General features: G+C 49.9%; 2 protein-coding genes across 9 annotated transcripts; one reads left to right on the top strand and one right to left on the bottom strand.

Moving 5' to 3' along the window:
* Positions 1–16,956: 16,956 nt before the first annotated feature.
* Positions 16,957–36,533, top strand: CTPS1 (CTP synthase 1). The gene is made up of 19 exons (XM_082777665.1): positions 16,957–17,122; positions 17,470–17,647; positions 18,005–18,175; positions 18,938–19,038; positions 20,251–20,367; positions 21,722–21,805; positions 22,044–22,124; positions 23,851–24,002; positions 25,274–25,406; positions 26,226–26,314; positions 27,717–27,811; positions 28,401–28,463; positions 29,318–29,361; positions 30,269–30,365; positions 30,639–30,694; positions 30,779–30,875; positions 31,193–31,337; positions 33,330–33,420; positions 34,839–36,533. Exons 2-18 carry the CDS (start codon positions 17,482–17,484, stop codon positions 33,412–33,414), a joined length of 1,776 nt encoding a protein of 591 aa, XP_082633791.1. The 5' UTR covers positions 16,957–17,122; positions 17,470–17,481; the 3' UTR covers positions 33,415–33,420; positions 34,839–36,533.
* A 2,839-nt stretch (positions 36,534–39,372) lies between these two features.
* SCMH1 (Scm polycomb group protein homolog 1) lies at positions 39,373–109,560 on the bottom strand. 8 transcript variants are annotated; one of them, XM_082777523.1, is made up of 15 exons: positions 109,446–109,510; positions 91,238–91,322; positions 88,273–88,341; positions 82,880–82,950; positions 81,957–82,191; positions 78,605–78,693; positions 77,392–77,635; positions 59,072–59,304; positions 58,373–58,499; positions 57,122–57,322; positions 56,271–56,456; positions 50,393–50,524; positions 44,795–44,998; positions 43,486–43,628; positions 39,373–41,374 (listed from the first exon to the last, which is right to left on the bottom strand). In XM_082777523.1, the coding sequence occupies exons 2-15, from the start codon at positions 91,260–91,262 to the stop codon at positions 41,249–41,251; spliced, it is 2,085 nt and encodes a 694-aa protein (XP_082633649.1). In that variant the 5' UTR covers positions 91,263–91,322; positions 109,446–109,510; the 3' UTR covers positions 39,373–41,248. The 8 variants fall into 8 exon arrangements, 7 of the variants coding, with proteins under 7 accessions (XP_082633649.1, XP_082633650.1, XP_082633653.1 ...); XM_082777524.1 differs by lacking the exon at positions 109,446–109,510 and adding an exon at positions 93,933–93,994; XM_082777527.1 differs by lacking the exon at positions 44,795–44,998 and having other exon boundaries at positions 109,446–109,511.
* Positions 109,561–142,192: the final 32,632 nt, after the last annotated feature.

Here is a 142,192-nt window from a genome sequence, read left to right as displayed (position 1 = left end):
GGGGGGCACCAGCACCCCCCTGCCACCAGGGAGGACAGCAGTGTGTGTGGTACTGCACACCAGGACCAAACATTACTGCAAGAGGTCCATGCTGTAAGGAGGACATGCTCCCTACTCAGGGAACACAGAGAGGTGTTCCCCTTTGTAGAAAGAGGAAAAAAAAAAAAAAAAAAAAAAAAAAGAGAGAATAGAGAAAAAAATTTACAGTACCAAGATGCATGTGTAGTCATGGGAGTAGCTCACTAACGTCTATCCAAGGGGATGTCTGTCAGTCCAGTTTACTCTACCAAGAAATTTCTATAAATGTTGTCAGAGACGTAAAGGTCTCAAAAATCCTAACTTCATGTAAATACAAAAACCAACAGCTGTCTAGAACACAAGCACACCAGTAGTGGAACACTGCATTCTGCTGTGCAACAGTCAGCAGGCCAACCAGGATACTTACCCTCGTTGTCTGTGCAGTCCTATGTCAGGGTATGTGCACTTACCCTCGTTGGTCAGGTATGGCACGTGTTGCCTCAGGACAGCCACAGCATGAGCTCACTGACCTACTCAATGGATGAATTATTGTAGGTGAGGGGTGGCCATAGCACAGTCAATGGGCTCAAGGGGCCTGGACAGGGAATGGTGGTCCTCCAGAGGTACAGGAGACAGGACAGAGAGCTAAGGGAACTGTGCTTGGGCACCTAGAGGAACAGGGGTGCTGTGGCATTGTCTGGGGTCATGGGTAGAGCCACGTGGTCATGGAAGAAAGAGGGTCTTATTTCAATTAAATTTAGTCAGGGCCATAGCACAGGAACCTGGAGAAAGTAGGCTTTTCTGTTCCTATAATCGTGAAACAACCTGATTTGTCTTGAAATATGGAGACAGAAAAATCAGTATTGCCATTAAGCTCCAGTGATACTTAAGGGCCTCATGCAATCTCAGGTTCTCATTACTTAGAGGTTGTGCCAACATGGAACAGTGGAGATGAAGATGCACAGCTTCACCTTTGACACTTGGTGAGAAGTTCAGTCTCACTCTCAATAGCTAAAAGCAAAAGTCCTCTGTCACTCTATTAGAAATTATCGAGGCCAAAACCTGAGCTGAGACTCACAGAAACTCTTTTCAGGTATTCATTTATCACTTTCCTGGAGAAAAAATATTTTTGGATCATTCACTTTCAGATAGTTGGGAATGGTATCTGAACCTGTAGCAAGAGCAGCAAGACCTTTGTTCTGCTAGTAGGACAACACAACTGTGGGTACAAAAAGCCTATTAGCAACTTGAGTAATGTAAAGTCTACATGGACAGGAACATACTTCATCCATACTAATAAAACACCCATGGTGTCAGCAGACAAGTTACCAAGACAGAGACCTTGTAAGTTCCAAGTGTTTGCTCCTCTTTGGAGTACATTATTTATAATTTAGGGATGACGAAAGACAAGGAAAGAAAGATTTTAAAATTGCTTGGAACAACATTCTGCAGTTGTATACTAGAGTATAAGTGTATATATGTAAGTATATATAAATATATATGTTGTATATAGTCTACTAGACTAAAAAAGTCTAGTAAAGGAAAGAAAGTGCAGACCTGCTTCTGCCCCCTCAACCCATGATTATCCCATTATCTTTTTCCCATTCACACCAATTTAAATGAAACCAGAATAAGCCCCTAAGGTTTTGAGATATTCCCTTCAATTTTTTGGTTTTACATGTTATAGCTCAGGAAGTCAAATTTAATCAAAGTGCAGTTATTACCTTGCAGCTGCATTATATATTACAGCTACAATTTGCACAAATACACTAAACGAAGCTAGAAATCTCTTTGGGTATTGTATCCTTTTGAGAACAAAAGCTAAACATCTTCCTGGGATACTAAGACAAATGCCAGAATCAGATCTAATAAAAAGCACAATCAGCTGCAGCTGCAAAACTAGCACACGAAGAAAAAAAAAGACTCTTCAGCAGTTCTGCTTCCTAAGTGAACTTTCTCCCTTGAGCTGCAGGCAACACAACACAGTTAAGCCATTAAGCAAGCACTGTGAGGATAAAAGGGACGCTGAAAGTCTTGCAAAAAGGACTATCTCTGAGGTTTCCAGCACCTACCACTTCAGGATTTCAGTGGAGGTTGATGGTATTTAGTTGTTTAAAGGACCGCGTCCAAATGCACTGGAGGGCTCTGGCTCTGGGAAGCTGACTGATTATGTTGTGGTAACCAGCAGAATGCCTTAATTAATTCCTCAATTAAATCCTCAATTAACGTATCAGATGTAGGACAGGCTGAGCTGGACAAGGCAGTTGATGCCTCAGCAGAATCCTTTGCCATGCTGGAAGGAATGTGGAAATCATTCAGGATTAAAATTCCTCTGGCCCATCCAGATTGCCCCTCTGCAAACACAGCGGGACTGCAGCCCTGGGGTGATGGCAGGGACAAAAGCTTGCTCTCTGATCTGCTATTGTGGCACATCTCCTTCTCACTACTGGACTCTTAAGACCATGCTCAGCCTTATGCTAGAGAGATCAAGAGAGAGAGATCAAATAAAAATGCCAACTGTTCCACCATGGGGTGAATATTGCTGAGTTTACGCTCCCGATACTCTGGCCACCTGGCTCGGCCATTTGCAAGACCGCTTGCTGTTCCATTTCTCCTAAAACAAAGGCGACAAATAGCACTCATTTATATCTGAAAACAACCCAGGTGTGCTTGTGCAGAGCTTTCCTCTGTTCCTGACCCAGTTTCTTCTGCTCTTCCTGGCTGAAACAAATAAATCTTGTTACCCCTACACGCTCAGTCAGTATATCACAGGTTGTATAGCTTGCAGCTGTTCTCACTGTATCTGTGCCGAGGTGTGGGTAGCTCAGCATGCAGGTGTTGTCTGTCTTTTCACACCTTCATTTCCTTTGAGCTCTTTATTCTTTCATGTCTTTCATAATGTTGGACTCTTCTCAGCAAGGATTCAAGTTTATAACCTGCTCATACATAACAGCCTGCCTTATCTGCAGGCATGGAGTGGAGTTTGCAGGAATGTTTAACAAAATGAGCTGGAAGTATTAGTGTGACTGCAGCTCAGCAGGAAAGCACACTAAAATCCTTTGACTGAACTTGAGGGTTTCTTCTCTAATGACTCATTTTGTGCAGGGAAATGTTATAAATTTAGGCAGAAGTTAGAAGCTTAAGTATATGAATATTTCTTCATTGACAGTTAAGCAAAAACAGTATAAAAATTAGCTGTGAAGTGGCCTCTAAATGAAAAACCCACTTACAGCTACATCAGCTAGTAGGAATAGAGTGTAAATGATTTTATTTCAAGGAAGCAGAGAGTTGTATTTCTGGAATTTTGACTGAATTAAATAGAAGTTCAAATTATCTGAGAACTGAATTAACTGGAAGTCACTCTATTTCTCACACTTTTCATACAAATGAATAACCCAATCATGTAAAACCTCATAGAGCACTTACAGCAGGATTTTGCTCCCTTTAAGACTATATGAACAAGGAATGATGCATCCTTTTCCATGCAGTCCACTTTGAGAGATTTCACACTCCTTACATGATACACTAATTACCAACCAACGAAGGTAGCATACATGTATATGCATTCAGAAAGGAATTGAAATTCCTCAGCTTCTTGCCTCTTCTAAACTAGAAACTAAAGGGTAGAGGAAGAAGAGGAGACCACTTGCAGAGTTAGGCTCAAAATGTTTGTGTCCATAAAAATCAGGGTAAGAGAATGGAAGACATTTCAGACTGGCGTGTCTTTGAAATGACTACATTGTGGAGCAGCTATCATCCTTCACATGAGATAAAGAAATGCCACCCTGATAGTGCCAAGCTCTTCATGGGGTCTTCTGCTCTGTTCTAATTTCTGTTCTAATATACCTGCTACCCAACATAGCCAGATGGTTTGCAGATACTCAGGATATTGATGAGAAGGTGTTAGATCTGGTAGCTCAAACCCCATCCAGATCCTAAACAACCACAGTAGTTCATATCACATCCTACATGTATTCCTGTTACCAGCACGCAGCCAGAAATTCTGGTAGAGGCAAAGCCTCTTGTTCTTTGACTTTGGGCACTGACCACAAAAGCCCAAGCTGACACTGACCCCATGGATCTCCCACCTCAGCTGTTTGCAGGATGTATCTCCAACCTGCAGTTGATCTGGGCAGAGCCCAGGCTCAGCTGCTTCTGTGAGCTTTCCTTGCAAGCTTAGTTTTATTCCTGTAACAGTCCGTTCAATAATCTCCCAAGAGCAGTCTTTCTGTCTCGGAGTTCAGTGCCAACATGATTTCCTTCATTCTTTCTGGAGTCTTACTTTCCTCTTTCCTTTCTCCTTCCTCTTTCCTTTCTCCTTACCTCTATTCTCTCCCTGCCTGGCTTGCTTGGAAAAGATTTACAAAAGCATTACAGTGTGATCTGGTCTTTCTCAGCCAGCCATGCTGGCATGAAAACTCTTCTGTCATTTGAATTCTCACACCCTCTGATCATGCTGGTGTCCTCTCATGCCAGTTCCCCCATTTCTTTTGCACTTTATCAGCAGAGCTCCTTGTGCATGCGCTGAGCTGTGCTCAGCTGTCCTCCAGCCAAGGTCAGGTCCCCAGTTCGCACACATTGCTGTGTTAGTAGTATATTCTCTCCTGCTGACAGTCACATATGCTCTGCTCCTAAAATGGAAGAAGGATGCTACTTTTTTTTTCCAAGTCAAAGGAACCTGAGGGAAAGTGACGCTTCAGTGAGAATCTGTGTCATCTGTTCTCTGCACGAGAGAGTGATCCTGTCAGATTTATGTTGTGGACTGAAACATGGACATCTGATCTCACCCCTTAACTCTGCCAGAAATCTTATATGACTTTCAGCAAAGTCTCTGACAGAAATCTTACTTGGCTTTCAGCTGAAGTTTGAGTGTCTTCATCCCTAGATCACCATCTTCAAAGAGGCAGGCCACAAAATTTTGGGAGAACCCAACTTTCTCTCAGTACTGCTTAACTGATACCCTGAAAAGTATTTCTTATACATTGACACCTGGTTGCAGCTCTAAACCTTTTCCTACACTGTTGGGAAAAAGCAGCTCCTTGGATAGAGCTGAATCCTGCACTGAGGTGAGACTGCTCCCAGAGGAATGGGAACTCTCAGTGTTCTCCAGTTATCCAAAAATCGCCTTTGCTACCAGGCAGATAGTGAGACAGGGAATTTAATCATTACAATGCAAACACTGTCAGTACCAGTTTAAAGATGGGTACAGAAATAATGAAATATGCCACCAGAGCTTTAAATTAACCCTACGTGTGTTGTTTCCTGTGGTCAGCTGGGACCCTTACACAGCCATGTGTCTATTCTAGACATAGAATCATAGAATAACAGAACATCCAAGTTGGATGGATCCCACAAGGATCATCGAGTCCAACTCCTAGGTCCCCAAAAGACCACACAAGAAAAAAAAAAAATAAAAAAATTCAGACCACATGTCTGAGAGTGTTGTCCAAACACTTATTGAACTTCGGCAGGCTTGGTGCCATGACCACTTCCCTGGGGATCCTGTTCCAGTGCCCAACCACCCTCTTGGTGAAGAGCCCTTTCCTGATATCCAGCCTGACCCTCCTCTGTCCCAGCTCCATGCCGTTCCCTCCTGTCCTGTCGCTGTCCCCAAAGAGCAGAGCTCAGCGCCTGCCCCTCCGCTCCCCTCATGAGGGAGCTGCAGGCCGCCATGAGGCCTCCCCTCAGCCTGCTCTGCTCTGGGCTGAACACAACAAGGGACCTCAACCGCTCCTCATATATCTTCCCCTCTAGACCCTTCACTGTCTTCGTAGCCCTCCTTTGGATACTTTCTAAGTCTTATATCTTTCTTATACTCTAACTCTTATATCTTTCTTTCTTGGCACCCAAAACTGCACACAGTACTTGAGGAGAGGCTGCACCAGTGCAGAGCAGAGCAGGACGATCCCTTCCCGTGGCCAGCTAGCAGTGCTGTGCTTGATGCACCCCAGGGTATGGCTGGCCCTCAGCTGCCAAGGCACACGGCTGGCTCATGTTCAGCTTGCTCTTGACCAAAACCCCCAGATCCCTTTCTGCAGGGCTGCTCTACAGTATCTCAGGCTCAGGTCTGTACATATAACCAGGGTTGCCCCTTCCCAGGTGCAGAATCCAGCACTTGGTCTTGTTAAACTCCACACTGTTGGTGATTGCCCTGCTCTCTAATTTGTCTAGACCTCTCTGCAAGGCATCACCACCCTCAACGGAGTCAACAGCTTCACCCAATTTGGTATTATCTGCAAACTTGCTCAGAAAACCGTTGAGTTCTTCATCCAAATAGTTTATGAAAATATTGAAGAGGACTGGTCATAAAATAGAGCCCTGGGGAACCCCACTAGTGACAGGTCACCAGCCTGATATAACCCCATTTACAAGAACCCTCTGGGCCCAATCCGTCAGCCAATTTTTCATCCATCTTATTGTGCTTTTATCTACTTGTATTCTGGTCATTTTGTCCAGAAGAATGCTGTGAAAGACAGTATCAAAAGCTCTACTGAAATCCAGAAAAATTACATCAACTGGCTTCCTTTGGTCAACTAGCTGGGTGATCTTGTCGTAGAAGGAAATTAAGTTTGTTAAACATGACCTTCCCCTAGTGAACCCATGTTGCCTCTGACCAATGACTGCATTGTCCTTTAGGTGTTTTTCAATAACTCCCAGAATAATCTTATCCATAATTCTACCAGGCACTGAAGTGAGACTGACAGGCCTGTAATTGCCAGGATCTTCTTTCTTGCCCTTCTTGAAAATTGGGATCACATTTGCTAGCATCCAGTCAACTGGGGCCCCTCTGGGTTCCCAAGACCATTGACAAATAATTGAGAGGGGTCCTGCAATGACATCAACCAGCTCTCCAAGTATTCTGGGATGAATCCCATCAGTCCCAATGGACTTGTATGCATCCAGGTGGAGCAGCAAATGCACACAAATTCAGGGTTAACTGGGAGTTTATCATTCCCGCATTCACGGTCCTCCAACTCAGGGCAGTGGGGGTCCCAGAGCCCATCACTGGTGTTAAAGACAGAGGCAAAAAATACATTAAACGTCTCTGATTCGTCTGTGTCCCTGTTTGTGAGGTGTCCATCCTCATCAAGTATCAGACCAATGTTTGTTCTCGTCCTCCTTTTCTCATTAACATACTTTAAAAAGCGTTCTTTATCATATCCCACACTGCTGGCAAGCTTCAACTCCTATTGAGCTTTGGCCACATGGATTCTCCCTAAAAAGGCTAGCAGCATCCCTGTAGTCCTCCCATGTCATCTGACCTCCCTTCCAGTGACCATACATTTTCTTTTTCCTCCTAAGCTCTTGAAGAAGATCCCTGCTCAGCCAAGCCAGCCTTCTGCCCCTCCTTCTTGACTTCCAACACTTTGGAATTGCCTGTTCCCATGCTCTTAGGAGGTGGTGCTTAAAAACCGACCAGCACTGTTGGACCCCAATGTCTTTAAAAGCAGTTTCCCAAGGGACCTTACTAACCACTTCCATGAGCAGTCTTAAGTCTGCTCTCCCAAATCCAGGGTTGAAGTTTCGGTGGCAGTTTTCCTCCTATCACTGAAGATTTTGAGTTCTACTACCTCATGGTCACTGTGGTCAAGGTAGCCACCTATCATCACTTCACCTACCAGACCCTCCCCACTTACAAGTAACAGGTCCAGGAGGGCACCTTTCCTAGCTGGTTCTCTTAGTACCTGTACCAAGAAGTTATTATCAAGGTGCTTCAAGAATCTCCTGGACTGCTTGTCTCAGCTGTGTGATATCCCCAGTTGAAATCTTGCACGTTGTAGTCCCCCATAAGAACAAGGGCATGATGGTAGCTAAAACATTCTTAGGGGGAAAATGAACTGGGGTATATCTCAATTCAAGGAAATATGTTACAGAGAACTACATTTACTCTTTTCTCTGACTTTTCTATTGGGGTTATGAACTGTTTGGGAAAGAGGTCACCTTTCAGCGTGTGCCTGCACAGTACCTCAAATCTTCCTTTGGGCTTGGCACATTTGGCTAGTACAAACAGTAGACACTAAAATAAACGCCAGTCACAGTGTTTATGTATTGTCCATTGCAAACAATGAGACCAAAGCCTGTTTTGCCTCTTGGCATGTCACTGCTTTGCTGAATGTTCCTGCCCTGCCATGCAGATATCATGCTTCAGGATTTCTAAAGCTGACTCTTCACTAAGCAATGACATTATCTCCTGCAGCACTGAGCCCCTGTGTTCTGTGGCCAGCAATGAGCTTTTTGTCCCCATGCAGAAGGTACCATCAAAGCAAATTCTGGTCATTATCAAATACCTGGACAGATGAGCTTTCCTGTACTCTACCACAACGGCAAGACATTCATGACTGGCAAATGCACAAGTTGCAGGGATGGCTTGTGTTCACATGTGGAACACCCTGCATCCCAGGGTGAAGACATCTCCATGAATCTCCTGGCAAATCTTTCACCTAGCTCTGTCACCTCTCATTACCAAGCCTCTTCTTCAAAATATTCATTACCACAACAATGCCTGATGAGCAGCTCTGTGAGATAATTTTACAGCAGCTACCTGTTGTTATTAGGAAGAAAGGGACCGATTAGTCTCCTTAGACAATGAGAACAGAAGTAGTTACCTGATCTTCCCTGACAGCAGAGAAAATTTAAGTAAAGTCTAGAAAAGACAAAACCAACAGTCAGTGCACCAGGATTTGGACATCAGCCTGAGAGGCATCAGAGAAATCTCAGAGATGGAAAGGTGACAGCATTAAATTGGCAGATATAAATGACTGTATGGAAATGGAACAGGCTAAAACCATTAAAGGCAGATGATTTGGGACATAATGCAACCTGCATGTTGACTGGAGGTGGGAAGTCTCTTTTCTCTATACCTTTCTTTTTCTTGCGTGACTCACTACAAAGCTCTTGTACCAGCTTTCCCGGGTCACTAATAGGCAATTTACTGAACTAGAGGACTGGCACATCTGTCACAGCATTTTGGATTATTAGGGAACTTAAATTGCATGGTTCATGTACAAGGACCAGGCAACTCTCCTGGGAGCAGACGTCATTAAGTTTTGCTCAGTCATACAGGTAGAGAAGAAACTCTTGATAATCCTGGCTCTTGTCCTTGCATGCCTCTGGAATAGATTGCCTGGCAGCTGGCTTTACCTCTCTACCTCTCTAGAGTGCATGAGCTGGAAACCCAGAACACTGAGGAGCCAAGTACACCCCTTAGGCTTCACACGTTCTACCTGGTTCCTCTCAGATCACAAGTATCCAGCAAAGCACTCGCCAGCACCACTCAAAGAAGGGAACCTCATTTTTTCAAAGGAAAGTGTAGCATTCAGGGTCTGTGAGTGGAACTTCTCTGTGCATTAAATCTGCTGCAAACACAACAGCCTGCAGACTGTGCCCTTGCCAGGCTGGCCAAAGAGTGACCAACAGCTCAATGAGCATCCATTGCCCCTTGAACAGCAATCTGGCTTTGGCAGATCTCAGTTTGCATATATAGGATACGCAAACTGAATATAAGATATGCAAACCTAATTGGAACAAGACAGTGCAGGATCAGGCACCCAGCTGGCCAGTCTCATGGGTGGAGCCTCATCTCTTTGTTTCTCCATGTAGGAAGGATGCAGGCTCACAGAGAGAGAGCAAGTCACCAGCTGTCAGTAATGAAAACATGCAGCTTTAATGCCCTTTTAATTGTAGATCTCAAAAAATCATCTCTAAAGGGTCAGAGTTCTCAACCCTGTCTTACATGGGAGAAACTGAGGCACAGAATGGTGACATGACCCCTCCCACCCCAGGAGGCTGCTACTGGGGTGAGGACAAGGAGCTGGTCTCAGTTCTGCACTCTGTCCAACGGCAGAAGAGGTTTCATCGTGCAGAGCTGAGAGCTTTAATCCCTAATACATGCTGCCTTCTGCAGTCACAGAACTGTTTAATCCCACCCACACCCCTCTCTGCTGGTGTGCTGCCCTCTTCTCAGACAGTCCTGCTCACTGCCATCTTCTTGTAAGGTCATGGTCCTCTAACCAAAGCACTTCTTCCCTAGCATGGACTAGCGAGGACTCAGCACCCCAGCGGGCTCACTCCTTGCTTTCCTGGAAAGATATTTCTCTTCTTCATGGAGAAAAAGAATTGGATAGGCAGAGGCTTGAAAGTGAAGAAACCCCACCTGAAATAACCGAGGAGGGATCTTACCAGGAACTGACCAGAAGGGATAACAGTTCCCCAGTCCCTGCAGGATGGAGGAAACATACAGACCCCTTGAGCCCCAGGGTGCTGGCAGGTGCCGCCTGCCATTCTCAGGGCACACGTGGTGCCCCTGCTGGCGCCGAGGTAGCTCGGCCCTGGTTCTTTGTTACTTCAGAAACTCTTTTACTGTTCAATTCTACCATCTAGTGGACATTTCTTGCAGTACACCACGGATCTTCTACAAACAGCTCTTAATCATACATTATTTTACATCCTTTGTAAGCTCTGCCCAAACTCCTTTGTTACCCAGGGTACCAGATGTGGTTACTTTGCATTTTGGAGAGCACCTGATCAAGTTTAGAGCAGAAGTTTAGAAAGTTTCACCTCAGTAAAGAAGATGAACACTTTACACAAGGCCCGTATCAATTCTGCACATGAAAAACTAAGGGAGTGGTACACAAGGCCCAAGGGGAACCTCCTGACACGGAGAACTGGGGACAGACCCTTGCTGGCCAAACTGATGATTTGTAAATGGAGATTTTTTACCCAAGTCAAATTCTGTACAGTCTGCTTGCCACTTTCCAATGAGAGCATAACCCCTGCTAAGTTTACAAACAATGAAACATCAGATAAAACCCAGGGGTGAGCACCACTGAAGCCTTTTGGTAGATGTTTGGATCACAGTAGGAACTATTTCACCACAGTTTCAGCAGCCACAGAGTAAGAACTGAGGGCGCATCTGGAGAAGGGCACATGGCAGTCACTCCTGTGTCTTGATATTATGCTGCTTACAACATTATTCATTAAAAAACAGACAAGAATGGTTTCCACAGGTACTACAGATGTGCAGAGCACTTCATCAGCATGTCAGCTGCTCCATCTTGCCAACAGACTGTGCACGCCTCCAATGGAAGCATTTAGAAACATTCTTGCATGGCATTTCAGATTGCTTCTTGTGGTTTGCAGTGTATAGGAGTGCTCATGCCACATAAACCAGCTGGATCTGTACCAATTACTGCTTTCTGCAGACGTTGCTTTGGTGTGCTCTGCACAGCACAGAGGAGAGCAAAGGGGTGGAGTAGGTGCACCTCCTGTATGTGTGCTAATGCTGTGTAAATCTTCATTCTGGTGCATGGCTGGGTGCTGCCGATGCTTTCCTGTCTGGGAGGGTGCACCAGGGTAAATGCTTTACTTTTTTTTTTTTTTTGTAAAGTTTTCAAACTGCATGGCATGGTCAAAAATATATATACAAGAAATTTATAAATGTGCAATAAGGACAAACAGCAAGGTTTTAAAATAAAAGTAAAGGGCATTTGATTTCAAATGACTCAGAGGGTTTGGCTCACGCCAGGTAGTATCTCAGGCTCTTAGAGACAGATCAGGGCTGCCTCTGAGCTCAGGCAGAGCAGCTGGCAGAGTACTGGGGTGACAGAAAGGACAGGAAGCAAGTGTCCAGCCTGTCTCTGTCCAGACCTCTGTTGCAAAGTCCTCTGCTGCCACCAAGGAAGAGGTCAGGGTGGATGGGGTTCCAGCTCTGGCTGCAGGAGGCAGCTGCACTGTCAACAATGCAGCATCAGCAGCAAGTATTTCCAGGCTTCTCCATCTTAGCCCTGAGCCTTTCCCACCCAGGACAGAGGCAGGCTTAATCCTGTCCCTTCCATCAGCAGCAGGCATACAGGCAGGTTGGCAGCAGCCACCAAGGATGAAGAGGAGGCACCTCCGGGGTCACTGGTGGGGAAGTGGTGGATGGGGTGGTTCAGCTCAGGCAGGCAGCTGAGCAGGGCATGAAGTCACTCCGTGGGGCCAAAGGAGAGTGGTGGAAACAGGGTAAGAGAGGATTATGGTTGGATAGGGTTGTACTGGACCCTTCTCCCATAGGTGGCTAGATAAGGTGTTCTCACCCACAACATTGCCTCCTTAGTCACATGGAAGGCAGCACTCAGAGGAGCATAACCTCAAACCCACCCAACAAGATACATCTGAGGTGATAAATGTGAATTCCAGACATGTGGGCAATACCCAGTACTGATTACAGTGAAGACAAAATGTTTTCTCTGCATGGCCAGCCAGTGTTGGGCTGGCAGTGAGCTCAATTGGCTGCCAGACTCTCCTCAACAAGGTCTCAGCCAGGCTCTTGGATAACCCATCAGTGCCAGGAACACTTTGGTGCAGGGCAGCCTTTAGCCCAGTCATGGCAAAGAAGAGTTACTGGCCTGAGATGATAACTCACTGGCAAAATCTTGCCGCAACAGATCATGTTTTGATCTTCAGGAGTGACCACGCTAAGAGCAGGTTGCAGAGGTCCCAACAGCACTAACCACGCTACCAGAGAACTAGGCACCTGGATGTCAGCCCTCCCTTCTTGGGGCTGCACATGAGGCACACACCTCTCCACTGCCTGTAACAGGAGCACAAATAAACAACTAGCTCAGTGGAAAACATCCATGCTGTAGGCACTGCATGCCATGTCAGGCACGTGTAATTCCATCTGTGCTTGCTTGTTGTTATGAAAGTCAAGTTTGTTTCAGTAGTCACATTCAAACACAGCCCTGCTGATCACACACCACCCAGGAATGGTACCACATACATGTTGGTGAAGGGCGCATCCCTCTTCCTGAATGGAACTGGAACCAAGAAATATGGCAAAGCCACAGCTGAAACACATTGTTTTGGCAGCAAGATCTCAGAATACAGGGCAACAGTGGGATTCAGATTAGTAGAAAACTGGCTCACACCTGAAGATGTAAGATAACTAGCTCTGCATGGGTCGTAAACAGTGATCCTTCTTAGTGAATGCAGAAATTAGAGACTACAAAGGCAGAGCCACAGTGAGAAGGCACAGCACTCCCATCAGCTCGAGGGAGACAAACCTTTGAGATGGCAGGGACAACACCATGAGGTGCACGCACAGTGGTTACCTTACGAACATCACCTGCTCACATCTGTCCCTCAGCACCTCTGCCAAGGTGGCTGCCTGAAAGACTCACCTTCTTTCACCACACTAAGCTGACTTCACACACCAAAGGAATGCACATGTCAACAGCATGTGACATTTTGCACTAACACGGCAAATAAAACTCCAACACCTGCTTAAAAATGTTCGTACACATTTCTCTTCTTCAACTCATTATTCTGTTTTATAGTCTTTGAGCAGATTTACTAGGGCCTGCAGAATCACAGCAACCTCACAGGCCTCCTTTTGCTTGTAGATCAGGGCTTGCATCTCACAAATTGGGCAAAATCAACATTTCTGTGGAATTCTAAGGCAGCCAAAGAAAAAAATGTAAAAACAAAGATGAACACAGTGAACTTGCTAAGAAAGCCCTCACCTGAAAAAATGTTAAATGTGCCTTTGAAAGGAAATACAAACCCTGATTCCTATAATCAGGATGATAGCATACTATTATTATAACAATAGTAAGTAATAAAATTACATATTATATAATATATTACTATAGTATAATATTATACCAACTGTAATAACAAACCTTTTCCTGCATGAACACACACCTAAATAATAAAGACATTCAAATGAATATTTGAGGATTCTAATATATTCTTTCCTTACATAATTACTGCAATACATTAGCATTCATCAGGACTATGCCAATCATCTGAACAAAATGCTTTCAAATTCATTTGATCTGCTGTGAATCAAATCCTGTTAAACAGAGTAGATCCATTTTATCGCATTCACAATCTGTATTTTACTGGGAGAGACTCAAGACCAAGACATTGTAAAGCCAAAACAGTGAAATACCACCACCACTGTTGCCTCACTTTGCCTGCAAAAGGTCCAGGTAATCTTACATAATTTGAGATGTAACTTTTCTGGGTCGCTGCAATTCCACACCATTTAATATTCACAAATAGCTCCCAGTGAGTTCACTTATCTCTTAAGCACCACTGGATATCCAACCCCTGAGGCCTTAATTAGGCACTGATAAAAAGATTCATGCATCTAAAAGTAGAAGCTTGCATTTAGGTAACAGACACCTCTGAAAGTAAGGGCCTACCTTCACTCCTAAAGCAGTTGCTCCAGTCAGATGTCTGATGCTCACTCAAGAAATAGAAAAACCTGAGATGCTCAGACCCAGCCCCAGAACAACCTGGCCTCCCTGTGTCTTACCAGATGCTCTCAGCCAATGTATGTGTGGTACACACACACAGATATACGTACACACGCATCCTTTCCTGCATTTCTGCATACTGTCACCCCTTCATCACACTAGCCTCACCTTAAAAAAAGATGTTGGAAACTAATGTTCTTTTTGTTTTAAGCTAGCTGAGTAACAGATGAAAGCAACAAGAGCCCTTCATGAAGAAGCAAAACAGCACAGTCAGGCAATTCTAACGGCAAATGCTTCTCAGAGGAATCGCCATCAAGGGCACCAGAGGCTGCATTACTGTGCGCTGTCACTGCCCACCTGCAGCAAGTGGAAACAGCCTGCCCCTGGGGGAGGCAAGAGGTGGCTTTGCCCACAGAACTGACAATGTGCAGGAGAACATGTCCACGGGGAAACATTCTGGCAGACCAGATGCAGACTTTGAGTGCAAGACCAATGACGGCAGAGTACGCTGGCACACGTTTCCATGGCAGACATATAACCGATAGCAAGAAAAGACTGGAACCACTCCCCACACCATCCCCAAACTCCCAGCAGGGTCTGTGCAGTCACCTCCCCCGGCCAGGAACACTCCTCAGCAGCTTCCAATGGCATGGCCAAAAGGCAAACATCACCAGCATGTTCCTACCCTTTCTGATTCCTACCCACGTCCAGCTGATCACCCCATCAGTGGCCCTACCCTGTTTCTACATCCCCTCAGGCACTACCCCCAGGCAAAGTCACCAGTCTGCAAGGGACTGGGTGACACTGCCAGATGCTGTGATGTGCCTCGTCTCTCAGGATCTTCACCAGAAGGCCAGAGATCAGCCACACCATCTCTTTCACACAGCAGCCTGAGGATGGTCCTGAATTAAACCACGGAGACAATGACAATTACAGTACAAGAATCTGCCTGGCTTTCCTTCATGGCTCCTTCCCCTCTTTTCTGTCATTGGCATCTGGTATAATTAGGCACAATTATTTTTGGGAAAAGTCTACAACTTGGGCATGTTAACTGCAAACAATAGCAATACATTTATCTGTGTGATTGTATACACAAAGTTCTCTATATGCACTACACCCACCAAAATGTCAGTGAGCTCTTCAGAGGCCAAACCCTAATTGCAAGGATGGGGCATGACAGAGAAAAGAAAGCCAGAGAAAAACTGAAGGAGATAAAAAGTTTGAGGCAGCATTAGGTAATATGACATAACCAAGAGATCTGGACGAGGGCATCGAGTGCACCCTCAGTAAGTTCGCAGATGACACCAAGTTAGGTGCGTGTGTCGATCTGCTTGAGGGTAGGAAAGCTCTGCAGGAGGATCTGGATAGGCTGCACCGATGGGCTGAGGTCAACTGCATGAAGTTTAACAAGGCCAAGTGCCGGGTCCTGCACCTGGGGCGCAATAACCCCAAGCAGAGCTACAGACTGGGAGAGGAATGGTTGGAAAGCTGCCAGGCAGAGAAGGACCTGGGAGTGATGGTGGATAGTCGGCTGAATATGAGCCAGCAGTGTGCTCAGGTGGCCAAGAAGGCCAACGGCATCCTGGCTTGTATTAGGAACAGTGTGACCAGCAGGGCTAGGGAGGTGATCGTCCCCCTGTACTCAGCTCTGGTGAGGCCGCACCTCGAGTACTGTGTTCAGTTTTGGGCCCCTCGCTACAAGAAGGACATCGAGGTGCTTGAGCGGGTGCAGAGAAGGGCGACGAAGCTGGTGAGGGGCCTGGAGAACAAGTCCTACGAGGAGCGGCTGAGGGAGCTGGGCTTGTTCAGCCTGGAGAAGAGGAGGCTCAGGGGTGACCTTATCGCTCTTTTTAGGTACCTCAAGGGAGGCTGTAGCGAGGTGGGGGTTGGCCTGTTCTCCCACGTGCCTGGTGACAGGACGAGGGGGAATAGGCTTAAGTTGAGCCAGGGGAGTTTTAGGTTAGATGTTAGGAAGAACTTCTTCACTGAAAGGGTTGTGAGGCACTGGAACAGGCTGCCCAGGGAAGTGGTGGAGTCACCATCCCTGGAAGTCTTCAAAAGACGTTTAGATGTAGAGCTTAGTGATATGGTTTAGTGGAGGGCTGTTAGCGTTAGGTCAGAGGTTGGACTCGATGACCTTGAGGTCTCTTCCAACCTAGGAAATTCTGTGATTCTAGTCATTTGTTTCTTACAATGGTACTTCCATGTAAGCAGTGACAGTTGCCACAGACAAGACAACTGATTAAGGCATACACAGAACAACTCTGTAACTATGACTAAGAATGTCTAGGATAAGTTATGAGCAGATAAAATTGAGCAAGCAGGAAGCAGAAAAAACGCGTGGAACATCAAGCAGCATCCTGACACCACAGCAGGCTGCTCTGCTCGACCATCAGGAGAAATCCATCACGAGACCCCACCCGCCAGCCAACAACGCGCCGGGGACAACACGCGGGGCTGCTCGGGCACCGCCAGGCTTGGTGCCGGTGGCGGTGGCAGGGGGCGCCTGGACCCGGCGCTCCCCGCTTCAACGGCCCCGTGCCCGCGGGCCGGGCCCCGCGCTGGGGCTGCCGTTAGCGGGCCCCGCCCCGTCAGGGCTGAAGCGCGGCTCCCCTCACCTCCCTCCCCCTCCCCCCCGCCTCACTGCGCAGGCGCCCGAGGGAGGCCCGCGCTTGCGCCCCGCCGCGCGCCGGCCTCATGCGCCTCAGCAGCTCGCCGGCTGGCAGCGGCTCGGCGCGCGCGCACCCCCGCCCGCTCCGCTCTGCGCTCCCCGCCCCGCCACGCGCCCTCCGCGCGCCGCCGCTCCTGCACCTCCTGCACCTCCTGCTGCTGCCGCCGCCGCGAGGGCCGGGCGGGAACAGGTGAGGGGCGGCGGGGTGGGGAGGGGGCGCGCGGCAGGCGCGAGCGGGCGGGACCACGCGGGACCACGCGGGCAGGCGCGGGGGAGGCGGGGGGGTGGGAGACCGGATGGCGGGGGGGGGGTGAGGGGGGGGGGGCCGCGCCCTGCGGCGTGAACGGGGATGGGGGGGGAGCCTGAGGGACAGTGGGGGGGGGGAGCGGGTAACGGGATGGGGGTGACGGGGCCGGGGTGGGGGTGACGGGGCCGGGGGGCTGCAGGCGCTGAGGGCACAAGGCCGGGGTCTCGCAGCGGGGCTGGCGCTGCCTCGCCGGGCACCGCGGCCCCCGCTGAGGCTGTGAGGCGTCGCAGGCCGGCGGGCAGATGAAGTACATCCTGGTGACGGGCGGCGTGATCTCGGGCATCGGCAAGGGGATCATCGCCAGCAGCATCGGCACCATCCTCAAGTCCAGCGGGCTGCACGTCACCTCCATCAAGATCGACCCCTACATCAACATCGACGCGGGCACCTTCTCCCCCTATGAGCATGGTGAGCGGCCCCCGAGCAGCGCCCGGGGCTTCGGGAGGCTCCTGGGGCTGGTACCTGCTGGCAGAGCCCTGCCATGAGGCAGCCTGCAGCAAAGATGTTCTCCTAGTGGCTTTGGGCTCTGGTCTGTTACTGCTGCGAATGAAGCTGGTGGCTGGTAAATGGGTCCAGTTGTCAGTGCGTTAGTCTTCTTCGTTGGACAAGGCTTCTAGTTTTATGAGCTGCTCCTGAATTTGCTGTAGCAACCAAAGAAGGTGTTACCCTGTGTTGAATTCTTTAGCTGTCACATGCAAAATCAGCAAGTTGCTGATGCGGACTGTGTATGCGATGGTGGTGTTTGTGCCTTTCTGTGTCCTGCAGGTGAGGTGTTTGTGCTAGATGACGGAGGGGAGGTGGACCTGGACCTCGGTAACTACGAGCGCTTCCTTGATATCCGACTCACCAAAGACAACAATCTGACTACTGGGAAGATTTACCAGTATGTCATCAACAAGGAGAGGAAGGGAGACTATCTCGGCAAAACTGTCCAAGGTGATGTGAAGCTTTGTTTCTGGTGTTTAGATATATATTCCATATTTCTGTACTGGTGAGATGCTTTTGAATTCCATCTTGATTTGAGGTCTTTTTTTCTGATCTATGCTGTCTTTGTGACTTTTTGATTTGAGAAGGCACGCTGGTGCAAATTTTGGGGTGCGTGCCAAAGTTTACCTGTAACCCCCCCTCGAAACCTTACAGTGCTTGGGAGCATACTGCATGTTGTATGACCTATATCCTGGGCTTGGATCCAACTTTCTAACAGCCAGTCCTAAACATGAACAGACTACAGACCAATATATCTGTGGATTATTTGTTAGCTTATTAAGACTGTTACTGTTGTTGATAACTCATTTAAATAATACTGTTATGTTTTTAGAAGACCCGAAGGATCTTTGAGGATTAGATCATTCTTCTCTTTTTAAGCATCCTCCACAGCTGCTTTGGATAAAGATTTTTATAGCTGGTTTCAAACAGGCTAACTTTCTGCTTAGTACATAGAACAGTATTTACTGGAAGCTTCCATCTTAAAAAGGAACATTGTTTACATATGTTTAAATCGAAGCAGGATTACATTTCCTGCCAAAGCACCTCTCTTGAAAATCACAGCCAAGAATAGCCATTTCAAAAACGCATACTTCTTTAAAGACATGTATCGGTGCTGATGTGATAGGGGAAGCACTGGCTAGTTATTGTCAGTAATTTGGTCTGTAATGTGATAGGTTGTGATTTTAACCCTTTCCATGGTTTCTTCTTCAGTTGTTCCCCATATCACAGATGCTATACAAGAATGGGTAATGAGGCAGGCACGGATTCCTGTAGATGAAGATGGTATTGAACCCCAAGTTTGCGTGATTGAGGTTTGTAGCTCTTAAAACATAGCTTTTTTTCCTGTATGGAATAAACTGAACTATACATATGTTTTGTTTAATAAAACTTTAATTTTCAGTAATATTTGACTTTGCATGTTGAGATGGTTAAAAAATCTCCCTTGTTAGCCTCACTTTAATCTTCTGGTTGCTCTGGGTCTGAATCCATATACAGAAGGCTTAGGTCATGGACAGTTATATTTTTGAAGTCCTTTGCTCTCTAGACTAATCCAAATTAGTTTATGGAATGAATTTTAGCTCTCGTAATTTTATACATCGAAGTTTGAGTTAACTGTGCTGTGCCCTCATCGTACTTGGTGGATAGAGGAAGGGTAGTTAAGTGACCCTCTGGTGACAAGTACTTGTCTCTCCTTAGCAGTAACAGGACCCTTGGAGTGACTACCTCCAGCATAGACCTAGAAAAATGAATTGCACGAGTGATGAACCCTGTTCTGTTGCCTGCACACTGTATGTGTCATCCTGCTGCTAGAGGAGACAGAATAGGGCTAAGCCTCTGAGGTGGTGCCGCTGAGTTGGCTGGCAGGATATGCTGATACAGGAGAGAAAGTGTTTGTCAGAGTGCCCAGGTCGCGGTGACTTAGGACTCTTCCTGCAGCTTGAGTGCCAATTTCTGTCACAGGATTTGCAGCTATGGATCCTGAAGTACCTAGGAAGCACTGTCTGACAGCGCTCAGGAATTTGTTGCTGCTCCAGAGGATGCCTTGTGTTTCTTTATCTGCACGTGTGCAAAAACACTGTATAGTCACTTAAACTAACAGAAATTTTGCTTCTTTGTGCCACCTAATGTTCATAAATGATAATTCAGAAGATCTGTGATAGTAGCCCAACAGCGTTTTAACACTTAAATCTTTTTCCTAAAGAGAGAGTAAAGGCAAAGCTAATGTCCCTGGAGATGTGCTGTCTATGTGAGAAGCTGTTTTTCCTGTGGATTTTTGACTTTGGGGTAAATCACGAAGGTAGAATAATAGTTGGGGTACAGTGGAGACTGAGGAAGTAGTACGTACAACTGGCAAATATTGTTGTTTTTCATGTTGATGTTTTGGTGTTGATGCTCCTTAGGGAATTAGAGGGAGGTGCTGGGGAGGTATTTAGATGTCCTTTATGTGTTGGTACCCTTTAGCATACCTATATAGTAGAGTTTTGATGTTAACTTTAATTCTAAATGTCTTTGTCTTTTTTTAGCTTGGTGGAACAGTAGGTGATATTGAAAGCATGCCTTTCATTGAAGCTTTCCGTCAGTTCCAGTTCAAAGCCAGAAGAGAGAATTTTTGTAACATTCATGTCAGTCTAGTTCCACAGGTAAGGAACTAAAATGCGAGGTGGTCAGCTGCTTCTTTGGATCCAAAACTTGATTTATAAATAGTTGTTTCTGATATGCTGTATCTAAAGACACTGTATTTCTATTTCTGTATATAGAAACTTCTGGAAGAAATGCAGAAAATATAAGGTTACATATTTTTATGAGGTTCACAAAAACAGAACAGAATTTTTTCAAAGTGTGTAAATGTGTAATAAATAGTTGGGAGTTGCAGCAAACTCAGTTGTCATCTTTTAACTGCTGTTTTTCTCTATGGAATCATCTAGCTTTGGCAGATAAATTTGCTGTCTAGTGCTGAAAACTTCCCAATTTTCTTGATTTATGTTGTCTTTCACTTCTGCAAAGCTCTCATAAAATTCAGTGTTAGAGCCAGATCTCATAGCCATTTCATTTTAAAATGATCATATTCCAAGTTATTCCTACACTTTGTTATTTGTTACTGTATGTCTTTTTCCCAATATGTCCAATATCTGTAGTTCATGAAATAAGTTGGGTTACTTTTGTAGTTTGAATACATAATACTGTGATTTGAAATACAATCTATGCGTTTTCATCTTTAACAGCAGCCAGATGTGACAGTTTTTAAATGCTGTATGATAGTCTTAGTGGCAGTTGCCCTTGGTTCAAAAATTCACTGAATAAGGTCTTAAGAAACAGTGCTACTAAAAGAATCAGTTAATTAGAAATCACAAATTAAAACAAAATGTCCTTATATTTCAAGTAGATGCTGCAAACTCCAGTTAATACTAAAAGCAAATGAAGGTACTTTATGCCATGCAACCTGATCTGTATTATCTGCCCTGAATTTGAATGCAATTTACAATTGTTACCACTCAAAAACCTCTATTTCAAGAATCAGTACTTAAAAAATGTCTTCTATGGTAATGGAAGTATGCATAAGTATTTATTGTTTAGGATCTGGATTTGACAGAGTAACTCAGTTGCGTTACAAGGGTGCAGATCAGTCTTCGTTCTCTCTTCTCAATCTTACCTTCCCTTTCTGGCTGGGCTAGGTGATTTAGGGAGAGAAAATCAGAAATTTGAATTGCTAGGTATTTGGAGGGAACAGTGAATAAAAAACCTGAGACTCTGTGCTCTCCTTTTCCACAGTAATATGCATGTCTTCCTACTGTACAGACTTGAACTCTGGTTTCTGCTGGTTGATTTCAGTTTTTGAGATTAAGGTGCTAGTACAAAAAGGTATTTAAAGCTCGTGAATTATCTAAAAACTGTGTCAAAGTTTTATGAGACAAAAAGGGTGGAGAGTCCCCAGTAATGTGAGTAATTTCTACAAATCGTCAGAAATTAATGTAACAAATTCTGTTCTTTGACCAGCCAAGCTCTACAGGAGAGCAGAAGACCAAACCCACCCAAAACAGTGTTCGTGAACTCAGAGGCCTTGGTCTCTCGCCAGACCTGGTAAGGTTTGCTGCATGGCTTTGAATTTGAAAATGCAGTACTGGCACGTTGCAACAGCAACCTAGTCTAAATAAGTTGAGTTCTTACATATTGGTAACTAAGCTGTTTTGTTTTTTTTTTTCCAAGTCACAGAGACATTGCAGAAAGACTTTTTTTTTTTTTTTTTTTGTTAGAGGTTTGTTATGTGAATGTCTGAGTAGTCTGCTGCTTCAGAACCTTAATGGTGCTGTTCTGTTAGATTGTTTGCAGGTGCTCTACTCCATTGGATACCTCAGTAAAAGAAAAGATTTCCATGTTCTGTCATGTTGAACCAGAACAGGTAAAGAAAGGTTGCTGTCTACTTTGTTTATTGCAAGTAGCAATAAATATTGTAGCTGTTTGTCAAATGCTGAGCGAAGTTTTACCTGAGCATAGAGCTGTTGTTCTAGCTCTCTCTGTAATAGCTGCATAATTCATTTGCTTCTTTGTCTTACCTACGTTCCCTTGCATAAGCAACTGTTACAATTGTCCTTTTTGTGTCCGCATCTATTTTTTATAAGGTAAATATGCTTAGGCGTAGACAATTCTGTGGAATCCAAGGTATTTTCTGAATAGCTTTTTTATACCTTGTTTATCCTTCAACATTCCTGCTGTAAATGCAGAAGAATGAGATTTTTATCAGTGTTTAGAAGCAAAAGGGTAGTTGCCCAAAATTGCGTTAAAAGGATAGGTGCATTTTTGTACACTACTTCTGTGATAGTATTCTTCTGCCCGTGGTTGCATATGGAGAAATTACAAAGAAAAGTTTAAATGGTAGTTGAGAGGAGCATTGTTTACTTGAATGTTATGTGGTATGCAAAAATTCCATGTTAGCCTGATTTTTGTTGTGCTGAGCGTAATCTGCATAGCATAGTCTGAGTTCGACTTTAGAAAATAATCAGATAGTCTGGAGGGTGCTTATTAGCACTTTCAGTTCCAGCTAGAGCTTGAAAAAGTGTGTCTTTTTATGAAACAAGGGATATCACTGCACATTTTCAGGCTCTGTCAAGTCTTCTTTTTAAGTTCCTATACAAGATCAAAGGGAGTCTTGAGGTTTCAGGTGTTACATTCAGAATTAGCTGGTGATCAGCAGTATGATACCCACCTCTTGTTTTCTAACCTGCTGTTGGTCAGGAATTTTAAGTAAATTCCCCATGTCAGCCGCTTTCTTGGAAGTTTAATGCAATTTTATGTAGTTGTTTCTCTAACTGCAGTTGCACTTGAATTGAGAAGTAGATGTTACTGCCTACAAAGGAAGAAAATTGCAGTTTAGTTTTGCTGGTGAAGTGTTGAACTTTGCTTTCATGGGAGTTGGGAGAAATGAGGATTTAAAAATAGTTGTCATATTTTTGATCCTTAATAAAGTACAGTCTCCATGATGGTCAGGTGGCCATTGTTTAGAGATGTCTTTCCTTTTCTGCTGAAGCCTTCTTCAGTGAACTTAACTGTTGAAGTCTGTATTCCTCACCAGTCTTAGAATTCTTTGTTCTGTAGCTGTTTAATTCCAAGTCTGATGAAGGACTGAAAATGATTACTTTATTGAGCCCACAGTGTTCCCTGGACTTTAGTCAAACTTGGAGCCCTGGTTAAGAATGACAATGGTGGGCAGATCCAGTCATGCTGGGGGTTGTAGTTCTAGAAATATGAAGTCCTTCCTTCCCCAGAGCTGGAGACCTCTGCTTAGGAGGAGAAACTCACCTCTTGACTTATTTTTTTGAATTCTGTTACACACTTGCATAACTTCCATAGCAGCTGACTGTCATATTGCTGGGTCATCATGCCACAGCCCTTCCTCAGGCTGTAGTGAGTCGCAATACCTGGGAAGTGGTGAAGGATAGCCTTTTTAAGTATAGGGAAACTACTATTAAGCTGTTATGTGGTATGTTATTCAATGCATGTTATTTCTTGCATGTTTAAGTAGTCAAAGGGTTTTTTTCTAGAGATGGAAGTTCTTTCAATAGTCATCTAAAAATAATTTGACAGGCATGCTTAAATCTGTTCTAATGACATTCATATTTTATGAACAGGTTATCTGTGTTCATGATGTCTCTTCTATATACCGGGTTCCTCTGTTGTTAGAGGAGCAGGGAGTTGTTGACTACTTCAGACACAGGCTTGATCTTCCCATTGGGAGACAGCCCAGGAGGATGCTTATGAAGTGGAAGGAAATGGCTGACAGGTGAGCTGCACCGCTGCGTGAAGTGAGACTTAAGAATCTCAATAAGTTTCCCTACTTCATTGTTGGTTGTTAGGTTATGAATGTTACTACATATTCAGCCAGTGTTCTGAAGTGCTCAAGCTTTTTCCTCTTTTTTTTCTTTACTACAAAAGCACATTTTCTTCCTAGATGTTTAACCATTTGGAAAAAAAAATAAATCTTCAGTTAGAGAGTCCTTTAAGATACATTGAGTTCCTTACATTGTGATGTTAGTGTACTGCCTATGTCAGAACCATTTTGAAGTACTTAATGTGAATGGCTCAGACCTCCCCCACAAAAACAGCAGTGTTGTTACATAGCATTGAAATCCTTTTGTAGGCATACACAGGAGTCATCAGGAATGTCAGTTAAAAAAAAAAAAAAAAAAGTGTGTGCTTTCAAGCGAGTCAAACAGCTGTTTTGTAACTGTTCCATCTGAGACTCCTAGAACACTTTTTTTTTTTTCGTGTGGGGACTACAGTGCATCTTCTTTTAGAAATAGTGAATTGAGTCTTTTCAGTCAGCATTCAGGCCCTTTCTGAAGCTGTATATATGGCTGTCTTTATAAGAAATTAATTTGCAAGATCTAGATTCTTCTCCTTAAAACACGGGTGACCAATGTAAAGAACGTTTCACTTTGACAGGGAAAGGCCTCAGTAAATGACTTGGTTAAAGGTACTTAATTCTGAAATACACTGTTTAAACAGAATCTCTTAGTTGTAATCAAGAATGCTGTGTAAATCACGTGCTGCCAGAGGCTGGGGACAGAAAGTGTAGGCAGCACAACTCAGGATTCTAGAAGTCATTTCTTTATTTCTGGCTGCTGAAGTGAACTCAGTCAGAAGCAGCGTGGGAAGATGCAGTACAGTATAAACATATGCAGAATTGTGCTTTGATCCTCTCTTCTGATAGTTTACTGCTGACTTCTTGGATATAATAGAACTTCCCGAAAAGACAGTTTGTATCTGTTCAAAATGGCTTTTTACCACAAGGAGAGACAAGTTAATTTATACATAACTTTATGCAAGCTTTTGCTCTCATGTTGGTGTTTTTTCTTCCATTCTTGCTTTGATGTTTTTTAGGTTGTCTTTGTTACGGAAGGTCATCTCTTTCACAGTTGGTTTATCTCTAGTCTGACAGACCCCAAGAGCCTAGCTCTTTAAATTACTTGAAAAGCTGAATAGAATATAAATAATTCTTGCCCCATTTCCTCTTAGTGGTGAAATAACACCAGCGTTTTGATTTTTCTTTAGGTATGACCGTCTCCTTGAAACATGTTCCATTGCACTAGTTGGCAAATACACCAAGTTTTCAGATTCCTACGCATCTGTCATTAAGGCACTGGAACATTCTGCACTGGCTATCAACCATAAACTTGACATCAAGGTGTGTGTGTGCATGCAAGTAAATTTCCCCTTTCATACTTACAGTGTACGCATCTTAGTTGTTAGGCTTAAAGGGAGAGTTGGTCCAGCCAGTGAACTTTAAAACTGTTCTTGGATTATAGCATCTGTTGTCAGGCATAAAACAGCTTTAAAGCAAACCAGCCTTTTATCCTGAGAGTTATGCAAGGCGTCAGTGTTGATGGGAACTCTTGAGTGCTCAGTGTTGCATATTGAACTATGACAGAGCTCTAGATGTATTTAAAGAGGGCAATATTTGCTTTAATTTCTAGCAGTTTTCGAAAGTGATCCTTTTTTAGGGTTGTTGCTGTTAACCTTGTACTGACAGCCTTTATGATGCTTCTCCCTCATTCTTTTATTGAGGTTTTAATGCTGGACTGGCTCCACAGATGCTTCTAATAGTCTTGATCACAGCCAAATGTTCTGAAAAGGTTAAAATGTGTATCTGTTGTCAGAAATTGAACTTATTTAATTAAAGTTTTTTAAAGGTGCAGTGGATTCATGATGCCATTGAGTCATGGAAATAGCTGCTTTTTTTTTTTTTTTTTTTTTTAACAACAGCACCATTCTACATTTGTCTTACTTTCACCTCCGCTGATTTTTTAGGAGTGGTGAAAGGCAAATACTGTGTGTGTTCATCCATGGGCAGTTCCTAGTAACTGTATTTGTATGGTTCAGAAGGGTAATGGATTCTGTGTGTGTTGTGCATCTAGACCTTATATTAATGAGAACTAGAAGATTTCATGTTTGTATTTTTTTGTGGCAGTACCTCATAATCCTTTTTGGGATTTATTTTCCTCAGTATATTGACTCTGCTGACTTGGAGCCAGCAACCCTCCAGGAAGAACCTGTCCGATACCATGAAGCATGGCAGAAACTATGTGGTGCTCAGTAAGATTCTTGTACTCTGTCCATTTCTTTGGATCGTGTCTGGTAAACTTGCTACTTCTGACACTTATGGAATGTCTCACCATAGGCCTTTTTCTTAGGCAGTGTACCAGCACACTCTTGAAGCGGCCCCAAAGATCTCTCAAGGAAACTAAGGATAAGATAGAGTAGAATTACTTTGAAAAAAAATAAAAATGAAAAATGAGGGAGTTTGTGAAAGGCAGCATTAGGGAAAATAATTATGGACATAAGGATTTGCACAGACTTAGCAGGGAAACGGGATGAAAGGAAATGAGGGAACGGGATAGATACTGGCAAAGGTTTGGAAAACCAAAGAGAGGAAATACATAAATGTGGTATTCAGTTTTATAAGAAGAAGATAAAGGTACTGTGTTCAGCTCTGGAGCCACCTAGAATGATCATCTTGGTGGCTTCCTCTGGACTCAGAAGGCTGGAGCACCTCTCTTGTGAAGACAGACTGAGGGAGCTGGGGTTGTTCAGCCTGGAGAAGAGAAGGCTCCAGGGAGACCTCACAGTGGCCTGACAGTGCCTAACGGGGGCTGCAGGAAAGCTGAGGAGGAGCTCTTTGTCAGGGAGTGTGGTGATAGGACAAGGGATAATGGGTCTAAACTAAATCAGGAAAGGTTTAGATTAGATATCAGGAAGAAATTCTTTACTATGTGCGTGGTGATGCACTGGAACAGGTTGCTCAGAGAAGCTGTAGATGCCCCATCCCTGGAGGTTTTCAAGGCCAGGTTAGATGGGGCTTTGGGCAACCTGGTCTGGTGGGAGATGACTCTGCCCATGGCAGAGGGGTTGGAATTAGATTATCTTTAAGGTCCCTTCCAAGTCGAACCATTCTGATTCTACGAAAAAGTGTTACAATGCAGAGAAATACCAAGAGTTAGCCAGGAAGCTCTTGTTAGAAAACAAGAACCAGTGGGGCTTGTGAGTCCTGAAGGAAGCACGCTTTGGGTTATACTGATAGAACAAAGAAGCTCCTGCAGAATTGAGTTTCTTTGCACCTGGGGTTAGGACAACGTGACTGCAGCCAGTGGCTTCCTTGGCATGGGCCAGGGTGGATGATGCATTCGCAAATGGGTGTTTGTTGCGGAGTGCGTGAATCATCCAGTGTGAACAACTTGAGTATTGCAACCTGTGTTATATTTGGGATTCCTTGGAAGGTAAAATGTGCATTTATAAAATGTTACCCCCCAAATATTTTATGACACCTCATATGAAGTCAGACAGAAGCTGTGCTGCAGACAGGCTTTGCCACTTAGGGCACTTTAAAGCCCTTTTCAGTAGTGAATTCTTGCAAGATGTATAGGAGAGAGTGGCACGTGGTTGCTGGGAACCATGCTGGTGAGTCACATGTGAAAAGAATCTTCTCACTCTCATGCAGCGGAGTCCTGGTTCCTGGTGGATTTGGTGTTCGTGGGACAGAAGGCAAAATTCAAGCTATTTCTTGGGCAAGAAAACAGAAAAAACCCTTCTTAGGTGAGAAACATTTTTCATCCATTAGAAGAAATAAGGAAATTGAATAAAAGCTTAACTGGACTGCAGCAAGAACTTTGTGGATTTTCACGAGTGTTCAGAATATACAGTTTTGAAGATAATTGGCTGAAGGAAAGCGGTGGTCTGTGCTCAGGTTAATGGGGTAATAGAATCATCATCTTCAGTTAGCTCTGAAGTAGTCAGAGTTGGTTGGGATGTGATGACAAAATCTCCACGATGAGGGGGGGGATGAGTTTCAGAGCATGGCTGTGGTATCTTGGCATCTGGAAACAAAGAAATGTGTGAATGCTTTTAAACTAACTGGGCATAGTGCAAGACTGGAGATGTCATGTGAGCAGTGGATGGGGTGTGAGGTGTGGAGGTAAAATGTGTCAAAACAGTCTGGTACAGGGTGAACAGCCCCTTAAATCCAAATCCCAGTCAGGGGTGTGTCTCTTCCAAGTTTTCCTCAGACTCCGGACTGCTTTGTGAAGGCGTGTGCGCTTTGCCCAGCAAAGCTTTTGCCTCTGTGAATATAGGCTCAGTGGTCCCTTGTCCTGACTTGATCTGTATTCTTTCTTTCCTTCTGCAGGCGTTTGTTTGGGAATGCAGTTAGCAGTCGTGGAGTTTGCACGCAGTGTTCTTGGTTGGCAAGGTAATTGCACAAAGCTTTTCCTGGGCTTTGGATATTTTATTTTCGTTGGTTTGTTGGGTAATACCCGTAACTATATTTTTCATTGGTAGGTAGATTAAAATTTATTTTTTTCTAGACTTATAAAAAAATTCCCCTCCTCCTTTGCTAACTCAAAAAATAAATAATCTCCTTATCTTACTCAAGTAAAGCTCAGTGCTGGAATGCTTTTAACAACAGAAAAATTTCTATTGCTTGGAGTGAGGTTCAGCTCCTGATTAAGACACGTAAGTGGAGTTGTGCTCACGTGTGCTGGACAGCCTAATTCCCATTATAGCCATTCACTGGCAATGAAGACCAGAACACAATTCAGCTGACCAGGCAGTTACACCTACTTCAGTGATTTGAATTGTTTTCTGGGCTCCACTGCTTGAGTGGACTTGGTTCCTGTTTTAAAAGAAGTTTTGACAGGAAGTAGTGTCTCAGACTGATTCTGAATCTTGGTAGTAGTGAAGGGGTGGAGGGGGCAGTCATGGGGATGTGTTCTTCAGAGTACTTCTTCCTTCCCACTCCGTAGCTTTATTTAAAATATTCAGAACTGTTGTATTTTTCCTGAATGACCCTTGCTTTCAGCACCGAGTGCACTAGCATTAGTTGCCCTACCTCTGGGCAGAAATTCATATCTAACATAGCTGACGGAGTACTGTGTTTTTGCTGTCTGGGGCTGAAATGACAGCTCTGTGCAGGGAGAGGGTCTCAGCAAAGCTAAGGCTGCTGCTTGCCAGAAGGGTGGGGATGGGATGCAGTTGTACCTGGGGGAGGTGCATGCCATGGTGAGAGGAACTTTGTGTTTCTAATCAATTAATGTAACATTGCAGATGCTAACTCAACAGAATTTGACCCCAAAACCACTCATCCAGTGGTGAGTATGTAGTGACTTGCTTCTAGTATCCTTACTGTGTTAGACTTGTCTGTACACACCTGTTCATATAGATAAGGACTTGGATTATTATGTCTTATGGCTTTTTTAAGTCTGCTTTTCATCACTTCCTAATCTGAACAACAAATGTTTCCTAGTTAACTGTATGACAGTTGCCACTTTTTAAAATATTATAGTGCTTGTTAATGGTGCAACAGTGGGATATATAAATATGTGTATAATATAATTGTTCTTCTTCGTAAAATGAAATGTTTCTTAAGAGACGAAAGGAAAAAATGCCCTTCTTAAAGGGCAGTTTAAAAGCTCTCTGAAATCAAAGAGTAAACAGGTCCGGTCGAATTTGGATATCACCAAATTTGATTATGATCTCAGAAATCAGCATAGGCGAAGATAAATTCCTTAGAACATTTGTAGACAGATTTCCGAATGTGTGTTTCTCAGACTGCAGACCACATATGTGTCATCCAGGGTCCCATCATAAAGGCTGGCTTCTGCTATTTTAAAACGCTACTCAGAAGGAAAGGTTTTTCTAAAAACAAGCTTATGGAGTTATATGAAGTATAAGTGATGCTGATTTCAGGTTTTTGTTTCTGTGAAATTGGTTTGCTTAACATATAGTTCAGTAAATAGCACAGTATTATTATCGTGGGATCTGTGTGGGCTTTGACTTGGACCATTTCCTATGCTAGAGCTTCCCAAATATCTCCAAGCCTTCTATATGTTCTCTGTACAGCCTTTACTAGAATAACTGCTAATTAATCAAGTTCTGTGGGTTGATTTAGTTGTTTTCTGTATTGATGTTGATTTCTTTTTTCCTGTTAGTGTTTCAGAGTGTGCCTGGGACTGAGCATCCCTCAGTCTCACTTCCTGCTCTGAATGCTTTTCCCAGGTCATAGACATGCCAGAACATAATCCTGGGCAAATGGGTGGAACTATGAGGCTTGGCAAGAGAAGAACACTCTTCCAAACGAAGAATTCAATCATGAGTAAGGGTTGTTTTATCTTCCAGGTTTGGAAGTGTTTCCTGGGAATAAGATGCCTATATAGTTGGGATATAGTGGGTATAGGGAAGTAAGATCTGGGAATGTTAAAGCATTCCTTGAACGTATTTCCATTAGTGAAATGGAGATCAATCAATTTGGTCCCCTCTAGAAGTGGCTCATGACAGTAAATGCTAATCATGTGAGCCTGTCAAAACTTGGCATCAGGTGAACTGTTTGGCATTTATTTAAGACATTGACTTTTTTTTTTTGGTGTAGGGAAGCTGTATGGGGATCATGATTTCTTGGAAGAGAGACACAGACACAGGTTTGAGGTAAAAATGCTATTGTGGGTGTTGAGCTTTTCTGTATAATCCAGACACAAGAGATCATGGGTTTTCTTGCTTCTGGTCTTCTAGGTCAATCCAGAACTGAAAAACTGTTTTGAAGAGCAGGGTTTGAAATTTGTAGGCCAAGATGAGGAAGGAGAGCGAATGGAAGTGGTTGAGTTGGAAGGTGAGTATTTAAGCAATGAGACTATGAGCCTCAGTATCTCTGAGGGAAACTGAAGGTAATCAAGCAGACCAGTCCAGGCTCCCTCAGAACCATTCTGTGCATAGAATGACATGCTGAGTTACATGAGGAAAAAAAAAAAAAAAACAACAAAAAAAAAACAAACAGTGCCATGGGCCTGTCCATTTAGGAACAATTGACAGAGGTAGAAAGATACTGATCACATTTAAGCCATGGTGTTGGGGAGGAAGTGTTTTCAGTGACAGTTCAGACATAGACTTAGAGACTTCTCATTAATGTTTCCTGTTTCTTTCTTGTAGAGCATCCATTCTTTGTGGGTGTTCAGTATCACCCTGAATTCCTCTCCAGACCAATTAAGCCATCTCCTCCATACTTTGGCCTCCTGTTGGCATCTTCAGGAAGACTCGCACATTATCTGCAAAAGGGCTGCAGGCTCTCACCCAGGTAGGTTAAAGGAAGATTCTCATAAGGAAGATTCTCATGCAGCAGTGCTTCCTCCTACAGGGTAAACTGGAGGCTCTTGTTCACACAGAGTGGGGCTTTGCTGGTCTGTGAGGTGCTGGGGGTGCTTAGAATCGCAGAATAATTTAGGTTGGAAAAGATTTCCAAGATCAAGTCCAACTGTTAACCTAGCACTGCCAAGTCTACCACTAAACCATGTCACTAAGCACTGCATCTACACATCTTTTGAATAACTTCAGGGATAGTTACTCAACTACTTTGCTGGGCAGCCTGTTCCAACCCTTTCATTGAAGAAATTTTTGCTAATATCCAACTGAAACCTTCCCTGGCACAGCTTTAGGCCATTTCCTCTTGTCCTATCCCTTGTTGTTTGGGAAAAGGTGCTTGAAGTACCTCTTCTTCACACTCTTAGTCGAAACCTGTTGTCTTGTATTTTAATATTGACTGTAGTGCCATAGAGCTGCACTTGTCCCACAGTGGGGTCCCATCTTCAGGAAGAGTAATTCTGGAGTGTCCTGTTGGGAATCAGATCTTTCAGGAAACTCAGCTGGGCCTGCTCTTCTAGATGATTGGAGACCTCACAGGGTTTTCTGCATGTTTCTTGTACAAGTCCTAGGTACAGGTTGATCCTTGAGAAACTTGTTTCCATTGATGGTTTAAAGAACGGTCCCAGGTTGTTGTAGCTTTGTGTTTTTTTTCTGCTGCATTAAGCTTTCTTTTAATTAAGCTTTCTTTTAGTTTGCAAAACAACTAATGTTTTGGATAGGTTACAACTGTGCATTTACTTTATTCTGTTGCTTCTGACTGCCCTGCAGTTCTGCTCGGTAGACACGGCAGTAAGCCCACTTTTCAGGTGGGCTTAGGCAGGAGGAGTGGCCCAAAAGAACTGTATGAAACTTAGCAAGGACAAAAGTATCTAGGAAGGATAAACCCCTTGCAATAATGCAGGCTGGGGACTGAGGATCTGGGGAGCAGTTCTGCTTGCATGTTGCTGCAAAGTCTTGGTGAACTGCAAGCTGAACATAAGCCACCAGGGTTCAGTGTGCCCCGGCAGTGTAGAAAACATGAACAGTGTTCTGGGCTGTATAAATAAGAGAGAAAGCCAGTACATGGACAAAAGTGTTTGTCTCTTTACTTAACATTTCTTAGACCATGCCTAGAATGCTTTATAAAGTTTTGGGCCCCCAGTACAAGTAAGATGTTGTTAGACTGGAGGGAGTTCAGTGGAGGGCTACCAAAGAAGATCAGGAGGCTGGAGTGCTTGCTGGTTGAGGAGAAGCTGAGGGAGCTGGGCTTGTTCAGTCTGGAAGAATTATTTTGTTTATGGGGACTTCATGGGGGACCTAATAGGAGCCCACCAGTACCTATGAGAAAGTATTTAAGAAGATGAAAATGGGATTTTTACACAAGTGCATGATGGGAAGATGAGAAACAATTGACGCAAATTGAATCTGTTTTTCACCTTCAGATTGTTCAAGCTTTTGTTCAGGTTGCCCAGTAAGGATTGTGCAGTCTCCACTCTTGGAGAACATCAAAATGTGACTGGATAGATCCTGAGCAATTGTCTCTGGTGTGATAGCTGATCCTGCTGTCTGTCCTGAGAGCCATTCCAGTCTGAATTATTTTGTGATTCTGAAAAAGTTCTTTAATGGATTAGAGACAATCAACTGTTACTGGGAAGATGAACATAATGGATCATGGATGGTTACCCAGTCTTCTCTTGATTGAATTTAATTTAGATTAGCTTGGTCTTAAAATGTTTCTCTCTATAGATAGATGTGGTTTGATTTATTTTTATATATATACATTTATATTATAATATTCTATAATAAGTATATCTGTTATTCTAGGAAATTTTGCATGCTTTGCTTTTTTTCCTAAGCCAACAGTACAAGACCACACTAATTCCTGATGCACATCTAGGTTTATAAAGCACTTTTGCTCTGTAAAATAAAATCTTCCTGTATTCTATAGGGACACTTACAGTGACAGAAGTGGCAGCAGCTCGCCTGACTCAGAGATAACAGAGCTGAAGTTTCCATCGTTTAATCACGACTGATTCCCGGTAACTTTTAATGATATTAACCTCTTCCCTTATGGAAGAAAAAATCGTTGCCCAATCTGTCCTTCTAGTGTTTCACATCAGTTAGTTGAAAACTGGCATGCTGCAAAAAGTGCTGGTGCTTACACGTGTTCTAGCTTTGTGGAGGGATGCATAAGACCTCGTGTCTGTGTAACAGATGTGGGTGTATATTTCCCTGGCAAACTGACAAATAATAAAGTATAAAAATAAATGTGGGAACTTAGGAATGACTTCAAATAAAGAAACAAAGCACAAATACAGCACACCTTGCTGAAAATGGAAGCATGGCCAAACAAGGGGTTACTGGATTTAGAAGGCTTGATATTTTGAGAGCACTATCTCACCTTTGCCCAAAAAACATACTTGAAATATCCATTCTCCCCTACTTCATGAGACAGCAAATTTCTCTGTTAAAATCAGATTTGTATGTGTGTATAAAAATAAAATCTAAGTTTTGGAGGAGGGGCAGTAAACCCTAGCTTTCAAACTTCAGCAGCAAATAAATAAATAAATAAATTAGAACACTTCAAACCTTAATTTCCAATGTTAACTACGGAGTGGAAATGAGGGTTAGCCCATGAAATCTAGCACAGAAGTACTTCCCCCATCCCCAGTCGTGGTACTGGGCCTTTGTAGTACTAAAGTTAGAGTCGCTTGGGCGTTGGGTTGTTCCAGATCTGGTGCCATGGCAAACTACGAGCTGAAGAACCCCTCTCTAAAGTTCAGAAGCTTTGGCTCACTGAGAGTATCAAGCAAGCTCCATGACATGCCTAGTACTGGGTGCAGAACTGATACCTGGTAGCTTGGAGGCCTTCCCCAAAATAAAGTTGTAGGGAAAGTCAAATTGGCCAATGTGATGCATGTCCTGTCCAGCTGACTGACCTGCTGGTTCAAGTCTCAGCTCAACTCTGTTAATAACTGCAACAAAATTAAGGTTTTCCTTTTGGTACAGGCAGTGAGTGGGCAATGCTGCTCATCCAGGGCTGGGAAGGGGGAGAGGTTAATGCTTAGCCTCATAGTGCTCATTCCCAAAGTTTTATTTAAATGCTGACTTCTAGAATAAAGTTCATAGAATGGCTAGAATCATAGAATGGCTAGAATCATAGAATGGCTCAGGTTGGAAAGGACTTTAAAGATCATTTAGTTCCAGCCCCCCTGCCATGGGCATGGAATAACTCCAAGGTTGCTTTCTTGGAGATATAATCTAGTGGTTTTAAAACTGCCACAATGCCCCTGTGAACTAAAAGATGTCTCTTTTCAGACAAGGAATGTTGTCAGGTTGCAACTGTTACATTTGTTGAAGCAATGCAGTTTTAAGACTCAGATTTCAGTGTGCTATGCAATTTCTGTCTATCAACTGTTACTAATTAATTCTTCTATTTCTTTCTTTCCTTCTCCAGATGTGTCTTCACTGAAGAGAAGAGCCCTCATTAGATTTTTTCCAGGCATTCTTACAGCAATAGCTTGAACACTGTCAGCTTTGGGCTTTCTTAAGTTATATTGGTTTTGTTTTTGTTTTTCATTTTTTTTTTTTCAATTCCGTTATGAAATCCTGTCTATTTCCTCAACTTTTCTGTCTTGTTTTTCTGTATATATTCTGATTATTTCTGGAAGAGAGCTCATCACAGCACATGCACCTCTAGGCTTTCTTCAGTTAGCACCATCTTGGAGATAAAAAGCAAATCTGAGTATGAGATTTGATGTATTGGGGAGAATCTAGTTGCATACGTCCTTCCTAATGCATGGTAATGCTGGCATGAGTTTATATCTTGGACACTGGTGGTTGTGTTGCTTTCTCCAGCCTTTCTGCTCCCAAAGCAGTCTTTATTACTTGTGAAATAATGTGTATGATTCTGGATTTGGAGACTTGGTTCTTGTGCTGTGCTGCAGAGGATGGGTCTGTTAAGCTTTATGCAGTCTTTTTCTGGGAGGGAGGCGGGGGGATGCTTTGTTTATTTTTCCAATAGTATTTAAAAATGTTTGGCACTGGTGGTCTTGGTGCATTCATTGCCGGCAATGAACTTTTAACCAGGAAAATCTTCCTGGAATAGAAGAGTTAATCTGGAACATGATCTGCTCTAACTGTGACAAGTCACTCTGCAGGGATGCAATTAACTGGGATCATGTGAAAAAAAGCAAAACTGTCAGGAAAGCCCATCATTGCTTGAAACGAGGCGTAACTGTTGGCCCTTTCTATGCCAGTGTTTACTGGTGCTGCTTCTTGGGCTGGGAAACTTCAACTCCTTGCATCAAGGGGGAGGTACAGAACAGAAAGTGAACTACTTTCAGATGCTGCCTTTAAAAGCTCCCGTTGTCGTTTACCTTGGACTGAACAGTTCATGGTGCTTTTTCTTTGATTTGTAGTGGAGCCTTTCTTTGCCTTTTTTATACGGCGGAGCCACGTGTCCCGCACTCAATGCAATACAGAAGTGCTATTTCCTGAGGGAGGGGTTTAGCAACTTGCCTACAGTGTTACTTGATGTAGTTTGTAGAAGTGTGCTGTCCTATGATGATGAGCTCAGCTTTGCAGTCTTGGGGTGGGAAATGCACTCTTTTTTTTTTTTTTCTTTCTTTTCCTGCCTCTTGCTGCAGTGTAAGCAACACAGTTTTTGGTCTTTGGTAATTTAGAAGAAAGGAAGAAAGTTACTCAGTTGTCTGAAGTGTCATGTATTCAGAAAACTTCAGTTCATTAAAGTTTGGGGAAAGCTGTATGTCTCAAGCCTGGCTGAGTACTAACTCTTGTGTTATCTGGTGCCAAACTTTATTAAGCACTGTTCTGTCATCTTAAGTGACCTTTTCCAAAGTCCCTCTTGCTTTATTCCTTAATTATTTCAAATGTACATTGTAAATCTTCTTTTAGCCAGAAAAGCTTTAAGCGTTCTCTGTGTGTGTCACTTACAACATCTCTTACCAACTGAGATGCTCTCTGTTCTGAGCAAAATGCCAGTCATAAAATGGCTGACTCTAGCAGTGTAAGGTCACTTGTTATCTGTAGCACAACTTCCTTTTCTTTTTCCTGAAATATCTTTATTTTGGCCAAAATTGTGCAGCTGACTTCGTCATTAAATGAGTATTTGTAATAAAATAACTAGGCAAATGCTTGCTATATTACTTCTCTAACTCGGAGAAAAAGGACGTAAATGTAATATTGTCTACCTTACAATTTTTTTCTAGCTTGCATTGGCTAATTAGCCTCACAGTGGTTTTTAGACATACATTTTTGAACTTCATTCCTCATTTGTCTTTGCTCCAGGCCTGCTCAGGCCCTGGTGCAAGCCTCAGACCTCGGCTGCGGGCTTGGGGCCCGGGTGAGTTGTAGCAGCAATTTCATTTTTTTGAGTTGTTGGAGCCTTGTGATCAGCTCTGGGGTCCCCAGCACAAGGACACGGACCTATTAGAGCAAGTCCAGAGGAGGCCACAAAGATGATCAAGGGGCTGGAGCACTTCTGTGAAGGCAAGCTGAGGGAGCTGGGAGAAGAGAAGGCGGCTCAGGGGCAGACCTTACAGCAGCCTTCCAGTACCTAAAGGGGCTGCAGGACAGCTGGGGAGGGACTCTTTTTCAGCAGGTGTGGTGATAGGACAAGGGCAAATGGCCTTAAACTAAAAGAGTTGGTTTCCATTAGATAATGAGAAAATTCTTCACCGTGAGCGTAGTGAGGCACTGGCCCAGGCTGTCCAGAGAAGCTGTGGATGTCCCACCCCTGGAAGTGCTCAAGGCCAGGGTGGATGCAGCTTTGAGCAACCTCGATGTTGTTGCCCATGGCAGAGCCCCCAGCCCATGCTGCACACCCCGTGTCCCTCCCAGATGCTGCTCCTGGACCCTCAGCACCAGGTGGGCCTGCAGCAGCCTCTCCTGCTGTCCCTGCAGCCTTCCCAGGCTGCTGCCTGCCTGCAGGGGCCCTCCTTGCTCTGGGATGGTTTTGTGCCCATTTTATGGAGTGCAGCAGGATCCCCTGGAGGTCTGGCAGAGAGGAGATGAGTGTGGTGCTGCCGTGGGGCTTAGCAGGCAGCGGGACAGTTTGTTCTTTCTTGCAGAGTAAACCCTGGCCAGTGCCTCACCCTGGGGAGCAAGGGACCCCGAGTCCACTCCAGTGCTCCATGGCCCCTGCCCAGTGCTCCCACCCATGAGCTCCCAGCACAGAGCAGGATTGTGACTCTCCGGGAGCCCACGGGGTCTGCCCAGCTCATGGGGGAACAGCGCAGCGCCCTGATAAAGGTAACGTGCTCCAGGCAGGGCTGGGCCCACACATCCCTGAGAGCAACCTGCTCCCGGAGCAGGAACTGGAAACGCAGGGGCTGGGTGAACGGTGAACAGCCCACTGCAGGAGAGGGTCACGTGCGAGACAGCTGAGGGACTGGAAGGTGCACAAATCCATGGGCCCTGGTGAGGTACATCCCTGGGTCACGAGGGATTTGGCAGATGTAGTTGCTGAGCCACTGTCCCTCATATTTGGAAAATCATGGCACTGACAGTTCCCACTGACTCAGATCATGCCTGACAAATCTGGTGGCCTTCTATGATGGGGCTACAGCCTTGGTGGATAGGGGAAGATCTGACATCATCTACCTGGATTTGTGCAAAGCATTTGACACTGTTCTGTACAGCATACTTGTCTACAACTTGGGGAGCCATGGATTTGATGGATGGACCACTCGGTGGGTAAGGAACTGGCTGGATGGTCGCACTAAAAGGGTTGTGGGCAACTGCTCCATGTCCCGGTGTAGATCAGTAACAAGTGGTGCTCCTCAGGGGTCAGTTCTGGGACCAGCACTATTTAACATCTTTGTTGGTGACACAGACAGTGAAACTGAGTGCACCCTCAGCAGGTTTGCACATGACACCAAGCTGTGTCATGCGGTCAGCATGCCAGAGGGAAGGGATGGGTGACACCCAGGGGACATGGGCAGGCCTGAGAGGTGGGCCTGTGTGAACCTCATGGGGTTCAGCAAGGCCAAGTGCAAGGGGCAATCCCAGACATGGATCCCAGGCTGTGCAATGAGGGGATAGAGAGCAGCCCTGCAGAGGACATGGTGGATGCAAAACTTGACATGAGTCAGCAACGTGTGCCTGCAGCCCAGGCGGCCAGCCATGTCCTGGGCTGCACAAAAAGTGTGGCCAGCAGTGCAGGGAGATTCTTTCCCTTTGCTCTGCTCTTGTGAGACCTTACCTGGAGCCCTGTGTTCAGCTGGGGGGCCCCCAGCACAGGAAGGACATCATAGACCTAGTTGATTAAGTCCAGCAGAGGCCACAAAGATGCTCAGAGGGCTGCTCAAAGGCTGGAACACCTCTCATGTGAAGACAGGCTGAGGGAGTTGGGGTTGTTCAGCTTGGAGAAAACTCCAGGGAGACCTCACAGAGGCCTTCTAGTACCTAAAGGGGGCTACAGGAAAACTCTTTGTCAGGGAATGCAGTGAGAGGACAAAGGGGAATGAAGATAGGTGGAAATTCTTTGTTGTGAGGGTGGTGAGGCCCTGGCCCAGGCTGCCCAGAGGAGCTGTGGGTGCCCCATCCCTGGCAGTGCCCAAGGCCAGGTTGGATGGGGCTGTGGGCAGCCTGGGCTGCTGGGAGGGGTCCCTGCCCATGGCAGGGGATTGGAATTGGTCTCTAAGGTCCTTTCCAGTCCAAGCCACTCTGTGATTCTATGCCAGAGGGCCCTGGGTTGGCTCCAGAAAGGCAGTGCCACCCATGGGGTCATAAAGCGCCTCCAACCTCTCAGAAGTGGTGCAGGACCTGCTGCACCCCCCGCCCCCCCCCCCCCAGCAGTGCCTGTGGGGCAGCCAGGGATCTGTCCGTCTGTCCTGCCCCACTGCCTGACCCCATTCCTACAGCGCCCAGGCATGCCCCCACAGCAGGTACCTGTGGAAATGCTGACAGGGGCCCAGCTATGCACCCCCACCTCCACCCCCAGTGCACACACAACCAGCAGCAAGGAAACGTATTTAGTTATTCTTTTATTTATAAAGAAATCAACATAAAATAAGTGCAGAGGAAAGCACTGGCTGACCCCGCATGGGGACCTGTCAGCAGCGGGCCAGCGGGATCAGAATCGGATACAAACGAGGGGCATCCCAGGGCCAGTGCTGGGAGTGACGGGGCTCCGTGAGGTGACCAGAGTCCCACCTCCCTCTGAAGACACTGGTGCAGGAGCAGGGAGTGCAGCAGAGACCTTGCTGTACAACAAAAAGCCTTTTTATTACTTTAGGGCTTGCGGCTTATTTTTTTTTTTTTTTTTGCAACTTTCCCCTTAGGGGTAAACCTGACCCAGTGCAAGAGACTGGAGAAGAGACTGGCTTGCCACGGGGACCCTTCCTGCTGCTGCCCAGGGCCCTCGAGGGTTGCAGGGAAGGGTTTGTGAGACGTTCTCTGGATGAAAAGAGGGTGACCTAACGGCAGGAGAAGTGCTTGCAATGGAGATCCCCATCCCCCCTTTGGTCATTGCAGGAAGGAAGCGCGTGTGTGCCGGCTGCACGGCAGCGCTCCCCGGTCAGCCCTGCCCCAGGGCAGGAGATGCAGCAGGGACCCAGCAGCCCTGGGCCTGGCTCCCAGGGGATGCAGCTTTGGAACAAGCGGGCGGCCGCCGCTTGGGTACTTCTCCTGCAGCTGCAGTAACGCATCTGGGACAGAGGATTACCACTCAAGTGCCATCAAAAATAAATACATTAGACTGTCTGAAACAAACAGGTGCCCCTGGGCAGGGCAAAACCCTCACAGGAAAAGCAACGCAAGGGCTGGTCACCAGACCGGGATCCTCTGCCTTGCCAGACCCGACAGCCTCTCGCCAATGCCGAGCTGGGACGGAGCGAGACACAAGAGGACCAGGAGGGTCCCTGGGAAGACGAACCTTTGCACCTCTGACTAAACCAAGAGCTGCAAGTTCAACAACAGGTACAAAAAACATTTTAAACAGAAAACTCCTTATTAAAAAAAAAAAAAAGAGAAGAGAAAGAAAAGCGGGAGAGAAGGATCAGTCGAGTCCTACAGCATCCAGCCAGCCTTCAATGCTGACCCAGATGTGTCCTTGCCACGGGTATGCCAGACCCAGACACACTCCTTGGCTCTCCCGTGGCTCACTCCATCTCCTTGGCCACACGGCGTCCCCAGCTTCCCCAGTCAGAAATAAATACGAAGGCCTTCCTCACCAGCCTGGCGGCCCCAGCACATGGAAGGCCAGGAGGGGAGGGGCAGGCAGTGCTTGGGCCGTGAGGGTGCCCCGGAGGGGGCAGATGGGCTCTTGTGGAAGACGGGGAGCGGGGTGGTTGCTGCTCTAAGCCAGCCGCCATGCTATGAGGGCCGAGTGCGGTCGCAGGTGCTGTCCCTCTCACAGGCTGCCCACGGGGGCACAGCAAAGCGCAAAGCGTCCGAGGGGGCTGGGCACCGCGGGCCGCCCAGGGCAGGCGAGGCCGGGAGAACAGGGCCGGATGGGTGCTCCTGCAGCACAGCGAGAGGGAGAGGAGCCAGCACAAGCCCTGTCCTGAGGTCTCTGCCACTGCTCCTGCCCAGAGCAGCTCCTCAGTCCCAGGGCGGTGGGACTGGGAGCCTGCAGAGTGGCACCAGCTCGGTGCTCGGACGTCCACGACGTGCTGGGTGCGGAGCCCAGGGCCAGCCGCATGCCGGCCTCCTTGCCACGGCCTGCAGGGCGTGGCTGCCGGGGGCAGGGGCGGACGGCTGGTCCCTGCAGCAGGTTGGGGTCGGAGAGGCGTCCGTCGGCAGCGTGGATGGGTGTGTGTGCATGCGTACCTGTCTGCAGGTGAGTGCGGGTGTGGGTGGCCAGGAGCAGAGCTTCCAGGATCTGTCCTGCCAAGCGTCCTCTCAGAACTTGCCTTGCTTTAGCTTGTCAATGTGGTAGGTTAGCTTTAGGGCTGGCCCCAGCTTCAGACCCATGTACTTCATCATCATGTCGCTCCGCAGCAAGAGCAGCGCTTTCCCGTCGATCTCCTGCAAGGAGGAGAAACAGCACCTGTCAGAGCCCTGTTCAGCCCTCCAGCCTCCCAGTATCCCAGCTGCCCAGGGAAACTCACAAAGCAATGGACAAGCGAGGAGTGCCTTCTGGCTCTGGCTGCTGCTGGCACCTCAGGACAGGCAGGATTTTGTTCTCATGGCTCATTCACGTTTGCGTTCGCCAAGCGTGAACTGTTGCTCAAGCAGGCCAGCAAGCTGTACTGCCAGCAGGTCCCTGCCCAAACCCTGCCTGTTAGCCAGGCTGTGCCCACAACACTGACGGCTGAAACAGCACAGCACATCGTTCAACAGCAAAGGAGGCGGCTTGTATGTAGCCTCTGCATCCTGGTGTGGGCATCCTGCCCCCAGCCCTGCCTGCGGCACAGGGGACACGGCCAGGATGCCACATGGTGGTGGCACACCCGCTGGACCCATGCTGTGGGGCAGCGAACACACAGGAGCTGTGCTGAGCTGGTGGTCAGAACCCCCTGAGCGGAGCGGCGATGCTTGGGAGCAGCCTCTCACTCAAGGGCATTGCTGCCTTGGTGCAGGGAAAACGTCCTGGGAAAGGATGTGCCCTGAGAGCCATCCTACTGCCACGCACGCAACACACTGCAAACTAGACTTCATCATGTGAAAAATGGCCATGGTGAAGTCAAGGCTGGAGAAACGAGGCAAGAGACAGAAATCTGTAAACCCAAAGAGAAGGCCACAATGTGCAAAGTTGTCTGGAGTCTCTAAACAAATGCCCTGCAGCTGGCAGGGAAGTGGAGCATCTCACCTCCAGAAGGCCTGGTCTCAGCAGCATGGCTTACAGAAGTACTTCCTGCCTCACAGCAGAGCCAGACATGCCCCTCGCAGAGGCTCAAGAGGGAAGGGATCATGAAGCTTGAAGAAACTGAGGAGCAGCTTTGCACTTAGCGTCTGCTAGCAGATGTTTTTCAGGCTGTCATCCCTTGCAGCACTCTTTTCCTTGGCCCAGAGCTTTGCAGTGGACAAGTTGCCATGAAGAAAATGTTTACTACTGCATTTACTTTTAGTAAATATCACAGCCTCTGACAATAGAAAACTCTGTCCTGTGTTGACACTCAGCTAGGTCTCACATCTAGCAAGATCTCCAGTACTGTAATTGCATAATTAAAATATTTTTCAATTACTGGTGATTCTAAAATAGAACTCATTAAGGAAAAAAAAAAAAAAGAGCAAAGAGCGCGTGTCTCAGCCTAGCACATGCCACACTTGCCTCTCCTCCTGCCTGGGGAAGGGCTCTGTACAGCCCCAGCTTGCAAAATCCCCACAGACCTGCATGGAGGTCCAACTCCAGATGCACCACGAACACAGACGTGAGCACGCTCAGCACAGAGAGCCACGCTCGGGAGACACCAAGCGTGGGCTCCCCTTCCTTCAATGAGCCCTGAAGCAGCGAGGGGGGGAGATGCTTCCCCTGGCTGGCACATGAGCTGCACCGCCTCCAGCTCACAGCAAGGACTTCCTCCCACTGCTTTTCTGACTTCATAGGCACTACCAGGTAGTGGACTGAAGGAAAAGGTAGAGGACAGATGAACTGGCAGGAACCAAGACATGAAGGTGACAAAATTTTTGTAGATTTCTTTGTACAAATTCCATGCTGTATATCTGCAGCTATTTTGCGCTTAAAGGTATGAACAAAAATCAGAACCTTAGAAGACCCCTTTTTATTGGAGTCTAACTGCAATTCACAGAGTGAATTCCACTTGGAACACGTTTCTTGCCAGAAGAAATTTGCTATGAAGTGAATTTTAGGATTCCAGGATGAAGAGTTTTGTGTGTTTTTGGTGCTACAGTTCAAATCCAGCTCCAAGATGAGCTCTCTGCATGCACAAAGGCAGCATCACTGCAGCTTTAACCGGGCTGAGATGTCTTCCCCTCCGCAATTTCTGAGTGAGAAGATCCCAAGCCCAGACGTGATTCAAGTAGGATTTATAAGATATTTTCCTCAGCACAAAACTAGTGTGAAGTGCTGCTGTTCTGACTCTCACAGACCTTCCTCATCAGGAATATGTTCCCCACCCATATATAATACACACATACACACATGTGCATACACACACACACACAGACATACTTACATGTTTTCGAAAGAGGTCAGCGTGGGGTCCCAGCTGTGGATCTGCTTCTCGAATGAACTGCATCACCTCCTCCACTGTCCAGGACGAGGGGTCTCGGCTGTTCAGCCGCGAGACATCCCGAGATCCAAGGTATCTGTCTGAACCTGGGGGTGTAATTTGTGAGACAGCAGCAGTTACTCCAAGTGTGACCACAGCAGCGTTGCAGCAGACATTCACCCTAAGCTACCATTCAGTCTCCTCTTTCAAAGCACTGGCAGAGACAACGTGAAGGGCACAACCACACCATACTTGAGAGAGTCCTGAGGCACAGGGCTAGCACCAAAGGACTTTCTCTCTCCTTATGCCTTACTTCTGGGGCAGCCTTCTATATCTAGCCCTGTTACTCACCCTAAAACTCCACTTCTCATTGCCCTTGTCCTTCAGATGAGGCTTGCTCCACATTCCCACTCTTCTTTGCCAAGCTGCTGTTTCCCTGCTTTGCAGACAATTCTCCACTCCCACTCCTCTCCCCGAGCACTGCTCCTGCCCTCCCCAACTGCCCAAAACACCACCTTTAGCAGTTGTAACACGGCAAAGTTACTCTACATTTTCATCGGCTGCATTTTCTGTTGGACTGAGCCCACGTTCAGAATTCTGTTGCCTTGAAACACTGCCTGAGCTAACACAATCCTGCTCTCAAAGCTCTGGCCTGGCACAGCCAGTTGTTTCAACTCTCGTGCCTGTATGCACAGATGGGGGGGAAGCAGACAGATCGAGGCATCAGCAGCCTGAGCTTTTTAGAATCTATTACTGACACCATGCACACGAAATTACAACTTTTTCTTGCAAACACCTGGATTTGATATGTGGTTTACTGCAATTAACAGCTCTCCTGACGCTATTCCTCTACACAAGCACCGTTTGTGCATCCACCCATCCTCCTGGCCACCCCCGCCAGCTCCCACCCTAACCAGACAGTTCCCATCGCACCAACCGCTCCCCAGCCATCCTCGCTGACACCCAATTACCGCTCTGAAAACCCCTGCCCATGCTCACAAATTCATCTCCTGCCTGCTCCTCCCTGCCCACTGCCTTCCATGTCCCAGCTGGTCACCAAGCCAGAGCTGACCCTGCGAGCACCTCCTGGCCGTATTTCCACCCACCCATCTGCCATGTCTCTAGAACTACTGTTAAACCTAACAGACTACCTGTTTAACAGTGTAGAGGCCAGTCTCTGGTACTTGCTGAAGTTAGAAAGATGTAACTGGAGTTAGAAAAGCCCTTTATTGCCAAATTTACAATCGGAGGGCTGGCTTCTTAACTCTCTTACCCCCAGAGCTAAGCCTACGCAAGGCAGAGGTACTGCCCTGAGTGAGGCTAGAGGGTTGGTGCAGGTGCCTGTATCCTTGCAGGCGATAGTCTCTGGAGCTCCTGCTGTGGCTGGATGAATTGACAGAGTTCAAGGCAGAGTCCATGGGGTCCAGGCGAGGCTCCAAGGGCCCTGGGAGGCCATCTCCCAGAACAAAGGTTTCACCTGGAACGCACCAAGCTGCAATCAGTGCACATGAATGCCACGCAGCCCCACGTCACGGCTCAAGAGCAGTGAGCAGAGCCGCGGCAAGGCAGCACCGTGCAGGGTGCACACGCGGCTGCAGGAGCAGGTGTCACACCGCTGCACTGAGGGGCTCCTCCAAAGTACCCAAACTGCAATATGCACGGCTAAAGCACTGCGGCCTGGTGTTTGCCTGGCAAGTTCCAGTCCAACCAGGGAGCAGCGATAATGGTTAATACCCAGATTTGAGCAACAGCTACTCTGCTAATGCCACCACCAGCTCCAGGTTGCATTCCTGCAGCCTCTTACTGCTTCCACAACTGCTTTGAGCTGGGAGAGGAAGCTCCCTGCATTTCAGACTCAAGGCCCACACATCATGGGCATCAGTGTGCAAGGGAACGGCCTGGGCCATTGGGACTGTGGGGGTATTTAGCCAGACTCATGCCTTGGAGTGGACAGCAGCACACACAGAGCAGGAGGGAGCAGCAGGCTCCTCTGAGCAGCTCACCTGCCCCATCACGGCAAGCAGTAGCATGGGGCAGCACCCAAAATTGGGGTGCTGGGGATCAGCTGTGCACCCCTCCTGCCTTGCTGCTGGGCCCTTCAGTGCACAATGAAGCTGGTGACCAGCACCCTTCGCTGCGGCAGGACAGAAGGCTCTCCCCAGGCAGGGGTCCAACTGCCTGCTTAGACTCCTCACCAGCCCTTCCAGGGTGGGGAATGGAGAAAGCTGCCCTGGATGATGTTCCACTGAGATCTGCGTACCAGCAAGTGAACCTCTGGGCAAGATTTCCCTTTGCTGTTATACTGGGATGGTTACATACTAGGACCATGTGTTTGTAGGTTTTACTATGGCACTGTGGCACAATGCAACCTAATCTCAGTCCAGGTGGAGCTGGTGCTTTATGAATCATCCTCAAATACTTGGGTTCTTTATCACGAAATACCTGGCAAGTTTGCACAGCTGGAGAGGAAAGTGTCTCCTACAAGGAGTGGTGCCTGTGTACATGTACTCCTCTGGGCTGTGCCACTGTGCCTGGCTGGAAACTGCAGCACCTCCACCAGCACCCACCCGAACGCTGCAGCAAGCTGCAAGGAGGGGGAAGCCTTGGGAGCTGCTCCAGCAGTAGAAAATCCAGCACAATTGGTGCTGAAGTGGGATGGTGGTGCGGGTGCTGAGCTGGTGTCACAGCCCATGAGACCCAAAAGTTCTGCCCAGGCATTTCTGCTAGGCTGACGCTTTTATGCTCCAGAGAAGGGAGATGCAGCTTGCCTGAGCCCAAACCCGAGTGCTCCAGAGGCTGGGCCCTGCCAACCTTCTCCTGGAAGCAACTTATTTTCTTTGGTTCCTATGAACTACAAGGCTATTCTGTGAAGTAGGATCCTCTGTTTTTGGTGCTGTTGCTGTCTGTATTTGAGCAGAGAACCCAGGGGCAAGCTCAGCTGGGGGTGGGCAGACCACAGCTTGCCAGGCAGCACCTCATTATGTTGTAAGATACAAACACCCCTTTTTGCCTGGCTGCTCAGCAGTCCAGTGAAGCAGGTGTGAGCTTATCACCTTCATAAATGCAATGCTCCATCTTGTGAGTTTTGCTACTCTGCATTTGAGGCACTTCTGCATTTATTTGCTCTTAGGCCACTGTGATGTTCTTAGAAACCAACAGCACGGCCTTAGGGAGCAGAACCAGTGCTCATGTAAAGACTGATACTCTCTGGGTGATGTTTGCTGGCTGGCGTGCCAGCAGTTTCCCATGTGGGTAGATGTGTTTTCACTTGCTCTCTGTGAATCAGACAAGGGGTTCTGATTCATGACTGTTCCTGAATAACTCTGCACTCCTCCGTCACTCCTGTTCCACACTGCTTTTCCACCACCTCATTTCAGCACAAAACTGGGTGCAAACCCAGCACTGAGCTGGCTGCCTGCTCCCAAGGCAGACTGAGACTCCCTGTCCTGAGCCCAGACATACAGTGGATACAATTTGCACCACTGGCTCTTCATAGGAGCTCCTTCGCAGAAGCTACCTTGGGTTTCCTCTCCAAGATCAGGACAGTTTTTCTTAAAACACACATCACTTCCCATTTCATACACACTTCTTGGAACATCTGTGCAAAGGGTGACGTCTGACTCCTGGAATGTGCGGTGGCGTGAGAGCAGCTGGGGGGTACAGCCTGCCGCACCGCTCTGCGTGCCTTGTGGCAGGACAGGGGCAGGCGCGGCAGAGATATGGCACAGGCAGGGGTCTGTGCAGCTCAGCTCCAGCCTCCAGGGAAACATGACTCCCTCTGCGAGTGACGCACAGCCTCGGCTTGCCAGGAAGCCCCAGATGTGCTGGGTCAGGCAGAAGTGCGTGTCCAACTGCTAATGACGACACCGAAGCTCATGCAGAGGGATGTTTGTCAGCAGAATTTCAGAGCTCGGCTGGAGAAGGCTGCAGCTTGGGAGGCTGGAAGACCACATGCATAGGTTCGTGTCGGTGCAACACTAAGGATCCAGAACTCACCCTCGGAACATATTTGACTCAACAATTAACACGCTGTCACTATTCTGATGTGAATGCTCTGTGATGCGTTCTTCAAATATGTGATCATGTTCTCACACGTGCTCATGATCAAACATCCGAAGAAGAGCATGCAGCCACACAACTTGGGAGCACTGCTTTTTTGCCTAGAATTAAAGCTGCACACTCATCCTCAGGTTCCCTGTCTCAGGGTTGGTGAGTGCTTGGTTGTGCTGTAAATACTGCAGCAGAGCTGGAGGCTTCTTGGTAGGGTCAGTGCAAGAGAGGTCTTGAACTTTCTTAAAAATACAAACACACAGGGAGCTGCTTACACAAATGATACCGTCAGAGAGGGGAGAGGGAAACAAAGCAAAGGGAAAATTTTGACTAGCTCTGTGATTCAGCTACAGCAGAAGACAACATGCTTCTGCAGGTGGCAGCGCACAGACTGCTTTCAGGCACACACACTATCCAGAATCCTTCTGCCCTTGATAACTAGTTTTTGGAGGGAGGAGGAGGTGGTTAATTCTTAGGCAGATTTTCTTATATGAACTGCTAGTTTTAAATACAGGCTTGCTTTTGGAGCATTGTAGAAAAACATGCCACAATTAGTGGTGGAGAGGCAGGGAGCAGATAATTAAAGTTTAATTAAACAAATAATGCTATAGATTCAAGAGTGCAGTTTTACTGCTAAAACACAGAGTTTGGCCACAAGCACAAATCTGATTTGCACAACTACTAAACACCCACTGTTTCCAACAAATGATAGTCTTTCAAAAGGGGGTCCCCACTGTGCTGGAACTGCAGCTTTTTAGCAAAAAGCTACATTAATGGCACTGAGTGTAAGAAGAAAAACAATATATGAAGAGATCCCCTTCTTGTCTTTCTGCCTTCCTGCCAAGGGCACAATGAATGGAGACTTCCCCCTGCTACTCACTGCTGTCAGTTTGGCAAACTGGAAATAGCTCAGGTGCTGCAGTGTGCCACACCAAGAGCAGACACCTCCTCGCTCAGGAAATACACCTATCTGAGTACTTCGGGCTCAAGTTCTTAAAAAACATCCTCTGAAATGCAAGTATCCCTGCTTCTGCTTAAATTTCATAGTGGATGAGGTGGAACGGGCCATTAGTTGATTGCCTGCAGGATAAAATTGAATTTCTCAAAGGGATTTAGAATTGTACCTTGTTTCTCTCTGCCCTGTATATCTCTGGCTTGAACCAAGAATGGACCAAGACCAAGTTTCTGTAGGAAGTTCACAAACCACGAGAATCACCACCTTCACGTGAAGGCACACAGTCCGCACACTTGTCTCTACTTTTACAGAAGAGGCTGTAATAATCTGGGCATCTAGATGGCAAGCCACATTCAAAGGCCAAAAGATACCTGAATACACTCTGAAGCAGACTGAGATTCAACCTTCCAGACAACCTAACTAGGTTCCTACTCAGAATTACTTGTTACAAAATCCCTTTGACTGACTATACAGAGAGTCTGCGATACCACCTAAGCAAGGCACCTTAATTTTAGAGCCCCCCCAAGAACAGCAAGGCACTGCCCAGACAGTAGGAGCTGACGCGCTTTGCTAATGGTTACCTGTGTGCAGTGGCTGATGGATTAGAGGACATCAAGAAGAATGTGTACCAAGAGGTGATAGAGGGATTGCGTTCTAGGGAACAACTTTCAACTTGTCAGTATACATGGGACAGTCCCACAGTCACCTTGTTCTTCACATCAGCTATGTGACAAATCAGCAGTTTTGATCGATTTAGGTACTAAGGCCATTCGAACCTGTTCATCACAGGGTGCAAGTTCAGATCAGCTGTGACTGGAAGAGCACAGAGCATGGTGAGGCATGAAGACTAAGCTGCACCAGAGTGCACAGGAGGCTGCTGACTCTCAAATCTGGGATCAACAGCCCAAGCCCAGCAAACTCAGCAACAACTGCGGAAACAGTGACTCTAGCGGGACAGCAACAGAGCACGAAGCAACTGAACTAAGAGCCCAGCTAACAGACTCCAGCAGTTTTTCAAGAACTTATTACAAAGAACTGAGACTAACCACTTGACAGATTTTGCCATCAATTAAAGGGCTTTAGGAAAGCTGTACCTCCACTCTGCATTATGGAGCATTTATAGTTCAGAACAAAAGGGAAGGTGGAAGCATATTTACTGAGGACTCCTCAGGCTCACAGTCCTCCAGCTACCCAGACCCACTGGAAGCCCACGACCTGCACATGCAAGTGAAACCTATGGACCACGTACCAAAGAGGTTGTTTCTGCAATTACTTTTGAGAACGTGGCAGAGCACATCTGCATCAGTTATTTGGCTGATGGTGCAGGCAGCAGCAGTGCTGCAGGAGGTTTGGTTTAGCTGGTGAAGCACACGGTAGTGAAACATGCCGTGTTGTTTAGTGAGGGTTGTGAGGAACACGATGGGATCCTGGGAAAGGGCACTAGCTCCCAGCCAGACAGCTGCACATCAGCATCTGTAGAAAACACTGCAGCAAGCCATCATGGAAAAAAATCAGGGGGAGATTGAAGCAACTGGACAGTTTTATGACCTTTAATACCATATATAGCAATGGAAGCTAAAATATAGGTAATTAAACCCCAGGTTTTATGGTATTAGCTGATTGCTATCAGGGTTAGAAGGAATTCTGCCTGCATTCCACGTCTTGCACAACTGCTTGGGCTACCTGCCTCAGTGTACAACAGTTTCTTCTTCTCTCTGAAACACCAAGCACCGACCCATGACAAAAGAGACAAAGCAAAGCAGACTTCCTAAGCCCACAGCTTGGGCTGGCATTGCAGTGAGGTTCTGCTGCATCTGTTACAAGTTGCTATAAACAGCCAGCTTTGGGAAGAGACACTGTGCTCACCTTCCAAAGGGTGACGGTCATTCTTTGGTAACTTGGGGGAGAGAGGAGCACTGTATGGAGGGGAATCTTGGGAATATCGCTTTGTACCCCGGCCTGGTCCCTGCAGAGTGCCGTCTAACGAACTGCTTCTGTCTAGGAAAAGAGAACAAGCCCTATTTAGGAGTGGAGATTTTCTGGGAAATTCAGCCCTGCCAGAGTCACTTGCGACTCTTGTGCACCGCCAGTCTGGTAACAGCCTGCTGAAACTGCAACCCAGCTACAGCTGTCAGCGCTTACCGTTTCGTACTTTGCTTTGTGAGTTTCACAGAGAAAAAGGGTGGGGATGAACCTAACAAGGATCTATAGCCATTTTTTGCCATGCTTCACCCCACATGGCACCTTTGATCAGCTTCATTTAATTTTTTCTCCTTCTGGCTCATCTCCCACATTATTCCTCCTCCACCCCAGTCTCCTCACCTTTTGGGCACTTGCAGCCCTCAGACAATTTGCAGACACTCTATGCCACAGGCACCATTTGATAAAACTGTACTTGAATTTTCAGTCTTTCCCTGAACGGCACCCCCAGCGTCACAGCTGTCCCTGCCACTCTTCTACCCCAGCGGTGGGGTTACAGGGCACCAAGTCGCAGCCACCCGGCACCGCAGGCACCGGGCCAGGCCGTGAGGCATCCCTCACAGATGGAAAATGCTGAGCACACAACGTCACTGCACGGATGGACACAGAGAATGGGACTGCTCACACGGACAGGACAGCAGCAACGACAGCGGCACGGCTGGTGGCAACCTTGCCCCGTGCGGGCACAGTGTGGGGTACAGCCAGCACGAGGCGATGCGTGCCAGCCTGCAGCGGGGACCCTGCACCAAGGGGTGAAATGCTGGGAGATGAATGCCAGGAGCCAGATGAGAGCCTGCAGCAGCTCGAGCCACTGGTGTGGGATGGGAGGGGACTGGAGGGGTGACAAATACGGCGAGGAGTGGGTAGGACCAGACACCAACGGAGATGTGTCACACCAAACGAAGACACAAAGGAAAGGATGGGTAGGAAGCACCAGGCAGTCACAGCTTAGTTGGCTAACGAGAAACATGAAGGTAGATAAAAGCACTTGTTTTATCAAAATCCTTTTGGGAAAGGAAAGAAGCTGCTTTTACTGAGGCCCCTGGACTCCCTACAACTATGGTCAAAAACCACCAAGATATTATTAGAAAGATTAGCACTGTCCTCAGGACAGTTCCCCATAAGAAACATTCACTGCCCAGACAGAGATGAGAAACAAATGCTCTTAGTAATGTCTTTGGATATTTTAAAATGTAGAATAGGATGCATTTCTTCACCAAACAGTCACAGAACCACAACAAAAGGTGATTTTTTTAAAGGTTTTATCTTTTATCTTTTTTTTTTGGGGGGGGGGGGGGGCAGGTATTTTTTAAAATTTTTGATTGTAAAAGTAATACAAACACACAGAAGGTCAGGTTGTTGAAAATAATCCAGGGAATTAGAAAGTAAGTCAATGCAAATTAAAGGAAGGATAAACCAAAGCAGGTCTGCAGTCAGGGTTTCTCAGTTTAAATGGCCGTTTTTAAGAAAATACGGAAATAGATATGCACACACAGCTGCATGCTGTGGATCATCAGGAGAAAAAGAAAATGCCCTTAGTTCAAAGGACGCCTTAAACCTCTTGAATGTGTATTATCAGTGAGGGAAAGAGCTGGCAGGAAAGGACCCCACATCTAACTGGAGAGGGATCACTTAGAGAAGGATGCTGAGAACATGCAGATCATTTACAGGAAATGAAAGGGACCTGCTCAGCCAGGAGATGTACGCCTCAGAGGACAGCACGTACAGGGACGATGTGAACTTTGAACTCTGTCTTCTGACAACGCAAAGGAAAAGACAGCACTATGTCCTCCACTGCAAAAGTAACAAGTGTGTGGGTACAGAGCTAGAGGATGTCATGCAGAAAGGTAAAGACTGGGAAAAAAGCTTGTCCTTGTCTGCAAATTATGGATCAGCTTTGGGGAATATTTCACCTCCCTAACTTGGAAAGTTGACCATGCCAGCATTTGTGCTGCTAGGAGGGGCTCTGTTGCAGTCAGGCTCTGCTCAGCTCGTCCCATCAAAGTGGCCCCTTCAGGACACTGTAACTTGCCCTGGCTGCACTGCTGCTTCCTCCCTGTCTGCAGAGCATGGCTACGCAACGAGCCTCAGTGGAGATGTGCTTGGGACATCCACCTGAATCCAGACATACCAAAGCCACCTTCTGCTTTGCTTCCAATTGCAGCAATGTTGAACACTGGGACAAAGCCCAAAGGCTAACAGAAATGGGACAGGAATGAAAACACACACCATTGACTAAGAAGGAAAAATCAAATAACCAAATTTACTCAAGCTGGGGGGGGGGGGCATAAGGGTGCAGGAGGAAGCAGAAATAAAACAAGCGAGAAGGTGCATGGGTCTGCATCAGTGGGTCTGCAGCAGTGACTTCAAACAAAACTCAGTGATGGACTGCTCAGCAGGACTGGAAATACAGCGCTAGCATTTAAAAAGGAAGGGGAAAAACAATATAGGCAACTGAATGCTTATGTATGACCTCAGCAGTACTGCAAGGCTTCTCAGAGGTTCAGAAGGGAGGGTAAGTATAACATTGCACTTACACACAGCACATACAGCAGTAGGCACTCATCAGAGGTGACTAACCCAACAGCTTCTGTATCATTGAAAAATATCTCATTTATCAGACAACGGAAGCATGGTCAATCTCATTTACCTAGAATTCAGCAAGGCATTGGTCATAGAAGACCAACATTCAATATTTTATAGTAGCTTTGGCACAGATCTTAGAAATTCGCTGATGAAATCTGCTGATGTCTTCCTAAGTTGGGCCAGACAAGACAGTATTTGATTAGAGAAAAAAATATAAAGAACAGAGTACCAGACAGGAGGTAAGTTCAGATGCAAAACGCAGATATGTATGTGACACATTAACCTGCAAGCTGTGAACTTGCAGCTGACAATGACGGATGGGAAGAACAGGGTACATGACCAGCATGGGACACCTGTCACCTGCTACAAGGACTCAGCAATGAAAAGTGGCTTCTTGTGAAGACGGTGGTGCCAGTGCTGTGGCACCAGGCCCTCACCAGATCTTCCCCAGAGTGCTGGGTAGCACCCTGGTCACCTCACTGAAGTCTGACCCCAAGCAACACTACGTGAGGAGAGCAGAGAGCGTTTCTTACTAGCACAGATGGAAGGCGAGCTCCCCTGCAGGATACAACTGCTTTCTAACGGCCTCCAGAAGGAGGGGAACTAAGTTAAGCTAAAAGACGATGTTAAGACGAGACGATACAGTTACCAAGTAGCCCAAGAATAAATTTGGACTAGAAACTAATTCCCAACTAATTAAAAACAGAGCTCCAGAGTTAATCGAAGCAATGCTGTGGTGTCCATAATAACAGGATCCCAACTCAGTGGTTCAGAGGGTTCATCCCGTCCATGTTTTCGGATAGCTCCAGATCAGACCTATCTGCTCACAGTATTTCCCAGCCCACTTCTATTCCTATCAACAATAATCAACTTTCCATTTTCTTGCAAATCCACAGTTTCCTGATGTGTAACTCGATCCATTCCTGCTGCCTTCTGTGGCTAGGACCTACAGAGACTGCGTGCCACGTCGCAACTCCATGGCAACACAGCCTGACCTACAGCTGCTGCAGGCTTCTTCTGCCCCAAGCACAGCCACGAGCCCCCCCAGCACACCGACGGTGGTGCTCGTGTCACGGTTAAGGGCATTTGTTCTGGGAACTGAGACCAGTTCCCACCAGTGACTGTTTTCTGGAAGAACTGGCCTTCTCAGGCACGTGAGTGCCTGAGCCACACAGGAAACAAAGCAAGACACACGGAGCTGGAGGTGAGTCCACGGCAGCCTTCTCACTCGGTTTCATTTAAGCAAATATAAAACCACATCCTCATTCTTCCATGACCAGCACTAAGCTCTAAACGTTATTGGTACTGTTTTTTTGCCCTCACCAGAAATCACTGTAATGCACAGATGTTTATCATCTTTCAGGCGCTTAAGAGAGATGTTAGATCCCTGAGACATCACTGTGAACTAGAGGACTAGGGGTTATCACCTCTCTAGACTGTGGTTAATCTTTAATCCCTGCAAACACTCTAACAAAGAGCTCCCAGTGGGCAGATCTCAGGACTGTGCCACGTTTGGTGCTTGCCTGTGCTTCCCCCGCTTTTCCTCCTACCTTCCTGCCCTGCCAGGCAGCCCTGCCCTTGGTGCAAGACACCCGTGACATCCCACATCAGCTACGAGCCCCATGCGGGCTACAGGACCCTCTCCACCCTCACCTGCTGCCATGCCCAGACACAGGACCCTCTTCCTCACATTCTGGCTTTGCTCTATTTCATGATGAGAAGGTAGATCCACACAGAAACATGGAAACATTTCTTCTAATTGGGGGTCAGCTAGAGCGGTAACCTCTAGTTCCAGCAACTAGTCCAGCCGCTCCACTACCTGCCACAGCAGCCAACCAGCCTCCTACAGCTCTCCTTACACCACAGCAAGAATCCCTGCTCCTGGCCCTGCACAGCTCCAACTTGCAGGCAGCCGCTCAGCGCCAGAGGAAGCTGAGGACACTCACCTGAGACCCTCATGCTCTTAGCACTGTTGCCATTCCCCTCCCCAGACACATGTGCTTTGAACACCAGCCTGGCCATGCCTCCCAGCTGGTTTCACCATCCTCACTGATGGCTCCTGGAAGCACAGGAGTGAGAGGGCAGCAGGAGAGAGCAGAGAGGCAGGGGAGCAGAGCACAGAGAGCAGAGCACAATGCACGAAGCACTAAAGCACCAGGTGCCTAAGCCTCACACTTTTCAATCTTCCCTTAAGTAGTTTTTCCTAAGACCTTATCCTTTTCCATTAGAAATTCTTCTTGCTCTTTATGTAAGAGCCATAATTATCCAAAGGATTAACTCTGAAAGACCTCAAATGGTACAACAGTTATTCACTGGCTTGGAGAGTGAAGGATGCGTAACAGGAAAGCAGATCAGCACGAGACATTTGTCAACCATGTACCGAGGGTGTAGATAGCATCTATCCTCTTCACGAGCAGAGCTCCTACAGGATTAGCTCCCCCAGAGCCCCACAGCCAGCCCTGGGAGGCAGCTGTCGCCCCGGGGTTGCTGCCACCACATAGCACCTGTAGGGAAAACTACTGCTTTTCTTGTTTCCCAGTGCTTTCATTTAAAAGCAGTTTTGCAGCCTGATGATTTGCATCGTGGCATGAGCTATCTTGCCAGGGGTGTGCTGCTTCAACGCAGTGGAGCATTAGCCTCGCCAACAAAAACAAAGCCACCTTTGCCTCGGATAGCTGCAGCGTGTTTCCATCCCTGAGCAGGCTGAGCTTCCGCTGAGGGCTGGACTGCTGGCAGCAGATTCGTAGCCACGCTGGAAACTGCTCAGGTAGGATTTAATTAAATTCCTAATTACAGTTTACCTACTACTTGTTATCACTCTTCCATTTCTTATGCAAAGGCTTTCACTAATTCCTAGCTGGATGAAGTCACTCTAATCAGATTACAGGAAGCGGGAAGGACCGGGGGACGAGGAGAGGAGGGAAGACAGGGAGACAGCACGGATGAACGGAAACCTACAGGCAGAGATGGAAATCGGACTGACAGGCAGAAAATAAGGCAACTTGAATGCTAAGCGAAAAAGAGCCCTGTGGGCATGTGAATGACACTGCTGCGATGCGATGAACCCTGCAGAGAGGGCTCGGAAACACGCTCCTGCCTCCTGAGTTAATGATAAAATCTGGGTTAAGGCGCGGAGTACCTGGGGTCCCTACAGTGCCGCCCCCGCCCCAACTCCTACCTGGTAGATACCTGTCGTGGTCGTACTCGTGTGAGCGCTGCATGTGGCTGTTCTGAGTGAAAGGCTGGTTCCCAAAGAGGTTGTCACTGCGGAGATTGTGGCAGAGCTTCTCCAGGAAGCGGAGGACGTAGGTGATACTGTTTACTGCTGGCAGGTTCAGAGTGTGCTGTTCCCGATCAAACACAGCTGGAGACAGAAACAAACAGAGCCCAACACGTAAACCCCCAGCAAAGGCAGGAGACTACGCCCAGGGCTGCACAGCCAGCTTCTGTATCTCAGCATCACTGGTCTAGACTAGAGCAAACAAAAGCCACTGCCTTCCGCTGGCTGGGCGCTGGCGAGCTCGCCTCCCTGGGACAGGCTAAAACCAGCCTGCTGCACCCGCTGTCAGGACCAGGCTGCACGGCTGCGAAGCCGCGGTACCAGGAGCAGAAAGGTGCTCAAGGAGGGGCCTGCACTCCCGCCATCCGGGTCAGCCGGGGCTTAAGAGTAAAACTAAAACTCGGGGGTAGGGGAAGAGAAGCTTCGCGGTACCGCTTTTCCTTCCACTAGGAGTTGTGCAAGGCCCCCCGTTCCGTCCCCTGCTGGGGTCCAGGCAGTGCCGGAGGTGACGCACAGCGCTCCCCAGGCTCGCAGCAGCAGCTGGGCCTGGAGGACAAGCTACTGCTCTGCTCTGCATCAGCCGCTAGCTGTTGCTTCACTGACACAGATGTCTGGCAAGAAAGAGAAGACAGAAATCTTCTGTCTGCCCCTGGCCCATGACTGTACCAAGCTTCAGGAGAGACATCTTCCAGTGACTGAATTCTTGCAATGACATCTCTGAAGGCAAAGTGCTGCAGGCCAGTTCTCACCTGAGATGACCTCTCCCCCGTGGCCTTGTTTTAAGAAGGAGAAGACAGTTTTCTGATGATAAGCGCAATCAATGCAGGCCTGCACTGCTTGCTGCAGGACAACAGAAGCTCGAGCTGGTCCAAAATGATCCGGCAGCTGCTGAACTTTCTTCTTGTCTAGGTGGGGCCCAGTGCTGCCGTTCTTGTTCAAGTAAATGCAAACTGCCAAGATGAGAAACGTGTTTGCCATTAACCCACTCAAGAAATCAAGAAACAGATGCCTAAAATCCAGCCTGAGGGATAGAGATGCCCAAGTTTTAAGACTGTAAAATCACTCACAAAGTGTGAGCGAATCCATCACCTGCCTGCCTGCAACCTAACGACAGAGACACTTTTAGGGGGGAATCACCTCTCACACCTTCCTGCCTCATCATGCTCACCTTTCACACTGCTGCTATTACACCTATGCTTTCCCCAGTGCTCAGGCTCCCAAAGGCAGGCTGCAGTGTGGTTCCTGGGCCAGAAAGGTAAAGTGGCTGAGATGTTCAAAGGAAATGAAGGAATGCAGCCCCAACTCCGGGGGGAAACTGGGTTCTTTGGGTTCCTCTGAAAATTGCGTTCTGGGGAAACAGAGGGCTCTACCCATATCCAGTGTCTGAACATATAAAACCCATCTTTGCATTAGACTTTCCTGCCCAGGTTCACCTTTGGCTGTATCTCAGTCGTAGCAGAGCACATGCTTTGCACTGGCTGCTTCTATTCCTCCCCTTCTCTCTCTTGTCCCTGCTTGTCTGGCTGAAGCTGAACAGCCCATGGCCACTGCTGCTCAGCAGGAGCTGTTCTGCACCTTGCTCTCTTCAGCAGCTGTGCCTGGCACAGTTTTGGAGAGCCCATACTATGAACTCCTGAGTGCAGCTGCTCACAGTACTGCCTCTAGGCTGTATGGGCCACACGAAGTGCACTTTGAGGGCTTTGGAGTCACTAACATGCAGGTGACAACTCAGGGAAAGGGAACTCTGCATTTGTCAGATGGACTTGCAATCCTCCTATGGCTTCATATTTCCAGTATGGATAAATGAACAGCTGGTCTGAGCTCACGTGCCTCTTTTCCTCCTGACACACTCTGAGTTAGGCCAGCCTTTGTTTGTGGAATCTTAAGGTTTGCTGGTTTGTGTGTTTGTGAAGAAATGGGAGTGCTGTGGCGTGCCACCTCCTGACTGCTGCAGCTCCTAACTGTGCAATCTTTTCGAGGATGCAGTTCGAGACCCTTACCTGTGGGAGCCTGCATGGCAGAGCTGGGGATTGTAGCAGCGTCCTGGGGCACAGTGCTTGTGTCTGGTTCTGGGGTACTGGTTGTTGGAGAGGTGGGTGCTGGGTTCAGCAATGTCCTAGGTTTCCTCTGCAGAAAAAGATGAGGATATTTCTCCTTTTATCCCTGCTCTCCTATACCACCCATGATCACTACACTCTCTTCTCTGCATCCAACAAACAAGGCACTGTGGAACATGACATACTTCTGATGGCGATGACAGGAAGTTTCAAGAACCTACTTAATCAATATGTGCACATTCTAGAAACCACGATCCTCGAAAAAATAACAAGCCTGAGATCCGCCACCTCTGCTTGACTTGACTCTGCTTGACTAGCTACACATGATGGACAGAAGAGCTTATTCCACCATTTGGCCAACCTGTCATGATCATAGCATTTGCCGTGCTACTTCACAGCTAATGCAGTTCCAAAGACACGGTTTCTTGATGGAAATGATCTTTAGGACACAGACATTCTCTACAACTCTGAGGCTGGACTCGGAGGGATATTCCCAGCCCCACACACCCCTCTGGTCTCCTACTTGCTGCAGTCACACAGCCAGAGGCTGAGACAAACGTGCACAAATACACGCATGCACCATCCCATGGCAGAACTTGCAGCACCTGCTTTTCACCCGCCTGCATCAGCATCAGCTTTTACCTTACTGCCAGGCTTTGGGCCTCTCTTTCTGGGGAATTTCAAAGGCTCCACTGACTTGGAGGGTGTAGGCATGGGGTGATGGATTAGCGCTTTGGTCGTTCGACCACGCTTCTTCCCTGTTTTGCGACGCCTTTGCCCTTGTTGATGCCCCAAAACAGTCTTTGTGCTACTGTGCATGCTAGGTTTCTCCGAGTTTACTTCGGAGGCAGGTAAAGGGCTCTTTGGAATCACAACTGAAATAAAAAGAGAAAAAGCAAATATAATTAAATCAGGCGAGAATGAAAACAAGAGCAGCCTCCATCTTTAAACAGTGTCATATGGAAAAACCTGGAGTAGTCACAGTCCCCTGAGTGGAGGCTACTGCTCTCCATGCCAGAGTAAAAACCAAATGCACTGATCCGGGGTTCAGCACCTGAGCTGTGGGGCGCTGTGGCTTAGCCTGGGCAGGCTGAGCTCTGGAAGGATCGCACTTCCAGCCATACCTTCTTCCTGAAAACAACTGGCACTTACAGCTCTTCCATCTGCAAGTGGAGACCTGCCAGAGATCAGGTAAGATGCTCTGAAAGCATTCCTAGGGGAAGGATCAGTCAAGACCTGCCTGACAGTACAGAGCCAGGGCTGTGCTGGAAATCCCCTTTCTCGAGAGGCTGAGGTCAGATTTGCTCTGTCCCTAAATTACCAGTGAACAGCAGGGGAAGGCACCACTATGTCCTTGATTCCTGCAAGGACGACTGCTCCCAGCCCAAAGCAACAGCTCCTATCTCAGTTACTTCAGCTCCTCTCATGTACTGCCAGAGGTGAGAGATGAGACAGTATCTGGCTGCAGACAGCACATGGTCCGATCCTTCTTAACTTCTCAAGCTTTCCACGACAAAACCAGGTTTTTCTGGAGTATTTCCCCCAAATCCCCTGCATTTGGTCATTCATCTTTCCCAAGCCCCACTAAAGGCTGGAGATGAGCTGGCCCAGTTCAGCAGACCAATGCCTCTTTAAACTTCTGCTACAAGAAAACAACACAGCCCTCCTATATTTTGAAAACTGCACGGCGACATTTATGATGTCTCATTTCTCAGACCTGGAAACCTCACTGTGTGTTCAACATGGGGGCTGTGACTTCAAAAAAAACACAACAACAACTTCCACCTTTTGACGTGGGGTGCGTTATAGATAAGAAGAAAACCTTGGCAAGGAAAGCAGAGATTCATAGAAGAGCGATACCAGGATGGCAAGCGGCACCAGCAGTGACAACTGTGGGCGCATAAGGAGAATGTAAGGTTCTCAAATGAGAGCTTTACAAGCAATCACTCTAAGCAAGGACAAAGAAAGCCCTTCCTGTCGACAGCTCGGGAGCAGCTAACAGCTGCGTCCCAGGTTTCAGGGGTCTGGAGAGGATCCCTGGGCTGCGGGGTGGCAGCGGCAAGGCAGGAACAGGAGCCCCGGCAGCCCCAGGGCAGGGAGCTGTTAACTGCTTCGCTGCGGCATGGCTGCTGGGGAGGGTCTGCGTACGGCTCCATCAGCAGCTGCTTGCTTTGGCCTTACACAAATGAGCCCCTGGAAGTGGAGGATCCTGCTCTGCTCCTCCGGTCTGACTGTGCTTCATTCACCAGCTTCCACGCTGGAGGCCTCCCCTGAGAGCAGACCTGTGCCTGGCTGCCAGCTCCCGGACACCCACAAACTGTACATTCAGCTCAAAAACAGGGCATTTTGCTGCCTCGCTGGGCAGGACCAGGAGACCTCCCACATGCCAGGCATGTCTCCGGTCCATGCTGCCACCAGGACACCAGCCTCCAGAAACTAGCCCCACTCTGCTCTTCAGGTGAGCAGGGCAAGAGTTACAATGCCCTCAAATTCTTTTATTTTTTTTTAAATCTTTATCTCCTTGCCTTTGTGCACTACATGCACTAGGGCTGTGTGTTGGATTCTGCTGATAAGCTCGCAGTCATTGAGTGATTTACCTAAGATTTACCTCATTTCCGAACTAACATCTTCTTGTGCCAGGTGGATACAGAGCGTGGTGGCAGAAACAGAGTCGAGGGATTTTGCTGCTCTGTGTCTAAGATAATAACACCAACAACAGTGCTACTTCTCTGGCAAGAAAAGGAATGCAATACACAAATGCTCGTTACTGTGTCACCCACCGAGCTCCGTGAGCAGAGAGGAGCAGCAGGGCCAGGTATCCTCGGCCAAATCGCTGTGCCTCCAGCCTTACATCTGCACAGCTGACTTCAGCCAACGAGTGTTTGTGTAAAGGGATTTACTAGAACCCTGTCAGTTGATAGAGCACGGATAAACATGGGTAAAGAACTCAGTACTTTAAAGAAACTTCCAAACATCAAAGCGATGTGTAAAACAAAGTGGGAGGCATTTTGTTTGCACTCTGCAGCAGCACTAAGTGTCCGAACAAAGCTGTGCCATAGCGAGGTTTCGCTAAGTTTCAAGAGAAATCGAGGGTTCTACAGACGAGCTGTGAAGCAACCTGAGTTACCAGTAAAAAAAAAAAAAAAGAAGAAAAACAAAAAACACACCACAAAAACAGAAACAGTAAATTTGGAAAGTTAGGATGCCATGAACAACTGCTGAACTGCACCCTCCCCAGCTTGAACCGCATCTCAGAGAAACCCCAGTGCCAGGGAAAATGCAACTGACGTCAGGCGGATTCCCAGTTTGCATGCTTTCACTACAGAATTTTGTAATAAAAAGTCATTTCTGGGGGGTAGAATAAATGCTAGAAAGTTCCATTGTCCACTTCAGTCACAAAGATATTAAAAGTAACATTAATTTAATGTTAAGCTTTACCACTCACTGCTTTCTTTTTAGGGAAATAAAAGCCCCTTACACGGTACGTGCAGAGCACACGGCAATTTCTTTCAGCCACAGCAGAGGAGATTGCACTGAGGCTGCTGCCATGACAGCCCATCCTTGCCACCGCCCTGTGCTAATTCATTTCATAAAAAAACACCAGCCTGTGCTAATTCACGTCTCTTGTCCCTGCCAGACGTACTGAGCCACAGACCATCAGCTTTTGAAGGAGACAGCAGCCACTCGGGGAGATCTGTGCTGTACCAAAAACCACAGGGCTCCGGCTGCTCGCGCTGCTTGAGCCCTTGCGGTGACCAGCTGTCTCCTAAGGGAGCCTAAGGTTTTTCAGTATGTGCCTGCAAACTTTCCTCCAGGATTTCAGCCCCCGATGGTACAAGGATGGGGTGAGGATGCAGGCGGGAGCTGCTTGTCCTGCAACTGCAAACCACTGCCCACATACCCTTACCTGCCAGAAGCTGCAGTTTTTGGGTCTCATTCAGCCGGTGGTGGTGCCAGCCCAAACATAAGCAGCTGCCAGGGCCATCCCCATCTCATGTCCCTTGTCCCTCATGCTCACCTTCGCCCTGTGTTGCGCCATCAGGAGAGCCAAATTTTCTTAAAGTTACTTGAGGCCCTCTTCAAAAATCAAGTTTGCTGTCACTGAGAAATGCAACCTCTGCCTCTGGGCTTTGGTGCTCATATGGGCTCTGAGTAACCGAGCACAGCTCCAAAGCTGGCCTTGCTTTAGGCATGGACCCAGGCCTCCTATGGTCCCTTCCAACCTGCATCATTCTCTGAACTCATGGTTAATCATTTCAGCCCGTTACTGGAACGGAGAACTAAAGAGAGCAATTTTTCTGCTGCTTCAGCTCGCTGAGCTGTCTTGCTTTGGGTTGTACAGGCACCAGGACCTGGAGGGATGGAACCGCTCCTTTGGGGCTGGTATGGGAGCAATTTGCCTGCAATGAGGATCATCGCCCTGCAGATGCAGGATCAAGACTGCTGAACTCGGAGGCAAAGAAAAGACTGACATCACTAATTGGTTTATTAATCATCAAAGGATTAGTTTAAAAAGAAGTCCCAAGCTTCCTGCAGAAACAAAGAGATTTGACAGAGAATTCAAGACTATTTCCTAATGCCAAAATATCCCCTGCCAGTCAGCACATGGCTGCAGCAGTACCTGCAGCTACACACCACACTGTTACTCAAACTGTTATTTACTGGACACTCTATAAAACATAAGTTGCTGCCCACACTTTGAGGTTTTGCTAATCATACTAGAAAGCAGCATTTGTCACTCATCAGCTTCTCAGGCTTGTCTGAGCTTGAAGACGACAAATTTATGTCCTTGTGGTAAGAATAACAAAGCCAACACATGTAATAAAATGTGGAACAGAAGGGTTTAGGATGGAGAAGAGTTCCCTACCTTTCTGTCCATTATACCAGCTAATTACCAGTTTGCATTTTACTAACAGCCGCTGGACCACAAAACCTGACATCTCCATTTTATGTGCTAAGGGCTCCTGAACTCGGATGCAGCTGTAGGTCATGTACCCTCCCTCTGGGTATTGCAGTAGTGACCACTGAGGTGTAAAGCAGGCAGTTTACGAGAAGACTGAAAATGACATTTGTACCCATTGTAAAGCATCTATGAGGAACACCCTGTAGGGCACACCCAACTGCTGGTTTTTTTTTGTGCTCCAGCTTCAGCACTGTGTGGTCAGAAGCACGAAGCAAAGATATGGGTTACAGAGACACATTTAAGGTAAGCGTAATTGCCAACACCCTGCTGAGAATTGGCTGAATCCTCTGGATGCAGCCATCCAAACCCAGACCTCCTGACAAGAACCAGCACTCAGTGCCCGTCTGAGAGCAAGATGTGCAAACTTCAAACCTCTGTGATTCTTCTTGAAGCAGAGGCTGTTATTATTGTCCACCACAAGCGCATGCAGGAGCTAAACCCGGGCTCCAGGAGGGCTCCAGGTTTGACGCGTCCCCAGCTCTCAGCAGCTGGGCAGCCAGAGCAGAGGGGCAAGGGGCAGAGCGCAGCTGGGAGACGCAGGTGCCCTGGAGCACAGCAAACGTGCACTGTCCTCCACATCCTGGAATTTAGAAGTCAGAATCCAATTATTCGCATGATCTAATATTTCCTGCAGGGACTCCAGCTTGAAATGGCTGTTTGACCTAAGGCTGAGAGACCAGAGGATGTACCTAATACAACAGTACAAGAGGATCCAAGCGCTGCATGATTCAGCATGTTCTAGATGTTCTCATGATCAGTTACCTTAATTCTCAAAGATGCTTTTTTTTTTTTTATATATCCCCTAAACCACAAAATTTGTCTAGTTTTTGACTACTGAGGCTTGCTGGGAGCTATGAAGTGCTTTATTCAATGTCCCCCTCCCGGATCTGACTTGCCAGTGGTGACATGGCAGCATGCACAAAAACGGAAAACCATTCACCCTAAATCTGTCTCTGTGCTATTAGCCCTGATGATCAGGACATTTGTCACTCTCACATGTATTTTTGGGCAGGGCAAGCACACGAAGAAGAGTGGTTACTAAAAACCAAAGCAATGCCTTATATACATTTGCTGTACCCAAGACGGGCTATGAACACTCACCACGACAGTGTCCCATTTCTTAAAGGCTTCGAAATCTACAAGTTCTGCCAGAGCTGCAGTTTTCTTATTTTAATTGTCTGCATGTGCTTCGATGAGCACTGTGCACTGTGGATGCCACCACACATCCCACTGGTGCAAGCTGTGGCATTTTTATGGTTGCTTTATTTTTGTAAAGACATCTACAAAAAAGTCACACAAGTCACAGTGATGCTGGTATTAACTATTTGCTTTTTGCACAAGCCTTGCATTTACAGCTCTCAAAGCAGCATTCCTGTGCGTCTCCAACCACTCTGGTAATTACTCGCAGCACCTTCCCAAGGCACTGTGGTGAGGGATTTACAAACCCCTCAGCAGCAGTCACTGCGCCTTGTGATGCATCTCAGACGTGCTGGGTAACACTGACAGCTGGAGGGATAGGCACTCCTCGAGTGCCAGACCAGTATTAGTACTGCAGAACATCCCAAGTGCCCTACCCCTAAGTAAAACCACGCATGGATATATGAAAAAGAACAACTCAAGACTGCAGTTGGCTCTTCTGGAACTAAAGAGCAGAAAACCCCTGTTCTGGACCCGCAGGGTCTGCTTATGCAAATCCAAACCCAGAGCTCACAACCCAACTCTGCACCAAGGCTTCCCCTCTGTGCACCACAGTCAGCTCCTTTCACCCTAACACTTGCCAAACCCAAGGAGGCAGCTTTAATGAAGCATGAAGTTCATTGGGCTAAAACATTTTCCCAAAAGAAAATGGAGGTTTTATCTGAAAACACAGCCCTCAAGATGAGTCCAACCAACCTGGGCAGTCAGTACAGCGTCTGTACCAGAAACCTAGGCTCACAAACCTGGGAAGGTGTGAAAGGGAGAGCAAGCACATGGATGGATGTGACACAGCCTGCCTCCCTTTCCACAAAGCCACATTATTCACCAAAGGATTTATAAGAGATAAAGAGCCATGGGATAAGAGGGAAGGTTTCTGTAGGGCTAAATCACTGCTTAGAAGAGGCAGGGGCAAATGGTTATTCTCACCAGGCAAGGGAGGCGCGGAAGTTTTCTAACAGTTCATGCTTTCCAGGGCAGGCAGGACACTGCAGCTCATGAGCAAGCTCCAGACAGCCCAGGACACTGAGAGCCAGGGCAACAGAGCAGCAGGTGACCTTGGTGACAACAGGTACAAAGCAGTGAGCGAGGGGAAAACCACTCCTTTCAGGTACAAAATGATGGGCTCTGAGGTGCGTGGTGCTCACTCAGGAGAGAGAACTTGGGCTGCAGGACCCATCACACAAGAACATCAGCTTTGGGCACAGCAGCAGCTAAAAAGAGACAGGACAAAGACTCAGCTTTGAGTGGCAGACGGCAGATCAGGACTGCTGGATGTCATGGTAGAAACCAACTGAATAAAAATCCTTATTATGCTTATAAAAAAAAAAAAAAAAAAAAAAAAAGGCAAAAAGCCACCAAACCTGCCGATGATCCCTGGATTCTCTTTTCCAATATTTCAGCTGCTCTGGGGATGTCCTCAGCCAGGGCTCAGCTCTGCCTTGTCCCTGCCAGGGCACCCCGAGCCTGCCCTGGGTAAGATGCGGGTAAGATGCGGGTAAGCAAACCCCCATCAGACGGAGCGTTTTGAAGAGTCCCATCTTAGGGACTTCCCCGCTAAGCATACGAAGACATCTTTTAATGTTTGTAATCGGTTCCTAGTAACTTTTCAGAGACAGCGATTTTTAATACACATCCCAATTCCTTCTCTGCTACGCAACTACACGATTACACATTTTTAGTCTATCCAGGGCCTTTCAAACACCATGGCACTGAGTGGTGACTTACAGTTACACCTCTGGGTACAGCACAGATCCCCTCCTGGAGCCCATACAGGCAGTCTGGTGGGAGAGCTGCCTGCCTGCTCTGCAAGGCAAGGTCCCCTCTTGCTGGCTGGAAGAAGCTGGCTGAGATGTCAGCTCTACCTGGCAGGCAGACTCACGAGGTTGAGCAAAGGACAAAGCTTGAGTACCACAGAGCTCACTCGCAAGGGTGGGACAGACAAACCAACCAGGAGGGAGCAGTGTGTACCCCGCAGGCAGGGACGTGGGCTTCACAGCTGCTGCTTCGTGCACCAAGAACCCAGAAGCGGGCTGAGGCAGGGACATCGGTCAGCGATGCTCTCCCACTTCCCCATTTTCCTGGATCCCCTGGTAGCAGCTAGTCATGTAGCAGTTCCTGGTGCTTTTAAACAACATAAACATACATGTGCAGATATTCCTGAACATGGGGGTGCGGTGCTTTGAGAGCTGGCACAACAAGTGTTACGGATGCGCAGCATAATAGACTTATTCATCAAGATGCCCTGGGGGCCAGCACGGTCCCCGTTCTGCTGATGGTAAAATAAACAGAGATAAGCGACTGGCTCATGATCAGACACAAAGACAGTGACAGCGCTGTGAAGGGTGAGGATGTGCAAATTGTTGTCCTCAGCAAAAGTCATTTTCAGTTTAGTGCTGAGCACACGGGTTAGTTCCAAAAGCCAGGTCTCCATTTCTCCCCAGTACAGGAAAGAAATGAACTGTTTTGCATCCAACTGGGTAGCTTTATAAAACAAATGGGTAAACTGAGTCATGCATTACTATTTTTTAAAAATAAACCGCAAAGGCTAGCATTCGGGTAAGGAAAAAAAGGCATCATGCCTGCCACCACTGATGAAGCCACGCAAGCTTCTCCCCAAAGAGCATCTCGTGAGCTCCTAAGCTCTCGGCACGTTAGCTGTGGAGCATCTGCACAATCGATAACAGGCATCTCTCGCTGCCAGTTACACGGCTGCAGCTTGTAGGAGCAGCGCAATACTCCTTCAGCCCCTCTTCTCCCTGCCATCCCCTCTTCTTGCTCCCTGAAGGCACAGTGAAGGAGCAGAAAGACCGTGCTGGGAACAGAACCGGCCCAGGGATTTACACTGCAGAGAAAAATGGTAGGTTTGGACAGCAGGGCTAGACTTCCCATTGGCTCAAGGGATTTATCTTGTAGATTTGGATTGCACAGGAAGTCCTCAACAAAATTACAGCCCTCTCTGGGACAGCACTGTAATTTACACTATAGAGAGTACCCTTGTCAACCTTGGAAAAATGCTCATTTGTACAAGCCAGTGTCCGGCAAGATGTGCAGCCCCTGCAAAGAGCTCACAAAGCTGTTGGCCTTGGCTTGCACTCTTTGTGCTGGCATCGGGTTTTATTTCTCCAGTGCTCACACCGCTTAACTCTGGGCCCGATTCTGCAAGGACAATCAGAAGCTGCTGCTTGGCTGGCACAGCCCAGAGCACAGGGGCCACCAAACTCAGTCAGCCTGGAGCACAGGTTCTCCTTCAAGCCCAACCACCAACCACCAGGTCAGAGAACAAGGACCCCACAGGGAATATGGTTCAAATGCAAAGGACAAGCAAATGCCACATTTGTCTACAACCACCCTCTTCATAACTGAAGTCAGAAGTTTTCCCCCAAGCTCCATCCTGGTACCTCTTACCACAAATAAAGTGGCTGCAACACAGCATGGACTCTTCCTTGTTATAAGCCCTTAAATAGCCTTACCTTCTCCAGCCCACGGCAAAAAGAAACCTCTTGTAACGGTGAGTTCCTTTAATCAGCAACAACGGAATTAAAACAGAAAGAGTCTGAACTATAAAAGGGTGAAGGGAACCAAGCCAGCTCCAGTATGAGAAAACATCAGCAGAGTTGACCCTCGGACTCCTGATCGAAGGGAGGCACTAGCAGGTAAGGGACAACACTCAGGATCAACCAGGATGCTCCAGGAGAAACATCAATGCCATTTATTTATTGTCAAAACGAGACCAAAACCAAGTCAAAATCTGAACTTCAATACTCAAGCTTAATTTGATTACCCTGAAACCAGTTCAGCCAGTGGAGATCGTTTCTTTCCTGACAGCACCCACAGGTCCACGGTGAGTACTCCAGCAGCAACTGCAAGAGCTCAGCTGGAGCCACTGGAGTTGCTCAGTGGATGGTGCATGAGAGCAGCCGGCACTTTCAGTCCTGACACAGACGCCCACACCAAACAACCTCACTTCCACACCCCGGGAGAACCATCACAGTGCAGTGCCACCGGGCTGAATGCCCTGAGGACGGCCAGCAGCCTTCTCAGTACGTACCCAGAGCAGGCTGCCAAAAGCATCGGGGATGACTGACCCATGTCTGGTCCACGCAGCAGTCCTCAAGGAAGTCACAGAGCCACGGTCTTAGGATGCAACCAACCTGCAGACAAGTAAGGCTTCAGCACGTGCAAGCACAGCAACGCCAGCCTGAGCAGGACAGAGGTCACCAGTCCCAGATTTACAGCCTGCAGGAAGCTTGCAGCAGCGTGGCTATGCTGCTATTAATATCCAATGAGCTCAAGGACATTCCTTGAGTTAAAATAGGTGGCATGAGAAGCCACCACAGTCAGTCTACTAACTGATTGTGTCTTTTGCCTCTGGGAGTTGATTATCATCTCGTTTCCAAAACCCCATGTTGAGAATCAAAACGCTTCTGTTCTTTTAGAGTCTCTTAGAGTATTCAGGCTATTGAGAACTGTTCCTGGGGTTTCTGCTTGTTCTGATCTTCTCTGAGGCTCTTTTTTTAGCTTTGGCTTCCTGGTTAAATATTAGCAGAACACCTTCAACATCTCAGAGCACAAAGAACAAGGAGACTGCTAGTGGGTGCAGTTTATTCCACCTTTTGTTCTTTATTAAAGCTGCTCAGAAGTCATAAAAATACCAAGATCAAGAGGAGAACTGACAGGCTGCAAAAGGTCTAATCTTTTTAACAAGTTGGGCTGTATATTCAGTATGAAGCTCCCGGATTCAATAAAAATGCATGCTGTGGCAATGTAGCCCTGTTTACCAAAGCCTGATCTGCGCTCAACATTTCCAACTTCTCCGAATAATCGGGAGGAAACAAAGAGAAGAAACTACTCAGTAGGTCATGAGGTAACGTAATGCTCCTGCTCCCATTGTGTCACTGCGAAAAATCCTACCAAGATTCAGGTATCTTTGGATCAGGCCCATTTCTCCTGCATGCACATGGGCTGCTCCGTTCACAACTGTACCACCAACTGCGTGCAGCCTCTACAAGCCTTTGGGAGAAAAATCTGGTTAGATCATGCTGCTTCCTCCAGCACTTGTCTGCAACAGAAACAGCACCTCTATTGGGGACCAAGCTACGGTCACCAACAGCTGGCACCTGTGGGCTGGTGACAGGCAGAAAATAGACTCGGAGCACTAAATCCTCAACGTGAAGCCTCAAAGGGCATCCAAGCTCAGCATCTTCCATGTCCCAGTACAGAGCTTAACTCAAACTCAAACTCTTCTGTGGCTGCTGCTCCAGGAACGCTGGACTCCTGGCCCTGCCGGGGGAAAGTGAGGCAGCTCAGGGTGCACCTGGCCCACCTGCGGGGGAGCAGGAGTGTGCTTGGAGATGAGTGTCCCCACTCACACCAGCCGTGCTTTGCTTTCTTCCCGTTCTGAATCATCACAGAGCACGTGCGCTGGAAGCCCTGGGGTTGAAGCAAATCCAGAATGACGGGCTCCAGGAGCCATCCTGACATGTTTGGCCATGACTGTGCATTCAGGCTGCGCGACTTAATTTTTAACAGGCTTAAATCTGAACTTGAACAGATACCTGAGCAGTAAAAGGCCTCTGTCCTCTTCCGATTCCCTGCTCTGTGCCATCACCAGTTTTTCAGGACCCTGTAAAAAAGCACCAGGAGCAGACCAAGATTGCTTCACTACTCCTGTTCGAAGATCCCACTGCCCTGATCTCACAGTACACACCAGCACCTTTCAGTTCCAGTACCAGCACCGCTGACCGGCTTCAGGACGATGCAGCATCGCTTCCTCAGGCCCTGAAGTCTTCTGGCCCTGGGTGACACAATCCGGAGGGTTTGGGCAGAGCATTTGCACCAAACAGAGGCTACAGGAGGTCTCTTTCATCGTACAGTACCAAAGGTGAGTGAGAGGACACGAGCTCGGTGTGTCCCAGGTCAGACCAGGCTCTGCAGAAGCTGAAGCACTGCAGGGAGCTCAATGGGAAATGGGGCTCTCCTTGCTGCCCTCTTGAAGGCGTAAAACCTACTGAACTGAGCACACTTGTGGCCTGTTTAACTCCGCTTCCAAACCTGTCAGTGACGACGGTTAGGCAAAGACATCAGCAGCTCCTGAGCCAGGCCCTGCATTTAGACCAGCAAATGTAAAAGCCCTCAAATTTGTCTGGCTCCCTCCCCAAAACGTGCAGACCTCCAGCCTACACAAGCACCATGCACAGCCCAACACCACATCCCACCCGCACAAGTAGTGTTACAAAGTCCCTGCAGGAGGGGAGCGACAAGCCCAGCTTCATTTGTCCCAGGAGAGGAAGGTTTCCAGCAGTGATGCTCCCACAGAACCATCCTGTGGTGACGCAGAGACTCCTGGAGATTTTAGAGGTCTGGTTTAGGCCAAAAGGCAGGAAGGAAAGGGGAAGGAAACATCCTAAAGAGCATCCAAACTCTGTGGGTTACGAAGAATTTTAGAATAAAATGCATGAGGAAAATTCATGCTGTGACATTGATATTAAGGACAGACTAGGGGGCAGTGGAAACTCAGGTCAGCTCTTGCAAGTCCCAGCACATCACACGGTAAAACCAGGCGTCCGATGCTGTGGCTCCATGCTCCCCCTGAGCCACAAACCTGCAGCTTCGTGCAGCAGGACGAGAGCGCAGCTCACCCTCCTGATGAGCGCCCAGCACGGATTCCAGCACACATGGCCCAGCCCAGCTGGGTTTATGGATAAACCCCATGATTTTGTGCTCCTAACAGGTCAAGGGTGGTGCTTGGCAGTTCCCAACAGTGGTCTCGAAGGCAGCATCTGCAGGTACCCGGCTGTGTGTCCACAAGGCTTGCGGCTGCAGGGGCAAATGCTGAGCTTCTGTGCGCAACCCCTCTGGATGCCGGCACCAGAGTGAGGCCCCAGCCACCCCACCGACTGGAGGCCCCTTGCCCTGCCGTTCTCTGCACCAGCTTCCTGAGCCTGGCTTCACACCAGCCTGAGGTATAAGCTCCAGACCCCAGAGTGACAGCAGTCGGCATCCTTGCATCTCCTCCCAGCAGCAAAGCAGAGGAGCTGACCCGAGCGTCACCCTGCCGGCTGCTCCCGACAGGCACTGCCACCCACCTGCGTGCTCCCTTCCCAAAGGAGGAAGAGAAACCAAGCAACATCAAAAATAAAGAGAAGTCATAAAACAAATATTACCTTTGCCTGTGGGCAGAAAATCTAGCATCTGATGATCACCTTCCTTTGAAGACACCAAGCAGTTAATAAGTAAATCGCATGGCAGCAAGGGTGGCTAGAGAAGGATGTCATGAGCTCCGTGTGTTGTGCCTCCAGCCTCGCACTGCTGCGAGCATGGTGGGATGCAGCACACGGCAAATCCAGGAGCGTCCGTGAGCTTTGCTTCAAAATACTCCCGTGGCAGCTAGGTAAAACTATTAACTTTTGCTTGGAAGCGCTCGCAAGCCAGACAAACCCATGGGGAGGGAGCCGCGTGCCGACAGTGAGCAGCAGAGACCCAGACAGGGCAGGCGAGCGCCTGCGGCAGGGCCCGGTGCTCTCTCTGCAGCTCCCCGCCGGCTGGCTGAGCCCCGCAGCGGCGCTCCCCGAGCCCGAGGCCCCGCTGCCAGCTGGGCTCCTGCCAAGGCAGCGGCTCCACTCCTCCGAATTCCAGCCCAGGCTGCTCCAGCTCCTGCCCGCCTGGCCTTAACGCTTTCACTGCTGCTGCCTCCGGCGCCCAGCACAGCATCGCCTCTCCTACGGGGATCCGGGAGGGCGCAAGGAGGTGTAAGGGACCCACCTGCACCAAGTGCAGCCCCCACCAGGCAGCTCCAGAGGTGTCTGGCAGCTGAAGGAGACATTACCCACAGGGAGGAGAGGCACACAGACCTTCCGAGTTTCGAATTTGACAGCAATGCTCATGGCTGTGGGCAGGATGCTGCAGGCAGTGGTGCCCTGCATCCTGCTGGGAGGGTTACAGTATTTCCCTGCCCTCCAGCAGGGATGTGCCACTGCATAAAAGGATGAGCAGACTTCAGGGGTGCTGTTACCACAGAGGAGGGGTGTGTGTGCACGGGTGTGTGGGGAAGGTCCCAGTCCAGGTACAGCTCACACCTGGATTTCTCAGGACCTGGCATGTTAGATGCTTTTCAAGAAAACTTTTCAAGTTTTCAAAACTTTCTCAAGACTGTCCCTGCCCTGGCCCCTTCCCGCAGTGGTGCTGCTTGGGCTAATGTGTATAGCTCCCAGTGCTCAGCTATCACCAGGGCTCCTTGGGGTCCTGTGCGTGCCTCATGCTGTCTGAAGTGAATCACAGTTACAATTCCCAACACTGCAGCATGAGAACCACAACAACACATGCATTTCCTTGAAATGTAAAGCTAGCACTAACGAATACAAGAGTTCTGCATGTTTCCTTATGCAACGACCCAAATCTTGCAGAAAATCTCATAGATTCCTGCTCCCACAATCAGCGTGTACAGAAAGCAAATCCTGATCCCATCTGTCCAGTCCCCTCTTCCCAGCCTGCTACCCGGCCTCCTCCTTTGACATGAGGCAGAGGAAGGAGCATCACCTGCTTGGGTGAATAGCTCAGAGGTAGAAGCTTCCTGACAGAGGACCTGGCAAGACCCCTGCTTGGTTTTGCTTTCTTCAGGGGTTTACAACCCTCCATTTCACAAACCACTTCAGAAAGGAGAACGACTCCTCGTGGAACCTCTTCCCATGTGTGCTTCACTGACTACAAAGCACTGAACTTTCCTCTAGTCTGATCAGTTGTGAAAAGCCAATTTTCCCATAGATGAAAGCAGCAGACACCTCTCTGCCAGACCATGCTTTGGCTGATGGGGGATTTCCCCTATACCCACCTCCCTGCTGAGGGCAGGTGCCCTGGAAACGACAGTCATTAGGCAGCCTCTTATCTCATTCTTCTTTCTTCCAGAGATTTTTATCACAGCCTGGTATTTCCCTCTTCAATCTGCTTTGCCCTGATCCTTAGCAGCTGCACCGCGGTTTGTGAGCGTCTCTCCCATTCTCTTTCTCCCCAGACATGACTTAAAGTAACTAAGCAACAACCCTCATTCTTTAGGTTGATCTTGAGTATCGATTTTCTGTCCTGTTTATAATGAAGAGGAACTCTCCAAATCAGCTTTCCAAATCTGCACTCTACTGATGCCACTGACCTGAGAGCAGAATTGTTTCTTTGCCCTGCTGAAGAGCAGCAAAAGCTTGTTACTCGCAGACTCCCCGAGGAGTACGAAGTTCAGAAAATGGAAAGTGCATACCAAAAGTTTTTCCGAAAGTATTATGTGGTGTACATATTTTGCTTCTTCAGTCTCTGCTTCTTCCCAGTTTACATTGCCACCTGACATTCCAGCAGTCCACAGCCTGGCGTCACAGTGTAACTTAAACCTCCAAGCTCATGGCTTGAGAAACATGCTATCTCCTGCCTCTTATCTGCCACAATATTTGTCAAGTCTCTATGTGACTCATATTTGAATTATTCCTTCTCTACTCAACAAACCTTCAGGATCTTCTACTGAAAAATTCTACATCTTGAGTTCTACTGAAATGATCTGCATGTAGTGGATTTTGGCCATGCTTTTGTGTGCTGTTAACCTTAAAGCTGGAGAAACAATCATTTTACCTCTGTTTCACCCTGGAACTCTGGTGCCACCATGAAACAGGAAAGTCCAAAGCCTTTGCAATAAGTTTGGGTTAAACGCCCCATGCAACTTTAAGTCAGCTGCTTTATGTACATGCCCCATGACAGATTAATATTTCTCTACAACGAGTGCTTCATTCTTTATGAATGGATGTACAAACAGTTCTTCCATAGACAGCCAAAAAAAAACCAAAAACTTATAAACCTGTGAGGTGAACTTACAAGTCACCATTATCCCCTGTGCAAGGTGGGTGCAGAAAATGCCATTAACACAGCCTGCCCTGAGAACAGAGGTCAAACCAGCACTGCATCTGACAGCGAGCCCACCCACACCTTACGTTCCTAACAGCCCAGGCTGGGCAGGTAAGGGCGAACGAGCACGTGTGTAACACGAAAATCCACTGAAGGTGCCATGCACCAAGTGTGAGGGGTGATGGGGCAGACTGGGGATTCCTGCCCAAGAGACAACTTTGGGTGCCTGCTTGGCGTGGTGGGGAGGTCCCTTTGGGACGGGCAGGGGGACCTGACTTCCCCGGCTGCTGTCACGGACGGCCCAAGGTGTACGGGACGAGCTCTGCTGTGCTTTGCCTTGCCCTTCCATCCAAAAAGACCCCACCTCCACCCTTACCCCGCTCCGGCTGCCCTGTGTCAGTACCTCATGGCTGTGGATCACCCACAGCGTGTCTGGCAGAGCCCCGTCCCTGGGCTGTGCTGTACAGAGGCAGCCTGAAGCTGGGCACTGCAGGCACTTGGCTGCCTGGGCATGGCCAAGCGCTCCCAGTGGTCTGCCAGCACGTCCTGACGGCGCTGCTATTGCCAATGCTGCAACTACCAGGCTGGCGAGGTGAGGGCCGTTCCTCCGCACTGCCTGGGCTCCCTTTGCTCCCTCCCTCCGCACACCCATGCCCTCTGGAAAGCTCCCTGGGAGCGGCTGGCCCGGCCCCAGAAGCACCAGAGCCCTCGAAGCCGCCCCACTGAACAAACACGGGTGGGAGTGGGAGGCCTGGAGGAGGAGGGATGTGCCTAGGAGAAAGCCCGCTCTCCTCCACCTCTGCTGGCAACCACCAGAAGAGACAGATTAGAGCTGAATTAAGTTGCCAGCATTAAACAAACATGCCTGTTCTCTTTGAAGTTCTGCTTCCCTTTAACATGAGCTCATTTCTCTTTGTTCAGCCCTAGGAAGCCACGAGCTCCGATGGACTTAACTCTTTGCAGGGCTCCTCAGCTCTGCCAAGCACTGCATCTCGCCCCGCTCACACCCATCGAGACGGCCGGGCCCTTGTGGGAGCAGAGCCCGGTGTAGGCGCAGTCATACCGAGGGTCCTGGCCGTGGCTCTCCCTGCTGGGAAGGGCCCCCCCTCGGTTCAGCAGGAAGCTTTACCGCAACGGTTCCTGGAGCTAAAGGAAACGGGGATACCTCTGCGGTGAAGCCTCCTCCAGGCCTGCCAAGAGCAGCACTCACAGGCCCCGGGGGAGCTGAGCTCAGCCCTCCTGCAAGGCTGGGCGGAGGGGAAAATGAACAAGGGAGGAATTGAGATTGGGAAAAAGGAAGAAAGTTCCCAGAAGTCCCTTCTTTTGGTTTAATCCCACAAAGCGGAAATTGGAAAGTTTGGGACAGGAAAGGATGGGGATAAAGGAAAATCTTGCCACAGAGAGGAAAGTAAAATACCACAAAGCCAATGCCGATCCCGACTTTATGGTGCTTTTGCATGGCTCACACAACCTCTGCCAGTCCCTGCTGCTGCCGCAGCAACTGAAATACCTGTCAAAGACAGCAGAGATCTGCCTGAAAGCAAGTGTTCTGGCTGGAAGCGTGGAGATGTGCCTTCTGCTCACTGTTTTTGTACGTGAGCAGGAACCACAGAGTCCCTGCAGGTTGAGCAAATACACGAGGGAAAACTGTGACAGGCCGGCAAGGGGGAATAAGCGCTTCTTAGAGGGCACCCAGCCACCACCGTGCTGCTCCATGGCTGGGGGGTCCTGGGCACTCTTCCCTGGCACAGAGAGGGGTGAGGCAGAGCTCTCCACCCCTGGCTGCACAAAAGCTCCTACCTGCCACCAACACGTCCCTGCCCCTGGTGTGGTGCCTGAGGAGCACCTCGGGGACACCGGGCAGGAGCCCCCAGCCCCAGGTCAGGAGCGAGGGAGAGGCTGGGAACACCACAGCTGGACACGGGCATCCAAGATAAGCAGCCTTAGCACAATAAGTGCCTCCCAGCCTAACAGAAACCATTCCTGGCTGGGGGGAGCTCACAGCACAGCCCACAGGCCACCATGCGAGGTGAGCCCAGGCCACGTGCCCAGACACTGGCCCTGCAGCACCAACAGGCCTGGCACCACCACAGGGCCGCAGGACAGCACCAGCCTGATGGACTAGCACAAACCCTGGATTTTCAAGAGGAACTGTCTCATCAGAGAAACGCCTTTCCTAAGTAATCCTTCAGCTCGGGCAGGGAGGTTCCTCTCCTGCTTTTAATTTCACTGCCAGGCATGCGCTGGACTTGCCAGCCAGCAAATGCTAGAGGGACCTGCACGGGGACAGTGCCAGCTCCTGTGTTCCCAAATAACTCTCACACTTGCAAGCTAGACACATGGCTGAAACTCTCAACAGCCAGTGTTCAGGCATCAGCAAGGCAGAAAGCTCCCCAGTACCATCCCTAACCAACCATCACAGCTCTCGGAACATGGCAGGTACTGCCTGACCCAGACCCGCTTTTTCCAGCAGAGACTGCAGCAAATGGCACAGCAAGATAGCACTGTCAGAAGTATGAACTGGCATAGTCCGGCTACTTAAAGACAGATAATTCTCTCATTATTTCCTTATTATATCTCCAAATATCCCAGTTCCTGTGGGAAAAGGTCTCTGTGTGTTCTAGGGACACAGGAAAGACTGAGGAAATTCCTGAAGAGGAACAGAACATGATACAGCATTGCCTTCCCTCCAAACAGCCACCATGCTGCCCGTCTTTCCAGATGGCTGCTGCCTAGCACCTTGATGCCAGGCTGCTTGTTACACTGCCAACAGATATGATCATCTGTACCTTCACCACACATGAAATTGCGATAAGAAAGCCTGAGACGGCACCCAGATGTCCTTGCTGCTAGCTTCTGCCTGTTTTGCTGCCCTTGGAGAGCTGAGTGGATGAGGAAGACAGCAAAACAACAACATGGACCTTACCTTTTGTTCCAGGAGGCTGCAGATTATCTCCAGTCAGCGAGCACCAGCCTACGGGAAAGATGTCCCGGGAATCATATCGGCACCAGTAATCGAAGGCACCTCTCCAGCCATCAAATGTTATGAGGACCTCAGAACCTCTCACCTCCCCAATGGTGGCCGGGCAGATGAAGTGAGGGTTCTTCCTGTCCACTGCCTCCAGCTTCATACCTGTCTTGAAGAAGTTTTGGGATGGAGATGGTGGTTCCTACAAGGAGAAGTTGAAAATATTCTCAGCGAGTGCCAGTGCCCCCCCAGATCAGGGCTGCCTTCTCCATCAGCACTCACCTCCACAAGCAGATGGAGAAGGGAGCTAGTGGGACAGATCTGAACCCCGATTAGATGTGCATGAGTTGGCCTAGCTACGCAGCCATGTGCCTTTACATTCATAAGACAACAAAGCCTATTACTGACTGCTCTATCATCACCAGGCGGCTGGACCAAATCCAGACAGCGCTACATTAACACTGCACCCTGTGACAACTCTGTCATGCATGACAGAAAACAAAGCTCTGAAGAAAAGAGCCTCTGCAGGATACTCTCACTTTGTATCTCAACCAGAGCAGGAAAAGCTGAGATGTGACAGTCTCTTTCCATCATTCTTTCTCCACCTTCAGCTTTGCTAGATATATGAGAAGCCTGTCAGCCATCCTTATCTGGGGCTTGCTCTGCCTGGTCTTTTACAAAGAGATACAGTAAAACCACCCCAACCACCCCATATGATGGCATACGCCTCCCAGACTGGTCTCCGTCCCTCTCTCTTCACTAAAGGGATGAGAATACAAACTGAGAAATCATACTTGCACTGTTGCTTCACAAGCAACACAAGGTAGCTGCATCCCTTGCAAGCTCTGGTACATTAAAAAGCTTCAGGGAGAGGTGCTGACTTTTATATAGAGAATTGGAGAAGCACCCGCTGCCCAGGTGAAAACAAGCACATCTCTCAAGCCCCAGCGTTGCAGCCCACCTTCCCAGTAGACCACAGTCTGCACCCTGACCCCTGCTCAATGCAGCAGCAGAGGGTATGGATGTGTCCCTAGGGAAGCAACATGTGGCAGCACCAGGCCATGTGTTCAGCTCCTCTGGGACCGATGGACCATGAGAAACTGTCTGTGATTCTGATGCTCTGCAGTAGAGGGGACACACCAGAAAGACGTCTTCACAAACAGTAAGATACCTTGTGAAAAATCCGGACAGGAGCCATCTCTGCTCCATTCAGAGTCTTCAGAAGGAACATGGGCCAAGAGGAGGCATTCAGCCGGAAGCCTGCAGAGAAGGGAGCAGAGATGGACGTAAGGCTGGGAGGTCACTGGATCCAGCCACACATGCCTGTCCTGACGGGAGCTTTGCAGCGGGCACATGTTGTGATCCCACACCACCCTCCTCTGAAAGCAGGAGTCAGGCTTGACCTTTTCCAGATACTCCAAATGCAAAACATTATGTTGCTGAAAAGAAACATCTGGAAATGGATGTTTGACTGCAATTTTCACTTATCATAACAAAAGTCTGTACATTGACCATACAGGCATTGTGCGTAGCACTGGTGCTGGCAGCTTCAGTGATCCTGCTACGGGGGAGACATGAATCAGCAAGTGCTCAGGCTATGAAATGTCTGCCTCAGGAGGGAATCTCAGCTTCTGGGTGGCCCCCTCCACCTTTCAGGAGTGAGCTGCCAGCAAGCTGACCTGAAGAAATAAAGAAGCTGTGACTTGGCTAGGAAACGGACTTAACCATTTAACCAAACAGAAAGGATGGCAACTTTTGGCTCAATACCTTCTGTGAAAGAAGCAACAGGAAGAGGCATATGGGAAGAAAAAAGCAAATTCTCATGCTCTGAGTCAATGGACTGAACACAACTGCACAACAGCTCTGTGTCCACTGTTCAGCTCTGTTCTTTCTACACCCTTTGTTATAAGACCTGCTCTCTAGAAAGGCTTGTGGTATTAATCCCAGAGGTGACAGAGCCCAACACGCTGTCTTCTTTGAAAAAGTGCACACGCAAAAAAAAAGATCAGTGAGAAAGCAGAAGCGAATGATGAAAACCATCGCAGAATCTCGCATGCAGGAGCCCTGTGCATGTAGTGTCCCACTGAAGATGACAAGGAGATACCTGAATGTACAGAAAACACAGACCTGGAAAGTATGAGCACAAAGATCATCTCCAGATATCACACAACACAATCTTTGCTAAATGCAAGGCTGTACCTTCCTGCATTGGCAGTTTCTGCTGTTCAGCTGAACATGGCATTGCACTTTCTGTATTTGTGGTATTTTGAAGGTAACGCTGGGACTGGACCTACAGGGAAAGCATCCCACAATGATAAATGTGGCAAAGTTTTGCAAGAGCTCAAACACCAGAACACAACCAGCTCAGTAAAAACCACTCTGGTTGAGAGAGCTAAGCTCTGGGGGGGGGCAAAAATGACCTTTGGGTAATGGAGTTACTACTACCTTTGGGGTAGTATGAATTATCCATGTACAGGAGAGCAGCAGCTTATATATGCACACAGAAAACACCACAAGGAACATATAAGTTCCTCACCTTGTTTTCTCGGATCTTGTACTCCGCAGGCAAAAAGGACAACTGCATTGCTAGCTACTTGTTACTGGTGTTCATGCTGGGCACAAGAGAAGTACTCTCATCTGGACCAGGGTTAAGCAGGTGACACAAAACAGAGCTGGACACAGACTTCTTCCACTGAGTACTAACCTAACCTGCTCCTCTGGCACGGACAGAAATCAGTTTTGTTCTGCGACTCAATTATGTTTATTGCCATCTGCTGGCAAAACTCAAAAAAGGCACAGGAGGAATCCACCCCTCTCAGGGAGGACAGGCACCTGTGTTTGCTGGGCAGACCGCACCAGAGGTGTGAATGGCACCCTGGGACCAGGGTTTCAACGAGACATCTGAAAAAGGACAGCAGCATGCATTAAGGTGACATGAAAAACTGCAGCTTTAATGTTAATAGCTGCAGCAGGTTCTGTCTGTAGTAAATATGAAGGGAAAGAGTGTAGTGCAACTTGCATACACATGGCATTGTCTGGAGTGACAAGGCAAAATGTGCACTTACTGGTGTTTTTTCCTTCAGAAAGGTCAGTCCCAAGTGTCCCATTGCAATTTATACTCTACTTCCACCAAAGCTCACAAATGATGCTCCAGAAAAAAATAAAAATACTTCTAACTCAAGGTATTCTATTGAAGGCTTCTTCCATCACTATAGATCGGCTTGATATTATCTGGGGGTGTGCTAATTCAGAAAGTGTTTTATGAAGACGCTTCAATAATAATTGGCAGCAGAATGCAAAAGCAGGTTAATCCTGTTGTTTAATTAAGAAAGAACCAGCAAATCAACTCGTTATTCAGCATTGTCAAAAAAAAAGATGCGTGTTTAACTGGAGATGACACTGGCAGAACTATTCGACTATTCAGGTTATTTATAAAGCTGTAGCTGAGTAAAATTAAATAAACAAACAGATGAAATATTGCAACTGTCCCTTCATTCTACACAGGACTTAAATCACTGGCAGCCTTTTCAGACATCATCATGTTTTCCCATCTGATGGTTTCCAGCTAACCTGCTATTGCTTCTAAGGCACCTGGGCACAAATACACTTAGACAGCAAGAATGAAAATTTAAATGCTTTTGAAATCACAGTGTCAGGACTAGCAGTGATACAGTAGATGCCTCAGCCCTAATTGCTCTCTTGGTTATTCTCTACATCAAGATTTAGAGTTCCCCAGCAAAGCATCTCTACCAGGATGTCAGTACAGTGCTCTGCTCTAAGGGGAGGTGCTAGGGACGTGCTGCTGGACGGCAGCTGTTTTCTGTTAAACACAGCTTTGACATGACAGCAATTGCAAGCAGGATCAGAAGACTGCAGCAACAGGCAACAGCCTGTAATCAGGCCTTGGCTAGAGCTATGTGCCAGCACTGCCCCTCTGATTGTGGGGTGTCTCCCAGAAAAAAACAACAGCCTGGATACATCATGTTCGTGTGCTGGCTCAGGAAAGGTCATCAATAGCTCTGCCTTCACTGCTCCTGCACACACCCCTGGGTGATCAGAACTTCTGGAGGCCTCTCCTTTGCTTCTGTGTCCTCTGGGAACCTTAAGCGTCTCTCAGACTCTTTCACACAAATGGCTGGAAAATGTGTTTTTCCTTTGAGGTGCAACAGGGAGAGTTTCAGAAGGCATGAGAGCATGGTCAGCATGTGCCAAGCCCATGCTTAAGCTGCAAGCTGCTCACTTGCAAGCGAGCTATCAGCTCATCTAAGTGCCAAAAACACTTTAATATACACTCCAACGCATCTCCCCATCCATGACACAATGTGCACGTGGAAATACAAACCTGGTGTGGAATACATCTGATTAACAGCCCAAGCTAACTGGGCTAGTCTACATCACTGTGGTAGGCATGGGCAGTCTGCGGATCTCTGTCCCAAGCACAGAAATGTTAAAAAAACAAAAAGGAAAAGGTTTTTCCCCACAGATGATGTAGGTGCTTGCTGGACAGTTGAACTTCAGCTCACCCAGTGGAGGCTGCAGCATCCCTCCATTCTTCTCACAGTTTCCTATGGGCTGGATTTCGGCAGAGTCCACCAGCCGCCAGAAGTCATTCTTGTTATCACTGCCATCGAGACGCAGGCGGAGGCGAGCGCCTGTCAGACCCACCACCGTGGCAATGCAAGTGGAGGTGGTGTTCCTGGGGTCCTGGGCTTCTAGTTTCATACTGATCTTGAATTCGTTTGCAGGTGGCGTGTATGACTGCAGAGAGAAGAACGGGGACCCAGTTAGAGCCAGGATTTCCAATACAGGTACCACCTCAGTCCAAAAGCTGAAGCCCGAAGATGATGAAATTTGTTTCTACCAAAGACTGACAGCAGATATTCCTCTGTGCTGCTGCCCCTCTGCTGGGACTGATGTGCGCCATGCCAGTTCACAGAATCACACAATCACAGGATCACAGAATTTCTAGGTTGGAAGAGACCTCAAGATCATCGAGTCCAACCTCTGACCTAAGTTCTCTCCTGTATCCCCTGTATTCAACACAACCACCTCTGTACTCAAAGCACCCAATGCCCAGGGGGCTGCTATTCCATTCCTACAGAACTGGTGAATTCTGTGGGAAGTCTTGCTGGACGGGATCCAACAGAACCTGTATCACATCCTACTCAAAACATTTTCTCCAAGGGCCTGTGCTCAGCAGAGAAAAAATTGTTCTTGTGTCTCCATCCATTCACATCTGAGACTTAAATCTTCTGTGCTATGTTAACATTTGCAGTGCCTAAACATATCTTTTTCATCTCTGCTTCAGCACACTATGATTTTTATTAAGGCTCTGTTTTATCCTTAACATCTTCCTTGCCAAAAAAGGGGCCATCCCAGGCACAAAACTCCTGGGCTGCAAATGACCCATCTTCCTTGGATCTCTTGTTTTCATTCATCCTCTTACCTGCTTGAAGCAATGGGCAGGAGCTGGGATGGCACATGTCTCTTTCAGGTATTTCTCCCAGGTGAAGTGACCTAAGGAAAAAAAAAAAAAAGAAGGGGGGGCATTCAAATAGGATCTGATGAACAAAAAGCTCAGAAAAGAGATGGCTGGAGTCCTAGAGCCAGCAGTTCTCCACTTCTCACAGAGGAGGTGCTCACAGGCAACATGTTTTCACCATGATCCTCTGATGTTTGTGACCACAGAAGATTTACAACTGCAGCTGACAGGCAGAACAAAGCATGGCACTGCCTCCGGCACCGTGCTGCCTCTGTGCTGCTGATGGAGGGTCTCAGAAAGCAAGGATAACAGCCCACATCGTCACATAAAACACCCAGCACAGATGGGAATCCGTGGAGTCCACTAGACAACTGTCCCTTAAGAATCATTCATTAGACACTGCTCTGCCTGGGGATTAAGCACAGTCACTATGGGCAAAGAGCTAAAAGCAGCCCAGACCAACAGAAACCTTGCAAGGTGCTGACTTTGTGGTTCTCCCATCCAGTATGCCCACAGCCTGTCCTGCCAACCAGCAGCTCCCAGCAGGTACCAGCCCACCTACAGAAATAATTAGCGGACAGGTAAGTTTATTGATTAATTCCCTGATATGGGCACGAAGCCCACGGCTTGGGCAGGATGGAAGCAGGGTTTCCCAGGACAGCGATTTGCGGAGCAGAGCAGCCCCCATCCAACAGCAAAGCCCCTTCCCCCGAGCGTTGCTTTTATCACGCCTGCACCGCTTCTCATGTACAGCAGCGACGGTGAAAGCAATATGGCATCCAGGGAAACCTGTTATTAAATGAGGAATTAAAAGCTCCCATGATCCAAGCAAATCATGACTTCTGCCATTTAAGCTGAGCAGCTGGGAAAGGATCCTTCCAGCATGACATTAGCTTGTATTCATCCGAACGGCTCCCAGGAGACCGCTGTTTTCAAGTCATTTCAAGAGCATTGGTGGCAGCACAATTAAAGAGCGGCTACCGCTTCCCCTATTCATGTCAAGTTTTTAATCAGTCTGTTTTCAAAACAAAAGCTACATTAAGAGCCATTTCAGCTACTGCAGAGCATACCACACCTCTGAAAATCCGGGCGCTGGGGTCAGCACACATTGCTTCAGTTCTGCCTCACGTGCACAGAAGCCTTAGGGGCATGATAATCCACCAGCTTCAAATAAGTAAAAGAAACACTGCTTTCTTGCCACCTCCATGCTGATAACTAGCACTCTTCTAAATACAGTGGTAAAGAACAGAAAAAATAGAGTTTCACTGCCACAGTGGCTGAATGCATTGCTTTTACACACTCTGACAGCAGCTCTCCATCCCATCAGCTGGCACGCGTTTCCTTTCAGCCAGCAGTCTCACATGGGGGTGAACGAAGAAATTAAGTTTCACTGAACGGTGCTCTCACAAACAGGATTTTTTGGGGCTTAATTGAAGATATGATCTTTAACTCTATGAAACTCTTTGCATGAATAATGTTTAGTAAGTATACAGCCACAGCAAACCCAGACGGAGGACTCCAAGCCCAGCAGTCCTGCCATGAAGCACTGTGCTGCTCTCCATCTGTGAGCTTGGTTCCTGATCTGGGCTTGTCTCAGACCAGCCTGGCCCTTTGGAGCCCGTGTCCATAGAGCACCCAGTGATCATACCAGGATGAGGAGCGCATGCCTCAGGGCCTCAGCAAGCCTCCTAAAAAGCATCAGCTGCTTTTGACAATTTTATTAAAAAAAAAAAAAAAATACAGCTCATCCTCCCCTCAGCTGGTTTCAATCCCTCACTATTAAAACTAGTTCTGGTTTTAATCCTTCCACTTTTCACTTACTCCGGACCAAGTGAGGCCATTTGCTCTCTGCAACAGCTCACACTGCAGTCGAGATCAATGCTGTAAAATTCCTGCAGGAGCAGTAAATTTCTGAGACAGCTGTGTGCCTCTAAAAATAGTGTTTGGACATGGAACTTATTTGAGATTAATTCTAGAGCCTGTTGGGACTCAACCGCCATATGAAGACACACACAGCAGAACTGCAGCTACTAACAGCTCACATTTCTGATGACTTCTTTTGCAAAGAAAAGAAGGAGCAGCAGAAAGACCCTGAACCCCAACAAAAAGACAGAGGATATACAGCGGAGTTAAACCCGCCTTCCTTCTCTGCTTACAATGGGTAATTTCTTTCCGTAAAAAGAGCACAACAATCACAATTAGAGGCTGCACGTCTGTTCCAGGATTACTCATAAAACGGGACAGAAAATGTATACTGAGCTTAGAGGGCACCACCTCTGCCTCAGCACAGCTCCCTTCGCAGAATGCTGGAATGGTTTTAGATGATTTCAGGAAAAATGTTTAGCTCATGATACAATGCTTTTCAACTGGGAATTTCAAAGTGCTTTAAAACATAACCAAATATGATCAACTTCAACCTAACAATGCAGGAAGAGGAAAGTGGCATAACACAACAAAAGTTGGGCTTTTACAACAAAGGGAAAGCTGACAGTAAAACAGAAAAAAGGAGGAGATTCTTCAAGCTTTTTTAACCAGGGAGCAGAGAATGAGCCCTGACACACATCAATAAACCGGGTGTCTCGCCGTGGGGAGACAGGGTGTTTTTGTCTTCTTATTTGGCCTGGGCAGACAGCACTGCAGAATATTTTCTGAGTGTTGGTCAAAAAACACTGGTGGCTTCTCTCCAGCTCCCAGTAAGCGGCTTTGCTTCATGCAATACCAGCATTTCATTCTGGTGACAGGGCAGGGGTGCCAAGGACAGAACTGTCTGCAGGGACTGACAGCCTCTCTTGCCCCGAAAAGCAAAGGGGAGTGCTTGCTCCCCTGCTTGCTGCCAGCTTCCAGCACTATCTGCAAGATGCCCTCCTGGTCCAACAATCACCCTCTGTTTTCCCTCGTCTCTGCCTCCCCTTTTGCCACTCTGCTGCAGAGCACACCATACCCCTACAGACTGGAAGGATCATTTGTTTGGCCAGACCGTGTTCCTCAGTAAAACATACATCAAATCTTCTTTTCAGGCAGAAACAAGAGAAGGACGCTTAATGAGAAACACCACGTCGCTGTAATTACAAATTGTGAGCTAAACAAAAGCCAAGGATTATAAACCTGTATAGCTCCCTGTAAGTCGGCTATGAAAATGCCTATTAAGGACAACTGCCTGTCACTTTTGCTTGCCTTTGGAAAGTGCCTTACTGTGTGCTAATGCCAAAGAAAGATATTACTTGCAGGCAGAGCATCAGATTGGGGCTCTGCTGTCTTAACATTTAAAAATATTTACTACAAACAAAACACTCCACACACCCAAGGGGTCAAACTACAGTAGTTGTGAACAATGCAACTCTGCACCCTTGTGTTTGTATTCTCATCATGTTGCATTTAATGTTGATCTGTTGCCCAGAATTTAAATGGAGTTTCTGTTTATATCTTTAACCGAGTCTGGTTTGGGCTCCATTAGCATTTCAGCTCCCAAGGGGTCATCAATCCCACTGAAATGATACATGTGTGTTTCAGGTCACATCTGTGAAGGAGAGCGTGCCCTACCCAGATCAAGGCATCCCATTAAGGTCTGCAGCCCATATGTGTGTCTGCTAACTAGCATCAAGGCAGCACATGAAAGCAGCACAGTCGGAGCCAACTCAGAACAAAAAGTAGCAGAGCATCGGCTGTGCTCGCAGATCCAAAGGTGACAGTGGCTGTCCCCAACAACAGGCTGCAGCTTTCTGAGGGGCCAGCTCTCCCAGTGTGATGGCACAGCTCCTGCACCTCCTACCCGCGTTACTTTCCAGGCACTCTGCTCCGCTGGCAGTCTGGCTGCACGGTCTCCATCAGTAACAGCTACAGCTGATAACACGATACTGCTTACTCACTGCCTTGCTCACAAGAAATGCAAGAATGTGTGAGCCAAAACTAATAGATTTCAAACACCAACATGTTGTCTGCTTTGCTGCTTCTCAGAGGTGTTCCCATTCAATTTTAGCTTTGAGCAGAAATCCCTCCAGCCTGGACGGCAGGGTGCTTCGTGCCAGAGAGCTGCTGCAGTTTCACACCCCTTGCCGTGCAGCCAAGCTCCGTGCAGGTGGTAAGTGATTCTCTGATCAGAGTTTCTTGAAGGGAGCTGATGTCTGATCTCTGCTGTTATGCCATGTGCCCACTGAGCGCACGCACACACAGAAGCATGTCTGCAGTAGTTCCTCCTTAGCTCTGAAACCCTGAGATGCAGTGAGGTGTGGAGACTGCTGTGCATGAGTACTGATGGGAGCGTACACCCCTGAATTTCACAGAAAGTTCCATCTCAAGTTCCACTTGCCTCTGAACAGCAGCCAGTCCTCCGGCATCTGCAAACAGTGCAGCAAAAAGGAAAAAGTAGTGCAGCACCTAATGCCCTGTGGGGACACTATGCAGAGCGCGTGGGAGCTGTGACAGCACCCTGTAATGTAACCTGGAGCTCTGCGCGGGGTGACACGGCCCAGGACTTTATCTGAGATGTTAAAGAACTGCCTCCCCTTGGAAAAGGACCTTCCCAAACTGTGATATGTGGGACTTCAGTACAAGGTAGGTAAGGACAGGTCAGATGCCCCAAAGGAGAATGGTGAGGGCAGCCACCACCCTGAATCAGGGTCTGGGACAGCCAAGCCCCAAGGCACTGCAACCACTCTGGTCCTCACAGGGGCTCTCAGAAACACAGGAGTGCCTTCCATGAAGGCAAACACAAGCTTCCTGTTAGAAGTGGTTCAGCTGTTCAGCTCAGGAAACCATTTAGCTTCTTGTTGCTCTGTACTTGGTGGGAAATATGGACATCACCTTCCTAAGATAAATATAAGTAAAATACAAGTCTTTCATACGCTCCATAAAACTGGAAGTTACCTGCATCCCTACCAGCAGACAGCAGGAGCTGGCAGTTTCCTGAACAACCCGCAGGTGCCCTGCATGGGAGCACATCGGCCCTGCCCAAAGGGACACCCCGCTGCCTCTGTGCCAGGCTGCCTCGCTGCGCTCCTGACCGCAGGCATCAGCCGCTGCCGTGAATGCCAAGAGAAGTTCATGCAGAAGTAAGAAGCTCTCTACATCCTGGACACGTGTAAAAACGTGGCAGAGCCACCCATTTGGCATGCACGGCTGGGCAGGAAGAAACAGCTATTCGATCCTGCCTGATTTCAGAATGAGCTGCCTTAGCCGAGTGCTTGCCCTGACATCTTCTCAGCAATTGCTGACTGTGGTCAGAGTTAAACACATTAGGACTGCCCAAAAGCAGTTTTTAATCTGTAAACTAACTTGGCACACCGTAGTTTCCCAGATCCAAGCCAACTCCATAAGCTTTTAGAAAGAAAAGGAAGGGAAAGGGAAGCATGCTGTCTTACCTTGGTACTGGGAGGGAGACTCTGACGGGCGGCTGTACTTGTGCTTTTTACCATCTTTCCAGTCTATGGCTGAGACAAGAAATAAAGCATTCATGTCAGTGAGGGAAGCCAGCTAATGCTCTCTTCAACACTAGCAGCTCGCATCATCTGCTTTGCAGGCATGGGCCACCTCAAAGGAGAGAAATGACCTTCCTGTTCTTGCTGACACACACCCAGGTAACACAGGTTATGCCCAGAGCAGGGAGATTTTGTCCAAATCTCCTTCCTCCACACAGCTTAGAAGACCTGACACCAGGCCTCTGCACTGCAGCCTCTGCCTAGTCCTCACCAACCAATATTCTTCTGCCACGGCAAGCAAAAAGGTGAAAAACAGCAAACTGATAGATCTTCATCATTTAAAGTATATGAAGAGCTATCAAGGCTCCAGAGAAACAAAAGCCAGAGTCACTAAAAGCGACTGGCATGCATGCCATGCACCCCAACGGGGAGCCTGAATCGCAGCTCACTCATTGCCTCTGGGTTGCTGCGGCCAGCCACGAGTGCACAAAGACACACAGGGAGCGAAAGCCTCGGCACTCTCCAGTGCTGGGGCTCATCAGCACTTCTCCCAGCGTCTGCACAGTGCCCCGACAGGGACAGCATCAGGCTCCACAGCATCCTCCTCACAGGCCAGAGCAGCAACGTAGCCCTGGCTCTGATGGACATCTCGTCAGAGCTGTCTTCATCATGAGAGCTTTGGGCAAAAGAAGTTCTCAAGACTGCTCTGGAAGACAGATTCAGCCAGAAACAGGCGATGCTCATCCCCTCTGGCAACCCTCAGCCAGACAGAGGGATGTCAGAGCAGCGTGCCATGGCAGAGCCTGCACCGAGTGAGCGGCCCGTCGTGGGCTCCTCTGTGTGCTGCTGGCTGATGGATGTGCACCCACAAGCACTTTTAGCTGCTACAGTCCTGCTCATTTATTTTACAAGGCATTTTGTAGGCTACTATAAGCAAAACCAACCAACCAAAAAAAAAAAAAGAATTTGGTAGTGCCCTAGAAAATTTGTCCCCGTGAAAAGCAACTACTTGTGAAAGAACAAAAAAGAAAACAGAAAAAGCACAGAAAAAGTTTTGAAATCTTGGAGAAGCAGCTGAAAGAGGCAGGCCATGAGCTGCTGCTAAGTGGATAATCTTAAGGTGTTTAAAATTGCTTTTGGACCATTATTTTAGCAGTCTTCTCTTCATGACATGTTCTTTTCAGTAAAATGCACAGCAAGACTTAATATAGATTTCATCCCTTAAAGGATCAAGAGGGTCATATGCAGTATGGCCACAGGACCAGCCAGAGTCTCCTCAGAGAGAGGCAAATAAATGAAAAAGCTGGAAGGAAACCCTTCCTAAAACTGCATTCCCTTCCAAGACAGTATCCTGCTTATCTCCTGATGAGAACAAAGAAAAAGGACACAAGGTATACATGCAACAAACAGAAAAGCCTCCATGATGAGAAACACTCTGCTCAGGATAGCTCTGTAGCAGCCTCTGTATGCTTGGAGCTGCCTATTGCCATGTTCTGCAGGTGAAGTTATGTTTTATTGTTAACCTTTACCACGCAAAATCCTCATTAAGCAGACAGCAAAAGCAGAAAAAGAGGAAAAATGCAAGAATTTCTGGAGGCAAATCAAAAAAAAAAAAAGGCAAAAAGTTCAGTGCCTTACTGGAAAAGCAGGTAAGTAGGACAGCAGCCCATCTGCACACAATACAGGTGTTGCTTCTGCAGCACATGGCAGAGCGCTCGCAGCACAGGTCACGCTGCCTGGCGGCACCCTGCTCCACGAGGCAGAGAGGACAAGCTGTGTGCGGGGCTAAATTCAGGCAGCCAGGTCCGCGGCCGTGCTGCTGACTAATCAACCTGCCTCTTCTATTGCCAAGCCCTCCAGCTGCCTCGCAGCATGCTCTCCCCATTCCCCGCTTTCCTTCATTTATTTTCACTTCATTAAAGGACAAGCAGCGTTAGGAAGAGGATAATGCTTCTGTAAGATGAACCACCAGAGAAGCAAAGGAGACGTTTAAAAAAAAATAAAGGAAGGGGAGAAATTGAGCATAGAAATCTCCTGTGATAAGCCTTGTGTGCATGCAGCAGATGTGAACAAAGGACTGCGGAGGATGCACTCTCCTCTGCTGCGCTCCCTTCCCCCACGCTCTGAAGCGCATGTGATGAGATCACTCCCGTCAAATGCACATGTATGGAACAACACTAAAGGAAATCAATATTATTTTTTAACCACGAGGTCCAGGCGGCTCAGCTGCAGGCAGCCTGCTTGACAGGGCCCTTCTCATCCGGGGGAGCGGGACACGGGGAGTGGGCGTGTGGCTGTCCTGAGCACCTCGCCGCAGCTGCGGGCAAGGGGACGAGAGACCGAGGCTGCGAGAGGTAAGTGCCTGTAATGAATTTCATCTCCACGAGGTAGGCTGGTCTTTGGTTTCATGCCTCATTAGAAAGGGGGAGGCTTGTGCCAGCAGAGCAGCAGTTTGCCTCACGCTGGGAGCACGAGCAGATGGTGCGTGCAGCAGCTCCGCGAGCAGCGTCCCGCCTGCCATCGTGCCCCAGCACTGCGGGGGTGTGCAGGGCCACCAGGGCTCCCCCAGTGCCCAACCCTCCGCTCCCCGACCGCTGCTGCAGGAAGATGAGGAAGGAAGAGGCCGGTGGGGCTGCCGGGTGGGCTCCACCACTGCAGGGACCCCTGGGGCCAGCCCGGGCATCCTGGGGGCTGCCGCAGGCACACCGGCTCCCGGTGGGGAACTGATGGAAGCATTCCCTGCACACTGCCAGAGATGAGAAACTCCCTCGTCAGAGCTTTGTTTGCACCTACAACCAGCACGTCCCCCCACCCTCCCCAAGGCTGGCCACCTGGTCTGCTGTGCTCCGTCCTCTGGTCTGAGCAGCTCGCTAACGGGCCTTTGTCTGTGCCAAGCATCACCGCTCACCTTTTTGAGGGCCTGGTTTCCGCATTATATCACCGGCTGCTGTCCTTATCCTGGGACTGGCTTGATTTTAGATAACTGAAGATGTCTAGGATAAAAGAAATAAACATGAGAAAATTCCCCATTTCTGGAGCATACAATCATCTGCAACATTAACTAATTACACAGCGGGGAGAAAATAGATGCTCTTTCACCCCAGGTTGCACAAACACCTCCTACTGAATACAGACAATTCATTTCAAGCCCACTGAAACTAAAAGCCTTTCTCCAATACGTGGAGAGCTTCAAATTTATGGTAGTGGGAGCAGCATAAATAAGCAAGAAGAGCATATGCCAGTCTCTGTGCTAACTATACAGCAGGTCCCAAGTGTGCACATGGAAGGGGGGCTGCTCTTGCTCACTAACAAAGGGAGGCAAAGCTGGAATTTATGAAAGAAAACACATGGAAACATAACATTAACTCTGGCAAAGCAGCACCGCAATCCCCAGCTCGCCACTTGCAATTCAAATTGCTCACAGCAGTTCTGGGTAATAAGGATGAGAAATTGGACAATGACCCAGGAAATATTTTTGCTATTACTACTGCAACGATTGTCCAAGTTGCATTGTATTTTTTTCCTGATTGGAGGAAAACTGGCCAGACTGTCCCCGACAAAAAAAAAAAACACATTTGCATTCTTGTTAAAAGCAAGTGTTACTGGAGATGGGAGCCGTTAGGTGTGCTCTGGACACGCATGGAGGCCACTGCTCCCACACAGCCACTGCACAGGGCAGCGCCTCCCAAATGCAGCAAGCCCCAGCCCTGGCAAACCCCACCAGAAAATATCTAAATGAATGGCTAAGCCACAAACAAGCCCTTAGGAAAGCTAGTAAAAGCATGTTTTGACACTACACTAACTAATTAAAGATTAATTGTGTCAATATAATTCCATTTTGTTCACAGTGGGGCAGTCAGGCTGAAGGATGTAAGAGGAAGCCGTACCAGGACGCTATGCTGAGTTTCCTGCTTACAGGGCTTTTTACAGATCCAGACAGACTACAAGTTTTGATTTTGAAAAACAGCCTTTTCCCACGTCTAATAGAAAGCTAAACTCTTCATTTCTCTACAAACGCCGCAAACTACGGTCTTTAGGTGCGGTGCTGGCAACATTGAGCAAAACTCTGAAATAAGACTAAAGGAAAAAAAAAAGTGAATAGCTGATTTTTAATCTAAAGCAAAAGGTACACAGTAGTCTCTTATTGCCTCTCTCATAAATAGTGTGTGTGTTTCTGCATACTTATGAAAAGAGTAAAGTTTCTTTCCCTTCTAATGCCTGAAAGCAATCAACATGTGAAAGCTTATTTACAACTTAATGCTTTTTTTTTTTTTTTTTTTCATAATTTTAATCTGTCTTTTTTATTAAAAGCTAGCAGTCACGGCAGGAAAAGTCCTCCAGCCATAAACCCCAGGGCGCGAGGTGTTACATAAAGGCAGCAGACAAGCATTCCCCATCTCTGGCTCTGCACCACTGATGTCTGCTTGGCTCCTGTGGACCTGGACTTTCTGCAGCACCTAATGCTGCCCATAAATCTCACCCACTTGGCGCTGGACCACCCATTCTGCACCACTCAGACAGCTTTTGAAAAGCTGCTTCAGCCTCAGTACTTCAGAGCCCTACCCAGCAGGGATGTGTAACCCTTCCCTGCAGGAACACTTGCAGGAGAAATTCATGAGTGTGTACAAGATGTTCAGACACCATTTGTGGAAGACCAAAGCTCAGCAGGCAAGATGAAATAACTCCACACTTGGTCCTTGCTCAGACAGTAAGGAGAGAGACCCAACAATTTGTAAAGCATGAAGACAACTGCCGAGACCCTCAGCAGACACCATACGTAGCTTCCTAGTAAGATCTCATGTTGTGGAAGAGAATGAGATGTAAATGTTGAGTTGGGGAAAAATCAAGGCAAACTCCTGAAGTTTTTTCCAACCTGAAATAGGCTATAATCTTATTTTGCCGATATCTAGTCAGAAGAGAGGTAGAATCACCCCACAGTCTTTAGCAAGCCTGAAACACCCCTGTGAAGAAAACAGACTTCAGCTGAGACAGAAGAAAGTGAATGTCAGAATGGGCAAGTTAATGGGCAGGGCAGGAAGAAACGTGGTATGGATGTACATGTATGTGGTCTTTTACACCGTTCAGGAATTCAAGACTGAGAAAATCCTACAGTAATAAACAGCAGAAGCTACAACTCAGTATCCAAAGGGGAAAACTTGGCTGTTCACACAGACAGGAGTTTTCTTAAAGGCATTAGACAAAACAGACACCTGAGGAGAACTTGTTGGCTGGGTCAGTGTCACTGAGGGGACAATCCCACTTTTGAATCAGGTGAAGCAGCTGAGATTTAGACAGCCCAGCACATGCTGTAACACTTCGTCTCCAGACCCTGCCACTTCTACAAAAATGCATATCAGAATTAAAACTCCCTTCATTGTCAAAACCTGTATTTCTCATACTTGTGGCTATCAAGGTAATATTGCAACCACAGATCACAGTTTTATGTGGTGCTGGTTTCCAGAATTCACGCCCTGAAAGGACATATCAAAGTACAAACTCGTTTAAATGGGATGCTACCTTAAAACTTTAGTAGACCAACTTATTTGCTGTCTTTTGTAGTAGATAAGGTGCCTTTTTCACAGTTCCAAACAACTTCCACTCACCAAGATATCAAAAGTGCGAACGGCTCCACTGAACTGTCATGAGCTCTAGTTCCCCATCATTCCTACAAGACAGCAAAGTCAGTACAAATACTGCAGCATATCAAAACCTGGAAGCATAGAGACAAAATGAAAAAGTTTGCATTTAATTGCAGAAAGGCTAGGTTACCAGCTGCATTATTCATGTTCATATTTAATTCATTTAAGACATCCAAATTTAAATTTAAAGACAGCTGCAACAAACATTCCCACTTGCCATAGCAAAGCAGCGTAGAGCTTGACACAATTTAAGTTCAGCTTGCAACGAGTACACAGGACCGCAGCTGTTAAACACCTTTGATATCAGTAAGATCACATCAACTGAGTTGATATAAACTAGTTCAGCTTTTGTAAAATGGAACTATCACACAAAGAAGGATTTAAAAGACTACATCTGATTAGTAATAAAAAGGAGAGAGACCTCCAGAGAGGCATATAAAATAATGAACGGCATGAAAATAGTGAATTGGGGACTCCAAGTTATCCTCTCCACATTGCGGCAGGGCAAATCTATAATCTATAAAAAAATAACAAGTATGTACCCGGGAGAAGGAATTGTTGTTTATTGGAAACTAACAGACATACAGCTTCATCATGGAGAATGTTATCAAGACAAGGAAATCGGTAACATTAAAAAAGGGCACAGACATTCAAAGCAAAAAAGCACTTCTAACTATGTGAAAGTCTGAACCGCACAGGCTGTTGGTACTCACACTTCACTCCAAAGCTGACCAGTCAAATCCTGCCCAGCACACCACTGCATTACCTGCTGCCCTTCGCAAGGAGAAGCTGTGCCCGTGCCTTCCCACCTGGCTGCTGACACCTGGCCACAGGCAGCACACCAGGCGCAGCTCTGCCACCTTCCCGCTGCCCCCGGAATTGTTTGCATCAAGATGTACACCTCGGGTGTATTTTACTTTTCTTTTTCCTGTTCTTCTCTATGTCAGTGTTGCAGAAAGATGTGTAAAAATAAAGGCAGCAGCTAGGAAGCTGGGAAGGATATCCCAGGGCTCTGGTTCAGGCTGTCGCTTGCTCAGCACACACACTGTGCAGTCCTCATCCTAAGCGCTGTTGAACAGCTCCTTAATCTAATTAAGTTCTGCCCCCCCCCCAACCACTGCTCTTACCAAAAAATCTGATCATCCCTAAGGGAAGGATGATTCAATTTACCTGTGCCAGATTGCAAGGGACCTCAAGGGCTGTGGGCAGCCTGCTCTGTGATATTCTTGCACTAAACGTTGCAATTGTGATGTCAATAAAACAAGAAGTAAAAAAAATGTGGATGTAAGGTACTGTCACAGCTATACAGACCTCATAAAATGCATGTAATCTCTTTATCTACAAAGCCTCTGTTCCTTTAGAGTGCATAATTATGAAAGGAGTTATAGCTGAGATTCTTAGTGCCTCTTCTAGGCACTTCTTTATTCCACTAAACGCACCACTTGCATCTGAATTATTTCCTAGGGTTGTTTGGACTTCCTATTATATGAGGAAGATTATGGTGAACCTTGGGATGGAAGCCAAGTCAGTTCACAGTGCTACCATGTTTGATTGAATGGGTAACTGAAGGCTTGTTGACAGCGTGCCAAGCTTCAGACCTCTCTGGACAATGAAGTTGCCAGCAGGCAAGATGTTTTCAGAGAGAAGAGGAAGAAAACTACCAACAGTGAAGCTGAAAAATGGTTTTAGTAGGGTGGATACATACCCCACAGCTTAAGGTCACGAAGAAAAGAAAACTCTGCGTATTGCCAGAGGACTGTGAGAATGACGCTTCTTGGAGATCCCATGGGACAGCTACAAGAGAGTCCCGAGGGCTTCTCATAATGCAAAATGCCTGCAGTCACTGATCCCCCCTGCCAAAAGCACGGCTCTTGAGCACCACGACAGGCCCAGCTGGTAAAAACCCCCTCCTCACAACCTCTGCCTCCACTGATTGTTCTGCAGGGGAATCCTTCCATCAAACATTATCTACGTGCCCACAGCGAGGGGCTATCACCGAGGAGCTCCCGCGGCGGTGCCAGGGCAGTGCTCCCCGTGGCACCGGCTCCTGCTCCAGCCCAGCTGCCCCGCATGCACACTGCGGCCAGATTCCTCCAAACCTGACCAGGAAACCAGGCACGGAGACCTGATCAGTAGACGTGTACAACCATGTATATAACCATGCCAGCCTGCTCCATTACTATCACTTTTTTTTTTTAAAACAATTTTAATTTCTAAGTGGAGAAAAGCACATCCAGCCTCCTTGGAAAAAGAGAGCATGCGATCTATAGCACTTCTTTCCTCTTCCAGTTTCCCACCAGACTTAGCTCCTCAGGTTTCTGCCTGACCTGCAGACACCACAAGTTTTGCTGGTCTAAAACCACCATGGAGCAGACAGCTCCCAGCCCATGAACACCAGCCTCCAAGGAGCCAGCAACAGCCAGTAATGGGTACTGAAATGCAGCAACACGAACATACTTGTGCTGGACCAGGAAGGAAAGCTCTCAAGAGGGAATAGCTGCAAATTTTGAAGAGGTGAGCCAGAATTTATCTCCTTCCACCTCCTTATCATCGTCCTCCTGGACAAGCCTGGAGTTTTATTTCTTCTTGTCTGTGCAAAGCTGCCTTTTGGCAGCAGTGAGCGCAGGCTGATGGAGTGACAGTACCTCTGGGAGCATCTCCCCTTGTTAAGTCTCAAGGGTCCTTATGCTTCATGCTAGGAAATTTCTCAAAGAAACACTGTAACAATGAATGTCAGTATTTCCATCTGGAGTACTGATCCCTTCGTGTGATCTGAAATACCCGATGGCTGCAAACCATTACTTCTCTTTTTACCAGGAGGATTTTGTGTCATTTCCAACATCTCTCTCTCTCTCTGGAACTAATTTTATCTTTCTACCATGTAAGAAGTGGACTGATAAACTCCAGACCTCACGACTGGCTCTTCAGAAACACATTCTTGTGAAAGATGTTAAGATACTGAGGTGTCTCGAAGATGTGATCACAAGCAATACACTTCTCTAGCCCTGAGCCAAGTCTCAGGGGAGAACATGTTTTAAGAGAGAAAAGAACATGTAAAAAACTTGGATAAGCCGTGTCTCTACAATGAAAATATCAACTTTATGACTTCCTCCTGAACACCTTCAGGTTGGAGGGGAGAGGAGATGGGTCAGCCTCCTGGAAAATGACAGCTAGATCATCAGACACTGCTGAGGCAAGTTCAAGGGAAAGCCAACAGCTCAGGATGGGGGTGAAAGCCAGACCGCTGGAAGGAATCACTCACCACCACGAGGGAGGCTGCAGGAGTTACCACCTCTCAAGACTGTGAAGGAAATTAAATAAAACCTTGCAGGATTCCAATACTGTTCTATTTCTCTCTCTCAAAAAAAGAAAGACCCAACAGTGTGGGCCTTGGCTCAAAATAGAAACATCTTGTCTTGTGTCACTGTGAACAGACCTTGCTCTCCATGAAGTTTCAAAAGGTTGCAATAAAATCTACACTTTCTGTACACTCTAGGAACCGGATATCCAGGCTGCGAAGCAGAGGGAGAAAAGAACTTAAACAAACAAACAAAAACAACCAACCAACCAAACAAACAAAAAAACACCAACAAACAGCCAGTTTAGAAAGTCTGGCTTGAGACTGCTAATAGGAAGCCCCTATAAACCACGTTTCATCTTCTCACACACTTTTCTGCTGATGAGTTGGGAGTTAAAGCCGGCCTGCTGTGCATCTGCCATTTCGATGGAAATGGGAGTGAGAAAGCTGGCCCTTCAAATCCTCCTGAGAACGGGTGCAGGATCCGACCACTGCAAGAAATGCACACATTAAACCTAGAAAAATTAGAACTCTTTTGCTTTAAGCTGGGTTTTGCTTTGCTTCTTAAAGAAAACAAACACAACAAAATGGTGCAAGATCTAAGCATCCCCCCCCCAGGCACAGCAAAGTCAGCGCGGCCTGAGGCCTGCAGCAAAGCCCTAGGCTGAGGAGGCCGGGGATGGCCCACCACAAAGGTGGCTGTACGGAGCAGACTTAGGCTAATCATACAGAACCAATCCCTCTCATTAGGGCTGGGTTAACGAAGCTTCATTATGTTCCTGAGTTACTCCAGCAGATGCCTTTGTTGCTGGTCCTGCTGCTGGCTTTCAGCCTCTGCCTCACCACTGTTTCTCCTTGGACAGGGAAGGCTTCAGGCACAGCAGTCAGCAAGGCCATCGAGAGCATGGCTCACCATAAATCTCCCTAAGGAGCTTTGGGAAAACTGGAGGTCTCTGTTTCTTGGTGTTAAGTGGAGATTTCCGAGCCACACCGCCACCATTCCTGCAGCATCTCTCCCAGATGCGCTGTGACAGAAGCCATCGCTGGGGGCAGGCCTTTTGGAGTGGTGAGGCCCCTTTCACACACAGAGCACCGAAGGACTTAAAACGTGCTGCACGGGAGAACGTGCCAAAGCAGGGAACTGAACCTGCCCCGCGTGCCCTAGGCTAATGTTTCTGCGACTGAGCCATCTGGGCTGTAATTATTTGGTGTCAGTAGGGCTCACACAGCCCCAAGTCACTCATCTGCCCCTAGGAGAGTGCTGGCTGGGCGACAGCAGCGGGAGCTGCCTTGAGCAGCGTGCCAGCACACCCAGCCCAGCCCCTGGGGTCACCTCGAAGCAGACAAGAGAAGTTACCAGGCATGTGTGTGCTCTGCAGTCCCCGACCCTAGCCGTGTTATGGACACATCCTGACACCCTAGAGGCAGGGAGCCCCACCTGGGAGCGGTGCAGAGCAGGGCGCACACCGACACGCTCTGTGGCACAGGCACAGGGGCTGAACTCAGTACAGAAAGTTTTGCAGCAATGTGGCTATTTTAATCTGCACTGTGCTGTGTGCCAAATCCAAAAGCTATTAATGAAAGCAGATGGCTTACAGAAGACCTTCAGATGGGATTCTGCCCATGACCATTACAAAGTCACCCCCTACAAAAGCATACAACAGGATGCTTCAAGGTCTTTAAATAAGACTTTAAACAGGAGCACGTAGAAAAGAAGTGCAGCGTTTCCATATCACTGTCATCTGGCTGTAACACGGGCACAAACTTCTCTCACCAGGCTCAAGCAGCCTGTCCTGTAGAGAATTGTGGCAGCTTTTCCAGAGGGCAGTTATGCTCAGAATGCAGGTGGCAGCAGAAATGTGCCCCACCACGCACTCTCTTCATAAGCCTATGTTTATCACACATTACATATACTCTACAAAACCCTGATAATTAGCCTTATTCTTATTCTATCCTGGGTCATATCTTACTTAAAAACTAAGCTCCTTATGGGATGGGAGAAACAGGAAGAAAGGATCAGGTGGATAAATACATCCATGATTTGTAATACTAATTAATGAAATGAATATACCTTAGCTCCATAGAGACAATAGATGCCCATGCCCCTAGCAAGCAGAAGCAGAAAGTTCTGACTTCCAGTCGTGTCTCTGCTGGAAGCGTCACCATTGATTGTGCAATGATACTGCAAGCTGGATACGAAAATTCTTGGAAGAAGATTTTGCACTAACTAATTCTCATAACGCAAGTTTGATAAAGTCTCAGCATAATATTCTCAGGAAACAGTAAGCCGGAAAAGGAAGGTTGAGGGGGAATTAAAAAAATATGAAAAGGATGATAATTAGTGGGGGACAACAGAAGTGGAAGTGAGGAGAGCCTTGGAAGGAGAGGGGAAGCAAATGACCCAATCCCCACATCAGCTTCCAACTTCCAAGTACTCCGGCCCAGAGGAGGACGCTCCCCAGGGCTAGGTACACAGGACCAGGTGTTTCCACCAAAACTGCAGAGAGGGAAATGGGAGCTCAGGGAGCAGACGAAAGCCAACCAGCCCTGATGGCAAGGGGCAAAACCACTGCTCTCTCTAGGGAGCTGAGGTACTGCAGGCATGTGGGAAGACAATGCTTACATAAACCTAGAGCTGCCTTTTCCTGTCATCTGCTTTACTTTTGTAACTGATGCTAATAGTTAAATTGAGTGCTTAGCAATAACCCTTGGGAAAAAGCACACGCTGAAAACCTGTTCCTGTAAGCATGGCTCGGCACCACAGCAGCCTCTCAGGTGCTCTCATCCCTCACCCAGCCCTAGGCAGTGCCATTCCCTAGGGCTCAGAAATGCCCCAAGGTCTCCACATCAAGCTGGAGAGCGAGATGATGAGCCCAGCTCTTCCCCCTAACCCCTGCAGCCCTAATCCTTCTGTGCGAATGGGCAGCAGGATTGAAAAAGCTCCAACTGCTCAGCCCTGCCTGCAAAAGGCGAGAGAAAAACCCTCCCGCATCCTCACAGTGCAGAGCACCGCTGCACAAATCCAGGTGTGCTCCTGCAGAAGGGAGTCAGCGCAGGTCAGCCAGCCCTGGGCAGATGGATGGACAGACAGACAGTGGACAGAGGGAGAGGCCAAGGCCATGCCACTGCTCCCCCTGCCCAGCAGCAGGGCCACGGAGTGTGGGAAGCTTGCAGAAACGCGCCGCGACCCGAGGCAGCAGCGCACAAGGGCAGGAAGCGAGCCTCTTTGTTTTATTTCTCGCTCGTGTAGAGAGAGATTAATTCATCTATTTCATAGGAAAAGGAGAGGAAATTGCAGCAGTGCAACATGTCAAGAGAGACCAGAAGAGCCAGGCTCACTGAGGATGTGTATTAATTACTGCTTTCTATTTTTATCCTGTGTATAACTCCGGTCTCATCTGTGACTGAAGGAGCTAAAATCCCAGGAGTCAAAACTGTAAATCTACTGAAATAGGTGAAATATCCTCTACAAGCTGCAAACTCTGGAAATAAAGGAATTCTAACAAATCCTCATCAAAACTTCTGTAAATTTTAATAAGAAAAGAAAGAGCAATCTAGCAGTACAGAGAAATGTTATCCCCAGAGAATTACTCCCAGAGAGGAAAATTCACTAGCCGGTTCCTGCAAGAAACCCTGAACAGATTGCTTTTGATTATGTAAAGAAAAAGTTGCTACATTCCTGAACGGCCAAGAGTTTGGAAAACAAAAAGTATATTGCAAGGCCTTCCACTGTCCTCTGTACAAGACACCATTAAATCTCTTATTTTGGCAATAACATGTACATACGGTAGACGCCAATGTAAAAAAAAAAATCATGACCACAAGGAACCAAAAGTCCATCCTGCAGCTATGAAAGTATGTTCAGAGTCTGCCAAACAGCTAATGAAAAAAACGCACTCTTACAGAGTATCTGCTAGACATTAAACTACCTGCTGGACATTTTGTACAGCTTATAAAGCCATAAAATATCACAGGGCATTTACAGATTTTCCAGCTGACAACAATATGAAATAACTGAACAGACCCAGACCGAGTCCTCTGGTGAGGCGCAGTGGATAGCAGTGAGTGTATATGGCCACAAACAGAAATCGTGCCAGCAGCACACAAGATGAGAGCGAAGCTCAGAGTAATGGAAAGCGAGCCAAGACAACAAAGCCATCCCTCAGCCTTGCTGTAATCCCTGAACAATAGCAGGACGGCCCAGCCGTACGCTGCGGGGGCTTGGGCAATGCCAGAGCAGAGCCCGTCCCTGCTGCACCGCCGAGCACCAGAGAGCTGCGACCCCGGCATCGGCCAGCGGGCACCTGCCGTGCTGGGGACACGCGGCACCATGTGGTCAGCCCAAAACCCTGTCAGGGACTGCTGAACTGACAACGTGATGCTCACCTCCAGGGATGTGTGACAAGGCAGCAGAACTGCTCACCTGCTGCGGCTTACTGCTCTCTGGGGAGGGAGACAGGCTGCAGGCGGGCAGTGAGCTGGGACCTACCTGGCTGGAGTTGGCACCTACTGGCCATCAGTCACCAACACCTTCTGGGTTGTACCACACCAACTGCATGCGACAGAACCTGCAGAAGAAACCCTACTACAGGGCAGAATGCTGAGTTACCTGTGCACAAGGACAGAAACACAGAGCAGGGCACCAAGAACCTGAAGGGCACTGTGAGCTTTGTTCTCTAGGGAGCAAGGTAGGAGCCAAGCATTACACTGTTTCCGAGCTGGTAAGAGCCACTAAGACTAAATTAACAAAAAACCTAATGTCTGGGGGCAGAGCACACATGCTGCATTAGCTGCTCTACAGCAGTGCCGGGCACTTCAGGGCCAGCTGCTGGCACAGAGCAGGCGGCCACCCCTGCCACGGAAAGGCCACCGGCACCGAGCTCTCACCACAGCCCCGGACATGCAGAGCAAGCGTACGCACGCACAGACAGGCGTTGCTGGTCAGGCAGTAGCAAACTTGCTCTAGGTCCATGCAACAGTGAACAGTTTCCCCAAGGGATTCTGTGAAATGGAAAGTAAATTGGAGTTTTAATACACGAGACTGAATACTACAGCGCTGACTCTTTCCAGGAGCTGGCAGATTGCAAGGTGAGGGCACCGTAAAGGAGTTGCACGTGTCTGTTGCCTCTCCTTATAGGAGTGCAGGAGCAGCCACACGTTCCCAGCACAAAAACAACACCTGGGTAAAGACATGAGCCCCAGAGATAACTGATGGCAGAAAACACAGCAAGGAAGCAGGATAACTGAGGTACAGAAATCTTACAGAACCACAGAATATTCTGAGCTGGAAGGAACCTGGGAGCCCAGGCCAGCCCAGCCAGGCTTTGCAAGGCAGAAATTCTCATCCTGGGTGCCTCAGTCCTTTTCCTCCCTTTCTGAATAAATCACAGCCTATTGCAATTGTAGACCTCTCCCTGAAATGCATTATAACGATTTTATCAACAAATGAAATGAAAAAGTTATGGTAATGCCTTGAAGATACTGCAAACACCCATCTTAGCATGGAAAGCAATAGGAAATTAGCTGCAGATCATGAACTTCTATAGCAAATGCGTATTTCATAAAATGCGCAACCACAGGCAAAGGAGACAAAACCCAGCCCTGTGACAGATAACAATATTCCGCTCTTTCCTTCTCAGCAACAGTTTTATCAGCAGCTTTTAATGCCATCCTGTTGGTTTTTATGAAATGTATTACTAACAAAAAACTTTGTACGGTGTTTGAGATGTGCATTTTTCTATAGAAGTAAGAGACAACTGGGGAATTCATGATGCACAATTTCAGTAAAACATTTTTCACCTCAAGCACCGCTTTCCCACTGACACCAGCACTGATGATGGTCTGCAAGTCATGGCCAACATGGCACAGGAGTCAGGACCAGGGATCCCCGAGTGTCACACACATGTAGTTAAACACAGAGCAGCACACAAGAGCCAGCAGGCACTCGAACACTGCTGCAAAAGGCAGAAAGAAGGACCAAGCCCTAGACATATGATTGCTTTTGAATTTAGAGAATCTTTCTTCCCTTTGGCAGCCTGGCAGGGAGAAGGTGAAATGCCAAAACAAAGAGGTCAAAACACAGCCTTAGTGGTCTGACACCAAGCAAGGCTTCTTAATCATTGAATAGTCAGGCATTGGAGTGGATTGCTGAAGCAAGTCTGAATCACCAGTATTGAAAATCTTTAAGAACAGCTTAGAGAAACCTCTAGGAAACACTACGTGTGGGTAATCCTTCAAGGTCACTTCTAGAAACACTGGAATAACCAAGCCTGTTATTGGCGTGTACATCTGATTGCACAAGCAGTGCAGCATTTTGATGGACTGTAACGTCTTTTTTTTTAAATTTGCCACAACAAGACAAAAAAAACACAACTCAGCATGTAAAAAGCGGCAGCCTCTGGGCTGCGGGAACATTAACTCGGCTTATTTTTAGAAAGTGGAATTGGTGCAACTTCCTCCTCTGTCCACATCAGAATTCATCAGCTTTTCTGCCTGCTCGCTGTGCCTCCCCGTGGGTAACGCTCCTCGCGTGCCAGCCAGAACCTTCTCCTGCCTCCTGTGCTCAGCACGGGCAAGGCCAGAGGGAGGGACGGCCGTTTGAGAGAGGTTTGGCAGACACCTGGCTGCGCAGGATCTGCTGCACAGCACCGGGAGCCAGAGCAGAGCCCAGCCTCTGGCCTAGGAGCAGCTCTGTGTGTCCCCATCCCTTCCTGCCCATGTGCCTCCCGGACAAGCCTCCCGTGGAGGCCGCTCGCTGGCCTCCCTCGGGCTCCCCCTCGGCCTCTCCCTCGGGCTGCAGGCCGCAGGGCCGTGGGCAGGGCCGGCGCTGGCAGGCAGCCCGGGAGGCTCTGCGCCGCCGCGGCTGCCAGCGGCCAGGAGGTAGCGGCCGGGGAACACGCGGCCCCCGCCTGCGGAGACGCAGCTGGATGCGCGTCCCGCTGCCTTGAACGCAGGGTTAGTGCTGGGGGAGGAGGCAGAGGCTTATTTGGAGCAGGGGAGGAAAGGAGAGGCCCAGAAAGAGGGGATAAGGTGCGGCTGTCACGCATGGAGAGGTCAGGAAGGACAAAAGCCGGCGCCCTGCTGGCACTTGCAGAGGCACCACGGGACTCCCTCATGCAGGCAGTGTACAAGGCAGCCGGGAGATGTGACAAACAGCACCGCTTACACCGTGCCCATCCGTGGTGGGCTGGAGTGATGCCAGTTTTCTGACCTGCACGGCACCCCACGAAAACCAAACTGAGAGAAACAGCACAAGCCTCCTGCTGCAGCTCCTGCAGGGATGCAGTCCTTGCTGGAAAGCAGCTGTTCTTCATAGCAGGACCTTTCCCCAGAGCCAAACGTCAGCAGCACACAGGGGGAAGCCAGAGGCATTGCTCCACGTCCACCCTCAGCATGCCTGACCAAACTGCACGAAGCATAGCTCCCGCAGCACCTGGACCAACCTCGCTCCCCTGACGAGGAAGGGACCCGACGCAGCCTCTGGCACAACGCTGGCAGAGCCGAGGCGGGGTAGAAGTTGTCTTTTTCTCAATGGGCAAAAGCGGCGTTTCACAAATTTCCACTGGCATCTACTCCTACGGTTTCCGTTGTTAAAAACAAAACCAAGCCGCGGGGAGGTTTCTGGGCTGTTCGCATTGTGTCAGCCTGGAACACACAGCTGCAGCTGGGTAACTGGGAGCACATCGGCTGGGGGAGGTATCTCCAGGAGGAGGTGGGCTTCTGGCTGGTGCTAATACTGTTTGATTTACAGCACACACACACAAAAAAAATCTGAGCGAGAAATGGAGCACGGTGTATGTATTTCAGAGGCACAAGCACAGTGCCAGGGAAAACAACGAGCCCTGTGCTGAACTCTCACACCAGCTCCCTCGTGCTGGCAATGGCCATTTTGACTCAGCTCCAGCCTCCTCACCACCACCGAGCAGCTTCCAGCCAGACAGGGGAGCCGCAAGGACAACTTCCCACTCCCGATGAAGTCAGATCTCAGGAAGAAAAGATCCGGTGGGCTCATCTGCAGCACTGTAGGACATCACCGACCTGCATGGCCTCTGGGATGAGGCTGCCATGCAAATAGCAGCGGCAGCAGAACAGGATGGTCATCTTTTCCTTCCATTCACGGCCAAATCCTTGAACTTTTGCTCAGGATGAGTCTGCATTAAACCACAAGACTATGCAAAAGGAAAGCTGAGGCATATATTCTGCTCAAATCCCTGTTACAGCCACAGAAACATTTGGTAGGTGTCTGAAGGAACCCTGCTGGCTGCAATGCCATATATCATGGCATCTAAATCTGCCAGAGGTCATCTGTCAGAAACCTTTGTAAAAGAGCTCAGCACTGTGCTGTTCTTTTAAAGTAATTTAAGGCAGAGAGAGATTGCTAGGAATTAAAGTTTTCAGCACAAGGCAGGCAGCAGGGATGCCTCTGCTCTGAACTCTCCTTCAGCTTGGTGGCACTTCAGTGGCTTGACACTGCCAGCTCAGGCCACTAGACATGAATGAGTCTCCTTTGATCCATGAACAAGCCTAGCAAAAACTGGTGATAAAGAGACAGAAGACCTCACGTGCTTCCCACTACTTTCAGATTTGCATTATCACTTCAAACACTGAGCAAGAATTTAGGGAAGTCTTCACAGTGAGATATTTCTTAAGCTTGGAAATAAAGGAGTTCTTTATGAATACATTAAAAAACACACAACACCTTGCCTTTAGAACTAGGTCCTGCCATCTTTGGGATAAAACATTGCTCACGTCCCATGGCTTGGAGTGCACATGCTGCACCAGGGTGTACGGCAGGGGTGAAGGAGGTTCGGAGTTACAGTCTCATTGCACCCAGAGACTTCTTGTGGGGATGTTTTTTACCTTGAGATGTTTCTGACTTATGTAGGAGATTAACAACCTTGCAAAAGAAGGTGGGAGCTGCAGCTACTGCTCTGTCCTCAGCGCGTCTTGCTTCATTTCCCATGGACCTCTCCTGGTCATCTTATGGGGAAAGCTTTTAAACAGAAACGGGCAACTCAACGACTCAAAATCCGCTTGTCCCATTGCAAACTGAATTTCAATTTCAGTTTCAGTCAAGAAAAAAGAGAGACAGGGGGCTAGATGCAAGCATAATGGCTTTAAGGGAACCAAACATGCCGCGTTTTAACTTACACCAGCAGTGAGCCCACACTGCTAACATGCTACTCCAGATTTTGCAAATAGGAGTTTGCAGAGCAAGCCAAGTCTTTTGCCACAAACAGCACAGTTCAGCGTGCAAATATGCAAACATCTGATCTGCCTTCCTTTTGCATGTAATGGTACTTAGACATACCTGAAATGCGATAGTTTGGGCCCACTCATTATTACTGCTCCACAGAAGCTCAGCTAATACAGTCCTGCTTAGCCCAGCCTGACCACAGCATCACATGAAAAGCACGGATCGACAGCGGAGCGCAGAGAAGGGCAGAGATCAGCAGAGCAGAAAACAAGTCCATATGAAAAGAGAATAGAAAGGGAGCTACATCAGCTTAGGAAGAGAGAGCAAAGTCTTTGAATACTTCGAATATAGCTGCAGAGATGTTGGGAGTACAGTGTTCTCCACGTGCCCTGCTGACCATAAAAGCAGGAACAGGCTTAAAGTACAATACGGAGATTTATCTTAAACAGCATCAAAATCTCTCTAATAGCAAGGATGCTTGAGCGTTGCACCTGTACAGGATGCGCGACGGCCAGCAGGAAAAGCCTTAAAGGAAGAAACGTTAACCAGGAGGGGTTTTAGATCTGTACCTGATCTTACTCTGAATTGGGAAAGAACTACGTGATCCCCTGAGGTTCTCTCTGGGCACACTGTGCCTGAGGCTATGACACAAAGCGTTATGGATTCCTTTAAATTAAATATAAGGCAAGGACACAACCCCTGGAGCACTGACACCCTAGTTTGAAATACTGCCAGTTGATGAATAATATCAGCATTTTACACCCTAACATCACCTTTCATTTAAAGACACCAAATGTGCTGCAAAATTCATCAAGGTTCCAGGCAAGTGACTCAGAGTTAAATATTGCTAAAATTTTATACACAGGAAAAACAAGGTAGAGGAGACAGACTGACCTGAACTGAGGCTCAAAACTTGCAGGGATGCCACTCACATGCCTGCTCTAGATTCTACATCTACTTTCTCTTAATTAGCTAATCACCTGATTTATTTAATACCAAATATTTGACTAAAAAGTGGATTATCAAGACACAGATCTGTCATTTCCTAAGATGTAAATGCTAAAGCAGGAGCGCCTTGGGTCAACGTCTGTCTCTCAAAACAAATCACACTTCAACCTTTACTAAAATAAAGATCTGAAATAGCACAGCCGTGTGTATTTCCATCTCGCCCACTGTAAAAGCCTCTTCCTATTTCTGTCTGCATTTTCATACCATCTACTGGGCAGACCCTGAACTACCCGACCACGCAGCACAGACCCTCACAGCAGCTCGTCCCAAGCGCCGGCTGCCCACAGGCTGGGCTCCGTTCCCTACAGCAGCGCCGAGTCACCAGCTGCTGCTGGTGACAGCTCTGAAGCACAAGGGAGGTATGAAACTATCACCCTGTATGCCAAATATTTCCAGAATGTGTGCTGGGACACCTCACCCTGGCCAGCTAACGTCCGAGAGCAACACCTGAAAGGGAAGAGGCCGGCAGAGAGGAGGCGAGGAGGCAGCTGTCCCTCTGCCAGCAGCTCGGCACAGGCAGCCGCACGCCGTTACTCCAGCAATTGAAGTGATACGGGAGAGCGTTTTCCCCAATATTACTGGCTGCTGGAGAGGAGCTGCCACATGGCTGTTCTCAGCCACTCAGAGCACAGTGTTTACTATAAACAACAACAGTAAACAGAAATGGAGCCAAAAATCAAAGCTGGGTACCCTGGAGCTGGGTCTCTGCTTTCTTATTTTATCCACGGAGATAATTAAGTTCAGTATAGAGCTGCTGAACCTAAAACGGCCAAGGCCAAAGCCGATGTTACTGAGCATACCCAAAATACAGGCCACGGACTTGGATTTATTATCTCTACCTTCAGTCATCAAGACTTCAAACTGCTGCCACGGTTTTACACCGGAGCTTCAAAGAGCGTGTGGATTGAACCTGAGCAACGTGCGGTAGAAGCCAGCCTGCCACTGTATTTATTTTTAAACATCTTACTATGCATGAAAAGCTCGATTTTGCTCGAATTCCAGCTCCGCTCAAACCCTTGGTTCAGAGGGGCTACGAAGGAGAAGCAGATGCTCCCCCGGAGACAGTAATTGTGGGATATCTCTGGCCAGTCCCTGGGACTGCCCTTCAGCCCTCGCCAGCAGCGTCCCAGGGGCAGGTTTGTGCGCGATGCCCACTCCTGCTCCCAGCTCTGTCCTTGTCCATCCCCGCACCACGGGCTCGCTGCTGTCGTCCAGGGCTTGCGGCCAGGGTCAGGCAGCACCGCGGGCTGGCAGCGGGAGCCTGCGGCACCTCCGGCAGCACGTTCCCGTGTCCCCGCTCCCTTTTCATACCCGGGGTGTCAGCGGGCAGCACACAGCACCAGGGCGGGCCAGGGGCTCGGGCAGCCTGCTGAAAGCACTCACGGGCCGTCGGGGGCCGACGCGAGGCATCGCAAAGCGCTGCGGGAACAGCTCGGGACCCGAATCCCCCTGCACTTAACGGGGCCCCCTCGCCCAGCCCTGCCCGGAGCCAGCTCAGGGGGCGCAACAAAGCCCCGAGCTCCCGGGGCTGCTCCGCGGGCAGCCGGCTCCGGGCCCGACAAGGGCACCGCAGCCCCCGCGGCCCGGGGCAGGAGCGGGGCCGGGCCCCCAAGGGCACCAACAGGTGGCGGCGGGGCCGGGCAGGGCCGGGCCGGGCCGGGCAGCGCGGGGCGGGCCGGGCCGGAGCGCTGCCAGCCCGGGGCGCTGCGGGCCAGGCGGCGGCCGGGCCGCGCTGACAGCCGGGCTCCGCTCCGCGCTGCTCCGCGCCGGGCCGGGCCGCGCCTCCCGGGCTGCCCCCGCGGGCGGCGTTGGGGCCGCGCTGCCTTCGCCCACCCCGCGGGCAGCGCCGTGCCCGGAGCCCCGCGGGCGGTGCCGGCCGGGCCGTGCCCAGCGCCACGCCTCCCGGCCGGGCCGAGCCGAGCCGGGCCGGGCCGGGCCGGGCCGCGCCGTACCCGTCCCCCGCCGCCCCCCTCACCTGCGCGGCCGCCGGGCGCTGCTGCTCAGTCCCTCGCCGCCGCCATGTTTCCGATGCGCAGTGAAGGCGGGGAGCGGGGGAGGGAGCGCGGCGGCCGCCGGCCCGGCCCGGCCCAGCGCCGCCCCCTGCCGCCGGGACAGCGCCGCGCGGGGGCTGCGGGGCCGCGGGGGGCCCGGCCCGGCCCGGCCCGGCCCGCACGGAGGGGAGGCCCCCGGCGGGGCCCGGCCCTGCGCGGCCTCCGCTGCCTCCCCCCTGCTCCCCGTGCCCCGGGCCAGCTGTACGCAGGTGTTGGCCGGGCCCGGGGCCTGACCCCCGGCTCTCCCCTCGGCCCCCCGCGGACACGCCGCGGCTGTGGGGGGCTGCGGGGCACCCGCGGGGACCTCGCGTCCTAACCCGGCCGTGGGACGAGCGGGAGAGGGACCCCAGGGGCCGCCGCGCTCCCCTTCGCCAGCTGGAGCCATGCTTCTGTCCAGCCTGCTGCTGCTTCGTGGCGGTGCTTGGAGATGTGTCCCGCACATAGCTCACACCCGGACAGTGGTGCCGTTGGATAAGGGGCATCCCGTTCCCCCCACACCCTCAAACTTTCTCGCTGGGCCCCCAGATGCCCCCTGGCCTCCTGTCCCAACCAGGCTCTCGTTGCAGGTGGGGACACCACAGAGGGATCCCAGCGCCCCAAACCTCCCTGCCCCCAGCCGGAGGGCACCTCAAGCCACCGCTGTACTCAGTGCAGAGAGCGCAGAATATGGTACGGAAGGTGCTCAGCACTTTCATGGCATCCTTCACGGCTTGCAGACCAACCCTTGTGCAAGCCAACCCCCACCAGAGGTGGACGTGCCCTGTCCTGCAGTGCAAGCAGAGCCTACACAGCGTACCCTGAACCATCCCCTAGCATCCCTCAGCTAGAGAAAACTCAGTCCGACACACGGCTATTCTAAGGGCCACCTTTGTCCTCTTTCCCCCTGTGCACCAACACAGCCACAGCCACCTCTACCCACAGCAGAGCCCCCCACCCGCTCACCCCTGCCTCTGTCCTGTCCCCAGGTCTCCGTGCCCCACAGGGTGGGCAGGCAGCAGAAGCCCCGGTGCAGCCAGAAGTCAGCAGTACACGGTGGTCCTGGAGCCAGGTTCCCAGCTGAGGGTGCCATTTCCCCCTTGTTCTGCACAAATGTTCTGGCTGCTGGATTGGCCATGCTGAGGACCCTGCTTCCATTGCAAGATACTGCAACTGAACAAAGCCATTCATCTTAATTATCAACTAGATCGTGCTGCAGCTAGTTACAGAGCAAGAGATTGTGTCCTCTCTCTGTGTGCTGGCTTGCCTGAAAAATACCAACACCTATATTGCATTCTGGAGATCCAGTTATCTTCAGAGCTGCTCGAGTCAATGGTCAGTGAGTGTAAAGGACTGCTGCTGGGTAATTGTGACTTCTCACAATACAGATATTTCACTGAGAATATGGAGACATCACTTTGGAGTGACTCATGGACATATGTGACAAGCCTTCTCAGGAAAAAAGCACCTGAATGCTTTCCAAAGTGACATGTAGTGACATGACGAACATCTGAGTCTCTCCCTGACTGTTCTCTTGTGCTGTGGGATTACATGGAAACTCATGAATTTTAGCTCAAAACCAAAGCAAAAGATCAGAAGGAAGCACCCTTGGTGTAGACAGGGCCTGGCTGTGTTTGGAAAGGTTGTGCCTGATAGAGCTCTGCCCAGTGAGGAGACACTGTCCTCAGGGAGAGCTCTCTTGTGCCTGAGACTAGAATTACCCACCCCTGTCTGTCAGGTATCATGTCCCACAGCTTAAGGCCAGTTAACACTTGAAACAGCTGGGACACAGCTGGAGCCAGCACACTAGGAGAAAGTGAGACTAAGGCAGAGGGTAGGTTCATCATTGCCTGAACCACAGCAAGTGCTCTGCAGCCTACTGGGATGGGATGGGATGGGATGGGATGGGATGGGAAGCAGGTTGCTGCTACGTTGGCAGCAGGGATGTGAGTGCCCCTGGGAATGTGCGGTTGTCAGCGTGCATTTTCAGCCAAAGGATTTGGCCAAACCTTCTGCCAGGCAGTATGACCTCTGCCCTGCTGCAGTGCAGTGTCAGCAACCTGCTCCTCACCCGGGCACTAGTCCTGGCAGCCCCAAAGGCTTCCTGCTGGTAGCTTTATCATGTGCAGCAAAGGGAAGATGAAGCCATTTACTGCTTTCTGTCAAATCTGTGATGCTCTTTGTCCTGGTCTGGAAGCCACGCTGATGCTGAGCAGAGAGGAACCCAGTAAAAAGCCAGGGTCTGTGGTGGTGCAGAGTGAGGGGGAATCGTCACACCGCTGCCCCCGGGGGCACCCTTGCAGGAAGGTGTGAACTGTCTTGGCCCACTCGTTGTGCTCTTCTCTTTTCCTTTGAGGCAGCTAATGCCATTCCCTGCCTTGTGAAGGCTGCAGGTAGAACTGGATGGCTGACCTCCAACTAGTGGAGGCAAGAGACAACACAACGGAGGTGCTAATGCTGTCCTGTCTCAAATGCTGGCTCGGTCCAGCCTCTGCAAGGTTTAGGATCCTGCCCAAGGCCAAAAGAGCTTCTGGCTGGCCAGTAGCTAACTCCTGGGGTCCTGCAACTAATTCATAGCTCTTCTATCCCCTTCTCAAAGAAAGAAAGGAAAAAAAAAAAAAAAAAAAAAAAAAAAAAGGGGCTGGTATCCCCATAACAAAATACAACCTGTATTTGCCTGCTTCTCCCCCCACAAAAAAATGGCAAATAAGGATATACACTTCTCCAAACAGGGCAGGATTTCTAAGGTCAGGGGAGAAAACTCTTCTAGAGAGAGTTGTTCCAGAACTGCTGTTGGGAAGTTTCTCATGCTCTTTTCTGAAGCCTTTTCCACAACTGCTGAAGATGAGCAGTGGACTGAAAAGCCTGTTCCTAAAATTTTCCCACTGAGGGAATGGGCACTTGGAAATGCTGGTGAGTGTTTTTGTTTTAACCAATACACAGAGTACTGTGTCACGGCAGTACAGCACAGGGATATGTTCCTTTCCATATCGGGCTTCACGGTGCTCCCTGTCAACATGGCATCTGAGCACCTTCCGTATAAAATCAGAAGTATCAGTGCTCCTCATGGGTTTCATCAGCTCTGGTATTTCCTCATTTCTACAATAATCAGGATTTCATGAATGGAATAAATGCGCAAGAGCTAAGGGCTGCAAGATGGAGGCAGGAGAGAAATTTCCCCATTGACTTTAATTTGGAATTAGCAGCAGCAGAGTTCTGAAGGATTTACATATGACATCCATATGAGCACCACAGGAATTCAGTTTGATTAATATTACAATGGAAATGAGCTGCAGAAACGGTTTGCCATTTATTATGAAGTGTTGCCAAAAAAGCTCCAGCACATTTGCAGTCTGCTTTGGGCCAGCTCCTGGAGGCTGCCAGCATCACCAACAACTGAGGATGGGCACTGATGTCCTAGTGCCTGTGGTGCTGGACTCGCTGGTGGCAGCAGCTTCTGAGAGAGAGGATGTATGTTAATGTAGCACAATAAAGAAGAAGAAATACATCTGCTGTCTGCGCTTCTCCCCTCTCCTCCTCCCTCGTTAGTGCCTCTCAGCTCTCTGGGACCAACTTTCCTAACAGGCTGGTTCCACTCTGCTGAACTTGAGTCTGGCATGGATGATAAAAATATAGACCATATTCTGCTAGAAAAAAACAAACAAACAAATGTTGGTGTCTCGTGGTTCATGACCTTATTTTCCGGAATCTGGTATTTAATAAAAAGTTGAATACAGGGCACAGGGAAGGAAATCTAAGGAAACATGTGCAGTGCTATCCTGGCTGTCCTGATTCATTGCTCAACCTGACAGCTCCCTCCAGGAGGGGAGGAGATCCCCCAGGCCTCAGAAGGGCAGAAGGAGAGGTTATTTACAGAGCAACAGGCAGCAGCAGGTCACCCTGCAGCACCTCCTGTGCATCCTCCTTCCCAAAGCAGGCTCATACTGAGAGCAGCCATTGAATTTCACTAGGGTTAAATTTTCCCAAAAGGGTCTGGGTTTGCTCTGAAGGCATCACGGGACAAGGAATCATCTTTGCGATCACAAGGAAACTCATCTGGTGGTGTGAAATTGCCTGGCATCCTGTTCAGGCGTCTGTGGGCAGTTCTGCCTCTCCTTGCCAGATTACAGAGAGACCTTTACAAGAAGGCTGCACACTGCAAACCCACCCCTTTCGATCTCCTTCTGAGGCAAAACAGTGAATTTCCTTATTATGGCACATTTCTCTTTCTCCCATTTCTGATGTCTCCTTTCCTGCCTTGCCCACAGCCTTTAAAAAAGGTGGACACTGAGCCTGGGTGCCAAGGTCCGTGTCACCGCGCCACGCTCGGGGCTCACACCTCCTCTTCCCACCCGCTCCTGGCTGGCACAGTGCCCACGCCTTGCACCCTGTGCTTGGGGCTTGCCTGGTTTGTACCTGTCGTTACTGTGATATCAAACTAGCCAGCCCAAAATTATTTGATTTCCTGCTTTTGCAGTGGCTCCGCATCAGCACCCTTCTGATCTCAAAAAAAGAGTAGTTCAAAAGCCCTCTGTGTACCTCTCTCACCTCTTTGGGAGTTATTCTGTTTGGGCACTCCAGGACTAAGTGTAAAGATAAGTCTGTTTTGAGCATATGTTGTTTAAACCTTTCGGCTAATAGCAGGCTTGCAAGTACCTCACCAGCCTTACATATTACAAGAAAAAAAGATCCGGTTTCTGCATAAGCAGAACTTTGAAAGTTATTGAACACCTGATCTGCTACCTCTATTAATAAATTCTGCATCTATTAAGGAACTCATATGCGTTTGAATTCCCTTGTTCCGGCCTTATTTTAAACACTTCCTACTGTTGCTCTTTAATCCCACCAGCCACAAACACTCCATTTAATACCCTGTTTGCACCCTTCACAAATTACTGCACGTCTTAACCCGAGCAAACCCCGCACCCTCCCATTGGGACTCGAGCATCGTCTTTGCCCCACACACAGGAGAGCGATGCTCTGCCCCGGGACACACCCAGCTGCGGGGGCCGTGCTCAGCGGGGCAGCTGCCAGCTTGCATTGGGGCAGGGCCGGGAGGAAGGCAGGGCATTTTCTCCCATTTTTTCCCATCTGTCATTTTCCCCCAAACAATGCTTGCTTTGCTTTTCAAGTTGTCGTGGAAAATTTCAAGCAAAAGATTCTTCTTTTCAGAATTGTAACTATCTATGGGAATGAGGAAACAGTTCAGGTTGTTGATTCAATTTAATCCATCTTTTCTTTAACCGCTCTTCATATTTATGGCATGTCTTAAATTTAGGGCCATCTTGCACTCATTTAACCTGGAGAGGATGTTTAGATTACATGTTGGGAAGAATTTCTTCATGGAAAGGGTGGGTAGGCATTGGAACAGGTTGCTCAGGGCAGTGGCGGAGTCGCCATTCCTGGGGATATTTAAGAAATGTGTGGATGTAGTGCTTAGGGATGTGGCTTTGTGCTGGACTTGGTCGTCTTAGCTGATGGTTGGACTCGATGATATTATGCACCTTTTCCAACTGCAATGGATCTATGATGCTATGACTTCATATTTTTTTGTGTTTGTTTGCCATTACTGCTATTTGACACATACCTATTGATTTGAGATCATCAATTTGCTGGTTTTTATTTGTTTATTATTTATTTATTTTCCCCACTCTTCCCATGGGATGGGATAGGATTCCTGCTGTTGCTCTGCTCCCAGAATTGATATCACCCAGAGTATCTCAGGAAAGTCCCTCCAGGAAGCCCCCATCTCCGTACAATTTTCTGGCCAGGTTTTTCCTCCCCTGGCACTCAGCCAGTAGCTTGCAGCTCCTTCAAAGCCACAAGCCCCAGCAGTGCTGGCTGGGGTCACCCCTTGTGCCTTTAGCTCCAGCCAGGGAATGGTGACAGCCGACAGCCGATAACCAGCAGCCCCGTCCTGTTCTGAGCACAGCATTTGTGTTGGTGCCTTCCTGCTCTCCACACAATAGAGTATTCCCTTCAGAATACAGGAGTTTGTTCATTATTTTACATTAATTTAAAGAATACAGGACCAACAAACCAGAATGTAGGCTCCGCAGTGGCTGAAGGTTTTGCGCGCCTTTTTGGGAAGCTTTTCTTTGTAAATCTGGCAGCGTTCACCCACGTCCTGCCCCAGCCCCGCTGGGTGTCCTTGGAGACGCTGTCACTTTGCAGTGAGCGGGGCGCAGGCGCGGTGTCTGATAACGCAGAATGTTTTTGAATCAATGTGCTGGAAAGCCTCAGCCTGGGGCTCTCAGGGGAATTAGCTGGGAAGCTGGCTGAGTCATGAATGGTGAGATTTAGCAAGTCTCGAAAACTTGGAGAATCCCAAGACACTGGGGGATTACAAAATCATCGTGATGGTTTGAGAAAGGAAAGCCACGAACCCAGATCAAACAGCGGGAAGAATAATTTGAGTTTCTATGGCTAAGTGTTGGCTAAACACTGTAATTAATGGCTTTTGGCATGGAAAGTCAGCCTTGCTAGACAAAGTCCTGGTCTTTGCTGTGAGAGACTGGGGCTGGTCAAAGCATCCGTGCAGGCCCATGCAGTTTTCAGCAGGAGCCTTGGCAGCACCATGCAGACTGGCAGAGTACAGGTCAATGTGAAACAGTCCCACCAAGAAAATCAGTAAATGCTTCGAACTGGCAATGTAAGCGAGGGATAACAGGCTATGTTAGCTGTCTCTGGCTTCGTGATAGGTCTCCTCACCATCACCAGCTCCTTGAGATGAAGGGTGATGCTGCTCCTGCTGGACTGGAAACTGGAAGCAGAGAGCAATGTGGTCATTTTATTAAAGATGAAGAGGACAACCACAAAATCTATGGTAATGTCTGCAGATGACACTAGGACCAAGCAGGACGGGTCACTGCTACTAAATGATCAGGTTTGTTGGTTTAAACAGTCACAGCCCAGCTGCTGTGTTTGAAGAGGCATCCGCAGGACCACACCTGGGAGCCAGGAGCGCATGCTCCTTGGAGCAGGAGATCCTGTCTCACAAAGCATCATTCAGAACGGATTGAGAGTCATTGTGTGCATCCACGTGATGTTGGATGTATGAAAGGGGAGTAGCAAGAAGTCAGGAGTGACCTAGATCCTTCACACTGCATCAGAAAAGCTATTACAGGAACACCGCAGCAGCTCTGCTGTCAGCCTCTGACGAAGCTTGCAGGAGCAAAAAAAAGGGATGGAAGAAATCTACAAAAGTCTTCCAGGGGCTGAAAAGCATCCTTCTGACTCAAGGTCAAGGAGCTCTTCACACGACACAGCAAGCTGAAGGATCTTCACCGTGAGGTGCCCCTCTCACTGGCGAGCAGCTGGCTGGTGCGGTGTGATGCGGGGGCTGCAATAGGAGCAGGGCGATGCAGAGCAGGAACAGCCACCAGTGCCCAGGGTGGCCTGGCCAGGGCCTGGAGCCAGGCATCTCCCTATTGCAGTGGTCTGAGTGATGTTTGGGGGCTTACCACTTCATTGCTGACCCTGGTGGAAAGCGGGAATTCTTGCACTATAGCAGCAATTGTATTTAAACACCTTGCTCTGAGCTTCTGCTTTTATCTGCAGAAAGACCTATCATGCCCGGGGGGTCATCTTTGTAGATCCCACCCGATCTGGTGGCCCTGATGGTCCCTTTTTGCTGGTCCCTTTCTACTGGTCCCTGCCCGTGGCAGGGGGGTTGGAACCAGGTGATATTTAAGGTCCCTTCCAAGCCAAACCTTTCTATGATTTATGAAATATTGAGCCTCGCCGCTGTCTTTGGGCTTAGTGGAGCATATTGGGGTGAGACCATGACCTTTGTCAGATAGAAGTTGCAATAACTGGTCTCTAATAGCTATGCTGACTTTAAGGTTTGCAGTCCCTTGGTGGGTGGAATAGCTGCTCAGCCATTTACCTCTAAGTCCCTCTAATTAAATAAAATGGTTTGCCGTTTTCATGGAGTGTGTCACCCAGGCTGGCAGATCTCAGCCACTTTTCCTGCTTTGCTGCAGCAGCGCTGGGTCCTGCTGTGGGTAAATTCCGTAACTGATGATGATGGAAAAGCAGGGGCCAGTCCTGCGGGACTACCAGCACTGCCCTCCCTGTGCTGGGAAGCCCTGCCTGCATGCACCTTGCTCCTGCAGCACCAGTGGTGCGGCAGCAGTGCACCGCTGAGCCTGCCCCCACACTGCATCGATATCTGGTAACCTCTTCTAGCCCAAGTCTGCCTTTTCCTTGTCACCGCTTGTGACAGATCCTCAGATGTGTGCTCCACTTGTAGCTGGTTAGGAAAAATTGCTTCAGTGAGTTAATTTGTGCAATTTGTTCATTCGGGTTACTGCCAGGCGGCTGGGCTCTGCGGGGACACAGCTCTGGGCTGGCAGCCAGGGGCGTGGGGGCTCCTGGGCCAGGCTCGTAGGGGTGTTTTCCAGGGCACCACATCATTTTCTGCAAGAAATGCTACGTGCTTATTTCCTGCCCATCTATATTTATTAGGATGCAGAGATTACGTTAAGGGGGGGGGGGGGGGGGGGGGTGTTCCTCTGCAATGCTGCTTGCAAATGGTGTACAGGAAGGGTTCAGGACATGAACTCGTTGTGAATCAGGCTGTGCAGTGTGGCGATGGAGCAGTTTTGCCTTTATAAGTGGACCGCCTGCCCTGGCTGCTGCCTGCTGTGTACCCCCTGTGCGCCTCCTGCAGCACCAGGCGCTGCCTGCACCCACCCTGCCTGCACCACCCTGTGCTGCCTTCCCTGCGCAGGGCCCACAGTGCCCTGTGCCTCCTCCAGCATTCCCTGACTGCAGCACAGTTCATCGCCTGCCTCGTGCACTGCCAGCAGCACCCTGCACTGCCCACATTCTGCACTGCCCGCTGCCAGCCCTGTGCACTGCTTGTGCTGCGCCCTGCACCACCAGCAGCACCTCACAACCTGCTGCTTTGTGCCCTGCACTGCCAGTGCCATGTGCCACCTGCAGCACCATGCAGCGCCTGCATGGCGCATCGCCTGGTGCACTGCATACTGCCCGTGGTGCTGTGCGCTGCTGCAGCACTGTGCATTGCCCACAGCACCATGAACCACCTCCCTTCATACCCTGCACTTCCTACAGCGACATGGACCACCTGCAGCACTGTGCAGTGCTTGTTCTCTGCACCACCTTATCCTGCACTCCTGCATCTTGCACTGTGCACGGTCGGTAGCAGTGCACCACCTGCACTGTGCACCACCCACAGTGTCACACATGGCCTGCACCCCATGCTGCCTGCAGCCTCTTGCACTGCCCACGGGAGACTGCACCACCTGCAGGGCCATGCATACCATGCTCTGTGTGCTGCCTGGAGCATCACGCACCACCTACAGCATCCTGTACTGCCTCTGTGCTGTGTACCTCTTATTCTGTGCACCGCCTGCAGTGCCATGGACTGTCTTTACTGTGCACTGCGTGCCCTGAGCGTCACTTGCAGCCCTGTGCTCCAGCTGTGTCGTGCAGCACCTGCAGCACCAGGCACCAGACTTCTGTACCATGCCTTAGCTGGCACCATCCTGGCTGTGAACCACCCTGTAACACATGCACTGCCTGCACCATGCACTGTCCCGTGTCTGTCACCCTGTGTGCCATGTGCTGCCTGCAGCACTGGCATGGCTCTGCTCCATGTGCCGCCCTGCATCATCACTGCCTGCATCAGGCACTGCCTGCAGCTCCATGCAGCACTCTGCACCGTGTGCTGCTTGCACCATCCATTGCCTGCAGCGGCGTGCTGAGCTCTGTACCATGCCCCCCTTTCCATGCCATGCCCTGCTTTGCCCTGCTTTTGCCCTTTGCTCCCTGCATTTGGGTGCTCAGCCCTCCTGTTCTGCTGGAGATGTTCTGCAGGGAGCTGGGATCCTTGGATGCAGGGGCATTTTGGCACGAGCATGGGCTGCAAGGAAAACACCATCTCTGCATCTTGATTTGCAAATCAAGAATCATGACCTGCAGGCGTTGGGAGTGAAGAGCTTCACCTTTTTCCTGAAAAGCTGGTATCTGTCAGAAAATACTGGATATCAGCCCTCCTGTGCTTTGTGCTGGCACTGGTGGCCAGGCTGGGTGCTGCTGAAGCACCGCTGAATGAGAGCCCTGGTGCTGGCACACATCAGCCCAGCGGGAGCAGGAGGCTGTGCTCTGCCCCGGGGCCCTGGGTGCCTTTTAAGACCAGCTCCCTCATTAGGCTGTGTAATTACAGCATCCTACTGCTTCTGTGAGCATGCAACCCACAGGCCATGAGTACAGCTGCGTAATGTCATCTGATCTAATTCACAGAGCCCAGGCACGCTGCCTTTGGTAGCAAATGGGTCTGGGGAGGGAGTGCCAGGCTGCACCCCGTGTCCCAGGGGCAGCCGAGGGCAGCGTGATGCGAGGGGCGCTTCGAGGCATCCGAGGTCCTCCCCCAGCTCTGTGATTATCCTGAGCTCCTCTGAGCCTTTGAAAAATGCAGCCAAAGACTTTCCCCCTCAGCAGGAACTGGCTTTCCTGAGCTCACGGGGAGCTGGGCATGCTAATTTGCCTCTCCCAGAAAGTTAATTGAATTGCAGATATGCACTGATGTTAGAGGATTCCGGAAATAAGCTAGAAAAGGGTTTCCTGGCAATGTGCTACAGGATTTTCTTTGTTAACATTTCGTAGGGAACCAACTATAACTCAGACATACCTGCAATTGGCTTCACTGCTTATTGCCGTGTCACCAACTGTGCAGCAGGCGTGGGAGCTGTGGGCTGCAAGCACGGAGCCTCATGGCCTGGGCTGGCATGCAGGAGGAAGGAGGCCGGGCAGTGCCTGCACCTTAAGCTCCTGCTCTTGTTCTCCAATTATTTGGCATAATAAGCCTAATGGAGAGGAAGTGAGGGTGCCCTGGTGTGAAGGAAGCACAACCTCACCAGCGTGTGGCAGCTCAGGGCAGGGACCGTCCCCTGCTGGCGGGTGCAGAGCTGGGGAGGTGAAATGTTTTCTGAGAGCTGCAAATTGAGTGTGGCAAGAGATACGAGAGCCTGTCTGAGTGCTGAGGAGACAACCTGGGGGAATTTTAGCAAGAGAGGAGCAACAAGCCCATCAAATATCCTAGACAAAGTGATCTACAGTTGTGTAAGCTCGTACCAGGATGCTGAAGGCATGTGGGAAAGATATCTATGAGGCAGAACTGAGATACAGTGACGCATGGGACAACTCCAGTGAGACACGCAAGTCTAAAAGATGAAAGAAACACGGTACTCAAGAGAGAGAGAAAGAGAGAGGGGAAAACAGGCACAAGATGGAAGCGTCATAGGTGCCAGGTGCTGTGGTTCTTCATCTGCTTTCCAAGGTGGGGACATGGCTTGGAAGCACAGCGGCTCAAACAAAGGCTCCCCTGGCAGCCTGTTGCAGGAGGAGGTCAAAGAGCCTGGAGAATCTCAGGTTTTTATGTTTCCATTTTGAAGATATTGGAAATAAAGAGGAGAATTTTGGGGTCTTGCTTTTATCTGCTTCAGTGTGCTGTGTTTCAGTGGCAAGGCACAGAATGGGGAAAAGGAGGAGAAAATGCTTAGAAGGGAAAGGGAAAACAATGTATGAAACATTGGGTAGGAAAACCCCGTGTATTTTCAAAACAATTAAATTAGTGGTATCAAAGTTTTAAAAAGGATCGCTATTTTCCCTTACAGCTAAAGCATCCTTCAAAGGCCTGGCCTTGCCCTCTTAGTCCCAGTGAAGGAAAGGCAGACAGAAGCGGGTGGAGAGCAGACAGAGGGGACCTGGGGGTGCAGGGCTGGGTAAGGGGCCAGCTGTGTCCGGCTGTGCCCACCTGGTGCCCGGCCTCGGGGTTCAGGGATGGTCCAAGGGATGCCGAGGGCTCGATGCCATGCCCTGTCCCGCTGTGCAGGTGGCCGCGCATGGTGGGACAGCGCCGGCCCGGGGCTGCCCTCACTGTGGCACCCAGGACACAGCCCTGCCATGGGCGATGCCACCTGGCTGAGCCCACTCCCACCAGGCACCCGGAGGCAAGGAGAGGCTGCGGGGTGCCATGGTCAGCCCGAGCCCCCCGCGGGGCAGCAGCTGGCTCTGCCCCCCCGTCACAGCAGCACCGCGGGGTGTTTGCGGGCCTCTGCTTCCCTGTGCCAGGTGCCCAGGTAGGGGCCAGGGGCTGCACAGATGTGGGGCTTCTGGAAGCCAGCGGGGTCTGTGCTCTTTGGGTCTGGAGTGTGATGAAGCATCCCAGGGCGCTTTTTGGGCATAAACAGAGAACAACGGTTTGGCAGCTCTGGTAGAGACAGCAAGGCTCCAAGGCTCTAGTGACGGTCGCTGCCACCCCCCCACAGCTCCAAAGCACACAGCTGGGACCAGCCCTGGCAGCGCGCTGACACCCAGGCGGGTGCTGACCTGGCACAACTGGGTGCTGTAAAACCTAACCCCAGCGAGGTCATTCCATGCCTGTCCTTACCGGTGCCAGCGCCCCAGGCCCCTTGGTGCTATGTGGTGGTGGCAGAGCCCCTGCAGACAGCGGGGTTCGACCGGAGCCCCCCAGACCCTGCACACTGTGCTCAGGTGCGCCAGCTCCCGTGGCTGCAGTGGTGCCACGCTTGCTGACCTTGTTTCACAAGGTGCTTTCTTTTAATCTTGGAGGAAATAAAAACCCAACCTGCTGTTTTCCTGTATTTTTCAAGGTGTGCTCCATCCCTTTCATGTCTGAGGTAGCTTTTCTTAAAGCTGCATTTTCCCTTAGCTCTGTTTTAGTCCCCTCGGCTCCTTGGTGCCTGTGCTCCTCCCTGGCCAGGCACACCGAGCAGCAGCGATAACCTCGTGCTGCTGCTGCTGGTGAGAGAAGGGCTCTGGTGGGCCTCCGCCTCCCTCCTCAGGTGCAACAGCCTGGGGAGGGGGCTGTGCTGGCTGTGAGGGCTGTGTGAAGCTGAGGCTGATTTTGACTGCAGAGCCTAGGACACGGCCATATTAAAAGCCAGGGAAAGGAAAGGGTTTGGAAGGCTTATTCTGACACGACGATAAGGTTGTTTTTTAGGAAACAAAGCAGTTTGTTTGAGTTTTTGGTGCTGGATGATTTTCAGTGCCCAAGAGAGGGAAACTGAGGCAGCATGAGGATTTGGGCAGATCCCTGCTATCCTGCCCATCAGTCCCACCAGGTGCCAAGGCTCTCTGGATCCACTCCAAGCTCTGAGCAGTGCTGTTGCTTCTTGATTTGCACATTTTATGGCAGAAAGACTGGTTGGGACAACCAGAATGGACACCTGTGTGTAAATGCCCCTGCTACTGCAGCCCATGCCAACAGCAGCATCCACGCACTGCCTCGAGGGCAGGCTGTCCTTCAGGGCACCTGAATGAGGGCTTTTGGGGCTGCCAGAGCCTGCTGTGCACCACAGCCCTGCCCTTGAGAGCTCCTGTGTGGGACTGGGTGAGGGGCCTGATCCTTCCTCTGGCCATCCATGGGGGCCTCTTCCCCTGCAGCGCTCACCCGCAAGGTGAGATGTCTCCAAGTTGCACACGCTTGATCGTGGCACAAATTATTTGTGACCATTGTTGGAAAGTGTTGTTCATGGGAGAAGAGTGAACGGCTTCTTCTCCCCAGTGCAGGCATTTTTACAGCCAGCTGAAACCACAAGAAACATGGACAGGAATTCAGGCTGTTGGAGGTGGAAAGAGAAACAGCTTCCAAGAGCTGATACAAAAAAAAAAAAAAAAAAAAAGCTTGCAATGTCTGTTCTTTCAGAACCAGAAGAAGGACTAACTGCCATGCCAGCTTTGTCTTTCATTACTCACTGCACGGCGGAGGGGACAGGGCAGGAGGAAGACTGACAGACAGACAGACAGACTGACCTCTGCAACGTGCAGCAGGGACTCGGGGTCAGTGCCCACAGTGCGCCTTGGCTGCCCGGGAGGGGAGGGCTGCAGCCAGCCCCGGCTCTGCAAACCTCGTTGGAGATCATGGAAAGCTTTCTCTGAACTGGAGCAGCAGAACCTGATCTGGCTCAGGCTCCATCCTCAACTTCAAGCACCGCTGGGGGGTAAACCTGCACCCTGCTAGCCCCAAGCTGGAGGGCACCTCTGTGCCCAGATGAGTGCCCCCCCCCCCCCCCCCTTCAGGTTAATTGGGTGTAGGAGATCAATAGGATCTGCTTTATAGCTGCTACCGTCCTGATGCATATAAGTAAACCATCAGCAGTTTAAGAAACTGCTGCAGCTAATGCCGGAGACCACTGACATCCATTTTTTTGTATGTTCGTAACTGTCTGAAACATCCAGCTGAGATTCCCATGTGCTGCCTGTGCCAGAGGATGAGCTGTTTTGGAAAAACCAAAGGAAAATTACCATGATACTTCTGAGGCTACGAGGAGGGAGGTATTATTTCCCCACTGTTTATAAACAACTTTTTGTGCTTTAAACAAAACAAAACAAAAAATAATTCAGCTCCACAGCTGGAAAAGCACACGGGGGGATGCTGGAGGTCATCAGTGATGCCATCCTCTCTGCAGGGCCATGGATAGCTTGGCACCAGGGCACTTCGTGGGCTGTGCTGATGGGCTCAGCATGGCCAGGGGCTTGGTTCTCCCAGCAGCTCTGCAGCTCTGCACTGACACCTGGAGTTCACCCTTTGGGTAGGTGACAGCTGTGAAATCGGAAGGCCCTGTGAAACCAGGGCCATGGAGGTGGCACGGTGACCTGTGCCTGGGGAGGGTGAGCGCAGTGCCACTGGTGCAGCCAGGACACTGATGGAAAGCTGGGATCTTGCAGGGATGGTCCCTGAGAGGGTGCACAGCCACGGGGCTGCAAGTCCGGTATGGCACAGAGCTGCTCTGGCCGTGCTGGAGATGTGCTGCAATTACAGCCTGGAGAACTGTGTTTTCCTGATGGGCAAAAAAGGTTCCTCTCTCGATTGGTTTCCTGAAATACGAGAGCGGCTCAGGCAGCGTTTGGGGCTCTGCGGCTCCTGCCAAGCTGCTGAAACTCCTGGCAGCGACCTGCGGGATGCTCTGCCTGTCTCCAGCTCCACCGAGCTGGCGCTGGGAGCCTGGGCTCCTCCGCTGCCCAGTGCTTGCCAGGCCGGCAGATGGGCACCCGCGGCTTCCAGGCTCGCTGCGTCCTCAGCAGCTTGCCACGCGGGCTGCTGCAGAGCGGGGATTGCCAAGCTGCTCCGCAGCTCGCCAGCCGCACCGCCGGGCTGGCAGGAACCGCCTGCCCCTCGCCGCCCGCCTGCCAGGCTGTCATGCCCAAACCCCGGGGAGCCCTGGCCCGAGGCTGCGGTGCCCTGGAGGGGTGCTCAGCAGCTGGGACCACCAGGACCCCCACGCCTGCCTGGCCGGCGGCTGTACAGCAGGATGGCAGCGAGTGCTAGGAGCCCCATCAGTGAAATCCCATCTGTGGCACTCAGTGCCTGGTGGCTCCTGGCTCTCCCCCTGCTCCCCGTGCCACTGAGGCAGGGACGCTGCTGTCCTCTTCCAGAGGAGCCCCCCAGGGAGGGAGCATGGGGAGGGGCTTTGGGAGGCTCTGTGGCTCTGTGCCAAGCTCCTGATGGGTGCCCTGTCTCCTCCAGAGCTCTCCCATCACCGTGGCTGGGAGCATGGTCCCCCCATTCATCCTCTCGTTGCATGAGGGTTCTCCAGGCTCCCCCGCCTGCCATGCCTCTGGGCTCCAGCAGCAGGGACAGGCCTGGTCTGGGGCTGCTCGAGGAGATTAATGGGTCTCTTTCCACGCACACCCTCGCCCCCGAAAGCACAGGGGCCGAAAGTCTGCCAGGCAATTACATCCAGGAACATAAGCAAGTTATTGAAAAGCTTTGCTGGCAGAAACATCAGGATCTAATTCCAGCGTGAGTGAAAATATTATTCTCCAGTGTGAGGGGAGAAGTGATGAAAGAACAAGAGGCTTTTTGAGATGAGCCGGGAACACCAAGTTACACCAGGACAAAGGTTGAGCAGTGATTTCCCAAAGCCCAAACTTCCTGCAAAAGAAGTTTCAGTTGTGATTAAACCATTTCCAGGAGCTTCCCTCTGGTCCAGGGTATGATTTGTGGTCCCAAGAAACTGCAGAGGGCCTTAGCCAAGGTTGGAGCAGGCTCTGGTTGTGTCTGGGAACTTGCAGGGTTTGAGGGGCTGGGGCCGTGGTTTTGGGTAGGTGCTGTGGGTACAGCCTCATCTGCTGGAGGTTCAGGAGGGAGAGCGGTGTGTGCCCCCCACCCTGGGGAGGGCACAGCCCTGCCTTCACCCACTGCAGGGGGCTTCTCGTCCCCCCCGTGCCCACACACGAGCTGCTGCAGGCGCGTGGCTGCCGTCCCCGTCTGGGCTGCATGGCAGACGTCGCGTCCTGACACACGGCGGGCCCCTTCCCAGCACTGATCCTCTCCGGCGCTCCCAGCCGCCGGTACAATGCCGCCTTTCAAAGCCCCGTGCCCAGGAGAGCGGGGAAGATCACACACATCGTGGGGAAAGGCTGGGGGTGCGCAGAAGGACGTTTGTCTCCCTGAGCTAGGCTTTGGTTGCTCACGAGCTGCCTGCCTTTCATGTGCTTTCAAAGGCAGCACTGATGTCTGGAGACGCAGCTCTTTCAAATTACAGAACTTCTCTGGCTGCCTTCACTGTGCTGAGAGCTGCAACGCCGGGCAGAGCTGCAGGGGGAGAGGCGCTCACATGGAGGCACACGCCACGGCCAGCCACGCACGCACAGGCGGGCGCTCGGCGACACAAGCGCTCACACACCGCGGCTCTGAGCAGGGGCTGGAGCCAGAGGTCTCCAGAGGTTGCTTCCAGTGTCAGCCTTTCTGTGGTTCTGCCAATGGTTTGTGATTTGGCAGGAAAAAAAAAACAAACAAACTGGCAACACACAAAGCTCAGCTCAGGCTCTTGTTGCGGTGTCAGCCTGTGTGGGGACGCAGTGTGATGGGCTGAGCCTTCCCTGAGGCTGCCCTGGGCAGGACCCATGGTGCTGGTGTGGGGCTGTGCGAGCAGTGCCAGCCCAGCTGTCCTACAGGGTACAAGGGTGGGGAAAAAGGGAAGCAAGTGTGGCTCACAGCACTTCTCCTCCATGCCCAGCACGTGGGACATCTACACCAAGACCTCCCCAGCACCTTGCATATGGTGTGCATGGTGCTGCTGGCGTGCAGAGCTGCAGTTCCTGCTTCCGAGCCAAGAGCAGAGGAGGTGAATATCCCAGGGATGCCCTGGGGATGATCCAAGCCTTTGCTGCCATTGTATTCTCCAGCCCCCCAGCTGCTGCCCACCAGCCCCCCTGTGCCATCAGTGAGACCTAGAGAGAGCTGGGGACTGAGCTTGGCTCCCACCGAGCAGCTGCCAGAGGCAGCCAGGCTCTCCCTGCCTGGACCCAGTGCCTGTGCCATGGAGGATGCACGGGCAGGATGCAGCTGGTGCCAGCCCAGAATGAGGCCAGCAGGGCTGCTCCCCCCACCCCACTGCTCTGGATCTGTGGGGCAGCAGCTGGGGGAGGCAAGATGTGGGCACAGGATCCCTCCTCCCTCTCCCCCCTTCCCAGCTGGTCACACATCGTAGGAGACAGCACAGGGTAAAAGAAGCATGTAGTGGGAGGATCATCCTTGGGCTGGGGTGCAGGGAAGAGACGTGCAAGTGCCCAAGCATGCTTGTACCAGGACCCAGTAGCCCCTTCCCCTGGGGTGACATTTGGCAAAAAAACAGGGAGCCCAGTTCCTGCACTTTGGGTATTCTTCACCCAGGATTTTATTTCTAAGAAGGCGAGAGGGCTGGAGCCAGCAGTGGACACAGCAGGACAGAACCGGGGCTGTCCCGGGCACCAGGGTGCTGGGCCCCCATCTCGTGGCTCTCAGCACCCACGGGAGGTTTGGGGAAGGGAGGGCTTGGTGGCTCATGTCACCTGCGCCTGCTGCCTCCTCCTGCCAGTCCAGCCCAGGCACCGGACTGGTGGCCACTGGGAGGGGAGGGTGAACAAGAAATACTTGGCAGGGGCAAGACATCTCCCCTTTCCCCCTCTCCGACTGCTCCCCCTGCCCTCCCACCCCTCTCGTGGCTGCACCCATCCACTTCACATTTGCTCCTGAAGCTGGGGTCGTGGCAGCAGTGGGTCCTGGGCCATGCGGGAGGGGTGGCACCGACCCCCTGTAGCTGCCCTCAGCACCCCCAGCCCCTCGCTGGGCACGGGGCTGGGTCGGGGCAGTGCGAGCAAGGTGCGACCGGGGGGTACCCAGGGGATGGGGCCGGGCCTGGGGGTGCCCAGGGGGATCCGCAGCCCCGGGGGCCAACCCCTTCTCCAGGGCTCGTCCGTGCCCCAGGAATGTGGCTGGGGCCGGAGGGGGTCCCGCAGAGCGCTGGGCGCCCCCTGCCCCACGGCCGAGGGGGGGGACGGGGAGGCTGGAGGCTGCCGGGGGGGACGGGTCGGGACCGCGCCCCGGCCCCGGCTCCCCCCGAGCCCCCTCCGGCCCCCCCAGCTCCGGAGGTGCGGAACGGCCCCGTTTCCGTGGCAACCGAGCGGCTCCCGCCGGCGGCGGCGTCCCCAGCAGAGGGCAGTGGGCGCCCGTGGATGCGCCGGGGCCGGGGGGCGGCGGGGCTCGGCCGGGAGGGTTCGGCCGGGGGGGGGCTCAGCCCGGGGGGACAGCCCTCGCCCCCGGCCCTTTGCAGCCGGCGGTGGGAAGGGGCTCCGCGGTGGGTGCCCCCCTGCTGCCGGTGGGCACGCACCCGGCTCGCCCGGGGCCGTTCTCCGCCGCCGGGGCCGGGGGCGTCCGGGGCTGAGCCGCCCCCTCCCGGCCGGCTGGACCGACTGCCCCTCGACCCCCCGCAGTGACACCCAGACCTCGAGCCCTGCTGCCCCCCGCGGGCCTTCTTTAAAGCCCCCTGTAGGGCGCTGGAGCGCTTATTTCAAGAGAAACGGGTTCAGCCTGAGCCTGGATGGCCCCGCTCTGCCCGGGGTGCTCGTTCCTGCCGGTTGTGCTCCCAGGGGCGCTGCTCGGGCCGTTGGAGCAGGGCCAGTTCCTCCCGTGGTGGGGCAAAGCCCCCTCTCGGCTCCCCTAATGCCTCTCCAGCCCCATCCGCCTTGGCACTGAAGCCATCTGAACTGGTGCCAAATGCACATCACCACCATCAGTCACATCGCTAAGACAAGCCCTTTATTTACATATTTTATAGCATTAAACATGCACCGCAGCCCACACACCGCACCACAGGGGCTTTCTGTCCCCTCAGCAGCAACTCCTCAGCTTGGCAGGGCCTCAGCTGGCTCTCCCCTGGGTGACCCATCCTCTCCAAAGGATCACCAGTGGGATCCCCCACCCTGGGTGCTACAAGGATGGCTGATGAGTGGTGGATCCCCCTGCTCCCAGGGAGGCCTGCTTTGCCCTAACAGCAGAATGGCCAGAAGCTTTTCCTGCTTTTGGTCCTGAGCCTTTATATGATGTTGTGCTCAAACTTTCTACCCCTGCCTGCTTTGTCAGGACTGGCTGCACCATCTCCAGTCCCATCGGCTCCCAGTGCCTACGTCCTGGGATGGTGACATGTTTGGGGGCATGGTGGAAGCTGGGGTGTCTCTGCAGCACCTTGTCATCCATGGACATGGTCTGCCTGAATGGGGAAACTTGGTGATGGGTGTTTTATCCAGATCCTGTGTGCATTTGCAAGAGTCAGAGGGAAAGTGTGTACAGATTTCAGTCCTCATTTGAATGCAGATCAGTGCCCCAGCATTCCCAGGCTGAGAAGGAGTTTTCCCCGGTCCCTTGCATGGCTCTGTAGCCTCAGGCACACAAGCACAACAAGAAACATCTGTCCTTCTTTCATGCAATCAGTTTCAATCACTAATAATTATCTCTCCTCTTCCTTTTTCCTCCTCTGCTGGCTGCTGTCCTAGTGCAGCGTGGCACTGCTGGAGACCAGGTATCCACCTGCTCTGTGCCAGGGCTCGCGCAGCGCAGGCAGACCGTGCCCTGCTCCTTTCTCTGGCCAGGCTTGGCCAGGGCTCTGCCTTGCTTGCCAGACTCTGCAGTCCTGGGGATTTTGTTGAAAACCCCAGCTCTTGGAAGTGATGGGAGGATCTCAGCTTTCCTTGCTGGATAAAAGCAGTGTTCTGATTCTATGATGGGGAAGAAAGCTGTGAATACAAACAGACAAAGCAAAGGCACCAACATCTTTCTTATCATAAGGCAATTTCCTGGTTTTGGGGGGCCTGGTCAGGGTAATGCATCCCTTAGAGCCACCATTCATCTTCTCCCCTGGAGCAGGCAGGGAAGTGAGGATGGTTTCTTAACACTGCAAGAAAACACAACCCTCAAACACATCATCCTTGCTGCTGGAGGGTTTGGGGTGAACGCCCAGCTGGCAGGGTCCCCCTGTTGCTTAGGGACAAATTTGGGTGTCAGCAGACTGCGGGGAGCCAGCAGGGATGGGGCTGGTGCCTGGGGAGCAGCGGGCTCCAAAGTCCTGCAGCTGGGCTCCAGCCACGCAAGGCTGTGGTGCACAAGCAGCAGTGTAGCAGGGTGCTGTTGGTGTGGCTGGCGAGGCAAGGCATCGGGCTAGATCTGGGCTTGTTTTAAACACTGGCAACTGGTGAGCTCCTGGCTCTGAATACCTGTGAAGATGAGACATATATATATTTACACATCTGTCATTAACCTAAAAATAAAATAAAGTGACAGATTACCTGCTGTGGGTTTTCATGGAAATTCAGGGGTCTGAGTGCTTGCAGAGAATAGAAAAGGACTGATCAGCCCTGCAGGTCTCCAGGGAGCTGCTCCATGCCCAGCCGGCACAGCACAGGGTGATGCTGTGAAATGGGCATGGTGGAAGAATCCATGAGGACGCCTACTCCATCCTTGGGCACTCAGCACTGAGAGCAGGACAGGGGTAGCATGCAGGTCTCTCACAACAGCTTTTGGAGCAGTTTTCCTGCTGCTTACGGGAGGAGCCCTGGGGATCCCTGTCTTCAGCACCTCCTCTTCTCCTGCAAATGGCTTTATACCCCACGGGGCTTCCCACAAAAGAGACAAGGGTCACCCAGTTTATGGGCTTCTGGGCCATGTAGGCTGACTTCTCACCACCTAAGTGGCCACAAGATGTCCTGGCAGCACAGCTCCCCAGGAGCTTCTCATGGTGGCAGGTGGTAAGATTTCAGTTTTTCTTTTCCATCCACTGCCTCACTCCATTTTCAAGATGAGAACAGGCCCCGCCACCTCCCTCCTGCTGTGACCCTTCAGGGGCTGTCATCCTCTGCAGGAGGGAGGCTGGCAGGGAGGAGGGGGCTTACCCCCAGCCCCTTTTCAGAGCTGCTCTCTGCCAGAGTGTACAGCACCGTGTGGTCTTCCTTGAGCAGGTGAGTCAGTGGCCACCCCTGAAATCATCACTTTTGGTCATTAGATCGGAGCATCTTGTCCGCTACAGGGAGGGGACGTGGCAGGGAGGTGCCCCCCATGTGCTCTGAGCTCCTTGGGGGCAGTGTTTGCCCAAGCATTTCCAGCACCATGCTGTATGCACGACGTCTGGGCGTCCCTCCGTGTCCATCAGCTCAGACGACCACCAGCATCGCTACGGACATTGCTCCTACCTAATCAGGGAGCTTCACCTCTCACTGGAAATTACGAGATGAGCAGATCATGAGCTGCAGTGGTGGCTGAAGGTGAAAGCTGCACAGAGATGTGGGGATCTCTGCCTTGTTCAATTACTGCAGGCTTTTATATCTGCAATTTTGCACTGGCATCCTGAGGGAAGGCCCCTGAGTCACACAGCATCCCTGCCCACCCCCCGAGATAACCCCCCACCCTACTGCTGTTGTGGTGGCCATGAGCCCTGCTGCAGTGGCTCTGGCTACATCCCTTGCCCAAGGATGCAGGAGGACAGGCAGGAGCAACTCAGCCCACCAAAGCCAGACCCACTCCCCAGCTCTGACACCCGTGCCCCTGTTGAGGACCCTCAGGACACTCAGCCTCACCCCTGGGGCTTGTCCCCAAAGTGGAGCCACACTGGAAGCCAACCGTGCAGCAAAGGGTGTCTTGTTTCACCTCAGGCACTGTCCTGGCCCTCTGAGACAGCCTACCTGTCCCTGGAGGTGGTGGGGCCCCTCCACTGAGACATCTGACTGCAGACGTGACTTTAGGGGACGACGATAGGTGGAACGAATCCTGTCCCAACGTACACGCTGCGAGGGTCCAGATGGAGAGCTCGCGTAGAATATCAGATGCTCCTCACGTCTTTCCAAAGAAACCTTTGAGTCATTTGCTCCGAGGCTGTGTGGGTGTGCGGGTATTTGTGCTCATGCACGTGGGCTTGCACCTGGCTACTTGTGCAGACGGATTCATCCTGTGCCCATGCGTGCACCCCGTGGGCAGACTGGGGAGTGGAAGTGGGACGGATCCTGTGCAGCCGTGGGGTCTGAGGTGAGGAGGCTCCCGGCGTGGCCACCATGGCTCCGCGCACTGATGCTCCTGGAACAGAGCAGGCTGGCAGAGACAAGATAACGTGCCACGGAGAGCAAAGCTGCTTAGATCACCTCTAAAATGCCTTATGCGATCAGACACTTATCACCTTAAATCCCCAGCTTGTCCTAGGTCACGTACCACAACCGCTCTATTACTAATATCATTAAGATCCCTTCGCTGGCTTCTAAATAATAAGCATAGGCGGGGACACTGTGATTAATGGAGGGCTGATGGATGAAACCCCCTGTCACCATTTAATACCTGTAACAATAGATTCATTAACTAGGATTAGTTTCAGACATAAGCTTTCTATACCCATGGCTATTACTCACTCAGTTCATTAACAGGACAGCATTAGTTCTGGTACCTTTGAGCTAGAATACATCCTGCATACAAATGATGCCCGGCGCTGTAACTTTCAGGAAATGTGAAGACTGTTTATAAAAAGATGGAATCTCTTAATTCAAACCTGTCAGCGAAGACATTTCTGCTCTCATTTTTTTGCACGCTTCATTTCTGAAGGTGAAGGATGGAGGTGAAGTGCCAAAATACATGTTCCCGCTGCCCCAGCTCTGCCCTTGGTGGCTGCTCAGGGCTGGAGGGGCAGAGCTCGGTGCCTGCAGAGTGCTCACCACGGCGTGGCACTCTCGTTTCCCAGGAATTAACTCCGGAGAGCTTTACACAGTGGTTATTTCCCAATGCCACAAAATGTGCTTAAAGGGCCTGGCTAACGAGCTGGCTGTGGGTTGCAGCACACCAAGGGGTGCCACGTCCTGAGGATTGTTCCCACAAAGCGTTCTCCACACTTTGGCAAGAAGGAAAACATTTTTATTTATTTATTTATTTATTTATTTATTTATTACTCTGCCTGGTGTGTCTTTAAGCTTATTTCTGCTCATGTCCCTGGAGGTGGGCAGTTGGACACTGCTTGGTGGGGACAAGACGGGTGCAGGCAGTGGGGGTCATTGATCGCGGAGCAATGTGCAACCAAGTGGCTGCAGGAGGTGGCTTCAGGAGGCTGAGGTGGCACTGGGTGAGATCAGCCAAGTGCAGAGGTGCTGGCACGTAGCAGGCCAGTGTGGGACACACAGGAACACATCTGCTGTCCCCGCAGACTGTCATGCAGGGAATGCTCCCTCTGTAATTGTTGGGTGCTTTCTTAGCTTGGGATCTTGCAGTGGGGACATAGCTGTGGTGGGCATTAGGAAAAAGGAGAAATCTCGTCTTACTTAGCAGAAGAACCAGGCTAGAGGGATATTTGCCTGACTTGGTTTTCCAGAGGCCCTCCTGTGCCTCCTGCACCCCAGGGATGGTGTTCGAGAAGGGGATGGATCCTGCAGTGCAGCCCAGCACTCGCACTTGCACAGGCTGCGCAGGGTGAGTCCCCTGGCTTTGGGTAGTTGCAGGGTCAGGGCTAGAGACCCTAAAAGAGTGACTCAAACATTTTCCAAATGGTAGCCAACACAAGCACGCTCCTTCTGGAGGAGTACTGATGCCCAGGAATGGGGACATTGACTCAGCCGCCCCTCTCTGTGTGTCTCCCAGTGCTCGGAGGAGCTGCGAGAGCTCCCACCGCTGTTTGGGGCTTGGCTGCTCTGCTCCACAAAGCCAAGCTGCAGACAGGATACTCCCCTTGTCAGAAGAGCCATGGAAAAATGTACGTGTATCCAAAAATATTTGAGAGTTGAAGTCAATCTGCAGGATTTTAGTCTACTGTGGAAAGTGCCTTCTCAGTTTATCATAATAAGTGTGATAAGTTCATTGTTACAGAAAATGCACAATATGTTTGGCCCAAAAAGCAAAATAAGGCTTTTGAGGATGCAAAAGCAAAGCTGAGGTCTTGCATTTTGATATGTTTCAGTCTCAGCCTCCTCCCTATTAGTATGCAGTGCCAAGCCAGGGGGGTAGGAACTGCGATTTTGCACATATGGAAAGATAGGGAAGATAACCCATTTCCTCCAAGAACATTAACACGGGCTGGAAGAAATCACTTTGGGGTTGAGTGAGAGCAACCAGGGAGGGAGGGGAAGGAGGAGAGGTAATCACATTTCACAGATAACTCTTTAGATGGAACAAGCTGAGATCACGCACCCTGGCCCCGCGGTGGTGGCGAGCCATGCAGCACTGCAGCGCTCCTCCCCGCGGGAGCTGCAGGCTTGGGTCTTGCTCCTGGTCAACCTGTGCGTGACGGGGATTAGGAAGGGAAGAAGATGCCACGCTCGTGGGGCCGTGTGGGCGTTTGCAGCACAAGGTGGGAGTGACACATTTGGCTAGAGGTTAATGTGAGGGGTGGCTCCAGGTCAAGTATGGAAAGAAATTAGGACCTGCGAGGACTGGTGCACACCAGCTGCTGGTGGGAGGCAGTTCAACCAGTTATGGGATTTCCCTTGAGGGCAGAGAGAAGTGCAGAGTATGGCACCTGGGGCTGAACAACATCGTGCAGACGGGGACGCATCTGGTTATGGTGGACCTGGAGGTTACAGAGGAGCCTGGCTGGAGCGTTAGCCGACTGCTCGTGCTCTCTGCGTGTAAGATAAGAGTACCAAGGGGATGGGCAGCACATAGGGAGAAGCTGTGGCCCGCTAATACGGGGATGGCCAGGGCCAGGGGCAGCTGGGCTGGGGCAGTGCGAGCTGGCAGCAACCTGCAGCTGCCCATGAAGGTGAGGGAGCCAAGCTCCTCCTGGCTGCGGCCAACACTATAGTGAGGGGCAATGCCCACGGGTGGCATCTGGGGAGGTTCAGGCTGGATGGGAGGGGAAGCTCTCTCCCCAGAAGGGTGATGCACCTTAAGACAGGTCGCAGAGATGGAAGCATCTCCACCCCAATGGGACTTGGCCAGGCAGAACCACAGCTACCCGAGTCCACTGCTGGCAGCTGCCCTGCTCTGAGCAGGGCACGGGCTGGGGACGTCTTGAAGGTCCTGCTGCCAGCAGTACTGTGACCCTGCGGACACCGGGAGCACTGGGACCAAGGAGCTGTGCCCCAGGGACCTGGTGCTGCCCACGCCTGCTCTCCTGGCCTCACATCGTGCTGCCCACATCCCCGCTCAGTCACTGCAGCCAAGGGTGGCAGTGAGCAGTGTGTGTGTCCTCAAAGTGAACTCGGTGCTTTTTTTCCACTGCAGATTTCAGCTTTTAATCAAAAACTGGAAACAGACTTTGACTATTTTGGAGCATTCCAACAAAAGTTTTTTAATGAAATTGGAACTGTCCACAGGGAATAGAAGCTTAAAAAAAAAAAAAAGTAAATTACCAAGTCAATCAGCTGTCTAACCAACTTTGAGTCACAAATAAATTTAAAAAGAAAGTGTCTTGAAGTGATGGGGCAGTGGTGGGAAGGGTGTTAGGACAGGTGGCTGTGATGTCCGCCCTTGGGGGACAAGTGGCAGTCAGGAGGATTTGGGATGGGCTGAACTGCACTGTTAGCTTGCCGCGGGGTGCAAGATGCTCACCCTGGGGTGCGGGGTTTGCTCAGAGGTCTGCGTGGGGACACTGGGATGCTGCACGGCCACAGCACCAGGGCAGCAGCAGCTCCATGTGTCTGCAGGACGCTGCCAGTGGGAGGCATTTCCTCGCACACGAGTGTTTATGGTGCACACCTGCCCGTGAGCCCACCTGTGTCTGTGTGCTGCAGGAGGGGCAGAGCCAGCGGGGTGAATGCCGGGGTGAGTGGCGAGAGAATGGGGGGACAGGCAGCAGGTGCGGGAGGAGGCACTGGGACGTGCTGGCCTCCAGGCAAAAGCTCAGCCCCTGCTTTGAGGCTGTGCGTGAAGCAGGATCAGCCCCTGCCCTGACTGCAGGTTCATGAGGAAACGGCCGGGGAAACGAAGCTCTCACCTGACCCTGGGCCGAGCTCTGGAAGAGCTGAGGCAGGTTGTGAAGCAGGTCCCACCCGTGGTAAGTGGTAGGTACCCTGTGTTTATGGTAATAACAATAATTTACCCTTCACTATCACCTTCCAGCTGAAGAGCATAAAGCCCTTTGCAGGCATTAATTATCATTAGCCTAATGACATGGTTGATGAAACGGAGGCCGTGAGAGCTGCAGTGATTCACCCAAGGTCCTGAGGCCCCTGCGGTGGCAGAGGCAGGAGCTGCGACCAGCGCCTTGAGGCACGGGGCAGGTGCAGGGGACACCACGAGCGGCACCCTGGGGACACCAAGGTGTGCTACCCGCTCCTCGCTGGGTTGTCTCTGCTAGTGGGCGAGCTGGCAGGGGGACAAGCTCAGAAGGACAGCAGGATGGCTTGGCTGAGGCTGGAGGCAGCTCTGGCTCCATTAGGTCTGACCACCCGCTCAAGCAGAGCCACCTACAGCAGGTGCCCAGGACCTTGACCCTGACCATCCCCACAGGCTCACCTGTGCCAGCCCTCGGTCACCGCTCCCCATGGCACCGGGGACCCTGTGTAGGGCTGGGACCCTCCTGGGTGCACCCAGGACCGGGTGCGGTGGCAGCGGGGACAGCGAGGGGATGGGGGATTTGTTTGGGGGATGACAGGGGAGCAGCAGCTGGGGCAACCCCAAAGGGGGGACACTGGAGCCTGTGAGCACCGCAGGGAGGATTTCATTTAAAGGGAGGGATGCCATTTGGGCTGGTAGTGGCTGTGACAGGGGGCAGGTGAAGGATGGGGTGGGGTGGGGGGCACAGGAGGATGCTGGGGACAAATTGGGGCCTGAAGGAATGTGTGTGGTGCGGGGCTGGGAGGAGTGGGGGGGGGGAAGAGGAGATGCCGCCTTCCCCTCCTCTCCCAGACACAACCTGCTCTCATTATCCTGAGCCACCATAGGCGCTAACGCACACAAATATATTCTAATTTATTAGAGCTGGCAAAGATCTCTTTGCAGAGAGCGAATGTTTTATTTTTGAGGCTCAGTGGTTCAAGTGTTTGAAAGGGCAGCATTCTCTGTGCCTCCAATGTGGGGCTAATGATAATCTAAATTAGTTATTGGAAATAATTACCAAGGCTTTATTGTGCCAAGCATAGCAGAGCCCTGGAGAGCAGTCGCGCTCAGACACGGCCATGCAGCTAAAAGCTTTGATGCTTCATTAATATTCAAGGGGAGTCTTTGGCTGTTTTCCCTCCTCCCCTTGCGAGCTGCTGCAGCTCTCTGAATGAACCCAAGGCCTCCGGTGACACCAGCGAGGGGCCTGCCAATTGAAATTAGCAGTGGTACCATATCAAAGTTCACTGCACTCCTAATCTCAAATGGAAAAGGTGGGTTTCAGAAGATGCTATCGCTCCACGCAGCGGAGAGGATTCAGTGCCGAGACAGCTTCTTCTGGCTCCAGGCGCCTGGTTCCGGGCTGAGATAATGCTGGAGAGGTAGCATCTCCAAGGTTGTCCTACACAGCTGGGTTTTATGATATAATGGACCAAACCGGCTGCATAATTAATCAGCCTATATTTTTCCCCTAGTAAATCTTCCTGTGATGGGCAAACAGAAGCCCTGGAGCTGTGTTTGCCTGCCAGATCCATGGTGGTGCGTGTGTGCCTTTTTCTTTTTCTTCTCCCCATCTCTCTTCTGGAATAAATGCTGTGATTTGAAAGTGACTCCAGCGCCGTTCCCGGGGCTGCAGGGATCTCAGGGCTGCTATTATTTTTTGCATGCGAAGCAGCTGCAGCCTCCCTCCCCAGCCCCTGGGCTCCGAGCAGGACGGCAGGATGTATTTTTGGAGGCGGACTTGGCCTGGCAGGGCTCCAGGGAGAATTTCCTCTCCTTGCTCAGGATTCTGCACTAATAAACAATTCAGCCCCGATGCCTGCAGGCAGGGCTCGGAGCAGAGGCAGTGTCCATCGCGAACATGATAACCATGCTCGGCACATCTCCGCAGCGCCCGCGGGCCGCCCCGCCAGCAGCAGCCCCAGGGCTGCTCCGCTCGGCCAGGGCCGGGGGTGAGGAGCAAACCCTTGCTCGCAGGGTGGGCGACAGCCACTGAGGCTGTTTTCCAGCTGAGCATCGCTGTGCTGCACAATAAATCAGGAATTTCAACCCCTTCCTTATAACCCGCGCCGTGCAATGGCTAAAAACGCCTCAAGCCACGTAAATCTCCAAGCGAGCCTGCCTCTGCGCCGCCGTGGATGGCCGCGTTGGGGCTGAACCCGGGAGCCCAGGTGCTGGTGGGGCGCGGGGAGCTGGTGCTGGCTGCGGGAGGCGCGTGCCGTGAGTCATCCCCGCTCGCCGGCCGCGCTCCCGTCCCACGCCGTCTCGGCGGGTGAGTTATGGGGCTTCTCCTCTGCTGAGCGGGCACAAATCATCGGGGGCTGTCAGGAGTCAGGATGAAGTGGGCTGGCTGGAGAGTCCACACCAGTCCTTTAAGAAGATTGATGCTTTGCTGCTTCCCAGGTCTGAGTTCAAGAATCTATATTTTATTCCTTCCCTTCTCTCCTTTCTCCCTGCCCCGTTTGCTGCTGTAGAAACCGGCTCTTATAATTCCTGGTCAGGTTTGCGTGTGCAAGGTGGTAATGTGTCTCCCTGGGAAGAAAAAAATTGTTTCTAGGAAAGATTTATGAGGAATGAATTATTTAACCTCACACTCCTGCCTGCCCCCCTGCCTGCCAGCACGGACTGCAGGACCTGCAAACTTCGTGTGCTGGTCTGGATGGGACAAGGTCCGCCCGGTGCCGCTGGCACGGTGCAGGGGCTCACTGGGGGGAGAGGACAAGCAGATGCCGGGCCGGCGAGCAGCAGATGTCCCCAGATGTCCCTGCCTGGTGCAGCCTGTCCGTTCTGAAGTGCGGTGTGGAGGCAGGTTGTGCCCGGGCAGGCAGCATCTGCTGCTGTGAGGGAGAGAGCCAGAGGTGAGCAGCTGGAGACACATCTGGGGCGGCCTTCTGCCAGCGCCGGGCTGTCTGCGCATCCCTGCCCCACCAGGGCTGGAGATACCCAGCCACGAGCCTGCTCCTGGCCAAACCCAGCGCTGTGTCCACCCACCAGGCTCAGAGCTGCCCCGCTGTGCCCCCAGTTCATGGAGCACTGGAGGGGCAGCGGAGTGACACGGTACGGTGGGGGCATTGCGGGGCCAGGCGCAGGGAGCACGGGGGAAACTGAAAGGGACAAAACGCCTTTGCAAGGTATTTTTCCCCTGAAAATGACAATTTCTGCAGGAAGTGCCTGTCTGCAGTGAATTTCCAGAAAGAGAAGAAACACACACACACAAAAAAAATCAGTTTGTGCGAATTGAAAACAAAAACCTGCCAGACGTTCCCTGCTCCTCGCTCGCCCGCCCCCTCGAAGAAATATTGGCAGAAGACGATGAAGGGAAGGGGAGCCAGAAAACTTTTGAAGAAAAATATTAATGAAAACCAAACCTTTTCGGCTTCTTTTTCGGCTGCCAGGGGGAGATGCAGGGCTCCATGCCCTGCCCTTGGGGCTGACCCTGCAGCCAGGCCAGGAGCTGGTCCAGCCTCGCTGCCGCTTGTCGAGGGGCCAGCCCAGGACCCAGAGCTGGGCACGTCTCGCTCTGCCGGCCCCTTTCCCATTGCCCTGGGGTCCCGGAGCAGCATCAGGTCCCTGGGAAGCATCTGGGGATCACTGGGTCCTGCCTGGGGAGCTGGGTGATGTCCCGAGCAGGAGAGGAGAAGCCCTGGCTCAAGGGGGAGCCGGGCAGTGATGCTGTGTTTGGAGGAGGGGATGGAGACCTTATGTCCATGCTGCGTGCAGCAAAGGCAGAGCATGGGCTACTCAGGAGTCTGGGGAGCCTTATTCAGCATGAGGATGGCCTGGCCCTTGGAAGTCCCCAAAAGGAGACCAAGTGCCAGCCTGCCCAGTGACGTGGTGCCCAGCCTACAGACACAGCCACCGCCAGGGTGTCCCATGGCTCCAGCCCCGCCACTCAGCAGGACACACAGGATGGGATTTCTTCCCAGCTGGAGGCTGAGAGGGCAGGGAGAAACCAGCCACAGGAGGACCTGATGGGACAACAGAGATCACCACCGTTCTCTTGAAAAAGGCATCAAATAACTCAATGCCTGCATATTGAAGGCTGCTTCTTCATGCCCCAGGGCCCTGGCTGCAGCCCAGCAGCACGGAAGGGACACCACTGCTGCTGTCCTTAGCATAGGTTCCCAAACCATGCGACTTTGCTGCTGCAGCTGACACTGGCCACAGAGGTGCTTGTGCTGGTGTACAGATGGCAGGCGTCCCAGGACAGCCCCGGTGTGGGGATTGGAAAGGGGAAACGGCAGAGGGAAGGAGAGGAGCTTGCTGACACTGGTGCACCGGGTCAGATCCTGCAGAGGGAAGCACGGGTCCCACGGTTCCATGGGGTCCTGCAGAGCCAAGGGGTGCTTTGGGCACCATTGGGATCCCACCATGACACAGCTGGGGCAGACTGGGATGCTGCGGTGCTCTGGGGTCATGTTCTGGGAGGGGAGCACATGGTGTGGGAGTCCCACCTTGGGATGGAGAGTGCTGGGTCTTCTCCCATAGGACTGTGCAGGTAGATGGGATGTACCAGGGACACTGGGACGTGGTGCTGTTCCTAGGTGAGCCAGCAGCGGTGTGCCACAGCTTGTTGGTGAAGGTGACAGTGACAGCAGGGTTGTCACCATGGGCCATTGCCTCTCGAGGAAAGGGCAGAGCAGGCGGTCGAGCCTGACCCTGCTCTGCTCACTGAGGTCCCCTCGGGGAGGTAATGACCCTGGTGCAAGGGCAGAGCCAGGCCCCTCTGCCCTGCAGGGCACTCAGCTGGCTCCACAAGCTGCAGCGGCACGGGCACAGGGAGCTCAGGGTCGAAAGGGGCTGGGGGGGGGGGCTGTGTCCTGCAGGGAGCCAGGTCTGCTGGCAGGGCAGGAGCCCTTTGCCTCCACATGCCACGATCCATCAGGTCTCTTGCCGTTGCTGCCCCCTGCCCGTGCCTGTCTGTGTGCCCGGGGAGTGGCGCTGCAGGCACCGGCACTGCCCTGGGGCACGGACAGACCCCACCGTCCCCTGCCCACCTCCCCAGGGCAGCGGGCACCTGTACATGCCCCAGGCTCTCGGCAGTCCCCGTTCTGCAGTAAGCAGCCACCAGCTCCAGCCTGCAGAGGTGGCTGAGCCTGCGCAAGAAGCCTGACAAGGCACACGAGGAGGATTACACTTAACAACGCATGTACATGCGCTGTGCAAGCAGTCATGCTTACGCCTTGTGCATCCAAAACAATGCTCAAAGACACCCACAATAATGCCTCCAGCTTTCAGTTAAAACTAATTTTAACCAGTGAACACCTGCCAAATTGATTTTACGGGTTTGACACCGGTAAATCACTTGAAATTTCAAGCCTCCACAAAATTTGCATTCTGCTATTTTCAAGTCTCTTGGAAATTCTCGACTTTGGCTGGTTTCACTGTGGAACTTTTTGATGAAGCAGCCCAGGGGCCAGGAGGCAAGTAACAGAAAAAAGGCAACACGAACGACTGCTGGGAAACACCAAGTGGTCTGCAGAGGGTTTTTGGATCTGGTGTATGGGTCTGGCTTACCCTGAGCTCGAAGGACTTCTCTCCAGGTGAACAAATCCTTCACCTGATGGATTCTGGTTTATAGATGGGGGTTCCTTGTCGCTATCCCCAAAACAAGAGAGCAAATTATGCTGCTGTCCATCCAGAAGGCTCCGGGGGAGAGCTTTGCTGAGCCCTCTCCGTAGTGAGCTTGGAGCCTGCACCCCACATATTTGGCCTTGCTAGCAGGAGCAGGATGTCCTCCACAAGTGATCGTGTGATGGTCCTGATGGATAAAATCACCTCACAGTGACCACATCTGGGGAAATGGTTACAAGGGCAGAATATCACCTGGATTTTGTTGTATCTGCATTACTGGATGCGCTGGGCTGACAGGATAGCCATAAAGCCAGGTTTGTTCGTTCTGACCCTAATGCATTAAGCAGCTAATGATGCTTGTGTGGAGAGCCATTCTGTTGCTTTTGTGTAACAAGGACATAAGCAATGAAAAATCAAAGCTCCTTTAAGGTATTCCTGAAATCAGCAATGCTGCCAGAGGAGGATTTTTATCTCTGAGCTTTTTAATGGGGTGGATATCCTAGCTGCTGCAGCATGGCTGAATTTGTCCTGCAGTTTCTTTCTTTTCTAAGTGGGCAGCTTGTGGCAAAGGGTCGGCAAGGTGTAGCCTTTGCCATGTGCATGACAAGGTCTGGGTTCCCTTCACCTGTAGCTGTGCAGAGAAGGAAGATCCGGGGTGCAGGTGTGGGGTGATGCTGATGTGGTCTGTCCTGACTCAAGCCCTGCTGCTCCCCAGCTTGCCCTCCCCGTACCCATGAGCCAGGACATACATTGCAGGAAATGGACCCAAAAGTGCAGAAAGAGCTGGACACTGTGCTGGAGGGAGATGTG

The sequence above is a fragment of the Aythya marila genome, assembly GCF_965140915.1.
Source record: "Aythya marila genome assembly, chromosome: 22".
Classification (NCBI taxonomy): Eukaryota; Metazoa; Chordata; class Aves; order Anseriformes; family Anatidae; genus Aythya; species Aythya marila.
The sequence above is the reverse complement of the archived record's forward strand: the minus strand, read 5'-3'. Positions and strand labels throughout refer to the sequence as shown.

What these genes read in the sequence shown, in the direction of transcription:
- CTPS1 (XM_082777665.1), top strand. Translation starts at nt 17,482, where the DNA reads ATGAAGTACATCCTGGTGACGGGCGGCGTGATCTCGGGCATCGGCAAG. An exon ending in ATGTCAGTCTAGTTCCACAG is followed by an intron (nt 20,368 to 21,721) that starts GTAAGGAACTAA and finishes TTCTTTGACCAG; the next exon opens with CCAAGCTCTACAGGAGAGCA. An exon ending in CAGAAACTATGTGGTGCTCA is followed by an intron (nt 26,315 to 27,716) that starts GTAAGATTCTTG and finishes ACTCTCATGCAG; the next exon opens with CGGAGTCCTGGTTCCTGGTG.
- SCMH1 (XM_082777523.1), bottom strand. Translation starts at nt 91,262, where the DNA reads ATGCGGAAACCAGGCCCTCAAAAAG. An exon ending in GTCTCCCTCCCAGTACCAAG is followed by an intron (nt 82,951 to 88,272) that starts GTAAGACAGCAT and finishes TTTTTTCCTTAG; the next exon opens with GTCACTTCACCTGGGAGAAA. An exon ending in CGGGGGAGAGGTCATCTCAG is followed by an intron (nt 56,457 to 57,121) that starts GTGAGAACTGGC and finishes TTCTGTCTCCAG; the next exon opens with CTGTGTTTGATCGGGAACAG.